Source organism: Coregonus clupeaformis, chromosome 6 (genome assembly GCF_020615455.1).
Source record: "Coregonus clupeaformis isolate EN_2021a chromosome 6, ASM2061545v1, whole genome shotgun sequence".
In the NCBI taxonomy this organism is placed as follows: domain Eukaryota; kingdom Metazoa; phylum Chordata; class Actinopteri; order Salmoniformes; family Salmonidae; genus Coregonus; species Coregonus clupeaformis.
The window spans coordinates 1,258,114-1,369,229 of record NC_059197.1 but is presented as its reverse complement, the minus strand read 5'-3'; the positions used below and the strand labels follow the sequence as shown (position 1 = coordinate 1,369,229).

The following is a 111,116-nucleotide window of genomic DNA, read 5'->3' as shown; positions in this document are numbered from 1 at the left end:
GCATTTTGTATTTATCGAATTCCCTCAGTCCTCTGTAAGTGCATAGGGTCGATTTGGGATTGGGCAAGTGTCCACCTATCTCTCGCTGCCTTACTGCTTTAGTTTTTCTCACTACCAAGGTCTAAACTGTCATCAGTGCCACCACGTCTGCTTTGGTTTAAAACATCTGTCTGTAAGGCCATGCATGTGGATGGTCCGATAATGGGCACCTTTCAGAATCCATTGTTTTTTGTTATGCATTTTCCATTATAAAGGTATTTATTAATTTACTGCTGTACTCCTCCCCCAAAACTTCATGAAATCATGTTTTTCTTTTCTGGAATTTGAAGCATATATATACTTTGCTTTGCTGCATTTATTTTGTCCATAATCATTTATCCTGTTTTTTTATTTCCTCTATGTATCGATTATCATAGACATCCCTCAATTTGATGAAATCATGTCTTGTCACTTGAATCACAAAGAAAGGACCAAGATAGCCCAACTGGGTTTATACCTTGATTCTCTACCGTTCTCCCGAGTCCCTATACATGAAGTCATGGATTTAACAATGGCGGAAACTACCTCAAACGCTTACACTGAATGCTTTTAAATCCATGACAGGAGTGTGCACATGTACACTTTGGGAGAAGGGTGGAAATCGGAACGCAACCTTGGACTTCAGTTTCTACAGTGAACTTGAACATGATTTAATTATCCACATTGGTGTGCACTTGTCCTCCATTTCATCTCCCAGTGATAAGCGGATGCTCTGCCAGTCCACCTTGCTGTCCAACTACAACAGTCATCCCTGCGTGAACACCAGGGGGCGATCTTGGTCTGTCTTGCTCGTCGTTCGTGCCTCTATCTGAATCTTAAGTAAAACTCCTTGGTAAGAATTGTTTGCACCATTTTAGTGTTCTTAAGAAAGGTCTAAGATCTGTAATGCATATAGACCCGGTACAACCTATTCTTGTTCCCCTCATCTTACTTATCTAAATATGTTTTAGTACTGTTGGGAAGTAATGTGGGAAACATGGGAGATGACCAGATGACCAGCTACTATAGTACAGCATACATTCCTGTCTTCACAAGCCGAAAGTGATCTCTTTTAGCTGTGTTTATATTTGGAGTATATACTATACAGTATTCTTTCTATCAATGGATTTCTAGTTGTCAAGATGATGTACAATCTTTTCAGGCTTAAAGAGATACATTTTTCATTGAACAGGCATTTTTATTTGGCATTTACTTTCAAAAAAATGTTTTTACAAACAAAAGGAATCCGTTCCCCTGTCCTGAGGTTAATCAGTCTTTGCAAGTCATAGACATTACAAATAATTTAAAAAATATTCAAAATAAACACTGATAGTTCTTGTCAAACATCAAAAAAGAAAAATCTTGAAAAAGGGGAGATATTGAAGGGAAGTAGAAAGAACAGAACATACATTTTACTTAATACTATCAAAGATTGATTGTCATATTTGTCTCCTCAGACTGAACAGTAACATATATGATTGGGAGGACCATGAGTAAAAAAAAAAAACTTTTGATTGGCCCTAATGATTGATGCGGACTTAAGCAAACCAGCTTTTAACCTGTAGTGTCATGAATTATTAATAAGAGGAACTTCTGGGTTATGTGTTTTAACATGACCATGAGCGAGCTCTTGTAAGCTCTGACGAAGGCCTTGAGGTCGATACGTAAAGCTTAATAAAGAGCAGTGATACTAGCAAGAGCAGTGTGCTGGTTTCTTATTTTTTTCTCATGTTATTCAACTGTTACCATGCACCTGCAACAAAGATAGCTCAGATGTGTGAGTGCCTGTTTTTAAATATAGTTTATATTTGCCATTGAGGAGAGTGGGGTAAGTTGAGCCATTTATTACATTTAGCATCTCTCCATCAAGGAAAATATAGTGTTCTTTCTAACAAAGATATCTACATATGTCAGGATGTTGTGTATCCCTGGAAATAATCAGAATTCATGTAATCATTACAGTTATGAAAACGACTTGTCCAAAGAAAGTGGTCTCTTGGCACAACTTACGTATGGGGTATTAAGCCGCGTACACATTTCTGTACTGAATGAAATATTACTACTACCTTTTTTAAAACCATGTCTATCTTTATTTCCTAAACACAATTCAACACGATCACAATAGTTTTTCTTTAAAATGATTTTAAGCATCTTTTAACAACTACTTAAACACTTAAATTTGCTCAACTTGCCATTGGCTCAATTTACAGTGCCTTGCAAAAGTATTCATCCCGCTTGGCGTTTTTCCTATTTTGTTGCATTACAACCTGTAATTTAAATAGATTTTTATTTGGATTTCATGTAATGGACATATACGGAAAAGTGGTGCGTGCATATGTATTCACCCCCTTTGCTATGAAGCCCCTAAATAAGATCTGGTGTAACCAATTACCTTCAGAAGTCACATAATTAGTTAAATAAAGTCCACCTGTGTGCATTCTAAGTGTCTGAAAGGCCCCAGAGTCTGCAACACCACTAAGCAAGGGGCACCATGAAGACCAAGGAGCTCTCCAAACAGGTCAGGGACAAAGTTGTGGAGAAGTACAGATCAGGGTTGGGTTATAAAAAAATATACGAAACTTTGAACATCCCACGGAGCACCATTAAATCTATTATTAAAAAAATGGAAAGAATATGGCACCACAACAAACCTGCCAAGAGAGGGCCACCCACCAAAACTCACAGACCAGGCAAGGAGGGCATTAATCAGAGGCAACAAAGAGACCAAAGATAACCCTGAAGGAGCTGCAAAGCGCCACAGTGGAGATTGGAGTATCTGTCTACAGGACCACTTTAAGCCGTACACTCCACAGAGCAGGGCTTTACGGAAGAGTGGCCAGAAAAAAGCCATTGCTTAAAGAAAGAAATAAGCAAACACGTTTGGTGTTCGCCAAAAGGCATGTGGGAGACTCCCCAAACATATGGAAGAAGGTTCTCTGGTCAGATGAGACTAAAATTGAGCCTTTTGGCCATCAAGGAAAACTCTATGTCTGGCGCAAACCCAACACCTCATCACCCCGAGAACACCATCTCCACAGTGAAGCATGGTGGTGGCAGCATCATGCTGTGGGGATGTTTTTCATCAGCAGGGACTGGGAAACTGGTCAGAATTGAAGGAATGATGGCGCTAAATACAGGGAAATTCTTGAGGGAAACCTATTTCAGTCTTCCAGAGATTTGAGACTGGGACGGAGGTTCACCTTCCAGCAGAACAATGACCCTAAGCATACTGCTAAAGCAACACTTGAGTGGTTTAAGGGGAAGCATTTAAATGTCTTGGAATAGCCTAGTCAAAGCCCAGACCTCAATCCAATTGAGAATCTGTGGTATGACTTAAAGATTGCTGTACACCAGCGGAACCCATCCAACTTGAAGGAGCTGGAGCAGTTTTGCCTTGAAGAATGGGCAAAGATCCCAGTGGCTAGATGTGCCAAGCTTATAGAGACATACCCCAAGAGGTTTGCAGCTGTAATTGCTGCAAAAGGTGGCTCTACAAAGTATTGACTTTGGGGGGGTGAATAGTTATGCACGCTCAAATTCAGTTTTTTTATCTTATTTCTTGATTGTTTGACAATAAAACATATTTTGCATCTTCAAAGTGGTAGGAATGTTGTGTAAATCAAATGATACAAACCCCCAAAAAATCCATTTTAATTCCAGGTTGTAAGGCAACAAAATAGGGAAAATGCCAAGGAGGGTGAATACTTTCGCAAGCCACTGTACCCCAAGGCAAACATTTTGACTATATTAGCCCTCATGCTAGGTTTAGGACCTCATATTGAAGCTTATAGAGACCCCAACAGATGTGTATAACAATCTTAAAATACTACTTTGGTTTAGATACAAGCATCATGAAACTTCTAACACAAAATTCATTTGACTTGGTGAAAAATACGTTAAAATAAAACTTAAACCAGAGATTCCCAGACAAAACAAACAAAACATGACAAAAAAAGATAACAAACCAAACTAAATCAGTGCACTGGACATTCTCACAAATAATGATAAACAAGTGTGAAAGAAAATAAGCTATTGTGCTCGCTGTGATTTGTAGAATGAGGCTGAATGTATAAGACAGACAGAAGTTTACGAACTGGAAACATATCAGCGTGATTCTAACCTCTTATTTACAAACAGTACAAGGACTAGACAGCAGTTTATGGGAGAAGAAAAAGTAACCAATGACACTTTGGCTTCATCGGAACTCTGCTATTGGCTCTTGTAGTACAAAACAGATAGGAATCGGGACCCCTTATCCATGGATATTTCACTACATATCCTTCCTTCCATGAAGAAATCACTGATTTGACCTGATTTGGATAGGCCTTCACCTATCCAAGTCACGTCAGCTCAGTGATTACTCCAATGAAGGAAAGAAGGAAGGATGTAGTCCAACATATTCAAACAGGGCCCATCTCTCATAAGATAACAGAAGATGAGACAAGGCCTTACATGTTCATTCACAAGGCCAAAAACAAAGGGAAAACAAGTCTAAGGTTAGTTTCAGTGGTAAGTAAAAGCTACTGTTAAAAAAAATTACTAAACTAAAACGGAATTCGCTAAATGATATGTGATGTCACGACCGATATTGTAGTCCACTTTGAGAACATAGCTCCTAAGGTTGGATGTTGGTTTACATGGGTAGATGAAGCAGGCTGTATACATGTAGACATGGTAGGTCATCCTGTCATTATGCACCCATGGTTTCAGTGTACAGACTTTAGCAAAGTAGGAAGTAAAGGCGGCCAATCACGTGCAGAAGAATAGTAGGTGGAACTCTAGAGTTAAGCTAGCTCTGGTCCAGGGCATTAGTTCACGTTCCTCCACTATGCTGCTGAGGAATGCGCACTAATGCCCTGGACCAGAGCTAGCGCAAAGCCTACACAGACGTCTCTCCCTCAACAAGCACCAAACCCAAAACCAACAAACTCCTAGCCATGTCTTTTTAAAAGGTTTTCTCAGATTATTTTAAATAAAGAAATATATACAGAATATAATATATACACTTCATAAAGAGCAGTTCCAGGCTGATCTTCAGTGATTGGTTGCCTGAGTTGGCATTAAGATTAAGGTACAGGTATAAAAAACAGTCGCTCTTATTTTGTGCTCTAACTGGAGTGCATAGAAGAACCCTATTCATGAAAATTGCTGATCCCAGATCTGTATGTGCTTAGCCCAGCTTCTCTGTCATGTTCTTTGTTATGCAAATGACAAAACATGACAAAGTATGAAATGGCATGACTGAACATGACTTAAGATAACGTAGCCACCTCGTTTGTTAGCCACTGCCATGCTAAAGAACTATGAATCTGGGATCAGGTTAGAGAACTACAGCACATCAGATGAGTTGTCCTGGGAGTTGTAGGCTACAAGGCATCAAAGGATCCATCCCACCCTGAGAGAGTGAACTGGACTGGGAGCAGCTGCAGCAGTCGCCCCCTCACACAGCCACGCTCACTTCTGCACGTCCATGTACTTATCTCCCTTTACTCCAGAGGACACACACACACACACAGAAGCGAAACAATGTGTAAATGTGCTAATGGTTTGTATCATAGGACAGCTGGCAAGGAACATTCAACACCTTCAACGCAACATTGCATTGTATTAACCACTAAAGTTCAGATACTAAAAGATACAATTTTAACTATCATTTTGATGAGTGGTTGTACAATGGTGGTAAAAAATAGCTAGTGTCCATAGTTACCTGGTCACTAGGGGACTTCTTGTCTCCGTTGACACCTAAAAGCACAGCCTCCTCTGTGTTGTCATTCTTCATCTCCACCACTATGCTGTCCTTATTCGGTTTGGTACTAGAGGGAGAGCTCAGAGTCACCAACATGACCAATGTAATACCCTTTTCACACTACTAAGCCAAGACAACCCGAGCTGGCCTGTTTATGCCTCCAACATACTGTAGTTGCGATACTAAAAAGGACAATAAACTATCCGAGCCAGCACACTATGGTTCGGGTCAGCACGATAGTGTGAAAAGGGTATCTGATTGCAACTATAATGACACATCAGGTAAAATCATGAAGAAAAAAAACACATCAATGACAATTAGTTATTTTAGAGGTATCCTCTGAGGCATTCCAACAAAGTAAGCTCTCTGATTAGAGTTAATGATTCCAAATAAGTTTGCAAAATTAAAAAACTTTCCCTAAAAATGCACAGCTCTTCCAGCAATCCTGGTTGGAGGATTCCTGGAAAACCTTGGAATTTTGAAAATGCTTCTGGAATTTTGCAAAACTTAAAAACATTTTTTTTGTGGAAAACACACTTACAGATCCTGCTTGCCCGAACGCCCACATGGGATCTTTCCCTTCTTGTACAGGAAGTACATCACACTGCCAAGGATAGCCAGCAGGAGAATACAGATGATGATGACAGCGATGATCACACCGCTACCCTCTGGTGGGACAAAGAAGAAGAGGCGGAACCACGGGTCATTTCCTGTTCGGTAATTGCTTTATGATAACATCATCCTCTTAAGGAGTTTCTGATGATGCTTGTGCAGTTTGTGTGTGTGCGTGTGCGCCATTCAGGAGTGTCGCTTGCATCATTCAGAGACAACAGCATGCACAGGTGGCGGTGGTGATGAACAGGCGTGCAGTCTCTGACCAGGTTGTTCATCATGGAAGAAGTTATTTACTGAGGACTAAAGATCAGTCGGAAGAAACACTTTCCAGAGTTGGGCTGCTTGGTTTCTCTGTCAGAGAACACCAACCAGAACTACAGTAGGAGGCAGCATGACAAAGGGAGAGAGAACGAGTGAGGGAAGGTAAAGAGGTGGATGGACCTCCCCTGGAGGATGGATGCAGATGTAGATGGATGGATCCATTTCCATCAAGGGAGAGAATGGGTGATACCACTCCATTCTCTCAGGAGGGGGTTTGTACTCAAAATGCTCCAGATGCAAATTGAACTTTTTTGCCTGGTTTAGCTTAATTCTGGGGGGGGGATTATGTTTCTGATGATTCATGAAGCATCATACAGAGAAAATATTAAAATGATAACATTGTAACTAACACTATAAACTATAATTCTAGATGTAATAATTTTCCACTTGATCATTTATAAGTATCTCTCCACATAGATAAAGTTGTGTAATACAGTACATTTTCATACAGTATTACAAAGTCACAAACAGAGAGATCCTATTCAATTATTAATTATTCCATGTCACAGGTGTTGCCTCCTGAGTAGAGACTACAAAGCCCTCCCCTGCATAGAGAATGAGAGTGCTGTGGAGAGAAAGAGGGAGAATGCAGGCTGTGGAGGGTGATGGTGGTGGCTGAGGGTTCAGTCTAGGCAGTGTGAGCTGGGTGGAGCGAGGTGTGGGCAGGGCAGCCTTCTAAGCGTGCTTGGTGGGTGTCAGCATCAAGCCCCAGGACCAAAAGTCACAAACCTTTCTTGACTCTCTTCGGAGGAGTTACTGGGTTTACTGTTGTTACTGGTGCTACCACTGTTACTGGAGCTAATGGAGTTGTTACTGGACAAACCACACGGACACAGTTATCACGATAATAAAGCATCTCTATGGCAACCTAACACTGTTAACAACTGTGCAACAACCGCCTTGTCTACTTCTCATGGCCCTAATCACTTGTATCCTCTTTACAAACACAGATAGGCAGGAGACAGGAACCAGGAACGGCTCTGCAGTCTGCACCCTCCAAAAAATGCCCTAATCATTTCCAGGAGCGGCAGCACTGGCTATTTAATCACATTTTGTCTGCAAAAAAAACAACAACAAACAGGATTTTCCCTCAGAGGGACGGAGGCAAAGATTTCCTGGCGTGACGTGAGTGGTCTGCTGAGGTAATGGGAGTCAGGAGACTAATGTTGAGTGCACTTTAACCATCAACGCATGGCTACAGTTTCAGCCTCGCTCCTGATCTGTGTGCAAACAAGACAGATCTTTATGCAATATGGCAATATGCAGCCATTTAGTGAACATAGTCCGAAATAGGATGACAATGTAGTAAAAGTTCTATGGCCGGTTTCCTGGACCCAGATTGAGCCTAATCCTGGACTAAAAAGCATGCTCAATGACAGCCCAGAATCTCCATTGAAATAGCTTTTTAGTCCAGGTCAGGACTAGGCTTAATCTATCTGTGTCTGGAAAGCCGGCCCATAAAGATTTAATTGAATCTAACATCTAATTATGATAGTTATCAAAGAACACATCAGGATATGTTTGTATTATATGACGGATCAACACATGGAAAAAAAAAGCAGCTCTCGCACACCAGTTAGTCAATAAAAGGTTTCTCAACCATCAACTTCCTCATCAGTAGAAAACTTAATGCACCCATAGAGAACATTTAATTATGGTTTTAATTATGATTTTGCTAATTGCTAAAAGCATCCGTCGCATTTTTCCTTTTCTTTCAATTTTTTTCTGCCGGACTCACAGAAACAGCTACACTAGATCATTAACCGCTCAACCACAAAATGGTGAAAATCTGATTGAGCACAGGGTGTGTGCATGATTGATAAATGAAGTTCCTTGTTGCAATACTATGGTCGTTTTTATTGCAGTCACACTACACAAGTGATCAGATCTCACAATGCTTGGCACATTTTTTACATCCCGTTGATATGATATAGCGATCTTCTGGAATGTGCAGCACAACTGCAATAAAGACGATGTGAAACTCAACCAATGCCATAGCAGTGATGACAGTGAGTGTTATCTACTAAAAGAGTGGAACACTTACCTGTAGTACTGGGAGCTGACAAGGTCGTTTGGACAACTGAAAACAGGCAAAGGGAGAGTGACACTCTCCTGTTAGCACACTGACAGTTTGAGGAAAACTAGGAAAGGGTAAGGGGGATACCTAGTCAGTTATACAACTGAATGCATTCAACTGAAACGTGTCTTCCGCATTTAACCCAACCCCTCTAGCAGCTTTACTAAAGATGGTTTGAAGCTCAGGTTCAAGTTTTCTGTCATGTTTCCATGAATCAAATAATTTGGTCGTTAGTATATTCTGCCTGTTAATTTTCTCTTAACAGTCAAACCGGACATGATGACATAAAATATACAAGACATGACAAATAAGATAGTGGACAGACAGAACTTACTGGCTTTGATGCTGAAGGAGATGGAGTCTGTGCCATGGTCATTAGAGGCGTTGCAGTAGGCTGTGATGTCAGAGGTCACCTTGACTCTCACCACACTGAGAACCCCGTCTTCTGTCTGTCTGTGGGACACCTCCTTCAGGATCTATCACACACAGGGAAATAAAGCACAGATAAGACCAGAAACCGAAACATTGGGTATGTCCCAAATGGCATCCTATTCCCTATAAAGTGCACTACTTTTGCCCAGAGCCCTATGTGCCCTGGTCAAAAGTAGTGCACTACAATGGGAAAAATGTGGGACAAATGATAAACATTATTGACAAATGCTGATATATCGGTGCAGAAAGGAATGTTGAATGTGAGTTGCTTTGTCTATTATCATTGTTACAGGAAATGACCCAGGTAGCCAGGATCGGAACAGATCTGTGTGTAAATAGATCAAAAGAAAAAACACCATTGTCCCTCGTTCCTTCTCAGCTAGTCTAAACATTGTCTGTATGAGCTGACCCAGAGAAGCCCTCTTTTCCTTCTGGTCTGTCTGTCTGTCTGTCTACCTGTGATTCGTCAGAGGAGCTCCAGGTGATGACAGGGGTTGGGTATCCTCTAGCGTGGCAGCTCAGGTTTAGGGACTTCTCTGTGCTCTCCTCCAGGACTGTGTCTGCTGACTCCTTGATCTCTGGGGGTCCTGCATGGAAGAGGGGGACGGAGGGTTAGTTGGGTGTGTGTGTGTGTGTGTGTGTGTGTGTGTCTGTCTCTGTGTGTGTGTGTGTGTGTGTGTGTGGGCTCACCCTGTACGAGGACATGTAAAGAGCCACTGGTCTCCAGTCCTTCCAGTGAAGGCACCTTCACCACACACACGTACGTCCCCATCATGTCAAACACAGCATCCTTCAGGATCAGTGTGTGGCCCTCTGCAACTTTTTCTCCTTTCTAAACACACACGCAAACACACACACACACACGTCTATGAGGGAAACAATAGAAATCAAGCACAACCACACCTCTTAAAGAACATTTATGAGATTCGAAAGACACAGGGAGATTCGAAAGACATACTCGAGACAGATATCAGGGGGCTGTGGGAGCTGTTTTGTTAGACATTATCGATCATAGTCTGCTTCTGAAAAAACGTGTGTTATTGCTTTACATCCTCTGCCATATTGTGGATCGAGAGTTACCTATCTTACAGAATAAGGCAGGAGTTATTTAATGGAAGCCTCTCTAACATAAAGCAGGTAGAGTTTGGCATACGTCAAGGTAGCTGTCTTGGCCCCTTACAAAAAAATATTTGACTAATGACCTACCACTAGTATTGAGTAATGCCTGTGTGTCTATGTACACTGATGACTTAACATTATACACATCAGCTACCACAGCAAGTTAAATCACTGCAACACTGAACAAAGTGCTGCAGTCAGTTCTAGAATGGGTAGCAAGTAATAAGCTAGTCCTAAATATCTAAAAAAAACTAAAAGCTATTTGGGACCAAACATTAGCTAAACCCTAAGCCTAATCTAAATCTTGTAATGAATAATGTGGCAATTGAGCAAGTTGAGGAAACTAAACTGCTTGGTGTAACCCTAGATTGTAAATTGACATGGTCAAAACATATTGATTCAACAGTAGCTAAGATGGGGAGAGGTCTGTCCGTGATAAAGCGCTGCTCTGATTTCTTGACATCACAATCAACAAAACAAGTCCTACAGGCCTTAGTTTTATCACAGCTGGACTACTGCCCAGTTACTGTATATGGTCAAGTGCCACTGAAAAGGACATAGGCAGATTGACTGCATCACTACTTGTCTTTGTGAGAGGTATTGCCATGTTGAAAGCAGCTAATACACAGCTCAGACACCCATACATACCCCACAAGACATGCCACCAGGGGTCTCTTCACAGTCCCCAAGTCCAGAACAGACTCTGGGAAACGTGCTGTACTACATATAGCTATGACTACATAGAACTCTCTTCCACATCAAGTAACTCAAGCGAGCAGTAAAATCAAACTTCAAAAACGGATAAAACGACACCTCATGGCACAACACAGAATGTGAAGAGACACACACACACACACACACATACACACACACACACACACACACTCACATTGTAAGTTGAGGTATTGTGGATTTTATATTGTACATTTGTATTAAGATAGTAATAATGTAATAATATATATAATATATTGTATGATGTATTGTTTTGTTGTGAGGTAATTGTTTTAACCCTAATTGGATCCTAGGAAGAGTATGGGGATCCTAATAACTACTAAATACTAAATATCAGCATAGCTAGATCGCCTCAAAATTGTTTATATACAGTAACATAGTGTAATATAACTGTGTAGGAATATAGCGTTTGGCTCAGTGGCCTACTGTAATTTACCTTGAACCATTCAGTGTGTGTGGGCAGGGAGGACAGGGCGTTGCAGGTGGCCATCAGCTCCTCTCCCTGGGCCATGACATGGGTGTCTTTTGGAATCAAAATAGCCAGGTCCAGATCTATAGACACACAACATCCACTGCTATGAACACTGCTACATTACTCTATATATAGTAGGCCAATGTTAGTAACCAGATCGAAGGGGCAATGGTATACATTGTTACCATTCAGTTTCACATTTGCAACCCCACAAAATCTTCTTGCGACCCTCCCAGGGGGTTGGGACCCCCAGTTTGAGAACCACTGCACTACATTACACTACATTTCACTACAACTGCAATATTTAGGCCAGGAGTTTTTCCGGAGCCAGGGAATAACTCTAGCCCTGGCTACTGTAGCTCAGTTGGTAGAGCATGGCGCTTGCAACGCCAGGGTTGTGGGTTCGATTCCCACGGGGGGCCAGTATGAAAAATGTATGCACTCACTAACTGTAAGTCGCTCTGGATAAGAGCGTCTGCTAAATGACTAAAATGACTGTAAATGTAATGTCATAGATCATAACGAGGGTCCTAAGTTTATCCTGGTCATGTCACAACTCCTGATGCTACTAATAATGACTAATGTCCCAGAAATGTCTACCGGGCCATACAGGACGGTTGCACCATAGGAACGTCTCACTCACAGTCGACGAAGAGCTCTGTGTTCCCTTGGGTTTCTTCATATGTGTCCAGGTCCAGTGCTGTACACGTGATGTTGCCGTTGCTTAGCCGCGTCACGTCTTTCAGGACCAATACGTTCAGCTCAGATTTCATTTCCTCCTACAGTGTTGTGTATGAACACAAACATGCACGCACGCCACACATGCACACACACACAATGACACACACAATCCACATCTACAAGTAATAGGCACATCCAATCACTTACAGTAAACACATGCAAAAATATATATATACATCTGTTTATGGTTGGAGACACAGAAAGCATTTATTTTTTATTTCTACATGGGACTAGGAGTAGGCATGGGTTTCTTACCATATTGTGCATGAATGTAAAGGGTGGTTGAGGATTCCCATCGGCACGGCAATGAACCTCAACTGTGTCCCCTTCTTTGACACGCCCCTTTGGTGACTCCACCCACACATCAAGAGAAGTGGTTGGATCTGAAGAGATATATATATATATATATATATTTTTTTTTTTTAACCTTTATTTATCCAGGCAAGTCAGCAAGATGTAAGACCTAATTCTTGTTAACAAAGATGACCTGGAAAGTGGCAAGTGTGGCCTTATCAAGTACAGTACAAGACGAGAGACCTCACAACTTGACAGAAACACATGGAGACAGCACAAACAATCAGAAAATAAAAACGTTGCACTGCAGCGTAGTTGCTTGTATTTATGATTCATACTTCTCGTTGAGACTTAAAAATATTTGAGATGGGACTGTACTTGTGTAAGTCTGTGACTGCATGTGTATAGTTTTCTACTGTCTCCATATGAGGGGGGACACATTAAGAGGGTGCACAGTAGACTCACAATGGACAGTGATGTTGATCTTGTTGGTCTCAGTCATCTTGGTTCCACCAGGGACAAGGTAGCTGACTTCGCAGTAGAACAACGAATCCTTGTCTTCCTTGACCACATTCAGGTGAAGGTCACTCTGGACAGTGTACAGACCACTGGACTCCTTAGTGACCAGGGTCACCACACTGACCTCTGTGAGATATGCAGCACATATGGAAATCAGAGAACTTGAGTTACTGTAGAAGGGTAGATGCTTGCACATGTTGATGTATAATAATGGCCAGGTTGAATACATGGGGTTGTCTACTATCACACCTTTTATTATCTGTTTTGAAATATAGTTTTCTTTATTCATTTCCAGCTCAAATCCACAGCCACATCTCATATTCAGGCACATACAACAGACATCTATTTTTCCAACAGGCATGATCTGTGTCATACTAACCACGGATCTTTGTTTTTTTAAGTTCACCATCAAATTCTTGACTGAAGTCAATCTGCCTTTCGTCTTTGATAAAAAAAATATGTCTGTTCTTCCTTGTGAGATCTGAGGCATTCGAAATATGTTTATTATTGTCACGTTGTGGAATTGCTAGCTGTTATTATCAACTCTGTTTCACATAGCGTAGATACTAATGTCAGAGGGTGTCTATGGACACTGTGGTCCAAGCCTCGGTAGTACTCACTGCCTGGCGTGTTCTGCAGTGGGCTCTGGTTACGGTACCAAGTGATGTTGGGCCTGGGGTAGCCATTCTTAGCCTCACAGCTCCCTATCTGTGGAGAAAGATGACGTTACACGGTCAGTGTAAACCCTTTTCTCCTGAAAACCATGCACTCGATTTTGGGGATAAAAAGTTGTATTTTAAATATTTGATACAATAAAACCAACATACTTTGCATTTCTCTAAATAGTCAGTGTTATAAGCCCTCAAAAGTTACAAGTCCTTACCTTATCCCCATGTTATACCCTAAAATCCTCACTGACCGTAACTATCGTTAACAATGTGTTGTTTGTTTGTTTTTACCTTAGATGGGTTCTTATTGCTGACAGAGATCCCAGAGTGCACCCCCTCAATGATTGGATGAGCAGGTGATTCTAGAGAGGAACAATGGATGACATCACATTGGGAGCAATAGCTAGAATACTGCAGTTGTATAAGCATGCCACATGCTTTTTATTCCAGGACTAGGCTAAATCTGGGTCCAGGAAACTGGCCCTAGAAATGGGTGCATCACACTCTTACCGAACACCTTGAGCATGGTATGTCCCTCCTCGTTTCCCGCTGACAGCCCGTTGACCTGGCAGATGAACTCTAGCTCATCCTCCAGCGTCACGTCCCTGATAGTCAGCACCACCTCGCTGCTCTTCCCATTCCCATTCACACTGATCTTGTCTGTGAACTGCCCGCCCTGGTCGACTACCTGCATGGTGCTGTCTCCGTAGTAGATCCTCAAGCGGACGTTGGTCTTCGTGATCTACGATCCAAGTTGAAGGTAGTTGTCAAAGTCAATTGGAAAACAGTGCAGAGACAGAGGGACAAATCCTTGAGATCCATGGGCGTAAAGTAAATCTTTGTGCCCATGTAAATCTCCCATTTACATCAATGTTAGCTGACACATAAATGTACAGATGGATCTCAAGTTAGGAGAGCTAAGAGAGCATGTGTTCATTTGTGAAACAGGGATCTGAGATGGAAGGGATGTTAGCGTGGTTGTGTGTGTGTGTGCTTGTGTGTGTGTGTGTGTGTGTGTCCTTGTGCATTTGTGTGTGTGACTACTCACCATGTACCACTGGATTATGACGTCGTCGGGGCTGTCTGAGACTGTGAACATGCAGGTGATCTGGGCCGTGTCCCCCAGGAACACCTCCACTCTGTCCTCCATGTTCACCTTGACCTTGGCCCAGGCTGCTGTAGACACAAAGAGACAAGGCACATGTTTGAGATCAATTATATTGCAGGCAGACTGTGCAGAATCAGTCACGTTTAAAGACACTTTTCACGATGACGTGAACGTTTGTAGCATTGATCATACTTTAGTCATCATTTCTGTACCAACATTAAAAATGGAATCCGCAGTAGGGGGAAACAGCGCCGATGGCCACCCCACCACCGTCTTCTATCACATGTGCAATGATGTCAGAGGGGAAACAACAGTGTTAGTCATTTGCAGTAACTTCTTTGTTGTTGTAATATCACAAACGGACGTGGCTGTTTCACCATTAAGGATTCAAGCTTTAAAGTATGCATGCGCGCACACACACACACACACACACACACACACACATCTGCCTGGCCTGACATGGTGGGAGCTGAAAAGAAGCAACAAAAAGCTCATAATGGTCCAAGAAAAAAGAGGCTATGACAGGAATTCTGGGAGCCCACCCATGTCCATATTAATGTGCTACATTCCAGTGTGTCACCGTTTAGGAAGGAAGAAAGACTCAATTTACAGACAGCATAGTGAGCCAGTGTTCGGCTCTCTCACAGAGGAATTAGTGGTTTTTCCCTCCAAGCGTCTCACAGTGTGAGGCATCGTAGGAGGACACACAGGCCAGAAGGGCCATTATGCACTTTACACATTATGCACTTTACACTCAATATGAAAGCAGACTCCTTCCTATGGTGTCATCTAGTACACGTCTCTTCCTGTTGAATGCGGAATGAGGAAGAGCTCTGTGTTTTGGAAAGTTAGTTGTTTTGAAGTTTCTTAGTAGGAAAGGAAATGCCAACAACGAACAGTGAGCCATCGTGCTCATGCATAAAAAAAAAAACTAATAATGAAAGAAAAGCATTGTAAGTTTGAATTTTGTAAAGTTAGAGGTGGAAAAATTATTATCAATCAATAATGACAAACCTCCTGGCATTGACAACTTAGATGGAAGGCTACTGAGGATGGTAGCTGACTCTATAGCCACTGCTATCTGTCATATTTTTTATCTGAGCCTAGAGGAAAGTCTTTGTCCTCAGGCCTGGAGGGAAGCCAAAGTCATTCCGCTACCCAAGAGTGGTAAAGCGGCCTTTACTGGTTCTAACAGCAGACCTATCAGCTTGCTGCCAGCTTTTAGCCAACTGTTGGAAAAAACTGTTTGACCAAATTCAATGCTATTTCTCTGTAAACAAATTAACAACAGACTTTCTTATAGCATGCTTATAGAGAAGGGCACTCAACATGTACTGCACTGACACAAATGACTGATGATTGGTTGAAAGAAATTGATAATAAGAAGATTGTGGAAGCTGTACTGTTAGATTTCAGTGCGGCCTTTGACATTATTGACCATAACCTGTTGTTGAGAAAACATATGTGTTATGGCTTTCAACCTCTGTCATATAGTGGATTCAGAGCTGTCTAACTAATAGACCTCAGAGGGTTTTCTTTAATGGAAGCTTCTCTAATGTCAAACATGTAAAGTATGGTGTACCGCAGGGCAGCTCTCTAGGCCCTGTACTCTTTTCTATTTTTACCAATGGCCTGCCACTGGCATTAAACAAAGTATGTGTGTCCATGTATGCTGATGATTCAACCATATATGCATCAGCAACCACAGCTAATGAAGTCACTGAAACCCTTAACAAAGAGTTGCAGTCTGTTTTGGAATGAGTGGCCAGTAATAGACTGGTCCTGAACATCTCTAAAACAAAGAGCATTGTATTTGGTACAAATCATTTGCTAAGTTCTATACCTCAGCTGAATCAGTTAATGAATGGTGTGGCTGTTGAACAAGTTGAGGAGACTAAATTACTTGGCGTTACCTTAGATTGTAAACTATCATGGTCAAAACATATAGATTCAATGGTTGTAAAGATTGGTAGAGGTCTGTCTGTAATAAGAGATGCTCTGCTTTTTTGACACCACACTCCAAAAAGCAAGTCATGCAGGCTCTAGTTTTGTATTTTTTTTATTTTCTAGTCAGGTGGTTGAGTGCTGCAAAGAAAGACCTAGTTAAGCTGCAGCTGGCCCAGAACAGAGCGGCACGTCTTGGTCTTCATTGTAAATCAGAGGGCTAATATTAATACTATGCATGCCAGTCTCTCTTGGCTAAGCGTTGAGGAGAGACTGACTGCATCACTTCTTCTGTTTTTTTTTTTTCTTCTTCTTTTTATAAGAAACATTAATGTTGAAAATTCCAAATTGTTTGCATATTTAACTTACACACAGCTCTGACACACACACTTACCCCACCAGACATGCCAGCAGGGGTCTTTTCACAGTCCCCAAATCCAGAACAAATTCAAGAAAGCATACGTATTATATAGAGCCATTATTGCATGGAACTCCCTTCCATCTCATATTGCTCAAATGAACAGCAAACCTGGCTTAAAAAAACAGATAAAGCAACTCAGTGTGAGTGCCCCTTATTAGATGCATGTTCTACGTACAGTGCCTTTGGAAAGTATTCAGACCGCTTGACATTTTCCACATTTTGTTAGGTTACAGCCTTATTCTAAAATGGATTAAATTGTTTTTTCCCTCATCAAACTACACACAATACCCCATAATGACAAAGCAAAAGCATGTTTTTAGAAATTATTGCTAATTTATAAAAAGAAAAAAAAGAATTCAGACCCTTTAGTCAGCACTTTGTTGAAGCACCGTTTGCTCCAGACGTGACGCTTGGCATTCAGGCCAAAGAGTTCAATCGTGGTTTCATCAGACCAGAGAATCTTGTTTCTCATGGTCTGAGAGTCTTTAGTGGGCTGTCATGTGCCTTTTACTGAGGAGTGGCTTCCGTCTGGCCACTCTACCATAAAGGCCTGATTGGTGGAGTGCTGCAGAGATGGTTGTCCTTCTGGAAGGTTCTCCCATCTCCACAGAGGAACTCTAGAACTCTGATAGAGTGACCATCAGGTTCTTGTTCACCTCCCTGACCAAGGCCATTCTCCCCCGATTGCTCAGTTTGGCCGGGCGGCCAGCTCTAGGAAGAGTCTTGGTGGTTCCAAACTTCCATTTAAGAATGATGGAGGCCACTGTGTTCTTGGGGACCTTCAATGCTGCAGAATCTTTTTTTGTATCTTTCCCCGGATCTGTGCCTCGACACAATCTGGTCTCGGAGCTCTACTGACAATTCTTTCAACCTCATGGCTTGGTTTTTGCTCTGACAAGCGCTGTCAACTGTGGGAAGCTGGTTGAGAGAATGCCAAGAGTGTGCAAAGCTGTCATCAAGGCAAAGGGTGGCTACTTTGAAGAATCTAATATCTTAAATATATTTGTTTTTGTTTTTTGGTTGCTACATGAGTCCATATGTGTTATTTCATAGAGTTGATGTCTTCACTATTATTCTACAAGAAAATAGTAAAAATAAAGAAAAACCCTTAAATTAGTAGGTGTGTCCAAACTTTTGACTGGTACTGTATGTGTGCGTGTCTTCATTTTCACTTTAATTGGTTAGACAGTTCACATGGAGGGCACATTAACACTCACTGAGCACTTTTGACCTCAACACCACAGTGACAGCCAGGTTATTATCTCTCCGTCCTGTCCTGCACCCACAGTACACCCACATCACACACACACACACACACACACACACACACACACACACACTTCTCTGGGCCCACCAGAGGCTAATGGAGGAAGAAGGATGTTGTCTTATTACAGTGATCCAATTAGGTATCCCCACAAAAACATTTCCTGTGCATTAGCAACGTAACAACAGGCCAATGCTGACTCACTCTGAACAGGCTCTCACAGAGACGAGGGGTCATGTAGTCAGTCATCATGCTCCAATTCTGAAGCTATCCTCTCTACATAGACGGATGTCCAGCTTTGCTTGGTAGCAGCATGTGTTGCATGTGTCACTTCTGTCCTGTGTCATGAGAACCATGTCTAATTGCAGATTGATGCTTTCATTCTCAACCGAAGACGTTTGAAAATGGTTACCATCTGTTGATGGTTTAAGTCAAAGGTTTCCACATAGTTGTATTTACAGTTATTGCCAAAAACCTCAAAGACACTGCCTGTACCATAAAATATAAGTCATTAATTTGAATTAATAAATTATATTTCTATGGCTTGTACTAAGTGCCTCCCCATAGACCTCCCTCTACCAAATAAAGGAGAGATGTGGTTTTCCTTATAAGGTCACACACACACACATATACACACACACACACACACACTAGCTCTCATGCCTCTCTTTACTCCTACTGTACCACATGGGGTGCGTTATCTCACAAATAAACAAAATGCTTGATATCAGCTGTTGAAAACATCCTTTCATCATTATGACATTAAATGCTTTACAGGTTTTTAGAATGTGATTACTTAGTAGATTAGACTGGACACATTAAGAATGTCTTAAAAAAGGTTTCATTAACGTTTGCAAAGAAATAACGTGGTTCAAACACAGCATTGTTAGTTGCAGTCAGACTTTGGCTGGAGACAGTTGCCAGCATACCTAAGAATCAACCACCTTGAACATCCTAATTGAGTCTAATTAACACAATCGAGTCTGAGACACATCTGGAGCGGGCTGATAACAACTCTGATTATTTCTAGGTGTTGACATGCTCTCTGACAGAAGACGAGATATTAAAAGGAGTGTCATTACAGCGCACTAACAAGGAAGTCACTGTTGATAGTTCAAGTGAGGACCGAAGGTGTTCCAGCTGTCCATGCTCAATCATGTGAGATCAGTATGCTTGCCAAAGCATGGCGTAATTACACCAGATAATACAAACAAGCATTTTCAGGTTAATTCTTCATTATTGTTCCTCCTTTCAAAGACATGTAAAGGGGGAGCCGTCTTTTTCAGGCCATATTATATCAAACATTTTGTATATCTGCACACCAGACTTTGATGTCTTTGTAGACATAACTCCTGCCTGCAAACACCTAGTGCTGAGCGATTAACCGAAATGTAGGTTTTTAAACAACTCATTGAGGGCATCGGTTCAATTATTTGAATTCAATTTGGTTCGCTTTTTTTTTCTTTGAGCTCAATGCGCACATCGCACAGTTTCATTAGAGATAAATCAGATCCAACCTGAACTGTGCGATGTATTAGGGAGTTGTAGTTTCCAACAGGCCAATATTCTACACAGTTTAGCGCATAAAACGTGGTAATTAACTACATTGCGCATCACTTGTCCGGTCTGTGTTTATTTTACGCCTGCTACGGAAGAGGGAAGAATGCACAATCGTGAGGTGATATAGAGAGCAGCTGTTGCTTCACGAGGTACACTATCTCTCCCTGAAAATACATGATGTAAGTCACGGTTTCCAAACTGGGTCCTGGGGCCCCCCCTGAGCACACCTTTGGTTTTTGCCCTAGCACTACACAGCTGATTCAAATAATCAAAGCTTGATTGACACGCCCTGACTCAGGGGACTCAGATATGTTGAGTCAGGGTGTGTATATTCTTTGTTATCTATATTCTATGTTGTAGGTCTATTATGTGTAGATCTATGTTGGCCGGTGTGGTTCCCAATCAGAGGCAGCTGTAGCTCGTTGTCTCTGATTGGGGACCATACTTAGGCAGCCTTTTGGCACTAGTGGGTTGTGGGATCTTGTTCCGTATAAGGTATGTTGTTTGTGTCTACCTTGGACTTCATGTTTCGTTTCGTTTCGTTTATTGTTTTGTCGAGTGTTTATTAAGTTTAAATAAACATGTATGCATATCACGCTGCGCCCTGGTCCGTCCCGTCTATGAACGAACGTGACAGAAGATCCCACCAGACCTGGACCAAGCAGTGTGCCGAGGAGGAGCAGAGAGGATGGACTTGGCAGGAGATAAGAGAGGATCTGGCAAGGAAGATGGAGGCCCTGAAAGGGATCAGGGTGGCGAGGCAACCCCAATAATTTTTTTGGGGGGGCACATGGTGTGGACGACGAGGCAGCAGGAGGCCGCGACAGGGCGGATCTGCTGGTTAGGAGGCCACCAGATTACGGGGGCTATTGGTTCAGAGGGAGCAGAAGGAAGGTGTAGAGGCACGGCGAGAGGAGCTGGTTAGGCAGCAGAAGGAGCGGGGGGTAATCAAGGAACCCGTTCCTGCTTCCCGCACCAAGCCAGTGGTGCGCGTCGCCAGCCCGGCCCGGCCTGTTCCTGCTCCTCGCACCAAGCCAGTGGTGCGCGTCGCCAGCCCGGCCCGGCCTGTTCCTGCTTCTCGTACCAAGCCAGTGGTGCGCGTCGCCAGCCCGGCCTGTTCCTGCTCCTCGCACCAAGCCAGTGGTGCGCGTCGCCAGCCCGGCCCGGCCTGTACCTGCTCCTCGCACCAGACCAGTGGTGCGTTTGTCCAGTCCGGCACGGACCGTGTCCGTTCCACCGGTGCCTGATCCGGCACCGGTCAGCTGCTCCACTCCGGAGCCAGAGCAGTCCGCTCCACCGGTGCCTGATCCAGCTCCGGTCAGCTGCGCCACTCCGGAGCCAGAGCAGTCCGCTCCACCGGGTTCCAGTCCAGCTCCGGTCAGCGGCTCCACTCCGGAGCCAGAGCAGTCCGCTCCACCGGTGCCTGATCCAGCTCCGGTCAGCGGCTCCACTCCGGAGCCAGAGCAGTCCGCTCCACCGGTGCCCAAGCCAGCTCCGGTGAGCGGCTCCAGTCCAGACCATAACGTCAGCCCCTCTCCAGGTTCGGGGTCTCCCACACCAGGGTCCAGACAGGGACTGGCGTATCGTGGGAGGAAGGAGAGGGGAAGTAGCGCGCCGAGGTCCAGACCAGACCAGGGGCGCAACAGGGAGGCGGCGAGTGAGAGGTCGTCACGCCCCGAGCCGGATCCGCCTCCGGGGCGGAATGCCCACCCGGCCCCTACCCTGTTATGTTTATGTTGTGCGGTCGGAGTCCGCACCTTTGGGGGGTGTTACTGTCACGCCCTGACTCAGAGGACTCAGATATGTTGAGTCAGGGTGTGTATATTCTTTGTTATCTATATTCTATGTTGTAGGTCTATTATGTGTAGATCTATGTTGGCCGGTGTGGTTCCCAATCAGAGGCAGCTGTAGCTCGTTGTCTCTGATTGGGGACCATACTTAGGCAGCCTTTTGGCACTAGTGGGTTGTGGGATCTTGTTCCGTATAAGGTATGTTGTTTGTGTCTACCTTGGACTTCACGTTTCGTTTCGTTTATTGTTTTGTCGAGTGTTTATTACGTTTAAATAAACATGTATGCATATCACGCTGCGCCTTGGTCCGTCCCGTCTATGAACGAACGTGACATTGATGATAAGTTGGTTATTTAATCAGCTGTGTAGTGCTAGGGCAAAAACAAAACGTGCACCCAGGGGTCAGGACCGAGTTTGGGAAATCCTGATCTAAGTGATTGATAGTTGGTATTCATCAGTCATAAAAGTATGCCTTATTTACTTTGAAGAACTACAAAATAGTGATTTTGTCAGATAGCATAGGCAGCAGCTCTATAGAGATGAGATGATGACTTGAATGAAATAATAGTAATCAAATAAAACAAATATACACAACAACTGAAACATTTTATTAAAGTAATGTGAATAAATTATGGTAACGGGCAGTCACAACCATCATGGGACTTTTATTAATTGTTTATTCAGTGTTGTTACAGCATTCAACCCACATAATGCATAATGCATTTAATGATAAATATATATCAAAACCTAAATCAAAAACCATGATTATTTTTTAATAATTGAACCAACCTCAAAAAGCACTAATCGCTCAGACCATAACAATGTTTCTCTCTCTCTCTCTCTCTCTCTCTCTCTCTCTCTCTCTCTCTCTCTCTCTCTCTCTCTCTCTCTCTCTCTCTCTCTCTCTCTCTCTCTCTCGCCAAGCTGAACCCAATCAGCCCACCAGCTGCTCTACACGCAAACAACACACACGCACTCATTGGCCATGTCCGAATACATACTTAAACTGCATACTCATTTCGCCATTTGAACTAGTAGAACTCGTTTTTTCAGCTGATAATCAGATAAATTGATGCGCTGTACCAAAATGAACTAATGGCGGGAGTCAACGCAATCAAGCATTAGATGATGCATTCGGAGTACTATTTTTGAGATTTCACATACTATAAAGCTTTCCTTTCCCCCCCCCACTAACCTGTAGCCCAGAAAAACAGAAGTGTCCAGACAGGTAGATGAGATACGGCACTGGCTTTTCAAAGCCTGGAATGTGTTTTGACTCAAAGCGATGGATGGAGGGACACTGCCTCCCTCCCTCTGTCTGTCTGTCTGTCTGTCTAGCTAGCCTGGCTTTAGGCCAAGCCAGCAGCTGCTGGAGAGAAGGGGAGCAGGTGTGGGGCATCACATCACTTCTTCTCTCTTCATATACTTTATCTCCCCACCTCATCCGCTTCAAGGTCTCACCTTTCAACTAGCATAACCACTGGACCTCGACAGGATATCTGGGTTTCAACCACACTAGCCGACGACCTGCACTGTTAATTACATACTAGTCTCAACAGTCATCTTTGGGATTCAATTAATGTTGCCACTGAGGCTACTGGTGATTTTAAAGAAATCATTAAGGAGGCTGTCCATGTGCTTTCCTAACTGAGAGACCTTAGATCAAAGCACTGTCTGGTTCTTTGACATCTCCACCCCACTGGGTTATGGTGAATGGAGCGCTCCTGACAATACTTCTCATCCCTGTCGTCTGGCTTGAGGGGCTATGGAGGGGCACAAATCCCTGTGAGGGGGAGGGTGGGGCGGTGGATTCACATCTGTGCTCAGACCCCCCCCAACAACCACCCGCCACCCCTAAATAAAGAATGTCCTTACCAATCAACCCTGAAACACTCAACTTAGGCAAGTTTATGCTCTGGGGGCCCGTGAACTTGAACTGAAGACATGATTCCACCAGTAAGCAGACTACACACTTTAAAGGCAACCTACTAGATCTAACAGCATTTGAGATCGACACACATCTACATACACACACCACATTGTAGTACATATACAGTATACAGTGCCTTGCAAAAGTATTCATCCCCCTTGGAATTTTTTCTATTTTGTTGCATTACAACCTGTAATTTAAATTGATTTTTATTTGGATTTCATGTAATGGACATACACAAAATAGTCAAAATTGGTGAAGTGAAATTTAAAAAATAACTTGTTTCAAAAATTCAAAATGATAAATTACGGAAAAATGGTGCGTGCATATGTATTCACCCCCTTTGCTATGAAGACCCTAAATAAGATCTGGCGCAACCAATTACCTCCAGAAGTCACATAATTAGTTAAATAAAGTCCACCTGTGTGCAATCTAAGTGTCACATGAGCTGTCACATGATCTCAGTATATATTCACCTGTTCTGAAAGGCCGCAGAGTCTGCAACACCACTAAGCAAGGGGCACCACCAAGCAAGCGGCACCATGAAGACCAAGGAGCTCTCCAAACAGGTCAGGGACAAAGTTGTGGAGAAGTACAGATCAGGGTTGGGTTATAAAAAAATATCAAAAACTTTGAACACCCCACGGAGCACCATTAAATCCATTATTAAAAAATTGAAAGAATATGGCACCACAACAAACCTGCCAAGAGGGCCGCCCACCAAAACTCACTGACCAGGCAAGGAGGGCATTCATCAGAAAGGCAACAAAGAGACCAAAGATAACCCTGAAGGAGCTGCAAAGCTCCACAGCGGAGATTGGAGTATCTGTCCATAGGACCACTTTTAGCCGTACACTCTACAGAGCTGGGCTTTACGGAAGAGTGGCCAGAAAAAAACCATTGCTTAAAGAAAAAAATAAGCCATGTGGGATACTCCCCAAACATATGGAAGAAGGTACTCTGGTAAGATGAGACTAAAATTGAGCTTTTTGGCCATCAAGGAAAATGTCTGGCGCAAACCCTACACCTCTCATCACCCCGAGATCACCATCCCCATAGTGAAGCATGGTGGTGGCAGCATCATGCTGTGGGGATGTTTTTCATCGGCAGGGACTGTGAAACTGGTCAGAATTGAAGGAATGATGGATGGCGCTAAATACAGGGCAATTATTGAGGGAAACCTGTTTCAGTCTTCCAGAGATTTGAGACTGGGACGGAGGTTCACCTTCCAGCAGGACAATGACCCCAAGTATACTGCTAAAGCAAGACTTGAGTGGTTTAAGGGGAAACATTTAAATGTCTTGGAATGGCCTAGTCAAAGCCCAGACCTCAATCCAATTGAGAATCTGTGGTATGACTTAAAGATTGCTGTACACCAGCGGAACCCATCCAACTTGAAGGAGCTGGAGCAGTTTTGCCTTGAAGAATGCGCAAAAATTCCAGTGGCTAGATGTGCCAAGTTTATAGAGACATACCCCATATTTTACATCTTCAAAGTGGTAGGCATGTTGTGTAAATCAAATGATACAAACCCCAAAAAAATCATTTTTAATTCCAGGTTGTAAGGCAACAAAATAGGAAAAATGCCAAGGGGGGTGAATATTTTTGCAAGCAGGGAAAAAAGTATTTGATCCCCTGCTGATTTTGTACATTTGCCCACTGACAAAGAAATGATCAGTCTATAATTTTAATGGTAGGTTTATTTGAACAGTGAGAGACAGAATAACAACAACAAAATCCAGAAAAACGCATGTCAAAAATGTTAGAAATTGATTAGCATTTTAATGAGGGAAATAAGTATTTGACCCCCTCTCAATCAGAAAGATTTCTGGCTCCCAGGTGTCTTTTATACAGGTAACGAGCTGAGATTAGGAGCACACTCTTAAAGGGATTGCTCCTAATCTCACCTTGTTACCTGTATAAAAGACACCTGTCCACAGAAGCAATCAATCAATCAGATTCCAAACTCTCCACCATGGCCAAGACCAAAGAGCTCTCCAAGGATGTCAGGGACAAGATTGTAGACCTACACAAGGTTGGAAGACCATCGCCAAGCAGCTTGGTGAGAAGGTGACAACAGTTGGTGTGATTATTCGCAAATGGAAGAAACACAAAGGAACTGTCAATCTCCCTCGGCAAGGGGCTCCATGCAAGATCTCACCTCGTGGAGTTGCAATGATCATGAGAACGGTGAGGAATCAGCCCAGAACTACACGGCAGGATCTTGTCAATGATCTCAAGGCAGCTGGGACCATAGTCACCAAGAAAACAATTGGTAACACACTACGCCGTGAAGGACTGAAATCCTGCAGCGCCCGCAAGGTCCCCCTGCTCAAGAAAGCACATATACATGCCCATCTGAAGTTTGCCAATGAACATCTGAATGATTCAGAGGAGAACTGGGTGAAAGTGTTGTGGTCAGATGAGACCAAAATGGAGCTCTTTGGCATCAACTCAAATCGCCGTGTTTGGAGGAGGAGGAATGCTGCCTATGACCCCAAGAACACCATCCCCACCGTCAAACATGGAGGTGGAAACATTATGCTTTGGGGGTGTTTTTCTGCTAAGGGGACAGGACAACTTCACTGCATCAAAGGGACGATGGACGGGGCCATGTACCGTCAAATCTTGGGTGAGAACCTCCTTCCCTCAGCCAGGCCATTGAAAATGGGTCGTGGATGGGTATTCCAGCATGACAATGACCCAAAACACACGGCCAAGGCAACAAAGGAGTGGCTCAAGAAGAAGCACATTAAGGTCCTGGAGTGGCCTAGCCAGTCTCCAGACCTTAATCCCATAGAAAATCTGTGGAGGGAGCTGAAGGTTCGAGTTGCCAAACGTCAGCCTCGAAACCTTAATGACTTGGAGAAGATCTCCAAAGAGGAGTGGGACAAAATCCCTCCTGAGATGTGTGCAAACCTGGTGGCCAACTACAAGAAATGTCTGACCTCTGTGATTGCCAACAAGGGTTTTGCCACCAAGTACTAAGTAATGTTTTGCACAGGGGTCAAATACTTATTTCCCTCATTAAAATGCAAATCAATTTCTAACATTTTTGACATGCGTTTTTCTGGATTTTTTTGTTGTTATTCTGTCTCTCACTGTTCAAATAAACCTACCATTAAAATTATAGACTGATCATTTCTTTGTCAGTGGGCAAACTTACAAAATCAGCAGGGGATCAAATACTTTTTTCCCTCACTGTACATGGTAAGGAATCTTTCTGCACATCCATTGGTGAGTCATTCTTCCCATTACTTTACATCTGTTAATGTTTCAATAAGTAATTGAGTATTACTCTCTCTCGAGGCAGTTGTGCAGAGAAGAATTTGTATTTGAAAACTCTTCATAAAAACTGCATACAATACCACAAGGTTTGTTTACATAACGTACATAAGGTTCATATATAATGCCTCCAATGTATTTCATCTACTCTTGATCTCACAGTCAGGCGAGTGTGTCTCTGAATAAACAAGATTAGGGCTACATCTAAATATTCTTTATAATATTTAGATATCAGTTGTGGATTCTTCCCACTAAAAATAAATCCATTCTTTATTTATAGTGGGCTCTACCATGGTCATCTGTAAATAGACTTTTCACAAAGCTAAAATGATTAGCTAGGATGAACAGTACAGTTTACGAACCAGGAGGATAGAAAGCAGCTATTCTATGCTTACTTATCATTTTCCCCATGCATGTTTGTTATAGAATCTGCTCACTGCACGATATATGTTTCCATACATACTCATATACACCACTCATTGTTCATAATGACAGTTCAATGACATCTCTGTCACCTCTAAGAATAAGAACGGCATATTATGTGTGTTTGCTTACACAACACGGTAGACACTGTACAATGCGTTGACCCCCTAAGCATCATAAATAGACCGCCTACTTCAGTGCAGTGTCATTGTGCGTGAGAACCTAGGAACAACATGGCTGGGTTTGTCTGGCCTGTCTGGCTCTAGACCTGGAGAGAGTTGGCACTGGACTTGGAATTGAGAGTTGGCACAGAGTGGGGCTGTAACCTATATTATGACATTTGTGGGTAAACTTTCGACAGGAGAAATATTTGGCAAGCAGTGGAGTAATCTACTGAGAGGGCAACAAAAGTCATATAATCAAATATGCTTTGTGACTAGACCTTAAAAGAGAATGGCAAAGTGATCGCAGGTGTGCGTGCTTCAGAGCGAATGAGAAGAAGCCCACTATGAAGCATCAGACAATAGGACTCTGGCCGTCCCCTAATTATTGCCTGGTTCATTAACTTTCAATATCCTCTTTTGGGAGTCTGTTTTATTAGGAGCAGAGTGTAGTTGCCCCCTAGACACTGATGTTAAGTACATTTAGGATTTTTCCCACTAATGGGTAAGGTTAGGTTTGGGGGAGGGGAAGCTGATCCTTGATCTGTACCTAGGGGAAACTTCACCCCAGAGCATTTTATTTACAAATTCCTGCTAGGTTTTGAATAGCATCAGCAGGGTGGCAACACTTCTTATCTGAAGAGCAACTGAACAACATATATAACTACTAGCTATAGACCAGGGTTTCCCAAATACATGTTCACATTATGTCAGTGTACAAAACTGAATTACCATGTTGAACAATTATTGTAATGGCAGTAGTTCTGTAAATGTCTGTACTTTGCATTCAATTCCAACAAGTTAGAACAAATGTGTTAAATGATGTGTTCAACAATACAGTAGCCCCTGTCTAAATAGGCATGGCTAATAGGCAAAGCCCTTGGCCTTGGGCGTAATGGACTCAATATAAAGGACCATGAATAAGACATGTTTTCTCTATAAACTTGGTATTCGATACACAGTGGCTACAGAATAAATACCAACAGAAACCCTAAAAAAAACTAATGAAACAGGGAGATACAGAATTTTCTTTATATGTCATCACAGTAACATTGGGCCAATTCTGAAATCTCTTGAGACCTAATTACAGTGTGTACGGGTCCCAAATCCTGCCATCATTTAATGACGTGGTGCTAGCTACAGTAGTGGCGTGACCTTGGGACAATGCTAGTGTTATGGCTGAGTTCCAACTCATGAGACCTACTATGGCTATAACTTCACTGTGCTGAGTTAGCTACAGTAGCTAGCTAGTGCTGGAAGAGGCTGTGATTCAGGTGATACTTTACATGCTGAGAGATAGTACTGACATGGGCAGCTGCAATAGGCACATTCCAATGCCAAAAGCAAACGGCGGCTGCCTGGTCACCATGACCCAAATCCTTTCCCCTGGGCCGTCGTCTAATGCCTACCCTGGGGGCCAGTCAACATACCATTACAGTCTAATGATTTATAAGATAGAGGAGTAGGAGGATGAGCAGAAAGTAAACATAAGATGGAAAAATGGGACCACACACGCAACAGAATTTTTCTTCTCAGTGAATCCGATCCCTTCTTACTCTTTCAGCAGCACACCTGTTCCTAAAATCACCTCAGGGGTGGATTTTTTAACTCAACACTCCTCTTCTATTGGTCCATCTGGATGTTGTCTTGAATTACATGTTCCATAGGGAGAAAAGTTTGTGAAACAGGGAGGTACTACCTGAACCTGTCCAATAAGGTTACATGTTGTTTTTTTTCTTCTTCTTTTTTCTATGGTGTACCCTACTGAACACGACCCAGTCTAGAACATTCTCTGGCTCACACTGTGAAGAGACTGAACACAACTACTGCAGATTCAGCCGATTCATTGGCCTAATCGCTCTTTAAATATGTTTTCTTTCTTTGGCATTGCCTCAAAAGATGAATACCAAAGAGAGTTCACTGTGTTCTCCTGCTTTGATAACTTGGAAACATATTGCTCTCCTCAACGCACACTCTCCAACACTCAGTTTGGATACCCTCTGCATAAAAGTATGTGTTGTACATGACTTCTAACATTATGTGGGATGCGGTCAGCTTCCCATGTCCAGCTCTGACTCCCACCCCCAAAAAATATAAGTGAAATCCTAATAAAATGGACGCCATCTCACAGCTGCATTTTAACTGCAAACTCATTGGGTTCCCGCCTTATGCCTTGTCATATTGTGGTACAAATTTCCCCTTCCATCCTCCTTCCCACATTTTGAAAAATGTGGCCTCCAAAAGGATTTGTATACTCAGGAAAAGGAAAAAATAACACACAAATATGGGAAAGGCCAGTAGGGTCAATATAATTTACGTGCCGCATTGATTGTGACGACAGAGCAAATCCCATGACATGCCTTCAGAAGTATGGGATGTATGCTGGAACTCTCTCTCTCTCTGTCTCTCTCTCAGTGGCAGGGTCTAAAGATAGCCACCTCTGGAAGCAATTGGCCCTTGCAGGCCGAGCCAACATGATGAAGTATTCGAGAGCGGCTCTCTCCTTTTTTGGTGTACCCTGAAAGTGGCGTGAATCAATGCCAGGTAGTAATGCTACAGTACTATGCAAGGGGTTGAGTGTGCCAGAGAAGCAACTGTTCACCCTGTGGGACACAGAAGGCCCCCATGAGTAATATTTTAAAGCAGGGTTCCCGAACAGGTGGCCCGTGGGTGGTTTTATCTCCCCCCCCAAGTTTTCAGAGAACAAAAATGTTTAACACATTTTTTTTCTTTTTTTTCATTGTTGGACATAAAATATTGTAAAAACACCAGGAAATCAGCTCCAAGTCATTTTAATTTTGGAAAACTGTTCCCAAATATTCCCAGGCATGATAGATTGTATTAAAATGTAAGCAAGGTTTGAAATGATTATGTTTTAGTCAAATATTATATCTGTTTGGGCTTCTTGCGGTCAATTTGCAGTCTACAAATTATTTGTAATTATGTTCCAGCCCCCCAACCAGAAATCGGCCCACGGCTGAATCTAGTTGATGATCGCTGTTTTAAAGGCATTCGATATGGAGATAAAACAAAATCACCTTTGTTTTGGAGCTAATTTTACCTAAAGAGCTGTTCCGTATTTAAAATAATGGGTTGAATCAGAGCAATGAATTGGTACATTATGGTGACATCGAAACTAGTGTTTATTTTATCTTAGTATGCTAGTCCTGCAAATAGAAGCAATGTAAGGGTTCTTCTAAAGTATTCACATCAGTAATAATATTAGTTGGACTGAAAGTGGGTCTCTTTGGCAGAATAACACTATTAGCTAAAGGACTGAGTAAAACAAGGAGGAACTTATCTCTATATCTTTACTGTACTCACAATAATCATGTTAATAGTGACACACCTCTAGAAACCAGGCCTGAGGGGAAAACTGGATACGCCCCAGCCAAGTTCTTCTCAATAAGCCTGTCTGTGTAATGTCAGCCAGTTGGTGCCCTTGGCTGGTCTAGGCAGAGGCTCAATGGAGCTCTGGAACACCCTGGCTGCGTCCCAAGGCACCCTATGGGCCCCTGTCAAATTTAGTGCACTATATAGGGAAAAGGTTGCCATTTGGGACATAACCCATAACAATGGAAGAAGAGAAGAAACTTCAAATGATTTACAAGCAGGCTGACAAGAGAATGCAGTAGCTTTTTCCAATGTGCTTCAGATTATCTGTAGCAATGCTGCACTAACAAGAATATTTACTATTATTGTCAATTTCACAGTTTGAAGGTACTCTTAATCTTAAAATCTAAGCCTTTGGGAGGGGGGGTGCTAAACTAACATATATAATTGTTTTAAGATGGTCATACCATGGATCATTTAGCTATTTGATTGTGAATTTTAGGACTCCTTTAGGTATCAAACATTTTAAAAACAGTTTTGTGATAAAATATAGAATATTGCCTTTTATTACTATAGCCCATAGAAACGCATTGAATAACACATTCATAAATGGCAACAAAAGACAGTCAAAAAAGAACTCGTAAGGAATAAGACTTTGAGGTGTCTGTCCTATATCTAAGAGATATAAGAAAGTTCTGAAATATATATATTATTTGTTTTACACATATTTAACCCCTTATTTTTTTTGGCACAAAACTACCGCCACACTTCCATTTGTTTTTGTATGGATTACCTTCAGACGAGTCCCGTGACACTTGTGGGGGTCGTAAAGCAAAACGGAGAACACCATTGTGTTCGGACGCTACAGATTACATTTTTTCGGGATGCCTCATGGTCTGACAAACATGGCTGTAGCTCCGCCACCTTCCACCGCAAATGCGGAAGGATGCGGTGGACTGAGATGCAGCCTATGCATAAAAACTGATATCTCTAGCTTAAATTGCAAAGAAATATGAAAATAATGTCCTGTCCACTATGTATTATTTCATGTGCTTCTTCATGAAAGATGCTAAGATTTAAATGACCTCACCCAATAATACAGCTCTATATGGAGGCACAATATGATCTTGTACATTTGCACACTGTCTGCACAGAGTTACAATAGGCTAATGGCTACTGTACAGTAAGGTCAGAGAGAAGAACACTGTCTGGAATGTAAACAGACACTGACACTACCAGAGTGCTCTACTGTAATCAAATCAAATCAAATGTTATTTGTCACATACAGTGGGGAGAACAAGTATTTGATACACTGCCGATTTTGCAGGTTTTCCTACTTACAAAGCATGTAGAGGTCTGTAATTTGTATCATAGGTACACTTCAACTGTGAGAGACGGAATCAAAAACAAAAATCCAGAAAATTACATTGTATGATTAATAAGAAATTAATTTGCATTTTATTGCATGACATAAGTATTTGATCACCTACCAACCAGTAAGAATTCCGGCTCTCACAGACCTGTTAGTTTTTCTTTAAGAAGCCCTCCTGTTCTCCACTCATTACCTGTATTAACTGCACCTGTTTGAACTCGTTACCTGTATAAAAGACACCTGTCCACACACTCAATCAAACAGACTCCAACCTCTCCACAATGGCCAAGACCAGAGAGCTGTGTAAGGACATCAGGGATAAAATTGTAGACCTGCACAAGGCTGGGATGGGCTACACGACAATAGGCAAGCAGCTTGGTGAGAAGGCAACAACTGTTGGCGCAATTATTAGAAAATGGAAGAAGTTCAAGATGACGGTCAATCACCCTCGGTCTGGGGCTCCATGCAAGATCTCACCTCCTGGGGCATCAATGATCATGAGGAAGGTGAGGGATCAGCCCAGAACTACACGGCAGGACCTGGTCAATGACCTGAAGAGAGCTGGGACCACAGTCTCAAAGAAAACCATTAGTAACACACTACGCCGTCATGGATTAAAATCCTGCAGCACACGCAAGGTCCCCCTGCTCAAGCCAGCGCATGTCCAGGCCCGTCTGAAGTTTGCCAATGACCATCTGGATGATCCAGAGGAGGAATGGGAGAAGGTCATGTGGTCTGATGAGACAAAAATAGAGCTTTTTGGTCTAAACTCCACTCGCCGTGTTTGGAGGAAGAAGAAGGATGAGTACAACCACAAGAACACCATCCCAACCATGAAGCATGGAGGTGGAAACATCATTCTTTGGGGATGCTTTTCTGCAAAGGGGACAGGACGACTGCACCGTATTGAGGGGAGGATGGATGGGGCCATGTATCGCGAGGTCGTGGCTGGGTCTTCCAGCATGACAATGACCCGAAACACACAGCCAGGGCAACTAAGGAGTGGCTCCGTAAGAAGCATCTCAAGGTCCTGGAGTGGCCTAGCCAGTCTCCAGACCTGAACGCAATAGAACATCTTTGGAGGGAGCTGAAAGTCCATAATGCCCAGTGACAGCCCCGAAACCTGAAGGATCTGGAGAAGGTCTGTATGGAGGAGTGGGCCAAAATCCCTGCTGCAGTGTGTGCAAACCTGGTCAAGACCTACAGGAAACGTATGATCTCTGTAATTGCAAACAAAGGTTTCTGTACCAAATATTAAGTTCTGCTTTTCTGATGTATCAAATACTTATGTCATGCAATAAAATGCAAATGAATTACTTAAAAATCATACAATGTGATTTTCTGGATTTTTGTTTTAGATTCCGTCTCTCACAGTTGAAGTGTACCTATGATAAAAATTACAGACCTCTACATGCTTTGTAAGTAGGAAAACCTGCAAAATCGGCAGTGTATCAAATACTTGTTCTCCCCACTGTACACGTGTTTAGCAGATGTTATTGCAGGTGTAGCAAAATGTTTGTGCTTCTAGCTCTGACAGTGCAGTAATATCTAACAAGTAATATCTAACAATTTCACAACATATACTCCATACACACAAATCAAAATAAGGAATGGAATTAAGAATATATACATATATGGACGAGCAATGACAGAGCAGCATGGACTAAGATACAGTAGAATATTATAGAATACAGTATATACATATGAGATGAGTAATGCAAGATATGCAAACATTATTAAAGTGACTAGTGTTCCATTTCTTAAAGTGGCCAGTGATTTCAATAGGCAGCAGCAGCCTCTAATGTGCTAGTGATGCCTATTTAACAGTCTAATGGCCTTACGATAGAAGCTGTTTTTCAGTCTCTCGGTCCCAGCTTTGATGCACCTGTACTGACCTCGCCTTCTGGATGATAGCGGGGTGAACAGGCAGTGGCTCGGGTGGTCGATGTCCTTGATTATCTTTTTGGCCTTCCTGTGACATCGGGTGCTGTAGGTGTCCTGGAGGGCGGGTAGTTTGCCCCCGGTAATGCATTCGGCAGACCGCACCACCCTCTGGAGAGCCCTGCGGTTGTGGGCGGTGCAGTTGCCATACCAGGCCGGTGATACAGCCCAACAGGATCCTCTCAATTGTGCATCTGTAAAAGTTTGTGAGGGTTTTAGGTGCCAAGCCAAATTTCTTCAGCCTCCTGAGGTTGAAGAGGCTCTTTTGCACCTTCTTCACCACACTGTCTGCATGGGTTGACCATTTCAGTTTGTCAGTGATGTGTACGCCAAGGAACTTGAAGCTTCCCACCTTCTTCACTTCGGTCCCGTCGATGTGGATAGGGGGGTGCACCCTCTGCTGTTTCCTGAAGTCCACGATCATCGCCTTTGTTTTGTTGACGTTGAGTGAGAGGTTATTTTCCTGCCACCACACTCCCAGAGCCCTCACCTCCTCCCTGTAGGCTGTCTCGTCATTATTGGTAATCAAGCCTACAACTGTTGTGTCATCTGCAAACTTCATGATTGAGTTGGAGGCGTGCTTGGCCACGCAGTCATGGGTGAACAGGGAGTACAGGAGGGGGCTGAGCACGCACCCTTGAGGGGCCCCAGTGTTGAGGATCAGCGAAGTGGAGGTAATGTTTCCTATCTTCACCACCTGGGGGCAGCCCGTCAGGAAGTCCAGAACCCAGTTGCACAGGGTGGGGTTCAGACCCAGAGCCTCGAACTTAATGATGAGCTTGGAGGGTACTATGGTGTTGAATGCTGAGCTATAGTCAATGAACAGCATTCTTTCATAGGTATTCCTCTTGTCCAGATGGGATAGGGCAGTGTGCAGTGTGATGGCGATTGCATTGTCTGTGGATCTATTGGGGCGGAAAGCAAATTGAAGTGGGTCTAGGGTGACAGGTAAGGTAGAGGTGCTATGATCCTTGACTAGTCCCTCAAAGCACTTCATGATGACAGAGGTGAGTGCTACTGGACGATAGTCATTTAGCTAAGTTACCTTTGCTTTCTTGGGTACAGGAACAATGGTGGCCATCTTGAAGCATGTGGGGACAGCAGACTGGGATAGGGAGAGATTGAATATGTCCGTAAACACACCAGCCAGCTGGTCTGCGCCTGCTCTGAGGACTCGGCTAGTTCCATGAAACAGCAAAAACACACACACACACACACACACAAACACACAGGTGGAGTCAGCCAGGGAGTCAGTAGTGCGGTCTGCATTAGGCATTAGGGTTAAAAGGCTCCTAATGTGCCTTAGATCAGCAGAGTGTTTCAGAAAACAACATCCATTATTAAGCAGCGGTGTGTACTGATGGCAGTGGATGACATACTGCTTCTGACAGGGGCTGAGCGATCTCCCCTGCTCCCCCATTTCAACCAATCAAATGAGTTCCCGAGGGTCACTCTAGTACTCTCCAAAGACCTATACAGGCCGTCAGCTAAAAGCAGGGCTCTTTGAGGCTCTGCAAGAGGGACTCCGGTGTTCCCTCACTTTTGATCCGAGATCCGAGATGCAAACGGACGGGGCTGAGGCCAAAGACAATATTTGACACTGCTGTCCCATCAGCCCCTTACATCTCTCACAGCCAGCGCCAGTTTAGCAGGCCTACCATATGAGTCTTATCTCCCAGAGAGCAAATTAAAATCAAAACATACAGTGGGGAGAAGAAGTATTTGATACACTGCCGATTTTGCAGGTTTTCCTACTTACAAATCATGTAGAGGTCTGTAATGTTTATCATAGGTACACTTCAACTGTGAGAGACGGAACCTAAAACAAAAATCCAGAAAATCACATTGTATGATCTTTAAGTAATTAATTTGCATTTTATTGCATGACATAAGTATTTGATCACCTACCAACCTGTAAGAATTCTGGCTCTCACAGACCTGTTAGTTTTTCTTTAAGAAGCCCTCCTGTTCTCCACTCATTACCTGTATTAACTGCATCTGTTTGAACTCATTACCTGTATAAAAGACACCTGTCCACACACTCAATCAAACAGACTCCAACCTCTCCACAATGGCCAAGACCAGAGAGCTGTGTAAAGACATCAGGAATAAAATTGTAGACCTGCACAAGGCTGGGATGGGCTACAGGACAATAGGCAAGTAGCTTGGTGAGAAGGCAACAACTGTTGGCGCAATTATTAGAAAATGGAAGAAGTTCAAGATGACGGTCAATCACCCTCGGTCTGGAGCTCCATGCAAGATCTCACCTCGTGGGGCATCAATGATCATGAGGAAGGTGAGGGATCAGCCCAGAACTACACGGCAGGACCTGGTCAATGACCTGAAGAGAGCTGGGACCACAGTCTCAAAGAAAACCATTAGTAACACACTACGCCGTCATGGATTAAAATCCTGCAGCGCACGCAAGGTCCCCCTGCTCAAGCCAGCGCATGTCCAGGCCCGTCTGAAGTTTGCCAATGACCATCTGGATGATCCAGAGGAGGAATGGGAGAAGGTCATGTGGTCTGATGAGACAAAAATAGAGCTTTTTGGTCTAAATTCCACTAGCCGTGTTTGGAGGAAGAAGAAGGATGAGTACAACCCCAAGAACACCATCCCAACCGTGAAGCATGGAGGTGGAAACATCATTCTTTGGGGATGCTTTTCTGCAAAGGGGACAGGACGACTGCACCGTATTGAGGGGAGGATGGATGGGGCCTTGTATCGCGAGATCTTGGCCAACAACCTCCTTCCCTCAGTAAGAGCATTGAAGATGGGTCGTGGCTTGGTCTTCCAGCATGACAACGACCCGAAACACACAGCCAGGGCAACTAAGGAGTGGCTCCGTAAGAAGCATCTCAAGGTCCTGGAGTGGCCTAGCCAGTCTCCAGACCTGAACCCAATAGAAAATCTTTGGAGGGAGCTGAAAGTCCGTATTGCCCAGCGACAGCCCCGAAACCTGAAGGATCTGGAGAAGGTCTGTATGGAGGAGTGGGACAAAATCCCTGCTGCAGTGTGTGCAAACCTGGTCAAGACCTACAGGAAACGTATGATCTCTGTAATTGCAAACAAAGGTTTCTGTACCAAATATTAAGTTCTGCTTTTCTGATGTATCAAATACTTATGTCATGCAATAAAATGCAAATGAATTACTTAAAAATCATACAATGTGATTTTCTGGATTTTTGTTTTAGATTCCGTCTCTCACAGTTGAAGTGTACCTATGATAAAAAATTACAGACCTCTACATACTTTGTAAGTAGGAAAACCTGCAAAATCGGCAGTATATCAAATACTTGTTCTCCCCACTGTATAAGGTTGTTTGATTTAATACAGTAACTCCTCTACAGCTGAGTTTTCTCAAATGCAGCCCTCTGTAAAATATTATGTCTAAATATGGAACTATGTAAATGTCAAATTCAATGTGTGTCATGTTCACTAGCAACTACAGAAATGGAACTTCTCTTCTTGTCTGGCTAGTCTGGCTCTGTGGTTAATCTATAACGGTATTCAATCACATCTGCTGTATCAAATATACCGAACACAAATATAAACGCAACAGTAAAGTGTTGGTCCCATGTTTCATGGGCTGAAAAAAAAGATCCCAGAAATTTCCATATGCACAAAAAGCGTATTTCTCTCAAATGTTGTGCACAAATTTGTTTACATCCCTATTAGTGAGCATTTCCCCTTTGTCAAGATAATCCATCCACCTGACAGGTGTGACATATCAAGAAGCTGATAAACATTACACAGGTGCACCTTGTGCTGGGGACAATAAAAGGCCACTCTAAAATATGCAGTTTTGTCACACAACACATTGCCACAGATGTCTCAAGTTTTAAGGGAGCGTGCAATTGCCATGTTGACTGCAGGAATGGCCACCAGTGCTGTTGCCAGATAATTGAAATTGTTGCATGTTTCGTTTATATTTTTGTTCAGTATAGTTATAGGCTAATAAGACACTGGGGTTTCTGAATACCACAGATGAGCCACAGATGATCAAATGTACTGTAGATGGATGAGAGATAAGTGGATGACGACTTGGGTGTTTAAAGAGCTATTTAGTAGGATTCCAACCACTATTCAACGCGGGGGCTGAATTGGCATGTCAAATTGGCAGGAATCCAGGGCTGGTCTGAGGGGTCGGTGGCCCTATGCCCCTAAATCTGGCGGGGGAACAGAAGAGAGAAGAGAAGCGGGCAGGCAGGGGGAGAAATCTCGGAGGAATGCTCGGCATCTCAGTCCATCATGGCTGCCTCCGGGATAAGGTGGCCATTATGGAAGGCTCCAACCACACGCACACACACACATGCATGCTCGCACACACACACACATACACACACACACACCCTCTCAGAAGACTCACAGTACCGGACCCAGTTCACGGACCACTGTCCAGAAGTATCTATTTCACTTGACAGTGAGACAGGAGCGAGCACTCCACAGCGATTGGCCACGGTGTCTATAGGAGTTAGGAGAGAACATAAGGAGTGGTTGTACCAGGAAGGGCCTCCTCTTCCTTATCCTCCTCCTCCTCCTCTACTGCTCGATGGTGACAGGCTGGTGTTGCGTATTTTCTCTCAGGTCATTAATCCTCACCATAGGAACAGAGAGCAGTGTGTGTTTGACCCCAGAGCAAAAGTAAAGGGGTTGAGAACCACAATCACATAGGCCTAGCTAGAGCGCGAGAGATAGCTATAGAAATTACCAATGCACCCTGCAGTCATGACATGAAATACCACAGTTCAGTAAGAGTCATGTTAGCTTTCTGTAGTACACAGTAAGTTCATTAAATACTTCGTATTACTGATCTACAATATTTTCCACACAGAAGATTCTACAGATTCTCCACACAATGATGAAAACCCACACAAATAGTATATCTTAGCTTCTTCCTGGAAAATAAAATCTTCACTGGAACATTCTAAACTCACATGGTCTAACATACCTTTCTGCCTTCACATTGAGATGCTGTAGTTTATTTCACCTCACAAATCAGAAGCACATGCCTTTTTTCTGCTTCAATACATCTGCTGTGCTCATGTCCACATAACTGCTGTGCTGTGCTGTACTGTGTGAGTGATGGCCAGTGTGTCAGACAAGGAGAGCTTCAGAAGCTACTTTTCTGATGCATTCCACCATCTGAGAATCTGGCCGTCACAAGAGTCTCCCACAAGCCTCTCCAGCTGATAGATTTGGAAATTGGAAGACATCTGACATATACTGCTATTCAAGTAATTCAATTAGCATATGTTTTATGTTTTTGTGCAGCATAAAGTACATTTAGTGAATCAAGGGAATCTCTATCCCTGGTTTCACCTTGCATTAGCATGGGGCTTTCGTGATCCGAGATGATCCAATCACTATCTGATCAAGGTTTGTCATGTCTACACATTGTCATCAGAATGTGGGCACAGACCAGGACACAGGACGCATGTAAGCGGCAGGTAGAAACGGGCTTTTGACGTTGTGAACACACCCCAAGGTGTTTCCTAATAATCCTAGGCTCCTAGCTTCAGCTCAGACTGAGCATCAGTCATATCCCAGCTAACAATTCTAATGTTTGAGTGTCCAGTTTCTCCATTAGTTGGGGGAACATTCTATCTATGTTAGCAAAAACCTTCTGAGAACCTTTTTTAGAATGTTTTGGTGTTAAAGTTAGGAAGAACTTATCTAGAACGTAGTTACAATGTTCTTAGAATATACAACATTAATGTTCTAGATGCGTTTTATGGGGCGTTGCAAGAACATTCATGTGTCAAGTTTTCTGAGGGTTGGGAGAATATTCCATCAATGTCCAACCAAACATACACAGAACATGGTTGCCATGTTCTCATAATTTAAAATATTAATGTTTCATGGGAACGTGGCAGTAATATTTCTGTGTATCACTTGTCAGGACGTCACCCCCACAAAAATTGTTTCATTACACATTGTTGCTGTTGCCAAGCCCATCAATGCCCTGATTGGTGAACCACTGATCCATTCACAGCTCTTTTTGTCTGCTGCCAAGGTTAGGGATACTCACACACACTGCTTTTAACATACAGTGTTTTCAACTTACATATTTGACACACTTTGACTACATGGTGCATGTTCATTTATACAGTAATTATTATTCAATATGTCCGCACCTGGGATTTTAACTCACAGCCTCTCGGTTCACAGCATTCAGATCTTCCTGCTACGCCACTATGTCTGTGCCAGTTATCAGTTCATTTGACTATCATTGATTTGATTGACTTATTTCAACAATTTAGGGGCATATTAACCTGTTTTAACGATACTCCTGAATCACTATGATCAATAAACGTTTTTCTTGAGTGTACTTTTAACAGAGCTGAGATTTACTTCGAAGTGGATTCACCCTATTGCTTACACCTACCAAGTTGTTTCAAATATGTGCGTAGGGAGGAGGGGATAGGGTTTCTTCTGGACAGGGCCTAACGATACTGGCACATACCCTTGAGATATCTGTTATTGAGACAGTAGTTAGGGTTTTCGTCATTGGTGCTAGGGGCCTAGGTTTCAGACCCGCTTGGGGAGTCACCCTACTCTCACATTCTTAGCAATATATGTTAATGTCATGATTTGGAAACAGTTACAACACCAATCGGATCTAATTTAAATGTGTTTCTCATTGAAAGATGGGAATGGGTAGAGTAGAATTCTAGATAGCTGAGCATCTCAAAGAGAACTATCGTCTTTTTAAAATCCACACCACATTTAACATGTAGAACAAACATGTGTCTCTGATAAGCAATCACATCAGCTCTCGTCATTGCATTTCTATCTGTAACATTCCTAATTTGTTGGCAAAACATGGCCCAGGTGGTAGTGTTGTTGCTTCTGATAGAAACATACCCAGAACATGGTGGCCATGTTCTCAGAATATCAGAAATGTGTATATTTACAGTAGCATGTCTGTACTTTCTCACATTTGACATTAAGCAATGAGGATGCCAGTTATACCAAAACAATACACAGCACAGAGTTCCATCTCCAAGTTTTAAAGGGATATTTCGGGATTTTGGCAATGAAGCCCTTTATCTACTTCCCCAGATCATTTTTTATGCCACTGAGTGCAGTTTGGGGAAGTACACTACCAGTCAAAAGTTTGGACACACCCACTCATTCAAGGGTTTTTCTTTATTTTAACAATTTTTTACATTGTAGAATAATAGTGAAGACATTAAAACTATGAAATAACACATCATGTAGTAACCAAAAAAGTGTTAAAGAAATCAAAATATATTTTATATCTGAGATTATTCAAATAGCCACCCTTTGCCTTGATGACAGCTTTGCACACTCAGTGTGTCCAAATCAAACAAAGATGGCAGCTGTGTTGTTACCCCTCTTAACCTTTTCCTTGTGTAAATGCTCCCATTATTTTGAATTAATCGAGGAGAAAGACAACAACATTTTAGTCAAATGCAAACTCTGCAAAGGCAGCATTGATCTCTTCGTCCAGAAACACCACATCAAACCTGAAAAAGCATCTGGAGGTCACACAAAGGCACAAAGTTCCAGAAATGCGTGAAAGAGGGGAAATCTATACACATTATGATAATAAACAAAGATGCATAAATAATATTTCCAAGTGTTCTAATGAAATGTCCATATAAACAATTGAAATGTCTGATAAATGCAATTCAAAATGGCAATAATGAAATTAATGTGAGAGTAATAATGAGAATGAGAATGAGAATAGTCAGATTAACTGATACCTGACACGGACATGGTGGCGTAGCAGGAAGATCAGAATACAGTGAACCAACAGGTTGTGAATTTAAATCCCAGGTGAGGACATGTTGAATAATAATTACTGTATAAATTAACATGGCCAATGTAATCATGTATGTTAAATATGTAAGTTGAAAACACTATGTTAAAAGCACTTCGTGTGTGAGTATCCCTTGCCAACAGACAAAGAGCTATAAATTGATCGGTAGTTCACCAATCAGGGCTTTGATTGGCTCGGTAACAAGACGTGATGTGTAATACATTTTTCTTTGGACACATAAAAGTTCTTGCAACATTCCCATGAAATGTGTCTAGAACATTATATATTGTGTCCTGAGAACAGGGCAACCATGTTCTGTATATGTTTGGTCAGACGTTGATGGAATATTCTCCTAACCCACAGAAAACTGGACACATGAATGTTCTTGCAACGTTCACATGAAACGTGTCTACAACATTACTATCTTATATTCTGAGAACATGGCAACCATGTTCTGGGTAAGTTCTATTTGACATTAACAGATTGGTCTCTTGGAAACATTCCTTGCACATCACGGGAACATTCCTATGAAAACGTTAGTTAATGACCTAATGAGACTCTTAAGGGAACGTTCTCTAAAGTTGTGGGAATGTTTGTTGTTAGCTAGGATGATCTCGCTGTGTTTGTGTTTGCAATGCCCTCAGTCGATACCTAGCAATATAATTTATCCTATCAGCGGGCGGCCTACATGTTCTACACCACTTTGTATGATGATTCCTGAAGTCCCATACTCAAATAAGCACATATTTAGAGTATAAAAGGACAATTATGGTCTAAAAATAAACGCAATCGCACTCATTTAGCCCATCGTTTACTCTATGTAAGAGCATTATTCAATTTCATCTGGCACCAGGCGCTAAATGCTTAGACAGAGACAGTGCAGAAGGAACATTTGACCAAACACAAAGCCGTTGTGTGGACTCAGATTCCTGCAAATCGAGTAAATAGCTCCGGGCTTTAGATGTGGCTTCCACACAACACAATTAATGTGACAGTGGACACTGGACAGTGAAGCACACAGAACAGAACAGGCCTCTTTCATTCATGGCACAAGCAGGCTGTTAGAGCTACCTTAGGTATGTTAGCACTTGATATTAAGGCTTACGGTCATCGAAAAGATATGTACTGTATCTCTATCCATGATCAAAAAGGTGAACAAACTAGTTCATAAGTTTGGACAGTTGCATGGAATGTTTACACATTTTATTTAGCAGTCAATAAGATCAAAGTGTGTGTGCATGCGTGCCTTTCTGCCTCCCTGTGTGTGTGTGTGTGTGTGTGTGTGTGTGTGTGTGTGTGTGTGTGTGTGTGTGTGTGTGTGTGTGTGTTGTCAGCTGAGGGGGTGAAAAGTTGAAACCAATGTCACTCTATTGGTTCACACAGACTCACACAGCACAGCTGTCATCCCTGACTCTCTCCAATCCTTTATCATGATACTACTATAATGAGTAGAGCTACATTATCTAATAACCACATGAATACATTGAGAGGTGCATAGCCACAAAAATATGCCAATTGCTGAAACACATGACCTCAACTGCTATAGAGGGGCAAAGAGGAAAATAAAGCTAGCCTGATTTAATTTAGCTCTCAGTGTTTGTCTCCCCACATTTTATTCCTAAAACAGGCAGACAGCAAAAATTGGCACGTACAACATCTTAATAAATGAGAAATCTGGAGAAAACAACAATACTCTTTCACGACCAGGTGATGAGTCAATTATTAAAGCAACTGTTTACATGCCGACTGGGCTTTGTCCCGACATATTTGTTTGGTTATTGTATCCAAAAGCATACAAACATTAAATACTGTCCTTCTATGGTATCATGCCTTGTCCTCTGAGAAAAGGCCAGACACCAAAACAAACTGAGAGTCACTACTAATTGTGTAGGTGTGAAATAGAATTATAGATTGATACAGATACACAGTCTGGTTGAAGGTGCAGTCATACCAGGCTAGTGTTACAGGAGGGGGTCGCAGTTCCGGAGCGACCCACTAGGTGTCATCCTCCGACAACCTTAGGCACCTCCTCACTCACAGTCGGGACTAATCATCATCCTATTGTTGTCACCTGTGTCTATCGGTTCACCTGTGTATTTATGCCCTCACTTCCCTGTGTTCCCTTGCTCAGTTTTCTCTGCTAGGTTCTCTATGTCCAGCAGTACTACTCAGTGTCTGATCGGAGATCTATGTACAGGTACTTGAGAAGTGTTCTCCTTGTTTCGTTATTTGTTTCAGTCTTAGGTAGGATTTCGTATTTTGGCTGTCAGACGGTTTTTGGAGACTTAGTCCATTATTTTGTATTTTGGCTTCAGGAACACCAGTAAAGATCCTTGTTTCACCATCTCTGCCTACTGCCTACTGTATGTCCTGCACTGCACCTGGGTCACACCTCACCCCAACCCTTACCGGCTAGTGTGTAATATTTGTTATTATACACTGGGTGGTTTGCGCCCTGAATAATGATTGGCTGACAGCCGTGGTATATCAGACTGTGGTATGACAAACATTTATTTTTCCTGCCCTAATTACGTTGGTAACCAGTTTATAATAGCAATAAGGCACCTCTGGGGTTTGTTGTATATTGCCAATATACCATGGCTAAGGGCTATATCCAGGCACTCCGCGTTGCGTCGTACATAAGAACAGCCCATAGCCGTGGTATATTGGCCGTATACCACACCCACTCGGGCCTTATTGCTTAATTATAAACCGGGTAGTCCTGGATGCCCGAGTTGGTGTGCTATATGGCCAATGACGCAACGCGGAGCGCCTGGATACAGCCCTTAGCCATGGTACACTACATAACCAAAAGTATGTGGACAACTGCTCGTTGATTATCTCATTCCAAAATCATGTGTGTTAATATGGAGTTGGTCCCCCCTTTACTGCTATAACAGCCTCCACTCTTCTGTGAAGGCTTTCCACAAGATGTTGGAACATTGCTGCACGGACTTGCTTCCATTCAGCCACAAGAGCATTTGTGACGTCGGGCACTGATGTTGGGCGATTAGGCCTGGCTCGCGGTCGGCGTTCCAATTTATACCAAAGGTGTTCAATGGGATTGAGGTCAGGGTTCTATGCAGGCCAGTCAAGTTCTTCCACACCGATCTCGACAAAGAATTTCTGTATGGACCTCGCTTTGTGCACGGGAGCATTGTCATGCTGAAACAGGAAAGGGCCTTCCCCAAACTGTTGCCACAAAGTTGGAAGCACAGAATCGTCTAGAATGTCATTGTATGCTGTAGCGTTAAGATTTCCCTTCACTGGAACTAAGGGGCCTAGCCCGAACCATGAAAAACAGCCCCAGACCATTATTCCTCCTCCACCAAACTTTACAGTAGGCACTATGCATTGGGGCAGGCAGCGTTCTCCTGGCATCCACCAAACCCAGATTTGTCCGTCAGACTGCCAAGATAGTTCAGCGTGATTCATCACTCCAGAGAACGCGTTTTCACTGCTCCAAAGTCCAATGGCGGCGAACTTACAACCACTCCAGCCGACTCTTGGCATTGCCAATGGTAATCTTAGGCTTGTGTGAGGCTGCTCGGCCATGGAAACCCATTTCATGAAGCTCCCGACGAACAGTTATTGTGCTGATGTTGCTTCCAGAGGCAGTTTGGACTGAGGACAGATTATTTTTTACACGCTACGCGCTTCAGCACTGAGCGGTCCCGTTTTGTGAGCTTGTATGGCCTACCACTTCGCGGCTGAGCCATTGTTGCTCCTAGACGTTTCCACTTCACAATAACATCACTTACAGTTGACCGGGGCAGCTCTAGCAGGGCAGAAATTTTACGAACTGACTTGTTGGAGAGGTGGCATCCTATGATGGTGCCACGTTGAAAGTCACTGAGCTCTTCAGTAAGGCCATTCTACTGCCAATGTTTGTCTATGGAGATTGCATGGCTGTGTGCTCGATTTCATGCACCTGTCAGCAACGGAGTGTCCACATGCTTCTGTATATATAGTGTATATTGTCCATATACCACAAACCCGAGGTGCCTTATTGCTTTTATAAACTGGTTACCAACATAATTAGAGCAGTAAAAATAAATGTGTGGTGGAAATTCTAATCAAGTGAGAGAGACATTGTCATTTCTTCAAACAATCATCTTTATTTATTCTCGCTTAGTTACTGCAATAATGAGGCTGGTCGACCCCCCACTCTTGAGTGTTGGACCAAGAGCTCCGACATACAGAAAGAGACAGAGATCTTATATAGTACACCTATAAATGCTTAGTCATGGCTGGTTCCACCCCTCCCCGGCAGATCAGGGTATCATAAGCTACCTTGATTTCTTCTTGTGGCTATGTGTATCGGGTCATAGCGCACAAACAAGTGATAACGTTAGTTCCGTTACTCCTCTCTGTTCAAGCCAGCCTCTGTTCACCTCATATCTCCACACAGCTGTGCCCTTGAAAGATATGAGAAGAACAGAATAGACAGACACTGTGGTCACTCTCAGAGGCTCTTTCTCTTGTGCCGTGTGACCAAGTTGAACAGAAGCCCAGATGGTTGGAAACAATAACAGGTCATCGCATCATGTCCTTGACTATATGCCCAGAGCAGCTGCGGGGAGTGAACATGGAAGAGAGGAACCATCCTTTCTCAGAAGCACAGCATTGGTAGAATATAAATCTTACCATTTGTTAAGCATATAATTTTAAACTATTAAAATTAAACAAATCAGGTAAATACGTAATTTTTTCCCTCACAAATATCAGCCAATCAGCATTCTGAATGCTGATTGGCTGAAAGCCATGGTATGTCAGACAATATACCACGGGTATGACACGTTTTTTTACTGCTCTAATTACAATGGTAACCAGTTTATAATAGCAATAAGGCACCTCGGAGGTTGGTGGTACAGTGCATTCGGAAAATATTCAGACCCCATGACTTTTTCCACCTTTTGTTATGTTACAGCCTTATTCTAAAATTGATTAAATTGTTTTTTTCCCCCCTCATCAATATACACACAATACCCCATAATTACAAAACAAAAGCTGGTTTTTAGAAATGTTTTCAAATGTATTACAAATAAAAAACTGAAATCACATTTACATAAGTATTCAGACCCTTTACTCAGTACTTTGTTGAAGCACCTTTGGCAGCGATTACAGCCTCGAGTCTTCTTGGGTATGACGCAACACTTGTATTTGGGGAGTTTCTCCCATTCTTCTCTGCAGATCCTCTCAAGCTCTGTCAGGTTGGATGGGGAGCGTCGCTGCACAGCTATTTTCAGGTCTCTCCAGAGATGTTAGATCGGGTTCAAGTCCGGGCTCTGGCTAGGCCACTCAAGGACATTCAGAGACTTGTCCCGAAGCGACTCCTGTGTTGTCTTGGCTGTGTGCTTAGGGTCGCCCCAGTCTGAGGTCCTGAGCGCTCTGGGGCAGGTTTTCATCAAGGATCTCTGTACTTTTCTCCGTTCACCTTCCCGGAATCCTGACTAGTCTCCCAGTCCCTGCAGCTGAAAAGCATCCCCACAGCATGATGCTACCACCACCATGCTTCACCGTAGGGATGGTATTGGCCAGGTGATGACCGGTGCCTGGTTTCCTCCAGACGTGACGCTTGGCATTCAGGCCAAAGAGTTCAATCTTGGTTTCATCAGACCAGAGAATCTTGTTTCTCATGGTCTGAGAGTCCTTTAGGTGCCTTTTGGCAAACTCCAAGCGGGCTGTTCCGTCTGGCCGCTCTACCATAAAGGCCTGATTGGTGGAGTGCTGCAGAGAAGGTTGTCCTTCTGGAAGGTTCTCCCATCTCCACAGAGGACCTCTGGAGCTCTGTCAGAATGATTGCTCAGTTTGGCCGGGCGGCCACCTCTAGGAAGAGCCTTGGTGGTTCCAAACTCCTTCCATGTAAGAATGATGGAGGCCACTGTGTCCTTGGGGACCTTCAATGCTGCAGAAATGTTTTGGTACCCTTCCGCAGATCTGTCTCGGAGCTCTACAGACAATACCTTCGACCACATGGCTTGGTTTTTGCTCTGACATTCACTGTCTACTGTGGGACCTTATATAGACAGGTGTGTGCCTTTCCAAATCAAGTCCAATCAATTTAATTTACTACAGGTGGACTCCAATCAAGTTGTAGAAACATCTCAAGGATGATCAATGGAAACAGGATGCACCTGAGCTCAATTTCAAGTCTCATAGCAAAAGGTCTGAATAAGGTATTTCTGTTTTTTATTTGTCATAAATTTGCAAAAAAATCTAAAAACCTGTTTTCACTTTGTCATTATGGGGTATTTACATTTTACATTTTAGTAATTTAGCAGACACTCTTATCCAGAGCGACTTACAGTTAGTGAGTGCATAAATTTTTCATACTGGCCCCCCGTGGGAATTGTGTGTAGATTGATGAGAAATTATTTTTATTTAATCCATTTTAGAATAAGCTGTAACGTAACAAAATGTGGAAAAGGGGAAGGGGTCTGAATACTTTCCAAGTGCACTGTACCACAGCTAAGGGTGTAATCCAGGCACTCCACGTTGCGTTGTGCATAAAAACAGCCCTTAGTCATGGTATATTGGCCATATACCACACCCCCTCGTGCATTATTGCTTAAATATACCACACCCCCTCAGGCCTTATTGCCTAAATACCCTTGTAGACATGCCAATTTTAAATTAAGACATTTTCACTTTCATTCATTTTGAAGAGTGCCTTGGATTTTTGGAAATCATGAATGACTGATATAGACACTGTAAACTGTGCACTATTAGTGTTATAAGGGACAAGCATCGCTTCACAAAGAAGTGGTTTCAGTTATAATGTGTTGGAATTGAGCGCATTCCTCCATCGCTGACCCCATGTACAGATGTAGGATCTTAATTTGAGACAGTTCGCTACAGCAGGAAAATAATCCTGCAGCAAGAGGAAATGTGAATTATTATGTGGATTATAATGAATTGAAATTTTTTGTAGGGGTTGATGCATTTTTTGTTAGGGCAAATCAAGTCTGACATTTTAAGTGGAAATTACAAACTGTAAAAGCCATTTGAAACGTTGAATATACTACAAGTTTGCTTTTCCTGCTAAGCAGGAAAATTCTCAGCAACAAAAGAGTGAACAAATTAAGATCCTACATCTGTACCATACATACTGTACATCCCACTATGGGTGGTCCTCTGTAGCTCAGCTGGTAGAGCACGGCGCTTTTAACGCCAAGGTAGTGGGTTCGATCCCCGGGACCACCCATACACAAAAAATGTATGCACGCATGACTGTAAGTCGCTTTGGATAAAAGCGTCTGCTAAATGGCATATTATATTATTATTATATTATAGTGGGTGAAAAGTTTCAGTTTCACCCTACTTTTGCCAAAATTCCAGACTACAAATGTAAAAAATGTCACTATGCTCTACAGTAAAATCAGATACCATATGCAAACTATATCATGGTATTTATCTGAGGGAGAGTGACAGAAACAGCAACTGGTTGGCCTTACACTTACTCAAATAAATAACCTATGGATTACAAGAAGAGGTTAAACTCAGGATACAATATCTGTGAGAAAGGAGGTCTTTGTCTGGGAGTGAAATAAGGTATGTTCATACTCTGTGAGTAACCTCTCTGTCCTATATGCTGTAATTGTGGGAATTTACTGTGTCCCATGAGTCCGATGTATCATTTGCATTCGTTAACATGTGGCAAGGTAAACGGTAGGGGGTCGATGACAGTTAGTAGTAGCAGGAGTCGGGCATGGAGCCAGAGAGCCAGGGTGCACTTCCTCTGGGAGCGCTAAGTTCAGTAGGCACTAAACAGAAGAAAACGCTCAAAACTATGTGAAAGAAAAAGTAGTTTTTGTCTTCCGCTGCAAAGTATTTTGCTATGGTGTGCCCACAGGAACATGACCCAGGGCTCTCTATGAACAGGAGGCATATTCAACATCAGACTTGATTTAGATTCCAAACATCTCAATATACGTAAGGTGGAGACAATAAAAACCTTCAACCTAAAAGAGCAATGAAATTGAGACCTACTGTTATTGCAGTGCTTTCGTTTTGTGAAGTGTAGTGTGTGTAAATCCTTTGACAGTCAGTAAAATAAGGCACCAGTCTAGGAGTCGTTTTTGGAAGAGCTGTCTTCCACCTCCAGGGTGGAAATCAGGCCTTGGCCCTATAAACTGTTGTACCTCCTGATGTTTGATTGGATAGCCTAGCTGGCAGCTTCCTCGTGTGGGGTAGATGATTACCACTGCTGGCTGGCCGCACTGGGTTGTTTATAAACTGATTACCATTGAGTTTCAACTCAAAGCTCTGTCTCTCCCTTGTCACTCTCAGACTGAAATAAAATAAGCTATGGGCACTATTTGGGCACTATTTTGCTATGGGCACTATTTTTTCACAAGGCCCATAAAAGTGAGAAAAACAGTGGGCGTAGTCAAATAATCAAGGTTTACTAGAGGACAACACCAACAATCCAAAACCAACTTTGTAAGTTACTGCCACAACTGTAGAGCGAAGTTTAACTGATAGGAAATAAATTGAACCGAAATTAATTTCTCAGATTTGTATTCCAGACCTTGATCAAAATCATGTTTAAGAATGACCAACTTCAGTTCACCAATATTACGTCTTGTGCAAGAGCAGAGCAACAATTTAAGTGACCGCTGATGTTTTTGGCCAGGAAGAGAGCTCTCTATTTGTCAAAGAAAAACCAAAATTACTTTTCCTCAGTGGACAAAGCATCAGTTTATGGCTGACCAGTAGTGGCATACAGAGTTTGACTTGGTTTGGTTTGTTGCTTTAACCCAGACCCAAGACTGGCTTAGCAAGCATTAAAGCTATTCAGGGGAGTAAAATTACTCTACTGCAATAAAAAAAAATGTCTGCCCTCAAAACAGAAACACCTAGATACTTCAGACACCAAAAGGAACAACATTTCCTAGGAACTTGGTTTCTTCTCAGCAGCTCAGGAGAAGAGAGAGAGAGTAGGAGGCCTCATTAAAGTGCTGATGACACAGCAGTAAGTCACTGAGTGTTTTGTTCTTTTGTGGAGGGAAAGTGAATGTTTTTCCTGCAGTTAAAACGTCCAAGACGACACAACGTACAGTGATCAAATGTCTCTGTAATCTCTGAGAGTTTGATGACGGGGGCTTTACATGACAGTGGTTGCGACGGCAAGATCACATCATCAACAGGCATCAATAGACAGAAGGCCCAAGCCTGTAACGTGTGTGGGCAGCGCAGCAATTCTCGCAGTAATATATTTCGCATTTTCCACTAAATTGTTACGCTAGATCAGAGGAGGCTGGTGGGAGGAGCTATAGAAGGATGGGCTCATTGTAATGGCTGGAATGGAATGAATGGAACGGTATCAAACACACCAAACATATGGAAACCACATGTTTGACTCCGTTCCATGAATTCCAATCCAGCCATTACAATGAGCCCGTCCTCATATAGCTCCTCCCAACAGTCTCCTCTGGGCTAGATAAATGACAGGTATTTCAAGGCATGTAGTTACATCCAATGCAGTCAAGCATTATGTCAGTGACACCAGTCTGAGACTTATTCAGCTCCAATGACAGAACCCTTGGTCTGTATCGAACCAAACAACAAGAGAACATGATCTAGAAGGAGGAGTGAGAGTGGGTGGCCAACACAGGGGGATTCCAGAGGCTGGAGGACTTTAGAGGAATCAGGTAGCAGCAGTGCTTGAGAAGTGACCCCAGGGGGATGCGGACAGACGGGCTACTGGATAATGAAGACTTCAGTAACCTGAACCTCCGTCTGGGTTCTCTCAGACAGTTTGGGCGCCAGGTGCATGCAGCTGTGTGTGCATCTGTCTACTGAGCTCAGTTCAAAGGGAATCAAAAGAGCTAAGGTATAAGGGTAGAGTTGGCAAGATAGTGGTGGCATTTCTGGTAACATCTGAAGTGATTTCAAACACACTAAACATTCATGGATCAATGGACTGTTCGACAGCCCCAGTGGAGAACAGATATTAATGCAACATGTGGCAGGTGTCTTACATACGGGCTGCCTCATTGCACATCTGCAGACAATGAAAGACTGTAATAACAATATCACGTCAAGCCAATCTGTAAATGCATAACTGAATGCAGCGTTGAACCAATCAAAATCAAAACCAAATCTGAACCAGATCCTTTACACCTGGAAATAATACAAAAAAGGCTGAAGAATTGTTTTCCTTTATCATAAAAAACATTTGTATGGTTTAATTCAACAAGCCTGATTGCTTAATTGATCGAGTAGTGGTTGTGTACAACCAATTAGCTTAAGCGAGATAGCCAGTGGTAACAACGTGTCAACAATGTCCTGATGTCAACTATGGAGGGGCCTGGGAGGGAGCCTCCACACAAACAAACAACTCAATGGACTGCTCCTTTAATTTCCCAATTCTGATCCAGCATACAGTGTATTGATTGTGGTAATGCCTGTCTGTGGGGCCGATTCACACAGGAATATTTCCCTTCCTGGCTTCTGTCCATTGTTGTCTCTACTCGTTCCATCTCTAGTACTGAAAGTCGTTCACTACAGCCTAAAACCATTAGGCCATTTCATCCTGATAACAGCAAACAGAATGCCCTGGTAGCCGCTGCTATACTCTCTAACTTATTTCACAATTCAGATGGTGTCCTCCACAAGTTAATGGAGAGAGTAAGAGAGAGCAACAATAAAAGTTAATGGTTTGGAAGATTGTTTCTATTTAAAATTCTATTTATATAATTACTAAGCTTGGCTTGTGGAACTTTCCTGAATGCTTACACCAGTGCAGCTGCAGACTACTGAGAGATGGTACTTCATGAAGCCTGGCTTTGCGCAATAGCTTTGACAGGCTGCTCAATTAAAGAACATGTGCTCCTTTCTAGCTAGCCAGATATAGCAGAAATACGGTTGCAGGAGAGATCCTTTGGGGTCCAATTAAACTAACATTACGCTAGCAGATCCCTAAGTGACTCTGGTTGTTGTTTTAACCTAATCCAATCATAGGGGCAATTTGGAAAAGCCCCCAAGTTTCCTTAACGACCCATAACTTCCCTCAAAACCAGACCCTGACAACTGCCTCTAGCCGTTTAGAGCTGAGGACCACATGTTTTTACAACATCGTGACTATCTGATCAATCAGGTAGTTTCCCAGTTAGCGTTTATCTGTCTTCAGACTTCAGAGCACCATACCAGTAACCAAGCAACATCATCACAACTCAGACTCAAGTAGGATGCAAGACGATGCAAACCGCTAAATGCTGAAAAATAAATCACATGAAGCATCCTACATTCATGTTTCTGTTCCTGTACCTTCTTGCTAATTCTTAGAAATTATACATTTTAGTAAGTGTGCAAGATGTATACAGTTTATGAGGAATGTGTATTTATTTTAGATATTGCTATAAAAAAATGTTCACAGTACCTTATATTTGCCAATATGATTTAAATGTATAGCGCTTGGGGTCTGATATTAACTTTCACTTCAGGCATACATCAGAAAGGCTCATCCTTTGAGTTTATAATAATTTAGTTTATTATCTCCCGAGTGGCGCAGTGGTCTAAGGCACTGCATCGCATTGCTAGCTGGCCGCGACCGGGAGACCCATGGGGCGGCGCACAATTGGCCCAGCGTTGTCCAGGGTAGGGGAGGGAATGGCCGGCAGGGATGTAGCTCAGTTGGTAGAGCATGGCATTTGCAACGCCAGGGTTGTGGGTTCGATTCCCACGGGGGGCCAGTATGAAAAAATTAAAAATAAAATAATGTATGCGCTAACTGTAAGTCGCTCTGGATAAGAGCGTCTACTAAAATGTAAAATGTATAACGTTTCCTGTTGATTTCGCACAGAGATCTGGACATTGTCACACAGGTCTAAAACCGGTGAATGACCATTGTGTGAATTTACATAACACAAGCATTTCTGATGGATGTTGCACAGTAACAACGAACAATATCAAAAAGCGGAGGTGGCCTGTTTCTTGACTTTGTCACAAGGACTTTCTGTTGGATGAGAATATGTAAACACAGGTTGGAGAGCTGAGCTAAAGTTTATTTCTGGACTCTGAAGATAAGGGACAATGTGGCCTAGTCTGTGTACAGCACAGGACATTACGGTATAAAAAAACAACCACAGCTAAATTACTGAACAGGGTGGCTAGCCAGCTGCTATTCATCAAACATAAACCTACCACAATGTTCTCAAAGCATTGGTTATGGCTTGATTTCAAATGTAAAACTATAAAGCATTTGTATTGGGTTAGACCTGTATAACATAAACATGATATGACACATTTCTAAGGTGTTGCATATTATGTAATATGATCTGTTACATTTGTTATGTCACACATTTGATTGATGACGTATGTTGTCAATACACATGCATTAATGATTTATGAAAAAGTTAACGATAAATACGTGGAATATTGAGATTTTATGAAAAATTTATGATGGAGTCCACTGATCTATCACTAAATGTTCATTATTGCACCTAGCTACATACAGTACACGCTCCCCAACCACCAGATCTGATAGTACTGGGTAATTAAAGACATTAGGCATGTGTCTGTGGTGAGGCTTCATTCACAATGATTCACAGTGTGAAAAAATATATTAATTATGCAGGATCACGTCCCAGGTTACTACTTTGAATTCCTGGATACATTTGACTGTAGGGCGATTCTACCTAAACACTTAATTGTTACATAAACAGGATGGGGATGGATAATGCATGCCACTGGCTGTAACTGGTTGCTCTTATCAGAAGGCTAAGATTAACAAGGCTTTTCAATGTAAGAACTCTGTCACCGTGAAAATTAAAGTGGGGCTTGGAAGTGAAACAGTGGCATTCCACGCTGTAACCCCTCTGCCAGAGGCCTGAATTTAGGGACTTCCGTTTCAAGCACAGCTCTCCGCTGATTCGTTGCCCAGATCTACACTTCATTATGTAAAAGTTGTGAGGTTGGGCACAAGGACTTTTATTGTGTACATTGACAGGCACCCCCTCGCAACAGCAGTTGTCTGGAATGGGGCACCCAGCCCCTCACCAGCATCCCTCAGCCATTGTGAAAAAGACAGCCTTTTAATGGGAGATGTCTTTGTGATGAGCATGCCCTTTGACGCTGTAATTGTAAGTACATTCTATCATTATCAAAGGGTCGTTATTGGAATCCCTGATGCTACCATCACTCCTTTGATGCCTCAGAGAGAGAATGGTTTCACTTTCGTGAAAAGCTTATTTGAGACAGAAAAGAGCCCTCGATACATTTCCCAGAATACAGAAGGTTTATTTAGGTATTACTGTAAGCAGCTTCATTCATGTATTTAGATAAGTTATTAAGGTAATGTTGCTCCTTTGAGGGTAAATGTCAAAGTATTTGCTGGGGCCTTGTGGCCAATAATAAGCTGGCATGCTGGCATTCTGGCACAAAGATAGCTTTGAAATATGTGTCCAATATGACGCTTGGCCAGAATAGCAAGGAGATAAGGGTGATAACTTTTGATCACTCTGGCATAGTAATCAATTGAGGCTGATATGAATTCTAACACAGCAAGACCAGACTAGACCCGTACTTTTCAGACTGAACGCATCTGATGTTTCATGCGGCTGTCAGATGTGAATGATGCCCATCGAAGAATAGACCAGACAGACAGCATATGGACAACCTTTTACTGCAGGGTCACACAGTTTTGTTATATTTCAGTCTTCTGTGATGTATATAAAGTGTAATATTGGGATGCAAACTCAAAATGGAATACATTTCAACTCTATATCTGACACGGTAAGAGTAAAGGGAAGTCAGACACACAAAGGAAGGGTTAAAGGGGAAAGAGGGGAGCCATGACCATCTGTCCAAACAAACAAAAACAGACAAACATATTGAAAAAAATGCTTTGAAATGACCGATCTGTAAACAAGGATATTATACGCACCAACAGGCCACCGCACCCTTCCACTGATTGTGTTGTTGACAAAACATGTTTTACTAGCCTGAGTTATAATACTCTACACCGCCATTCATTTATCACATCGTGAATTTTACAAAAATTGAAATTAATTGTGTGTTTGGTGTAGGCTTACCTTGGCCTGACGTTTTTGATAACCTTGTGGTTCTCTCTCGGACAAGTTGGGAGTTCCCTGTCAAGAGGAGTGACATGGAGGCCCGGCTGGCTTAGCTAGCCTAGCTAGCATGGAGCCTCAAGTGGAGGACGCTAACAAACGTTTTCAATGCTGCAGGAGCTGTGTTTATTTTGCTTTATACCGGGACAATGTGAACCGCCAGGACTTACAATGTAGCAACTGTTTGCTTGCAGAGGACTACAGGGGCGAAGTGGCTACTCTTAGCAAACAGGTAGCGAACCTACACAAGCAACTGGGGAATCCACGCCCGCTTGCTTTTTCTTTCTCCTCCACCCCAGTAGCTGGCCTGGTGGAAGTGTTGCCGCCGTGTCGGATCTCCACAGCCAACTGGTCGGTACTCTGCAGGGATCCCTCCCAGAAGGAGTCCTCCCCTTCCCTGGAGAATGGAGTTGGTGGGATGCTCCTGGATGACTTGGTTGATGTTCCTGTTCTCAATCCTACCAACCAGCCATGGAGATATGTCACTCGCAGTGGAAATCGAAAACAGCGTCCTCTTGCAACGGGGAGATGTTAAGCCCGGACTGGACACAGACTAGAAACAGCTTCGCTGCCCTGGATCCAGAGAATCCGGCACCTTCTTCCCTGGGGACTTCCGATTCGAGATCGGATCCGGAGGAACCTGCACCTTCGTCCTCTGTTCCGTATTGATTGACCTTCATGTCTTAAAGTAATGATGGACTGTAGTTTCCCTTTGCTTATTTGAGCTGTTCTTGCCATAATATGGACTTGGTCTTTTACCAAATAGGGCTATCTTCTGTATACCCCCCCTACCTTGTCACAACACAACTGATTGGCTCAAACCCATTAAGAAGGAAAGAAATTCCACAAATTAACTTTTAAGAAGGCACACTTGTTAATTGAAATGCATTCCAGGTGACTACCTCATGAAGCTGGTTGAGAGAATGCAAAGAGTGTGCAAAGCTGTCATCAAGGCAAAGGGTGGCTATTTGAAGAATCTAAAATATAAAATATATTTTGATTTGTTTAACACTTTTTTGGTTACTACATGACTCCATATGTGTTATTTCATAGTTTTGATGGCTTCACTATTATTCTACAATGTAGAAAATTGTACAAAATAAATAAAAAATTAACCTTAAATGAGTAGGTGTTCTAAAACTTTTGACCAGTAGTGTATGGGTTATGGCTTTACACCCCCTGCTATATTGTGGATAAAGAGTTACCTGTCTAACAGAACACAGAGGGTGTTCTTTAATGGAAGCCTCTCCAACATAATCCAGGTAGAATCAGGAAGTCCCCAGGGCAGCTGTCTAGGCCCCTTACTTTTTCAATCTTTACTAATGACATGCCACTGGCTTTGAGTAAAGCCAGTGTGTCTATGTATGCAGATGACTCAACACTATACACATCAGCTACTACAGCGAGTGAAATCACTGCAACACTTAACAAAGAGCTGCAGTAAGTTTCAGAATGGGTGGCAAGTTAGTTCTAAATATATATATATATTTTTAAAGCATTGTATTTGGGACAAATCATTCCCTAAACCCTAAACCTCAACTAAATCTTGTTATGAATAATGTGGAAATTGAGCAAGTTGAGGTGACTAAACTGCTTGGAGTAACCCTGGATTGTAATAAACTGTCATGGTCAAAACATGTTGATACAACAGTAGCTAAGATGGGGAGAAGTCTGTCCATAATAAAGCGCTGCTCTGCATTCTTAACAACCCTATCAACAAAGCAGGTTCAACAGGCCCTAGTTTTGTCGCACCTGGACTACTGTTCAGTCATATGGTCAGGTGCCACAAAGAGGGAGCTCGTAAAATGACAATTGGCTCAGAACAGGGCAGCACGGCTGGGCCTTAAAATGTACACGGAGAGCTAACATTAATAATATGCATGTACATCTCTCATGGCTCAAAGTGGAGGAGAGATTGACTTCATTACTACTTGTTTTTGTAAGATGTGTTGACATGCTGAATGCACAGAGGTGTCTGTTTAAACTACTAACACACAGCTCGGACACCCATGCATACCCCACAAGACATGCCACCAGAGGTCTCTTCACAATCCCCAAGTCAAGAATAGACTATGGGAGGCACACAGTACTACATATAGCCATGACTACATGGAACTATTCCACATCACGTAACTGATGCAAGCAGTAGAATCAGATTTTTAAAAAACAGATAAAAATACACCTTATGGAACAGCGGGGACTGTGAAGAGACACACATACAGGAACAGACACACACATACGCACACACATGCTAGCACACACACTCTACACAAACGTACACCCTCTCATGTGTCTTGTTTCCATCCATAAGCAAACATTTTCCCTTCATTTCACCTCACGTTTTCCCCTAGGAATCGTTCTGGTTTGATATATGTGTAGTTTTGGTAAGAGCAGGCATACTGCAACCATCACACAGTGATCATATTTGACTCAGGTCTCGTGGTCTGGTGATAACACAGATATGCTATTCACTACTGTAACATGACTGACCAAGATTAACCCTGGTAGGAAGACATGACCTGACAGTAAGCAGCTAGGCAGCTGATTTTCCCCTCTCAACAACATATTCAACCAAATGACCAAAAAACATTTGTAAAACCAGTATATCTGTGAAGCATCTAACAAAAACATAGGTATGACAAAACATAAATTTTTACTGCTCTAATTACGTTGGTAACCAGTTCATAATAGCAATAACGCACCTCGGCGGTTTGTGGTATATGGCCAATATACCACGGCTAAGGGCTGTATCCAGGCACTCCGCGTTGCGTCGTGCTTAAGAACAGCCCTTAACCGTGGTATATTGGCCATATACTACACCCCCTCGTGCCTTATTGCTTAAATATACTGTATAATCACATCAGTGGAATGCTTTTCACAACTGCAGTTATCTGAATAAATAGTCTAATATAGTTTTGATCTAAAAGAAGTAAGCTATAGAACAGATTAGAAAAGTGGTCTCTTTGAGGCAGCTTTCATCTTTTTCATAGCCAGTTACAGATTGCATTCCACAAGAGTCACACATATCTAAAATTACAGTCTCTGAGTATTTAGTCAAAACAAAATAATGAATCATATACATTAATAGTGAGGGCATGCATACAACATGAAAGAAGAGCTTACCTTTTTGTTCGTATGCATAGGCTAAGTGACACAATCTAATTACGATCTTTCAAGAAATTGCTGTATAGGGGTGACTAATTCAATCCACTTATTCTATTCACTTACTACTACTATTTATATGATGACAAATAAATAACTACTTCATACACATTAGACATACACACGTGTTCTGATGTAATTCTCAAAGACTTCCAATTACTTGAATTAAATGGTTATTGTAGCTAGTCTACATACAGTATCATTTAACTATAACTGATAGTAGAAAACAGATATGTTTTTTACATCCCAGGTAGCTATATGAATCATTTGTGATAATAAGCTACCATTTGCTTTTCAGTTTCATAAACAATTGACCAGAAAAACTTCCGAACAAGGTAGCAACATCACATGTTTGCAGTTTGCTGTGTCTACGCAGCCTTATTCGGAGCGGAGCAGAGTAGCGCTCCATCCAGTAGCCAGCCTTCAGTAGACAAGCAACCCCGCAAAGTTTCCAATGTACAGTACAGTACAGTCAGTCACAAGAGTTTTCAAGAGGTTAGATCTGCGTTAGGTCACATACCTTTCCAGGCCAGAGAAAGCAGGAAAAGTCCCACGAACATGGAAGCGTTCATTCGTAAAGCCATGTTGTTGCTTCTGCCCAGTGTCGTCCTGAGAGTGAGTGTGACGGCTGGCCGATCCTGGCAAACTGCAAGACAGACGCAGCGTGCTAGAGAGGCAAGAGATGTGGGGCATAAATGGCTGAGAGCGAATGTGCACTTGCTAGGAGGAACTTACAGGGGAGGGAGCTCAGTACAGTCAGTAGCCTAATCTTTCTGAACAGGTAGCCTAAATGATAACATGGTTTGGTACAAGGGTTCCTCAATTGTCTAGAATGGAATAGAATAGAATATAAAATATAGCTGCGAGCAGCAATGAACGGGGTTCACAGGATGACAGAAAGGACACAAGATCAGTTGGATAACAAAGCAAACACTATCATGTAGAAACTATCTTCCTTTATGTGCAACCAGTAAAGGCATTACCATGTTTATCCACAAGGACGACGCAAGAGAAGTTTAGTCTAGTGCTGTAGGTTGGTTATCTTTGAATGCAGGTATTCTTAAAGTCATTACTTAATGTATTGAGTTTCAGTGTTGGGGAGGCTACTCTAAAAATCTAGTTTACCAAGGTACCAATTACTTCACACTGGAAGAAGTTAAACTACACTAAAACTACCCTTAAGAAAAATGTAGTTTACTTAACTAAAGTTACTTAGAAAAAGTAGTTCACTACATCCAAACTACTTCATAAATTATAATATCTAAATCTGAAATGTCATAGACTACAAATTGCAAGAACAGATCACTCTGAAATAAGAGTCTGGTGGTGCAGCCATGTAAGGTTGCAGTGACTTTATATTCACATAGCTTCTAAGGAGATATACACACAGAAAAAAGGGTTCCAAATGGGTTCTTCGGCTGTCCCAATAGGAGAACCCTTTTTGGTTCCAGGTAGAACCCTTTTAGGTTCTAGATAATACTTTTTTTTAAGGAGTGTACATATGGTTTACATATGGTTTACATTTACAAATTTCATGGCCCTATGTTCATCTGTTCAATTCTTGTAGCCCTGGTGTGATATAGTGCCATCAGAGGCTAATTCATTGAGTCTATATACCAAATCTGGAGTCAATCTGATTTATGGTTCATGAGAAGAAGATTTTCAAAAGTATTTTTAGCATATGTGCTAACGTGCACCTATAGGTACAGTGCGACCATATTTGAATGCAACAACTATTTATCTCAAAACCATGGTCTAAGGCACTGCATCGCAGTGCTAGCTGTGCCACTAGAGATCCTGGTTCGAGTCCAGGCTCTGTCGCAGCCGGCCGCGACCGGGAGACCCATGGGCGGCGCACAATTGGTCCAGCATCGTCCAAGGTAGGGGAGGGTTTGGCCGGCAGTGATGTGGGTTCGTTTCCCACGGGGGGCCAGTATGAAAAAAAAAAAAAAAAAAAAAAAAAAACATGTATGCATTCACTAACTGTAAGTCGCTCTGGATAAGAGCGTCTGCTAAATGAGAGCAGGCATACTGCACCCATCACACAGTGATCATATTTGACTCAGGTCTCGTGATCTGGTGATAACACAGATACGCTCTTCACTACTGTAACATGACTGACCAAGATTAACCCTGGTAGGAAGACATGACCAAAAATGACCAAAATTCATTCGTAACAACATTTGTAACAAACTCTTTATGGACTATTGTGATTAGTCCAAAGACCCAATTTGGAGTGAATCTGACTTTTACGATTATTTTAAGCATTAGCGTTACATAGTTAAGAAAGTTAATTGTTAATAGTTTTCTTATTTTTAAAAGAAATTAATGCTAAATGTAAAATGGTTCATCATGGTAATGTCTTTGATGACCCTAAAAAGTTTCAAGTTGATAGGCCACTGTGGAATGGATTTACAAAGGATTTAAATAGACACGTAAAATATGATTTACTTATTTATCAATAACTCAGCCATCTTTTAACCAATCCCTTAGCTTTTTTCGAACTAAGTTAATTGTTTAGAGTCTAAGACGTTGGGAAATTGAATTGTTTTAAGATGGTCATACTATGGATCATTTAGCTATTTGATTTTGAATTTTAGGATCCCTTTAGGTATCAAAAAATATATATAAAACAATTATTTGATAAAATATTGATTTTGGCCTTTACTACTAAAGCCCATAGAAATGCATTGAATAACACATTCATAAATGGCAAAAAGGACAGTAAAAATAATAATAATAAGAAACAAGGTTTTGAAGTGTCTGTCATACATCTAGGAGATATAAAATAAAACTCAGGACATATTTAGGTTTTTCTTTACACATATTTAACCCCTTTATTTACAAAACTTCTTTCATACTTCCATTTGTTTTTTTAAACCGATACCAGTTACCTTCAGACGAGTCCCGTGACACTTGTGGGGGTCATAGAGAAAACGGAGAACATCATCCTGTTCGTGAGAATCTCCCCTTTCCACAGTGGGGTCCCATTAGTTTGTAGCCCAAACGGTTCGGAAGCTACCAAACAGAAGTTGGCACACCATCGTGTTTGTGAGAGTCTCCCCTTTCCTTAGAGTGGTCATAATAGTGCATGCCAAATATCTCTAGCTTAAACTGATGGATTTTGATTGGGATTTTATGTAACACAACTCTAGGGGGTTAAGATATGTAATTTGGTGTTATTTGGGCTTACTTTTTTTAAAGGTTGACCAACATTTCCAAGATGGAGGAAAATCTATCCTGACGGACCTTATAGGTCCTTGAGGCAAATTTGTTCAGCAAGGGGAAAGACACCTACATATAAATGTTCAAGTCTCTAGGTCAAACGGGGCAACGGATATGAGGATTTCAGTGAGACTGCTTATAACAGTGGCCAATCGTTACCATGCTTTTTTACCAAGTTACTCATGGCCTCAATTTCTGTATGCCAAATTAGAAAAAAAAGTTACCAGTCTATTCTTGAGTTATTTGACCATGTCAAGGGAAAAAAAATAAAAGTAAGAATTCATAACAATAACAATAGGTTTCACAGCTTCACTGTGAACCCCTAAATATCTTAATTGTCTTCATCTGAAATGTTAATTATTTTTGTAATTGGCAATTATGCTAATCACATCTTGCTATAAGGCATCTTGCTATGTAATCTCAATGATAAGATGATTTGTGTTTGAAATCAACTAGTTTTCTTTTAACCATGACTGATGACTGAAGATGTAGTTGTACATTGAATAGTAGCCCTTGTAGGGTACGCATAGCCACATGGACATGATATGTGCTTTATGAAAAGCATTACATCAATCTTGGAAAGCTCAGAGAAGACAATCACCAAAGGAGTTATTTATTTCATCTGCATTTTTCAGCCTGGCCAGCAGCTGTTGGGTCGTGGGGCCCTAGGGGCCTCCAGGGGCCCCTGCAGTCATGGCTGTCCTATAAATCTCAGGTCCGTGATGAATACCTCCTTGGTGACCACAATATTGACCAGTGAGCACGGACTTATATAACAGTTAAATGGTGGGAAAAACCATTTGGTGTGTATATGTGAAAGATATGATCGGACTGGGGGTCCCTTAAAATGTAATTGTGCTGAAATTATACATTGGCCAGTTCTCTCGCCAGATTCGTAACGCATACATGGCATGGAATGACATTTCAGTTAGTTCCAGAGCATTCCCGAGCATTCCATTACTTGACTAAGAGCTGTTCCAGTTGATAAATCAAGGCCTATTAGAAAACTTAGATTGCTCTGCTGATTCCACTGCCCCTAAACTGTGCTTTATCTGTGCCTTTGGAAATCATGGATTTCAACTCCAAGCCTCAATACATTTGCCGCATGATGAAGAACTTGAGAACTCAAGAAGAAGGAACTACTACTCTGTGCTGAAAGCAAACATCCGGTACAGGTAGACAGAAGTATTTTTAGGGAGTCCAAAAACAGTCTAGCTCCCATACAAAAATCACATTGTGCTCGGCGCACTAGAGACATGAGTTTTCATATCATCAGCGTTGGGGCTTCTCCTGTGGTGTGAGACCGACTGTATCACACCCCTGAGTCAATACATGTTAGAATCACTTTTGGAAGTTGTTACAGCTGTGAGTCTTTCTGTGTAAGTCTCTAAGAATGTTGCACACCTGGATTGTACAATATTTTAACATAATTATTTTTTAAATTCTTGAAGCTCTGTCAAGTTGGTTTTTGATCATTGCTAGACAGCCATTTCCAAGTCTTGCCATAGATTTTAAAGATGACTTAAGTCAAAACTGTAACTAGGCCACTCAACAACATTCAATGTTGTCTTGGTAAGCAAACTCCAGTGTATATTTGGCCTTGTGTTTTAGGTTATTGTCCTGCTGAAAGGTGAATGTGTCTCCCAGTGTCTGTTGGAAAGCAGACTGAACCAGGTTTTTCTCTAGGATTTTGCCTGTGTTTAGCTCTATTCCATTTCTTTTTAATCTAGAAAACTCCCTAGTCCTTGCCGATGAAAAGCATACCCATAACATGATGCATCCACCACCATGTTTGAAAATATGAAGACTGATACTCAGTGATGTGTTGTTGTGTTGGATTTGCCCCAAGCATAACGCTTTGTATTCAGTTTTACTTTAGTGCCTTATTGCAAACAGGATGCATGTTTTCTAATATTTGTATTCTGTACAGGCTTCCTTCTTTTCACTGTCATTTAGATTAGTATTGTGAAGTAACTACAATGTTGTTGATCCATCCTCAGTTGTCTCCAATCACAGCCATTAAACTCTGTAACTGTTTTAAAATCACCATTGGCCTCATGGTGAAATCCCTGAACGGTTTCCTTTCTCTCCGGCAACTGAGTTAGGAAGGACGCCTGTATCTTTGTAGTGACTGGGTGTATTGATACACCATCCAAAGTGTAATTAATAACTTCACCATACTCAAAGGGTATTCAATGTCTCCTTTTTATATTTGTATCCATCTAACAATAGGTGCCCTTCTTTGCAAGGCATTGCAAAACCTCCCTGGTCTTTTTGGTTGAATCTGTGTTTGAAAATCACTGCTCGACTGAGGGACCTTACAGATAATTGTATGTGTGGGGTAGAGAGATGATGTAGTCATTCAAAAACCATGTTAAACTCTATTATTGCACACAGAGTGAGTCCATGCATCTTATAATAAATAATATGCCATTTAGCAGACGCTTTTATCCAAAGCGACTTACAGTCATGCATACTTTCTTTTTTTTGTGTATGGGTGGTCCCGGGGATTGAACCCACTACCTTGGCGTTACAAGCACCATGCTCTACCAGCTGAGCTACAGAGGAGAACATTTTCACTCCTGAATTTATTTAGGCTTGCCATAACAAAGGGGTTGAATACTTATTGACTCAAGACATTTCAGCTTTACATTTTTAATGAATTAGTAAAAATGTCTATGAACATAATTCCACTTTTACATTATGGGGTATTGTGTGTAGGCCAGTGACACAAAATCACAATTTAATCAATTTAAAATTCAGGCTGTAACACAACAAAATTTGGAAAAGGTCAATGGGTGTGAATACTTTCTGAAGGTACAGTATGTGTGACATTCAAAGGGGGAATGGGCAAGACAAAATATTTAAGTGCCTTTAAACAGGGTATGGTAGTAGGTGCCAGGTGCACCGGTTTGAGTGTGTCAAGAACTGCAACACTGCTGGGGTTTTCACGCTCAACAGTTTCCGGTGTGTATCAAGAATGGTCCACCACCACCCAAAGGACATCCAGCCAACTTGACACATCTGTGGGAAACATTAGAGTCAACATGGGCCAGCATCCCTGTGGAATGCTTTTGACACCTTGTAGAGTTAATTTCCCTCTACAAATTGAGGCTGTTCTGAGGGCAAAAGAGGGTGCAACTATTAGGAAGGTCTTCCTAATGTTTGTATACTCAGTGTATAGGATTGACATATTATAATGAGTTATACAATGAGTACATTACGATTAAATTGGGATATGATATACAGTATTATGATGAACTATCATTGTTACGATTAAAATATTTCATAATTAGTTTGGATACGTTTATGGCATTGTTTTGAATATCTCTTACTCTGCCATTCATAGGCTCTAATTCAAGCCTGTGTTTGTTAAGATATGTATTTTATTTATTTATGTTGTGATGACCTAATGGAGGCTGTGGGAGAGGCCTCGGTGGAGCTATCTGCACTTTGCCAATCACACCCCTGATCAGTGTCACATTCGTTCATCGACGGGTCAGACCAAGGCGCAGCGTGATATGCATACATGTTTATTAGAACCGAATAAACAACTACAAAACAACAAACGAAACGTGAAGGCCAAGGTACACAAACAACATACCTCAACACGGAACAAGATCCCACAACACACTAGTGCCAATAGGCTGCCTAAGTATGGTCCCCAATCAGAGACAACGAGCGACAGCTGCCTCTGATTGGGAACCACACCGGCCAACATAGAAATACAAATCCTAGAATATACAACATAGACAATCACCACATAGAAAATACACACCCTGACTCAACAAATAAGAGTCCCCAGAGTCAGGACGTGACAATCAGACTACTGTGAACTTCAAAACCCTTGAGGTGAGGTACATGCAGGGGGCATCAATAATTATACCATGATTAAAGGTGGAAGAGATGTTTGTGCTTCATTCGAGACAAAAGCTTTTAGTCTTTCATCGTTGCTTAGTAAGTATTCAGACCCCTTGACTTTTTCCACATTTTGTTACGTTACAGCCTTATTCTACAATTGATTAAATCGTTTTTTTCCCTCATCAATCTACACACAGTACCCCATAATGACAAAGCAAAAACAGGTTTTTATATATTTTGTATTTGGCGAGTTCTACCATTCTTCTCTGCAGATCCTCTCAAGCTCTGTCAGGTTGGATGGGGAGCGTCGCTGGACAGCTATTTTCAGGTCTCTCCAGAGATGTTCAATTGGGTTCAAATCCGGGCTCTGGCTGGGACACTCAAGGACATTCAGAGATTTGTCCCGAAGCCACTCCTGCATTGTCTTGGCTGTGTGTTTAGAGTCGTTGTCCTGCTGGAAAGCGAACCTTCGCCCCAGTCTGAGGTCCTGAGCGCTCTGGAGCAGGTTCTCATAAAGGATCTCTCTGTACTTTGCTCCGTTCATCTTTCCCTCGATCCTGACTAGTCTCCCAGTTCCTGCCGCTGAAAGACATCCCCACAGCATGATGCTGCCACCACCATGCTTTATCGTAGGGATGGTGCCAGGGTATTGTGTGCAGATTGATGAGGAAAATGTTTTATTTAAGTCATTTTAGAATAAGGCTGTAACGTAACAAAATGTGGAAAAAGTCAAGGGATCTGAATACTTTCCGAATGCACTGTATCTACTGTGTAGTGCTGTGTAGTCCTGTGCAGGGCAGGTGTGTTGCCATCTGGGGGATCAAACTTTCTAAACCCGTAATGAAGGTCATTCAACAAACCAGACATCTCCTTTTATGCTCAGTAGACTTCAGTTTTTCTTTCCCCCCGATTTCAGAAGATGATCAGTTTGTGGCGACGTTGCTCTGTTTGGATGGGAAAATAAGATCAACGCAGATAAAAGACCACAACTACCTCCTTTTTCTCCTCCTCCTCCTCCTCCTCCTCCTCCTCCTCCTCCTCCCTCAATCTGTGTTTACAGCTAATCCATTTTGTCTAGGTCGGTCAAAGCTCCAATCCACAACATTCAGTCATAGAGTACTCCTGGGGAGGGATACAGGTCTGTCTCTGATCACACACAATATATAAATATGTTTGACATTATTTGAAAAGGCTTCAAGGCATCATATTTCTTCATGTTGCAGGTGAAACTTTGATTTAGATTCTCTAGAGTATCTTGGTTCAGTTTTTGTGTGTGAAAATGTATACTTTATTATAGGAATAGTAGGGCTGTGACCTTAGGTAAGACAGAGGCCAACCGTGTGGGGGCTGGTGAGTGGATGACCTTCAGAAGTCTAACAGGGAGATCACGACACCACTTGATGAAAGGGGGACGTAAACAAAGAGGTTGTTGACGCTTCCACTTCCTGTATGGCCTGGCAGAATCCTTACACTCTGTAGTGACAGGTTAGCAGATGAATGGGCCCCTGTTTCCAAAACAATCTCATTGTTCAACCGAACCATTCAAGGCCAGTGAAAGATAACACAGATTCATTCATTCAGTTTAGGCAAAGTAACAATTCTAATGTCAACAGAATGTATCATATTATAATTTTCTGTTATGAAGATAATGACCAAGGTGAAGGAAATACCTTTTGTATCCAACAAACAGCAACATCCATGAATACAGGAAATGGAGGGGATGTCAAATAATTTGTAACATTTTGTAAAGCTGAGCTTGTAAAAAAAAAACTGAGCTTGTATTTTGTTAAACTGATTCCAAGGATTTTACATTGGTACATCCCCAGAGGGATGTTTTCTTCTCAATTTCAACCCCTGAATAGGGGCACTTATTCTGCTACTACAGAGTGAAGCAGCAGTGGACCATGCCTCGTTGGCTTTCACATGATAGAATACAACATGCAGTATTCTTGTGAGACAAAGGTATTGATCTAAATACTGTAGAGCCGAATGGTCATTGGACAGTCTGATAGTAGTGAGGTGAGAGACCAACATAAGACACAGCTGTCAGTAATGTGATTAGCTTAGGAATTCTTTCCTACATTTATTTTAGCCCAGCACAGATTACTCTAGCAGTGGTATGTAGGCTATAGTAGGTTAGGTTTCCCAATCAGCGGGTGGATGGACAATTCTCTTCATATCATTGTGTCACATGAGGAAGGATGTAGTTTTATAGTTGACATGTAGAGGAGAGGAAATTGAAAGACAATCCAGCCGTTTCTGCCAATCACTCATTGTTTTACTACTAGGTAATGCGACATATGTTTACTGTATATTAGACTATTCCTGAAATACCGGAAAGACAATAAGCTTATTTTGAAACAATATGTCATGGCATAGTCATTTATTAAATGGCAGTCATTTACTATATCGCAGCAACGTTGGTCTTAACAGGATTCATCATGACTTCCATGTTGTGGGTTTTGGAACAATAGAAGTCTTACTGCCACCTTGTTATGATAGGTTGTGTCAGCCCTATTCTTCAGAGGTTATTGATAGTAAGTGGGTTTATGCTTACATTATAGCTGTCATAAGTAAAATATTTAGTTGATTTGCTGTATATTTGTGATGTACATTATAAACAGAGAAGCTGCCGATGTAACCTTTTTTTTACACAGTCATATCAGGATTCATCTAAAGAATGTGTGCTCTTTACCTGTAATAAGATACATCTTAGGCAGAGGGTTTGGGAAGATTGGGAGCATTTAGTTTGGGAAATAAAATAGACTGGGACTGAGTAAGGAAAAGACAACACAAACAAAGTGCCTGGATGCCTCTCCCCCGTGCAGTTCCCAGGGACTGCAAAGACCCTAGAAGACCCAAGAGAGTAAGCTTTTAACTTGGCTGACAGAAAGGGACAGAAAGTCAAGACATTCTGGAATTTTGTGAGGGGACACAGATAAACCTGCATAGGGTGTTCCAAAGAAACGTCCTGCTTTTATTTAGGCAAAACTGACATCTCTGCTTGTGAAATCAGAATCTTCACAACTTCAGATCTGCATATCTTATTTATTTGAGAATTTTAAGGTGATGTTTTGGAAGTGTTTTCTTGATGGTTGTCTTTGTGTCCCTTTACATTAAACTTTAAACCCATGAGAATCTTAATCTACGTCTGTTGGGAATAAACACACTTACATTTTGTCCTTGAATCCGGTTGCCCTGGCATTTCCCCTTTGACGCATTCTCTTGCCTAGTACACTTAGCACATACCCCCAGTGCACCCTGGTCCCTGCACAAGTGTGATTGATCATTGGACACTACTCCTGTTTGTGATGGCGCTCGCTCTCTGTGGTGGAAATAGACTCTATAGCTCATGTTCTAAGGAGAGCCTAGAGGAAGGAAAGAGGAAAATAAGTCATTCTTTCCAGGCCAGACCCAAGAGCAAGTTGTTTTGGGGTTGTCTTCTCGAATGAGAGAGGGCCATTGTCCAATGCGTACAAGGGTGGGAGCACGGAGTGTGCGCAGGGGGCAAGGGGGCTTGGGGGAAGAGTGGGAGAGATATTTGGAGTCCTGTTTCTGCTAAACTCCGTCACAATAACATGGATTGTGACAAAGGGACACTTTGATAAGAGACACAAGCTTTTGCAAATCCCTGTCTCCATGGTGACTACTTGTAATTAGAGGCTATGAATCATTATACATCCCACAGACAGTGTTTCAGGGCATGTCCAGTCCTACCCAACGCCATGAAGAGTGAGAGCATGACTTAGGTTGTTCTTTTTAGTTTTTTAGTTTTTTTGTAGGGGGTAGATCAGCTTTAATATTGCAGATAGATTGGAACTTCCATCAATGTAATTGTCTGCATCACTTCCAATCCCCCATATGTTTTTTTCTTTTTTTTCTCACAGGGAAATAAGTATTTGACCCCCTCTCAATCAGAAAGATTTCTGGCTCCCAGGTGTCTTTTATACAGGTAACGAGCTGAGATTAGGAGCACACTCTTAAAGGGAGTGCTCCTAATCTCAGTTTGTTACCTGTATAAAAGACACCTGTTCACAGAAGCAATCAGATTCCAAACTCTCCACCATGGCCAAGATCAAATGGATGTCAGGGATGTCAGGGACAAGATTGTAGACCTACACAAGGCTGGAATGGGCTACAAGACCATCGCCAAGCAGCTTGGTGAGAAGGTGACAACAGTTGATGCAATTATCGCAAATGGAAGAAACACAAAAGAACTGTCAATCTCCCTCGGCCTGGGGCTCCATGCAAGATCTCACCTCGTGGAGTTGCAATGATCATGAGAACGGTGAGGAATCAGCCCAGAAATACACTGGAGGATCTTGTCAATGATCTCAAGGCAGCTGGGACCATAGTCAACAAGAAAACAATTGGTAACACACTACGCCGTGAAGGACTGAAATCCTGCAGCGCCCACAAGGTCCCCCTGCTCAAGAAAGCACATATACAGGGCCGTCTGAAGTTTGCCAGTGAACATCTGAATGATTCAGAGGAGAACTGGGTGAAAGTGTTGTGGTCAGATGAGACCAAAATCGAGCTCTTTGGCATCAACTCAACTCGCCGTGTTTGGAGGAGGAGGAATGCTGCCTATGACCCCAAGAACACCACCCCCACCGTCAAACATGGAGGTGGAAACATTATGCTTTGGGGGTGTTTTTCTGCTAAGGGGACAGGACAACTTCACCGCATCAAATGGACGATGGAAGGGGCCATGTACCGTCAAATCTTGGGTGAGAACCTCCTTCCCTCAGCCAGGGCATTGAAAATGCGTTGTGGATGGGTATTCCAGCATGACAATGACCCAAAACACACGGCCAAGGCAACAAAGGAGTGGCTCAAGAAGAAGCACATTAAGGTCCTGGAGTGGCCTAGCCAGTCTCCAGACCTTAATCCCATAGAAAATCTGTGGAGGGAGCTAAAGGTTCGAGTTGCCAAACGTCAGCCTCGAAACCTTAATGACTTGGAGAAGATCTGCAAAGAGGAGTGGGACAAAATCCCTCCTGAGATGTGTGCAAACCTGGTGGTCAACTACAAGAAATGTCTGACCTCTGTGATTGCCAACAAGGGTTTTGCCACCAAGTACTAAGTCATGTTTTGCAGAGGGGTCAAATACTTATTTCCCTCATTAAAATGCAAATCAATTGAAAACAATTTTAACATGCGTTTTTCTGGATTTTTTTGTTGTTATTCTGTCTCTCACTGTTCAAATAAACCTACCATTAAAATTATAGACTGATCATTTCTTTGTCAGTGGGCAAACGTACAAAATCAGCAGGGGATCAAATACCTTTTTCCCTCACTGTATTACAATCCTTCAGCCATTCCTGGACCTGTGTCCAGAAACAAGCTACAAATGGACAGTACCAAAACAAATGATCTAATGATTCTGTCTCTTCACAGCCAAATCTGCTGAGCTAGGAAGATTGTATCCCCCATACAAATAACATTCTATTGGTAGCAAGAATTGTATATAATAATTTAAATTGAAAATTTATAAGTTTTGAATACGTCGTCATTTTGCGTATCAGTTCATAAACACTATGCCATGGAATCGGTACGTCAAAAATCTCTTCCCAACTATTTTGCAATCTATATGGGACGGCTGTCAATCTTTTGGTCCTTAAATGAAACTTTAGGTTGTTCTTTATCCAAAGTCCATCCAGTTCTAACTAGTTTATCACATCTGTGATGTCTATTTTTGGAATGTCAAAGGGGTATTTACAAGAATATGTTCAAATCTCTGAACTCATTCCTAAAAAGCATAACATTGAGCATGGCTTTCTAACATTAGAAATGAAATTGAGCTAACAAGTGATGACCGTGTCGACCAAGTAAAGCCATTCCCATGGTCCTGGGAAGGGAAACTTTCACAGACCAAGAATGTACTACCGGGGGACTTCCCCATTCAACAGTAGTCTTACTTCTTCTGATCTTAATTTTTATCTGTGAGTCAGTGCCTCAGTGCCCCCCCTCCCCCCTCACTCTGTTTCTGTGTGTCTCTCTTTCTCTCTCTCTCTCTCTCTCTCTCTCTCTCTCTCTCTCTCTCTCTCTCTCTCTCTCTCTCTCTCTCTCTCTCTCTCTCTCTCTCTCCCTCTGCATATTTATGGCTCTTTCTGACCCCTGTGGGCTGCTGTGGTATGCAGGGTCTTAGCCTGGGTTATGACCAGTCTGCTCGCCCGTGATTTCTTCTGTTTGGAGTTTGTGTTTTCCCATAGAAGCTTCTGGTCCGCTGATTACCCCCTGCTCGCTGTCACACTCTCTCCCAGTCTGTGAATATAACAGTACTCTCCTCCAGTTACACTGGCAGGCTGCTAAAGTCAACAGAGGATCAGATGGTCGCAATACAAAGCTACCCGAAAACTAACCACAAAGTCCTAAATGAACGAATTACTGGACAGATTACAAAAAATCCAGTCACACATCTCAGAGATAGAGACAGACACTTAAAGGTCGAAAGAGGAAAGTCAAATAAAGTATTTGGGGTTTCACTGATTTCCTTTCACATTATGTTGACAATGTTAAATTCTTATTAGTGAGTTGTAGAAAATAGTTCAATTTTATTTGATTGCAGACAGTAGACAGTAAAATATGAATAAATTACCATTAATTCCATTATCTTTTCACTGCATGGAGAAATAAAGAGTTCACAAGCTCATCACAACACCTAGTTGTTAAACAGCCATTTAACACAGACCAGGTGATGCCACCCATGACCAGATCACTTCCTGTGTTAAAAGGGTGACCCTCTTTTTTTCAGCCCACACTGCAATCAGGTCTGCCGATCATGTAGAAGGATGTAAGGGCGGGTCAGCCGGTCACATTCTCTATAGCATAGAAATGACCTGGCAGGCGGGAAAATCAATTGTAGAAAATGAGTCCTTGGCGGGTCCCATCGCCTTGTAGGAAGTGCATTAAGGGGTTTTCTTACTTTACCCTGGGACCCATCCTGGTGGCTTCTGTTGTTCTCCAATCTGGGATGCATTTCAATATTGTTTGTTTATTTTACCGAGGGCCTCTGACGATACCGTTTCCAGTTTGGCCCTAGAGCATGAGGTTGTAGATTGTGGGAAATGTTTGATGTGAGGAAAAAATGCTCCTGTCGGTCATCGGCTGTTTGTCTTTGTTGACTATATGGTAAATATAGGGACACACAGCTCCATACTACTGTTAACCCTCTGACTGGGTTGGAAAATGTATGGAAAATAAAACATATTTGTCTTGGTTAAGATGAAAATCTATAACCTCCTTAGAGCGAATGCCCATTTGGAGCTGAAGTAAGTAGCCCTGTGTCTTGGGGTTGTGATTGAGTGTCACATTTTTCCATAATGGAATAAATCTCCAGATGTGAGCTTGCTGGAGGGGTGTACCTAATGTGTAAAGTTGAAGCAATAATTTAAGAGATTAATTTGTAAGTATACTGAGGCCATCGTAAAACTTCGGACTCCAAAGGCCCAATTGAGATTTTTTTGTTCACTTCAATGATGGGAAGTTTATTGCTTAGTTATTTGTGGATCAAAGGCATGGAAAATTGCATGACATGTAGGCCTAATTCTCATCTGAGATAGTTTGGTGGTTGCTTTAGGACCAAACTAGGCAACAGTGTGCTTTAGGACCATGCGGACGTCTTTGAGCGGTCGGGTAGGCTGTTTGGAGTGTTTATCAGACTGGAGAATTTAAAAAAATTATAATAATTCCCCCCCACTTCTAAAACCAAAGTTGCGCCCCTGCCTATAGGTGCACGTGCACGCCAGTGACATTATGATTTGTCCCAAAAAATCGGAGGCAAAAACCAGCGCGCACCGGTAGAGTTGTTCATCATAAGCCTCACATCCCACAGCCTCTCGACAGACATAACAATTTAATGTTACGGATGGTACTGCAAAGGACGCATTTAGTCCAGCAGTAAAACAAACAGGGGAAGCTGAGTCCTGTCTCCAGACAAACTGTTACCATAAAAGGCATAGACTACAAAGAAACACACCTGACTCTTAATAGGCTAAATAAGTAAGTGAACTCCTGCAACTGCTCTTCCTCCATACTGTGCCATTAAATGCTTGAACAAATGGTGTCTTTGTTGGTTCCAACAATTGAATCTGTTTCCTATGATCATATCGCTGTTCCTTTTTGGCATCTGCTCTCCTTCCACACTTCCCATACCCTCAGCTTGAGAGGATGATCAACAGGCAAGGAAGGAAACTTGGTTGAAGTTATTGTTCTGAAACACAGAGCTTTTATTGTCGTCCTATATGAGGTGAGGTAATGGGAAGCTCAACACACAGAGTGGGAAGGGAATTTGAGTCACCCTTATAGCATGCATGACACACGGATGGTTGTAGTGTATGATTAAATCCCAGTAAAAATGAAAAAAACTAAGCTAAAGATATGTTGCCTAGTCAAAGACATAGCCCTCTAAATGTACTTTAATTTAATACATGAAATATAAAGTTCTGGTGCAAGATAATTTGATGTCACAGTAAATTAAATTAAATTTATTGAATGTAGTTTCATCAAAGAGTTTTTCCATATAAATTGACTTCAATTCTGGTCAAAATGGCGGGAAAAAGGGAGAAGGTTTGTTAAAGAAGAGTGGTAGGAAATGTAAGCAAAGTGCGTTGAAGACAGGAGGAGAAATGGAAGTGAATGAGGGTGAAGTATCTGAGGTGGTAGGTGTGGTGAAGTGCTCGGAGCCAGAGGCTTGCGCAGAGGGTGAGGATAAAGATGAGTCTGTGACTGTAGGAGTGAAGTTTGTGGGAAAATAGTAGGAGATATGTACCAGTACAGTGGGATAGGCAAGCAAGTGATATATGTTTCAGTAAGATTGGATTTTTAGCATTTATAGCAATGGTTATTAATTGTACTGCAGGGATGGAACGTAAGTCGAAGAAAATTGAGGTTGTGGTGGCAGCTGCAGAGAGATATTTGGGTGTGCGAGACTTGACAGCAGAAGAGTTACAGGGAGTGTTAAGTGGTGATGTCCCATAATTTCAGGTTGAGGGCATGAGGTAGGAGTGAATCTATTTAAATAGTGGAGAAGGGTGGGGTTAATTATTAGTAATTGTTTTGAATTTGTGAATGTAGTGTTAGATGGTAGGGTATTTTTTTGCTTTGTTTTATTTTTCAAGGAAAATAAAAGGGAGTTGTACTCCAGTCTAATAGGTGGCGGTAATGCAACAAATTGGATGCCAACCGCCGTTAAACCTCATTGAAGAAGAAGAACGAATTTTGATTCAGAGTAACATACGTACCCTCGCGGGCGTGATTAATTGGAGGAGAAGATCATGTGACCAAACCGAAACTATTACATGGCGGCCACCATGTAAGTAACAGCCCGTGTCTGTTTTGTTACTTTTCTTTCGTCAATTTCCTTTATCTTGCATTGGATTATGGTGGATTTTGCACAAGGAGATACGTTATTGAAGACGGGGCATGAGGAGATGGAACATTTTGTGAGCGCAAGACGGGAATTTATTTAGGAAGAAAAGTTTGTTAGCTAGTCGGCTAACCGAAGAGCTAACTAGTTACTATAGCCAACCCAAGTTTGAAAGTAAACATCCGCTGATTACAGTGCGTGTATGTTCGCCCTTTAGCCGATACAAACGCGGTTGCACCGCTGTTTATTTCAAATTGCAAGTGGAATGTGCCCGACCAACGTGTTTGGCAGGTAGTTATGCTAGCTAGTAGAGCTGGCTTTGTTATGCTAGCTTGCTAACTAGTTTAGCTAGCTGGCTAATTGAACGGAACGAGAAGTGAACGCATCCGAGGTAGCTGACGTTATCTAGTTAGCTATGTAACCTTTGCTGGCCAGACAAAAAAACTGACAATTCAAGTGAATTGATCAAGACAGTGAACCAACTCGAGTAAGAACGTTATCATGGGTCTGGTGAACCTTGTCTTTTGCACCATTGGGAAATGTTTCGATTTCATATCCTTCCTGCTGGACCTAAATTTCTTAATAGTCCATTCAGTGATACGGCTCCTGGCAGCATGTATCACCTTTGTGAGTAACCTACCCATGCTACTGACCAACTCAATGGTGAAGTGCTGGAACTTCACTGTGTTCTGCATGGTTGCCATGATGGACAGCGTATCACTTCTGGCCCAGGGCACAGTCAACATGTTAGGGCGCTGGCTGCACCTCTTGGGAGGTGTTCTGGAGAGTTTCAAAATGGTGGGCTACTTGTCCTCGCATGTTCTCCTGCGTGTCAGGGATCTGTTCCACCGTGGGTTGCTGTGTGGCCACTACTTGCTGCAGCAGGTGTGGGAGGGCTGTGGCATTGCGGTCAGCCTGGTGCTCTACCTGGTCAACACGGTGGTCAACCTGCTGCTCATCGGGACACAGAGCGTCTACTCTGTTGTAGTCAGCATGTGGGAGGCGGTCTCCTGCCCCCTGCAGAAGGCTGTGGAGCTCACCCTCACACTCTTCACCTTCTTGTACAGCAGCCTGGTCGGCACCTCAGTCGTTCTCTGGACTCCTGTCAGGCTGGCCCTGGAGTTCCTAGGTTTGCTCGGACACATTTTCGTCAGCGTCTTCCTCCTGAACATCTATGGCCTCATTCTCACAGCTGCCATTGTTGTCACAGCCACAATCTACATGAACCCTGAGCTGACCCGTCTTGGAGCCCGCCGCGCCGTCGGTTACTTCAACTCTGTCCCCACCCTGCAGGTCCTACAGAGGGCGCTCCATCGCCTATACATGCTGGGGAGGGGCGTGTGGCAGAGGCTTCAGCGGCAGGTCAGCCGCCTACACCAAATGATAACACCAGTCTACAGGAACATCAGAGTGAGGGGTGACGGCCACGCCAGGCAACCTGAACCCAGTGACAGAGAGCAGAGGGCTCTTCCGGACGGTAGGGCAGGAGACGCAGCACCACACGCTGAACGCGCTGCTCGGCCTCGCCAGCTAATGGACGACCTGTGGGACCTAGCGTTCCCCAGCTCCAGCAGCACATACAGGCCTTTACAGAAACAGAAACTCTCCTCAGTGGAGGGGGGCTCCAGCTCCAAGGGTGCCCCGACCGACAGCTTACTGACTCTGCTCCAGGAGCAGGAGGAGAGGAAGAAGTGCATCATCTGCCAGGACAGCACCAAGACAGTGGTGCTGCTGCCTTGCCGCCACCTGTGTCTGTGTCGGGACTGTACCGACATACTGCTGCGCCAGCCCATCTACCAGCAGAACTGTCCGCTCTGCCGCCATATGATCCTTAATACCATGGATGTGTATCTCTGAGGGGACCTAACGAGGGAGGGGCGTGTTGCCCACAGCGCTGCATTATTAACATGTTGAATCTCAGGTTTAGGATGTGCAGAGACTATAGGCTATGTCTACACCTGCAGTACATTGCAGCTCAGACACACGGCTATCCAAGTCCAGCGCACTGTGCTTAAATTGCTTGCCGCTCATGGCTGATGTCTTAAATTATGCCTGTGTTTTGTTCAGACAACCATGACAGTACTTGCCTACTTTTTTTTTTTTATACTTGTTTGTTCATATTACTGAACACTTCATGTTGTTCCAAACTGTATGTGGTGTGTGAACCTAATAAGGAATGTTTGCTGTGTAGCAGTTAATTTCCTTTATTCAGCTTAGGTTCCGTTTGAAAGCATTCCCAATGGAAGTTTAAAACACAGGAGTGAAAACCGTACCAAATGTTGTCGTAAAAACACATTTCGTAGCCTATGCATAGGTTTAAATGGTGACAACCTCTCAAATGCAATTTGTCAATTGCCAATATTGTTCCAAGCAGTTCACATCCAGAGACTCATAAAAAGTGTGAATTTGTTGTGTATTGTGGGAAAGGAGGTTAATTTCATAAGCTATGGTTGTCTAAAACTACCAGTGTCAGAGAAATTATTTACCATATCTATCTATCTGTCTTGTCATGTTAGAAACGTTTGTTTTGTTCTAATGAGTATTCCATCACTTGGATCACTGTAGCCAGTTCTTTCCACTATGCTGACATATGAACACTACCTAATTTATGCACCACACAAGGTTTATTCTCCTTTTATCTTGTTATCAAACATTGACTTGTTGTTCAAAATGACCACCATTAGTCAGTAATGGCTAAATAATTATTTGTTTCTATTTTGTCTCTTTGCTCAAAATAAGTATTGATCAAAGCTCTGTGAAACGCCATGTTGAATGTTTACAGCACAAACTGCAATGGTTATTGAATTAGATTGCAAGTGTTGGAGAAAGGTTAAGTGACAATAAAAGCAAAAGGCTGGTGAGTCATATTTGATATGCCTTTTTTTGGGCCAAGGTTTCATAAATACATGTTGAATAGGCTCTGCCCGTAATATATTTTTGGGTCAGACACGATGGAGTGACTTCAATATTGTGACAGAGGAGCTAGAACGTGAACCACAGTGTCACTGATGTCCTTCTATAATTGTCTAAGTCTCATTGACATTTTGTAGCCAATAATAATTTCCCACTGTCTTTGTTCCAATCAGAAGTCTTAACATTTGTCTGTTATTTCAAGAGATGCTGGAATCACTCATTCAATAATTTGCCCTTCATTGCTTTTATCTAGTGCCAAACCAACCATTTTCAAAAGGCCTATCATTTTCTTAACACCCATGTAAAAAAAAAAAAGTAATGAAACCAACAGTTGTCTATGATGTGACATATTGATAAAAATCTGGGAGGGAAAAGGTTGGGCCCATGAATTGGTTGGGCCCATAAATTGTCTATGATATACAAATGTATGAAAAAAGATTGGGCATATTATATTTTAGAGTAAATCCTAGGTTATATTCTGAGTTTACCTCTTTTCCTGTCAGGTTCCCCAAAGCCCTTTATTCATTCCGTGACATTCCTGTCTACAGATACAGTGGACTCTTATCACAGACCACACGTGTTGCCATTCACACAGCTTATTTTGTCTAGGGAGACTGACCTGTGTATCCGGGGGACATGGCACAAAGTGATGGACATTGCAATAAGCCATGAATGGGGTAGCATGTAGCCTAGCAGTTAAGACTGTTGGGCCAGTAACTGAAAGGTCGCTGGTTCGAATCCCCGAGCCGACTAGGTGAAACATCTGTCTGTGCCCTTGAGCAAGGCACTTAACCCTAATTGCACCTGTAAGTCTCTCTGGATAAGAGCATCTGCTAAATGACTTAAATGTACACATTTATTTGGTTGTATAAAGGTAATGGATGTGGCCATACTCACTAATGAGAATGACAAATGTCTGTGAGACAATAAACGAACAATCTTTTGGTACTTTTTTTCTGTCTTTTTCTGTTGTGAAAAACGTTTATTTGATGTATTTTCACTATTTACTTCGCATCCCTGTTCAGAGCAGTCAATATACTGTTTTTTTTGTTACAGATTGGGTTTACCAGCTTGTGTGAATAAACCTAGGCCCTGATACAATCCACCAGAAAGAGAACAGCACCACAGCCAGTTCTGTTTCACAGGATGCTTTGCTCACCATACTAGACCATATCAACACTAGATGCATCAGCATCTTTGAGATAATCAAGGCTATTATTTCCTTGTTGATAAACCAATGTTGAATATATAATTGATTCCGGTCCTCTTGACCAATGAATCCCCAAATAAGTGTTTCGCATTACATGCACCAGACATTGGTAATGTTTTGAGTCAAATTCTGGAATGATAGGGCAATGTTTCCAACATACATGTCTTACCATTGCTATGCCACCATTGCTTGGTATGTTGTCTAAGAGCTGTAGCAGCTGCTACAGAGGCAGTGTTAGCCTGTGCTGTAGTATTTCCAGAGTTTTTGTAGAATTAAGATAGACATTATTACAATAGACAAAGCCGAGGTGGTTTGCAAAGCATCTCCCTTCCACCTCCCAGCTCTGTTTTTATATAGTCATTTCACATACATTTTAGCTTAACCCCTCCCTCTTGGGTTCCCCCACCACTGTCTCCAGTTTCCACCTCTCGACCGCTCCACCCACTTCCTTAGTTTATGATATTGGCGAAATCTGACTTATCCTCCTATGTATTCAGTTTGGAAACAGTGGTAGTGCAATCAATCAAGCCCTGTCATGCACAAATAATCATGTTCAGTTTGAACTCTGTTCAACCCCGGCTCACCCTGGCTTGACCTGGAGATTGACTGTTGGACATGGCAGGTCCACAATCAATCTCTCAAACATACCCAAGCCCAACCCCTCTCTCCCCTCCCGTCATGCTGTAATTAATCAAGAAGACACCCAAGGAGAGACAAAGGGTTTAGCCTGAACTCTGTTCAACCCTGACTCCATTCCCATAATATGCCTTAGGGTAGAGGCAAAGGATAACACTCTGGTTTCAGTCACTGATAAATCAGGACAGCCTTGGATTAGGTACAGTGTGGGGAAAAAGTATTTGATCCCCTGCTGATTTTGTAAGTTTGACAACTGACAAAGAAATGATCAGTCTATAAGTTTAATGGTAGGTTTATTTGAACAGTGAGAGACAGAAAAACAACAACATCCAGAAAAACGCATGTCAAAAATGTTATAAATTGATTTGCATTTTAATGAGGGAAATAAGTATTTGACCCCCTCTCAATCAGAAAGATTTCTGGCTCCCAGGTGTCTTTTATACAGGTAACGAGCTGAGATTAGGAGCACACTCTTAAAGGGAGTGCTCCTAATCTCAGTTTGTTACCTGTCTAAAAGACACCTGTCCATAGAAGCAATCAATCAATCAGATTCCAAACTCTCCCCCATGGCCAAGACCAAAGAGCTCTCCGAGGATGTCAGGGACAAGATTGTAGACCTATACAAGGCTGGAATGGGCTACTAGACCATCGCCAAGCAGCTTGGTGAGAAGGTGACGACAGTTGGTGCGATTTATTCGCAAATGGAAGAAACACAAAAGAACTGTCAATCTCCCTCGTCCTGGGGCTCCATGCAAGATCTCACCTCGTGGAGTTGCAATGATCATGGGAACGGTGAGGAATCAGCCCAGAACTACACGGGAGGATCTTGTCAATGATCTCAAGGCAGCTGGGACCATAGTCACCAAGAAAACAATTGGTAACACACTACGCCGTGAAGGACTGAAATCCTGCAGCGCCCGCAAGGTCCCCCTGCTCAAGAAAGCACATATACAGGTCCGTCTGAAGTTTGCCAATGAACATCTGAATGATTCAGAGGAGAACTGGGTGAAAGTGTTGTGGTCAGATGAGACCAAAATCGAGCTCTTTGGCATCAACTCAACTTGCCGTGTTTGGAGGAGGAGGAATGCTGCCTATGACCCCAAGAACACCATCCCCACCGTCAAACATGGAGGTGGAAACATTATGCTTTGGGGGTGTTTTTCTGCAAAGGGGACAGGACAACTTCACCGCATCAAAGGGACGATGGACGGGGCCATGTACCGTCAAATCTTGCGTGAGAACCTCCTTCCCTCAGCCAGGGCATTGAAAATGGGTCGTGGATGGATATTCCAGCATGACAATGACCCAAAACAAACGGCCAAGGCAACAAAGGAGTGGCTCAAGAAGAAGCACATTAAGGTCCTGGAGTGGCCTAGCCAGTCTCCAGACCTTAATCCCATAGAAAATCTGTGGAGGGGAGCTGAAGGTTCGAGTTGCCAAACGTCAGCCTCGAAACCTTAATGACTTGGAGAAGATCTGCAAAGAGGAGTGGGACAAAATCCCTCCTGAGATGTGTGCAAACCTGGTGGCTAACTACAAGAAACGTCTGACCTCTTTGATTGCAAAACAAGGGTTTTGCCACCAAGTACTAAGTCATGTTTTGCAGAGGGGTCAAATACTTATTTCCCTCATTAAAATGCTAATCAATTTATAACGTTTTTGACATGCGTTTTTCTGGATTTTGTTGTTGTTATTCTGATTGTCACTGTTCAAATAAACCTACCATTAAAAGTATAGACTGATCATGTCTTTGTCAGTGGGCAAACGTACAAACTCAGCAGGGGATCAAATACTTTTTTCCCCCACTGTAAGAGCAAGGAATTCGACCCGAGGTCAGATCCCCATTTCACACACACACACAAACCCAGTGAGAGGAACCAATTAAGTTCTTGCCTAGCAACAGAGATGTACCCATGTTTAACCCTGGCTCTGTGTTCGTCATGTTGTGATTAACTTGTTTATCTTATAGTTTACTGAAGAATCCTCATCACATTGTGGCAATGTGCCCTTTAACTGTTCAAGTTCCTCACGCTGTTCATGCTCTTATCTCACAGGCACGGACCGCCCATGTCACTCCAGCATGGCTCCTGCATTGTCAGAATGTGTTGTTGATAATGTCTCATGTTAACCTGAAGTGAGCATGTATTTTGGCTAAGGAGAAAACTGTTACAATTTACACTGATATGGCTGCAAAAGCAGCTGCAACGCCAACTGTCTCCCCCATTCTTCAGATGGTTTCTGCTGCAAATATGTTCTCTGTGCAGGATGTTTCTGACCTGCAGTCTGGAGCAGGGCCTGGAGAAGTGACACAGTAAAAAAATGAAGTTTTCCTTTGACACACAGATAAACTTCTGGCTAGGGCCAAACATTCTTCCTGTTCTCCCCAGATCTTACTTTCCCTATGTGGCTAAGTTGGCACATGGCCAAGACCATCGTACCACTGGTTTAGCACCTCATGAGATACTCACGGGTAGACCCATGAGAATGCTTTACATTCTTTTTCCAAAAAATAGGTTGACATTGATGGGTTGCGAGGACCAAATGGTGAGCTATTGCGCTGCACTTAACAATGTTCTGAAGTCTGTCTTTCCCAGGGTAAAAGCGACTTTGCCTGAACCAAAGGGAGGACAGCTCCACAAGCTACAACCAGTTGACTGGGTGCTCATCAAGGACCTCCGCAGAAAGACTTGATACCAGCAGCGTTGGACCGGTCTATTCCAGGTGCTTCTGACGACCCAGACAGCGGTGAAGGTTGCAGAGAGGTCTATGTGGGTTCACGCCAGCCAATGCAGGAAGGTGCCCCACAATCCAGACGAAGATGTACCTGCTGATGTCCCGCTGAAGGCAGCCTCAGTGGCCATGGGGTAACCAGGACCGGACCCTACGTATTATGTTCGCTGCCTTCATAGCCAGTCTCCTTGTTGCAGCTGTTGTATGTGTCCTGGAAGGAGCAGAACAACACAGAGCAGCGAATGAAACCAGTCCAGTTGAAAGAAACACCAGTATAGTCCCACGGCGGGACTTAAATAACAGCCGCTCCAGCTCGAGCCAATGGCAGGCTCAGGACGGGAGTCCAGCAAACAATAACCACTCCGCAAGATGAAGTAGACGATCCAGCCCCTGGCATAACAGTAATGGGGCAGCAGGGTACACTGGGAGAAGTAGCCTGACTGAAAACAGCTGGTATCAATTCACCAAGTTTATGGTTGACAATAGTGTTCATAGGAATGTGTCATGTTTTGTTTGTGCTGACGTTCCTCATGCATCCACAAAACCATATACCATTATTCCTGTAGCCTTGCCGTATGAGGAACTTTCATGCGGAATGATAGCATTAAGAGCTTTGGCTAAGCATTGTGATGGTGCAAGTAGTGTTGAGTGTTGTGTGAATTACACCCAAGCCCTCCAAGACACCGGTATAGAAGCTAATGATACAAGCAGTGAGGGAGAAAGTTTAAACTGTACAACAATGTGTTACAATCTGTTTTCAGGTGTAACCACCCGAAAGGGCTCTCGCCTAACATCTCGAGAAGCTCTGCTAACCGTTGAAGAACCATTCTCGCCTTGTGCACAGCGTGTGTGTCGTAATGTTACTGATACACCATACCTTTGATGGTTAGGTCAGTCTCGCTGTCAAAATTATTCGCATTGGTCTAACCCCGCGGATGTTATTGCCTATAATATCACCGTGAGAAATGGGCAGGTTAAGTCGAGCTCTTCCTCGTTAGTGCAAGGTCCATTAGGTTCAATGGCCTTAATGAACACATATTGGCTCTGCGGAACAAATGTGTGGCCTAGTCTTCCTCCTGGTTGGTCAGGATGCTGCACCCTAGTGAGACTAAACACCTCCCTTATGATAATTCCAACGCAGCGACCAAACCGGTCTCAAAGGAGAAGAAGAAGTTTGAGTGAACCCAACTCAGTTCCCCTAGGCCATAGGCGGTCAACCCCTTGGGACAAATTCTGGAGAGGACTTGTGCCCTGGTATGGGGCCACTGAGAATGCTCATGTAATAGATAGGCTGGGTTATGTTCATGAATGATATCTTACTGCAACCATGCTTGAGTTTAGAGCTGCCTAGTGGGAACTTCATGTTGTACTTTCATTCCAGACTACTGGAAATATCTCCACTGCCATAGAACAATTAGACAATCTAAGGGGCACGTTCATGGAAGGAGAGGCTGGTGAAGGTAGTTGGCCTTTTGCATGGCTGACTTCCCTGTTTGGGGCTTGGGGAGCAAAATGTTTCCATTGGCTCATCTATGGCCTAGTAATCATTTTTGCTGTACTACTTATCCAAAGCGACTTACAGTCATGCGTGCATACATTATTATTTTTTAGTGTATGGGTGGTCCCGGGGATCGAACCCACTACCTTGGCGTTACAAGCGCCGTGCTCTACCAGCTGAGCTACAGAGGACCACTTATCATTGCTTGTGTTAAGAAACTATGGTGCAAAGTGGTTGACACTGTCCTCACAATGTCATTACTTGCTACTGAAGATGAGGCATCAGAGCCTTACCCCCCAGACTTGTTTCCCATGCCTGATTACAAGTCTGATGAAGACGATGCTAATCAAGAGCATCGGAATGACAATGTTGAGCTGATGGCACACCTGGTCTGTAGGCCATGACCACAGAAAGGATTCTATAAGTGGTGTTTCAATGAGCTTCATGAGGGTCTTTACCACCATGCCGGTCCTCTTTGTACAGACGAAGAGTGCACAAGGGTGTAATACCCTTTGAATTGTATACATTATGTGAAGGTTTTAAGTTCAATGTGGATAAGGTCATACTGTTCGAAAGATCCCTTCCCCAGATGTTTATACTTATATTTTCAAGGCTGAATGACGGAATCGTGCTTATTTTAGACAGAAATGTTAAGTTGAGATTAGTCTCGAAAGGGAGGAGTATAGTGGCAATATTGCTGGTATAATGTTTATCCAGTGTATCTATGCATTTAACTAAAGGCACATAATGTACTACTGAGACTTGCTCCCTCTGCTAGAACACTTCCACTTTGTCTACGTGATTGACTCATGGTTCTGAACTTACAGCCAAATGCTGTTATTCCATATCCTGTTATTTAGCAGTAGACTGAACTAAGCTGTGAGAGACGCGTAAGACAAATGGTTTCGGTTCCTTTTAGAAACAGAGTCACGACAATGAGCATTGAGAAATGGCATGACATTTCTCAACAAGACCTCACCACAGGCCAACCGCAGCCTCTCAGTTCCATAGTCCTTTGGCTGTACATTTGGGCAGTGGCGGCTCCTGAAAAAATTCTCAGGAGGGGCAATTTTTCTGATGATTTAGGTGACCTACACACATTTTAAAAAAGATATGTCCAGCAACAACATGAAGACAGGGGCAGCATATAAGTCAATACCAGAAGCATTTATTGACTGATCTGGGGAGATGGATTCCAGTTTCTGTGACAGATTATAAATAATCTCTGATGCCTTTGTTATATTAGCTTTTGGTTGAATGTACTGTCGTAGTAAATATATAATGTTATAGCTTGGTCTGACTAAAATCTTGTGCATGACCCATTTTGTGTTGGGCGTTTGTTTTCAATCAATGCTGTTCCTATCCTATAACAATGGACAAAAGAGTCCTATCTTGTCAGCCTTGTCAGCAGGTGGCCAAGGACAACACCCACGCCATAGGTCTCTCAGTTCTTCCAACTCACGAGTTCTTGCTCTGAGGACAAAAAAATCATAGAAACACACACACACACACACATCATCACTGTTAAACACACACACACACACACACAAAAATCCCCTCTCTTTAGGCTGAACATTTGAAGACAGAGAACCCGACTCAGAGCCAATGCAACAGTGGAGGGGACCTCGCCCAACTCATCAGGACCAATCAGAAGATCAGAACTACTAGATTCAATTCAACCTACATCATTTATTGTATAAAATGTCTGCACACAATGTTTTCGGGGCTCTCTTCTCCCTAAGAGTTTGACGAACGAGTCCGTGCACGCGATTCCAGATATCTTTACCTCTGAATAAACTGCCTTTATTATACCATATCCACCCTGTCCAAAGTCTCTACTTGGTCTCAGTTCTCCAGTAAACTTGTGATTATCAACAGTACACAACGGTAACAAACAATTGGGGGAACTCACGGGGCAGATAGTAAGGTCGCAATGACACAGAAAGCAGTTCAATGTCGGGGTACAGAGTCGCTCTCTTACCAGGATCGCGGTCCGCTCTGACCAGGGTGAAGCCTGTCTCCCAGCTGTATTGGATTCCGCTGCCAGCAGCGTTTTCATTATTTAGTCCGTTCGTAGCGGGTATGTACACGATCAACAAGATCAGTCCAAAACCAACCACTGGAAATCCATGGTTGGCAGAATGTTTGTAAACTAAGTCTACAAATTAAAAACATAAAATAACGCCACACTGCAGGTCACAACAGAGACGCTGCTAGCCGCTATTGTCTTAGTTACGTTCATGGTTACGTCACGTATGACGAAAGCGCGTAAGTGCAAGCACACAGACACCCATAGAGAATGTATTGAAAGCTTTGAAATTTGAAAAAAATAGATTTTACATGACAGGCTATGAAAGACTTCTGGGCGATTTTCAACCTGACTGAAATCGCCCCAAAAACGGGCGGGGCCATTTGAAGCACGACTTTAGCCTGATTTGACATTTAGTGGCTGGCAGATCAGACGTGAACACTGATAACTACTGTTGCCGTGATATAATTGATTAGAAAAAAAATCCCTTCCTTTTCCCGTTTGGCAGTGCGTCGCCCATATCGCCCTATTGAACAGGCCGTCCCTGCATTTGGGTCACCAACCAGTGCTTCCTCATGGCTATTGTTCTGTCTGGTTGTCACACTACCCAAAGGGGGATTGTACTTTCTATAAAAGCTGAGACTCAACTATATTTCGTTGGGCTCTTAACTCTGCACCTTTTGACAGGTGCATCCTGTTTCTATTGATCATCCTTGAGATGTTTCTACAATTTCATTGGAGTCCACCTGTGGTAAATTCAATTGATTGGACATGATTTGGAAAGGCACATACCTGTCTATATAAGGTCCCACAGTTGACAGTGCATGTCAGAGCAAAAACCAAGCCATGAGGTCGAAGGAATTGTCCGTAGAGCTCCGAGACAGGATTGTGTTGAGGCAGCATTTTTGGTCCCGAAGAACACAGTGACCTCCATCATTCTTAAATGGAAGAAGTTTGGAACCACCAAGACTCTTCCTAGAGCTGGCCGCCCGGCCAAACTAAGCAATCGGGGAGAAGGGCTTTGGTCAGGGAGGTGACCAAGAACCCGATGGTCACTCTGACAGAGCTCCAGGGTTCCTCTGTGGAGATGGGAGAACCTTCCAGAAACCCAACCATCTCTGCAGCACTCCATCTATCAGGCCTTTATGGTAGAGTGGCCAGACGGAAGCCACTCCTCAGTAAAAGGCATATCTGCAGAGAAGAATAGGAGAAACTCCCCCAAAACAGGTGTGCCAAGCTTGTAGCATCATACCCAAGAAGACTCAAGGCTGTAATTGCTGCCAAAGGTCCTTGAACAAAGTACAGAGTAAAGGGTCTGAATACTTATGTAAATGTGATATTTCCGTATTTTTTTATAAATGTACAAACATTTCTAAAAACCTGTTTTTGCTTTGTTATTATGGGGTATTGTGTGTAAATTTATGAGAAGAAAAAAAACTAATCAATTTTAGAATAAGGCTGTAACGTAACAAAGTGGAAAAAGTGAAGGGGTCTGAATACTTTCCGAATGCATTGTAAATGTAGCCATTATGCTAGCCCTGGTGATAGTATCTCTGAATGTGAGAAAGTAACCTTCCCCTTCACTAGACTTCCCCATCTGTGAGGAGAGGGAACCAGTGAAGAGCAGCAGCTGGGGGTGATGGGGTGAGGAAAGGGGGCTCTACTGGGCATCGGGGACCACTTCCTCCAGAGACTAGTTATTCACTAGAGTTTTGTGGTTTATAAGTCCCTTCTAAATACACTATATATACAAAAGTATGTGGACAATGTGAAATGAGCAGTTTTGTCACACAACACAATGCCACAGATGTCTCAAGTTTTGAGGGAGTGTGCAATTGGCATGCTGACTGCAGGAATGTCCACCAGAGCTGTTGCCAGAGAAGTTAATGTTAATTTCTCTACCATAAGCCGCCTCCAACATTAGTTTAGAGAATTTGGCAGGACTTCCAACCGGCCTCACAACCGCAGACCACGTGTAACCACATCAGCCCACGACCTCCACATCCGGCTTCTTCCCCTGAGGGATCGTCTGAGACCAGCCATCTGGACAGCTGATGAAACTGTGGGTTTGCACAATGGAAGAATTTCCTAGGTTCCTAGGTTTGCTCGGACACATTTTCGTCAGCGTCTTCCTCCTGAACATCTATGGCCTCATTCTCACAGCTGCCATTGTTGTCACAGCCACAATCTACATGAACCCTGAGCTGACCCGTCTTGGAGCCCGCCGCACCGTCGGTTACTTCAACTCTGTCCCCACCCTGCAGGTCCTACAGAGGGCGCTCCATCGCCTATACATGCTGGGGAGGGGCGTGTGGCAGAGGCTTCAGCGGCAGGTCAGCCGCCTACACCAAATGATAACACCAGTCTACAGGAACATCAGAGTGAGGGGTGACGGCCACGCCAGGCAACCTGAACCCAGTGACAGAGAGCAGAGGGCTCTTCCGGACGGTAGGGCAGGAGACGCAGCACCACACGCTGAACGCGCTGCTCGGCCTCGCCAGCTAATGGACGACCTGTGGGACCTAGCGTTCCCCAGCTCCAGCAGCACATACAGGCCTTTACAGAAACAGAAACTCTCCTCAGTGGAGGGGGGCTCCAGCTCCAAGGGTGCCCCGACCGACAGCTTACTGACTCTGCTCCAGGAGCAGGAGGAGAGGAAGAAGTGCATCATCTGCCAGGACAGCACCAAGACAGTGGTGCTGCTGCCTTGCCGCCACCTGTGTCTGTGTCGGGACTGTACCGACATACTGCTGCGCCAGCCCATCTACCAGCAGAACTGTCCGCTCTGCCGCCATATGATCCTTAATACCATGGATGTGTATCTCTGAGGGGACCTAACGAGGGAGGGGCGTGTTGCCCACAGCGCTGCATTATTAACATGTTGAATCTCAGGTTTAGGATGTGCAGAGACTATAGGCTATGTCTACACCTGCAGTACATTGCAGCTCAGACACACGGCTATCCAAGTCCAGCGCACTGTGCTTAAATTGCTTGCCGCTCATGGCTGATGTCTTAAATTATGCCTGTGTTTTGTTCAGACAACCATGACAGTACTTGCCTACTTTTTTTTTTATACTTGTTTGTTCATATTACTGAACACTTCATGTTGTTCCAAACTGTATGTGGTGTGTGAACCTAATAAGGAATGTTTGCTGTGTAGCAGTTAATTTCCTTTATTCAGCTTAGGTTCCGTTTGAAAGCATTCCCAATGGAAGTTTAAAACACAGGAGTGAAAACCGTACCAAATGTTGTCGTAAAAACACATTTCGTAGCCTATGCATAGGTTTAAATGGTGACAACCTCTCAAATGCAATTTGTCAATTGCCAATATTGTTCCAAGCAGTTCACATCCAGAGACTCATAAAAAGTGTGAATTTGTTGTGTATTGTGGGAAAGGAGGTTAATTTCATAAGCTATGGTTGTCTAAAACTACCAGTGTCAGAGAAATTATTTACCATATCTATCTATCTGTCTTGTCATGTTAGAAACGTTTGTTTTGTTCTAATGAGTATTCCATCACTTGGATCACTGTAGCCAGTTCTTTCCACTATGCTGACATATGAACACTACCTAATTTATGCACCACACAAGGTTTATTCTCCTTTTATCTTGTTATCAAACATTGACTTGTTGTTCAAAATGACCACCATTAGTCAGTAATGGCTAAATAATTATTTGTTTCTATTTTGTCTCTTTGCTCAAAATAAGTATTGATCAAAGCTCTGTGAAACGCCATGTTGAATGTTTACAGCACAAACTGCAATGGTTATTGAATTAGATTGCAAGTGTTGGAGAAAGGTTAAGTGACAATAAAAGCAAAAGGCTGGTGAGTCATATTTGATATGCCTTTTTTTGGGCCAAGGTTTCATAAATACATGTTGAATAGGCTCTGCCCGTAATATATTTTTGGGTCAGACACGATGGAGTGACTTCAATATTGTGACAGAGGAGCTAGAACGTGAACCACAGTGTCACTGATGTCCTTCTATAATTGTCTAAGTCTCATTGACATTTTGTAGCCAATAATAATTTCCCACTGTCTTTGTTCCAATCAGAAGTCTTAACATTTGTCTGTTATTTCAAGAGATGCTGGAATCACTCATTCAATAATTTGCCCTTCATTGCTTTTATCTAGTGCCAAACCAACCATTTTCAAAAGGCCTATCATTTTCTTAACACCCATGTAAAAAAAAAAAGTAATGAAACCAACAGTTGTCTATGATGTGACATATTGATAAAAATCTGGGAGGGAAAAGGTTGGGCCCATGAATTGGTTGGGCCCATAAATTGTCTATGATATACAAATGTATGAAAAAGATTGGGCATATTATATTTTAGAGTAAATCCTAGGTTATATTCTGAGTTTACCTCTTTTCCTGTCAGGTTCCCCAAAGCCCTTTATTCATTCCGTGACATTCCTGTCTACAGATACAGTGGACTCTTATCACAGACCACACGTGTTGCCATTCACACAGCTTATTTTGTCTAGGGAGACTGACCTGTGTATCCGGGGGACATGGCACAAAGTGATGGACATTGCAATAAGCCATGAATGGGGTAGCATGTAGCCTAGCAGTTAAGACTGTTGGGCCAGTAACTGAAAGGTCGCTGGTTCGAATCCCCGAGCCGACTAGGTGAAACATCTGTCTGTGCCCTTGAGCAAGGCACTTAACCCTAATTGCACCTGTAAGTCTCTCTGGATAAGAGCATCTGCTAAATGACTTAAATGTACACATTTATTTGGTTGTATAAAGGTAATGGATGTGGCCATACTCACTAATGAGAATGACAAATGTCTGTGAGACAATAAACGAACAATCTTTTGGTACTTTTTTTCTGTCTTTTTCTGTTGTGAAAAACGTTTATTTGATGTATTTTCACTATTTACTTCGCATCCCTGTTCAGAGCAGTCAATATACTGTTTTTTTTGTTACAGATTGGGTTTACCAGCTTGTGTGAATAAACCTAGGCCCTGATACAATCCACCAGAAAGAGAACAGCACCACAGCCAGTTCTGTTTCACAGGATGCTTTGCTCACCATACTAGACCATATCAACACTAGATGCATCAGCATCTTTGAGATAATCAAGGCTATTATTTCCTTGTTGATAAACCAATGTTGAATATATAATTGATTCCGGTCCTCTTGACCAATGAATCCCCAAATAAGTGTTTCGCATTACATGCACCAGACATTGGTAATGTTTTGAGTCAAATTCTGGAATGATAGGGCAATGTTTCCAACATACATGTCTTACCATTGCTATGCCACCATTGCTTGGTATGTTGTCTAAGAGCTGTAGCAGCTGCTACAGAGGCAGTGTTAGCCTGTGCTGTAGTATTTCCAGAGTTTTTGTAGAATTAAGATAGACATTATTACAATAGACAAAGCCGAGGTGGTTTGCAAAGCATCTCCCTTCCACCTCCCAGCTCTGTTTTTATATGGTCATTTCACATACATTTTAGCTTAACCCCTCCCTCTTGGGTTCCCCCACCACTGTCTCCAGTTTCCACCTCTCGACCGCTCCACCCACTTCCTTAGTTTATGATATTGGCGAAATCTGACTTATCCTCCTATGTATTCAGTTTGGAAACAGTGGTAGTGCAATCAATCAAGCCCTGTCATGCACAAATAATCATGTTCAGTTTGAACTCTGTTCAACCCCGGCTCACCCTGGCTTGACCTGGAGATTGACTGTTGGACATGGCAGGTCCACAATCAATCTCTCAAACATACCCAAGCCCAACCCCTCTCTCCCCTCCCGTCATGCTGTAATTAATCAAGAAGACACCCAAGGAGAGACAAAGGGTTTAGCCTGAACTCTGTTCAACCCTGACTCCATTCCCATAATATGCCTTAGGGTAGAGGCAAAGGATAACACTCTGGTTTCAGTCACTGATAAATCAGGACAGCCTTGGATTAGGTACAGTGTGGGGAAAAAAGTATTTGATCCCCTGCTGATTTTGTAAGTTTGACAACTGACAAAGAAATGATCAGTCTATAAGTTTAATGGTAGGTTTATTTGAACAGTGAGAGACAGAAAAACAACAACATCCAGAAAAACGCATGTCAAAAATGTTATAAATTGATTTGCATTTTAATGAGGGAAATAAGTATTTGACCCCCTCTCAATCAGAAAGATTTCTGGCTCCCAGGTGTCTTTTATACAGGTAACGAGCTGAGATTAGGAGCACACTCTTAAAGGGAGTGCTCCTAATCTCAGTTTGTTACCTGTCTAAAAGACACCTGTCCATAGAAGCAATCAATCAATCAGATTCCAAACTCTCCCCCATGGCCAAGACCAAAGAGCTCTCCGAGGATGTCAGGGACAAGATTGTAGACCTATACAAGGCTGGAATGGGCTACTAGACCATCGCCAAGCAGCTTGGTGAGAAGGTGACGACAGTTGGTGCGATTTATTCGCAAATGGAAGAAACACAAAAGAACTGTCAATCTCCCTCGTCCTGGGGCTCCATGCAAGATCTCACCTCGTGGAGTTGCAATGATCATGGGAACGGTGAGGAATCAGCCCAGAACTACACGGGAGGATCTTGTCAATGATCTCAAGGCAGCTGGGACCATAGTCACCAAGAAAACAATTGGTAACACACTACGCCGTGAAGGACTGAAATCCTGCAGCGCCCGCAAGGTCCCCCTGCTCAAGAAAGCACATATACAGGTCCGTCTGAAGTTTGCCAATGAACATCTGAATGATTCAGAGGAGAACTGGGTGAAAGTGTTGTGGTCAGATGAGACCAAAATCGAGCTCTTTGGCATCAACTCAACTTGCCGTGTTTGGAGGAGGAGGAATGCTGCCTATGACCCCAAGAACACCATCCCCACCGTCAAACATGGAGGTGGAAACATTATGCTTTGGGGGTGTTTTTCTGCAAAGGGGACAGGACAACTTCACCGCATCAAAGGGACGATGGACGGGGCCATGTACCGTCAAATCTTGCGTGAGAACCTCCTTCCCTCAGCCAGGGCATTGAAAATGGGTCGTGGATGGATATTCCAGCATGACAATGACCCAAAACAAACGGCCAAGGCAACAAAGGAGTGGCTCAAGAAGAAGCACATTAAGGTCCTGGAGTGGCCTAGCCAGTCTCCAGACCTTAATCCCATAGAAAATCTGTGGAGGGAGCTGAAGGTTCGAGTTGCCAAACGTCAGCCTCGAAACCTTAATGACTTGGAGAAGATCTGCAAAGAGGAGTGGGACAAAATCCCTCCTGAGATGTGTGCAAACCTGGTGGCTAACTACAAGAAACGTCTGACCTCTTTGATTGCAAAACAAGGGTTTTGCCACCAAGTACTAAGTCATGTTTTGCAGAGGGGTCAAATACTTATTTCCCTCATTAAAATGCTAATCAATTTATAACGTTTTTGACATGCGTTTTTCTGGATTTTGTTGTTGTTATTCTGATTGTCACTGTTCAAATAAACCTACCATTAAAAGTATAGACTGATCATGTCTTTGTCAGTGGGCAAACGTACAAACTCAGCAGGGGATCAAATACTTTTTTCCCCCACTGTAAGAGCAAGGAATTCGACCCGAGGTCAGATCCCCATTTCACACACACACACAAACCCAGTGAGAGGAACCAATTAAGTTCTTGCCTAGCAACAGAGATGTACCCATGTTTAACCCTGGCTCTGTGTTCGTCATGTTGTGATTAACTTGTTTATCTTATAGTTTACTGAAGAATCCTCATCACATTGTGGCAATGTGCCCTTTAACTGTTCAAGTTCCTCACGCTGTTCATGCTCTTATCTCACAGGCACGGACCGCCCATCTCACTCCAGCATGGCTCCTGCATTGTCAGAATGTGTTGTTGATAATGTCTCATGTTAACCTGAAGTGAGCATGTATTTTGGCTAAGGAGAAAACTGTTACAATTTACACTGATATGGCTGCAAAAGCAGCTGCAACGCCAACTGTCTCCCCCATTCTTCAGATGGTTTCTGCTGCAAATATGTTCTCTGTACAGGATGTTTCTGACCTGCAGTCTGGAGCAGGGCCTGGAGAAGTGACACAGTAAAAAAATGAAGTTTTCCTTTGACACACAGAGAAACTTCTGGCTAGGGCCAAACATTCTTCCTGTTCTCCCCAGATCTTACTTTCCCTATGTGGCTAAGTTGGCACATGGCCAAGACCATCGTACCACTGGTTTAGCACCTCATGAGATACTCACGGGTAGACCCATGAGAATGCTTTACATTCTTTTTCCAAAAAATAGGTTGACATTGATGGGTTGCGAGGACCAAATGGTGAGCTATTGCGCTGCACTTAACAATGTTCTGAAGTCTGTCTTTCCCAGGGTAAAAGCGACTTTGCCTGAACCAAAGGGAGGACAGCTCCACAAGCTACAACCAGTTGACTGGGTGCTCATCAAGGACCTCCGCAGAAAGACTTGATACCAGCAGCGTTGGACCGGTCTATTCCAGGTGCTTCTGACGACCCAGACAGCGGTGAAGGTTGCAGAGAGGTCTATGTGGGTTCACGCCAGCCACTGCAGGAAGGTGCCCCACAATCCAGACGAAGATGTACCTGCTGATGTCCCGCTGAAGGCAGCCTCAGTGGCCATGGGGTAACCAGGACCGGACCCTACGTATTATGTTCGCTGCCTTCATAGCCAGTCTCCTTGTTGCAGCTGTTGTATGTGTCCTGGAAGGAGCAGAACAACACAGAGCAGCGAATGAAACCAGTCCAGTTGAAAGAAACACCAGTATAGTCCCACGGCGGGACTTAAATAACAGCCGCTCCAGCTCGAGCCAATGGCAGGCTCAGGACGGGAGTCCAGCAAACAATAACCACTCCGCAAGATGAAGTAGACGATCCAGCCCCTGGCATAACAGTAATGGGGCAGCAGGGTACACTGGGAGAAGTAGCCTGACTGAAAACAGCTGGTATCAATTCACCAAGTTTATGGTTGACAATAGTGTTCATAGGAATGTGTCATGTTTTGTTTGTGCTGACGTTCCTCATGCATCCACAAAACCATATACCATTATTCCTGTAGCCTTGCCGTATGAGGAACTTTCATGCGGAATGATAGCATTAAGAGCTTTGGCTAAGCATTGTGATGGTGCAAGTAGTGTTGAGTGTTGTGTGAATTCCACCCAAGCCCTCCAAGACACCGGTATAGAAGCTAATGATACAAGCAGTGAGGGAGAAAGTTTAAACTGTACAACAATGTGTTACAATCTGTTTTCAGGTGTAACCACCCGAAAGGGCTCTCGCCTAACATCTCGAGAAGCTCTGCTAACCGTTGAAGAACCATTCTCGCCTTGTGCACAGCGTGTGTGTCGTAATGTTACTGATACACCATACCTTTGATGGTTAGGTCAGTCTCGCTGTCAAAATTATTCGCATTGGTCTAACCCCGCGGATGTTATTGCCTATAATATCACCGTGAGAAATGGGCAGGTTAAGTCGAGCTCTTCCTCGTTAGTGCAAGGTCCATTAGGTTCAATGGCCTTAATGAACACATATTGGCTCTGCGGAACAAATGTGTGGCCTAGTCTTCCTCCTGGTTGGTCAGGATGCTGCACCCTAGTGAGACTAAACACCTCCCTTATGATAATTCCAACGCAGCGACCAAACCGGTCTCAAAGGAGAAGAAGAAGTTTGAGTGAACCCAACTCAGTTCCCCTAGGCCATAGGCGGTCAACCCCTTGGGACAAATTCTGGAGAGGACTTGTGCCCTGGTATGGGGCCACTGAGAATGCTCATGTAATAGATAGGCTGGGTTATGTTCATGAATGATATCTTACTGCAACCATGCTTGAGTTTAGAGCTGCCTAGTGGGAACTTCATGTTGTACTTTCATTCCAGACTACTGGAAAAATCTCCACTGCCATAGAACAATTAGACAATCTAAGGGGCACGTTCATGGAAGGAGAGGCTGGTGAAGGTAGTTGGCCTTTTGCATGGCTGACTTCCCTGTTTGGGGCTTGGGGAGCAAAATGTTTCCATTGGCTCATCTATGGCCTAGTAATCATTTTTGCTGTACTACTTATCCAAAGCGACTTACAGTCATGCGTGCATACATTATTATTTTTTAGTGTATGGGTGGTCCCGGGGATCGAACCCACTACCTTGGCGTTACAAGCGCCGTGCTCTACCAGCTGAGCTACAGAGGACCACTTATCATTGCTTGTGTTAAGAAACTATGGTGCAAAGTGGTTGACACTGTCCTCACAATGTCATTACTTGCTACTGAAGATGAGGCATCAGAGCCTTACCCCCCAGACTTGTTTCCCATGCCTGATTACAAGTCTGATGAAGACGATGCTAATCAAGAGCATCGGAATGACAATGTTGAGCTGATGGCACACCTGGTCTGTAGGCCATGACCACAGAAAGGATTCTATAAGTGGTGTTTCAATGAGCTTCATGAGGGTCTTTACCACCATGCCGGTCCTCTTTGTACAGACGAAGAGTGCACAAGGGTGTAATACCCTTTGAATTGTATACATTATGTGAAGGTTTTAAGTTCAATGTGGATAAGGTCATACTGTTCGAAAGATCCCTTCCCCAGATGTTTATACTTATATTTTCAAGGCTGAATGACGGAATCGTGCTTATTTTAGACAGAAATGTTAAGTTGAGATTAGTCTCGAAAGGGAGGAGTATAGTGGCAATATTGCTGGTATAATGTTTATCCAGTGTATCTATGCATTTAACTAAAGGCACATAATGTACTACTGAGACTTGCTCCCTCTGCTAGAACACTTCCACTTTGTCTACGTGATTGACTCATGGTTCTGAACTTACAGCCAAATGCTGTTATTCCATATCCTGTTATTTAGCAGTAGACTGAACTAAGCTGTGAGAGACGCGTAAGACAAATGGTTTCGGTTCCTTTTAGAAACAGAGTCACGACAATGAGCATTGAGAAATGGCATGACATTTCTCAACAAGACCTCACCACAGGCCAACCGCAGCCTCTCAGTTCCATAGTCCTTTGGCTGTACATTTGGGCAGTGGCGGCTCCTGAAAAAATTCTCAGGAGGGGCAATTTTTCTGATGATTTAGGTGACCTACACACATTTTAAAAAAAGATATGTCCAGCAACAACATGAAGACAGGGGCAGCATATAAGTCAATACCAGAAGCATTTATTGACTGATCTGGGGAGATGGATTCCAGTTTCTGTGACAGATTATAAATAATCTCTGATGCCTTTGTTATATTAGCTTTTGGTTGAATGTACTGTCGTAGTAAATATATAATGTTATAGCTTGGTCTGACTAAAATCTTGTGCATGACCCATTTTGTGTTGGGCGTTTGTTGTTCCTATCCTATAACAATGGACAAAAGAGTCCTATCTTGTCAGCCTTGTCAGCAGGTGGCCAAGGACAACACCCACGCCATAGGTCTCTCAGTTCTTCCAACTCACGAGTTCTTGCTCTGAGGACACACACACACACACACACACACACACATCATCACTGATAACACACACACACACACACACACATCATCACTGTTAAACACACACACACACACACACAAAAATCCCCTCTCTTTAGGCTGAACATTTGAAGACAGAGAACCCGACTCAGAGCCAATGCAACAGTGGAGGGGACCTCGCCCAACTCATCAGGACCAATCAGAAGATCAGAACTACTAGATTCAATTCAACCTACATCATTTATTGTATAAAATGTCTGCACACAATGTTTTCGGGGCTCTCTTCTCCCTAAGAGTTTGACGAACGAGTCCGTGCACGCGATTCCAGATATCTTTACCTCTGAATAAACTGCCTTTATTATACCATGTCCACCCTGTCCAAAGTCTCTACTTGGTCTCAGTTCTCCAGTAAACTTGTGATTATCAACAGTACACAACGGTAACAAACAATTGGGGGAACTCACGGGGCAGATAGTAAGGTCGCAATGACACAGAAAGCAGTTCAATGTCGGGGTACAGAGTCGCTCTCTTACCAGGATCGCGGTCCGCTCTGACCAGGGTGAAGCCTGTCTCCCAGCTGTATTGGATTCCGCTGCCAGCAGCGTTTTCATTATTTAGTCCGTTCGTAGCGGGTATGTACACGATCAACAAGATCAGTCCAAAACCAACCACTGGAAATCCATGGTTGGCAGAATGTTTGTAAACTAAGTCTACAAATTAAAAACATAAAATAACGCCACACTGCAGGTCACAACAGAGACGCTGCTAGCCGCTATTGTCTTAGTTACGTTCATGGTTACGTCACGTATGACGAAAGCGCGTAAGTGCAAGCACACAGACACCCATAGAGAATGTATTGAAAGCTTTGAAATTTGAAAAAAATAGATTTTACATGACAGGCTATGAGAGACTTCTGGGCGATTTTCAACCTGACTGAAATCGCCCCCAAAAACGGGCGGGGCCATTTGAAGCACGACTTTAGCCTGATTTGACATTTAGTGGCTGGCAGATCAGACGTGAACACTGATAACTACTGTTGCCGTGATATAATTGATTAGAAAAAAAATCCCTTCCTTTTCCCGTTTGGCAGTGCGTCGCCCATATCGCCCTATTGAACAGGCCGTCCCTGCATTTGGGTCACCAACCAGTGCTTCCTCATGGCTATTGTTCTGTCTGGTTGTCACACTACCCAAAGGGGGATTGTACTTTCTATAAAAGCTGAGACTCAACTATATTTCGTTGGGCTCTTAACTCTGCACCTTTTGACAGGTGCATCCTGTTTCTATTGATCATCCTTGAGATGTTTCTACAATTTCATTGGAGTCCACCTGTGGTAAATTCAATTGATTGGACATGATTTGGAAAGGCACATACCTGTCTATATAAGGTCCCACAGTTGACAGTGCATGTCAGAGCAAAAACCAAGCCATGAGGTCGAAGGAATTGTCCGTAGAGCTCCGAGACAGGATTGTGTTGAGGCAGCATTTTTGGTCCCGAAGAACACAGTGACCTCCATCATTCTTAAATGGAAGAAGTTTGGAACCACCAAGACTCTTCCTAGAGCTGGCCGCCCGGCCAAACTAAGCAATCGGGGGAGAAGGGCTTTGGTCAGGGAGGTGACCAAGAACCCGATGGTCACTCTGACAGAGCTCCAGGGTTCCTCTGTGGAGATGGGAGAACCTTCCAGAAACCCAACCATCTCTGCAGCACTCCATCTATCAGGCCTTTATGGTAGAGTGGCCAGACGGAAGCCACTCCTCAGTAAAAGGCATATCTGCAGAGAAGAATAGGAGAAACTCCCCCAAAACAGGTGTGCCAAGCTTGTAGCATCATACCCAAGAAGACTCAAGGCTGTAATTGCTGCCAAAGGTCCTTGAACAAAGTACAGAGTAAAGGGTCTGAATACTTATGTAAATGTGATATTTCCGTATTTTTTTATAAATGTACAAACATTTCTAAAAACCTGTTTTTGCTTTGTTATTATGGGGTATTGTGTGTAAATTTATGAGAAGAAAAAAACTAATCAATTTTAGAATAAGGCTGTAACGTAACAAAGTGGAAAAAGTGAAGGGGTCTGAATACTTTCCGAATGCATTGTAAATGTAGCCATTATGCTAGCCCTGGTGATAGTATCTCTGAATGTGAGAAAGTAACCTTCCCCTTCACTAGACTTCCCCATCTGTGAGGAGAGGGAACCAGTGAAGAGCAGCAGCTGGGGGTGATGGGGTGAGGAAAGGGGGCTCTACTGGGCATCGGGGACCACTTCCTCCATAGACTAGTTATTCACTAGAGTTTTGTGGTTTATAAGTCCCTTCTAAATACACTATATATACAAAAGTATGTGGACAACGTGAAATGAGCAGTTTTGTCACACAACACAATGCCACAGATGTCTCAAGTTTTGAGGGAGTGTGCAATTGGCATGCTGACTGCAGGAATGTCCACCAGAGCTGTTGCCAGAGAAGTTAATGTTAATTTCTCTACCATAAGCCGCCTCCAACATTAGTTTAGAGAATTTGGCAGGACTTCCAACCGGCCTCACAACCGCAGACCACGTGTAACCACATCAGCCCACGACCTCCACATCCGGCTTCTTCCCCTGAGGGATCGTCTGAGACCAGCCATCTGGACAGCTGATGAAACTGTGGGTTTGCACAATGGAAGAATTTCTGCACAAACTTTCAGAAACCGTCTCAGGGAAGCTCATCTGCACGCTCATCGTCCTCACCAGGGTCTTGACCTGACTGCAGTTCGGCGTCGTGACCGACTTCAGTTGGCAAAAGCTCACCTTCGATGGCCACTGGCACGCTGTGTGCTCTTCACGGGTGAATCCCGGTTTTAACTGTACCGGGCAGATGGCAGACGTTGTGTGGGCGAGCGGTTTGCTGATGTCAACGTTGTGAACAGAGTGCCCCATGGTGGCAGTGGGGTTATGGTATGGGCAGGCATAAGCTACAGACAATGAATACAACTGCATTTTATTGATGGCAATTTGAATGCACGAGATACGGTGACGAGATCCTGAGGCCCATTGTCGTGCCTTTCATCCGCCGCCATCACCTCATGTTTCAGCATGATAATGCACAGCCCCATGTCGCAAGGATCTGTACACAATTCCTGGAAGCTGAAATTGTCCCAGTTCTTCCATGGCCTGCATACTCACCAGACGTGTCACCCATTGAGCCTGTTTGGGATGCTCTGGATCGACGTGTACGATAGCGTGTTCCAGTTCCCACCAATATCCAGTAACTTCACACAGCCATTGAAGAGGAGTGGGACAACATTCCATAGGCCACAATCAACAGCCTGATCAACTCTATGTGAAGGAGATGTGTCACGCTGCATGAGGCAAATGGTGGTCACACCAGATACTGACTGGTTTTCTGATCCACATCACTGCCTTTTTTTTAAGGTATCTGTGAGCAACAGATGCACATCTGTATTCCCATTCATGTGAAATCCATAGATTAGGGCCTAATTTATTTATTTAAATGGACTGATTTCCGTATATGAACTGTAACTCAGTAAAATCTTTGAAATTGTTGCATGTTGCATTTATATTTTTGTTCAGTGTAAGAACATAGTTACACAGTTCATGGTACCAATGAATAGATAATACAGACATTGACTAAACATTACATCTGTCATAGTTGTATTACTGATCAGAAGACTGAGCTAAAGCCATTAAAGGCATTAGGTTACTCATCACACCAGCGTAGTTCCAAACCACTTTTATAACACATGGCATTAGGTTTTCATGATCAGGTTTTTGTCACAGAACTGTCGTTAGAGCCTCCATGATACCGCAGCACGCTCCAAGTCCTTGATCAGGTGCTTGGGGAAAACCGCCCAAACAGGTGAACTCTAGGAAAGGTCTGATGAACGCATACAGTACATATGCATTACATGTTTCATTTTCACAGAGCACAATGTTGTAAGGGCTCCTGTGTCAGAAATAATGCCTGATTTTAGGGGCTAGCTTCCATGTGGGGAAAACAACTGGGTAATTAAGGGACAACAAGATCACAAAGCCACAGAGCTCAAGTAGTCTCACAATGGTTCAAGTAGGATGACACTTAACTAGCATTGACATGTAGAGTGGTCTTTGTTGTGTCACCAGTAGGCGATTTGTGTGATCCAACTCTACTCCTTATAATTCTATTGCAGCTGACCAAACAATGCATAGGATACTGGTGTAATTCAACATTTCACCATTAAACCCTATGGGAAAAGTTTGTGTGACCTTTATAATTTCAATAGAATCCAAAAGCTTTGGTCAATCTGACCAGCCTCACTGGGAAAAATTGGTTGAATCAACGTTATTTCCAGGTAATTTCAACCAAAGAAATCTATGCGAAGACATCAAGAATCAACATGGAAAACTGATTGAATTTGCAAAAAGTCCTTTTTTTTTTCACCCGATGTGTACCTATTTTTTTTTTATATTTTACATTGAATTTATGTTAGTTGACAACTCAACCAAATGTAAATCAAAACTAGACATTGAACTGATGTCTGTGCCCAGTGGGGCACATTTCACAGTTTTGTGTGTATTAGCATGATCCACTTGAGACAATAAAAAAGGAAAACAGTGCTATCCCAGTACAGTTTTTTTAATGCTCTGACTGTTTTCATTGCATCATCCACTATAGTGTACAGTCTGATGTCATAAACAGCATGTCATGATCCTCATTATGACATCTTACCTACAGTGAGGGAAAAAAGTATTTGATCCCCTGCTGATTTTGTACGTTTGCCCACTGACAAAGAAATGATCAGTCTATAATTTTAATGGTAGGTTTATTTGAACAGTGAGAGACAGAATAACAACAAAAAAATCCAGAAAAACGCATGTCAAAAATGTTATAAATTGATTTGCATTTTAATGAGGGAAATAAGCATTTGACCCCTCTGCAAAACATGACTTAGTACTGTTGGCAATCAAAGAGGTCAGACGTTTCTTGTAGTTGGCCACCAGGTTTGCACACTTCTCAGGAGGGATTTTGTCCCACTCCTCTTTGCAGATCTTCTCCAAGTCATTAAGGTTTCGAGGCTGACGTTTGGCAACTCGAACCTTCAGCTCCCTCCACAGATTTTCTATGGGATTAAGGTCTGGAGACTGGCTAGGCCACTCCAGGACCTTAATGTGCTTCTTCTTGAGCCACTCCTTTGTTGCCTTGGCCGTGTGTTTTGGGTCATTGTCATGCTGGAAAACCCATCCACGACCCATTTTCAATGCCCTGGCTGAGGGAAGGAGGTTCTCACCCAAGATTTGATGGTACATGGCCCCGTCCATCGTCCCTTTGATGCGGTGAAGTTGTCCTGTCCCCTTAGCAGAAAAACACCCCCAAAGCATAATGTTTCCACCTCCATGTTTGATGGTACTCCCGAGTGGCGCAGTGGTCTAATCTAGTGATTGCTGTGTCACTAGAGATCCTGGTTCGAATCCAGGCTCTGTCGTAGCCGGCCGTGACCGGGAGACCCATGGGGCGGCGCACAATTGGCCCAGCTTCGTCCAGGGTAGGGGAGGGAATGGCTGGCAGGGATGTAGCTCAGTTGGTAGAGCATGGCGTTTGCAACGCCAGGGTTGTGGGTTCGATTCCCACGGGGGGCCAGTATGAAAAATAAAAAAATTATGTATGCACTCACTAACTGTAAGTCGCTCTGGATAAGAGCGTCTGCTAAATGACTAAAATGTAATGTAAAAATGTGTTCTTGGGGTCATAGGCAGCATTCCTCCTCCTCCAAACACGTTGAGTTGATGCCAAAGAGCTCGATTTTGGTCTCATCTGACCACAACACTTTCACCCAGTTCTCCTCTGAATCATTCAGATGTTCATTGGCAAACATCAGACAGGCATGTATATGTGCTTTCTTGAACAAGGGGACCTTGCGGGCGCTGCAGGATTTCAGTCCTTCATGGCGTAGTGTGTTACCAATTGTTTTCTTGGTGACTATGGTCCCAGCTGCCTTGAGATCATTGACAAGATCCTCCCATGTAGTTCTGGGCTGATTCCTCACCGTTCTCATGATCATTGCAACTCCACGAGGTGAGATCTTGCATGGAGCCCCAGGCCGAGGGAGATTGACAGTTATTTTGTGTTTCTTCCATTTGCGAATAATCGCACCAACTGTTGTCACCTTCTCACCGAGCTGCTTGGCGATTGTCTTGTAGCCCATTCCAGCCTTGTGTAGGTCTACAATCTTGTCCCTGACATCCTTGGAGAGCTCTTTGGTCTTGGCCATGGTGGAGAGTTTGGAATCTGATTGATTGCTTCTGTGGACAGGTGTCTTTTTAGACAGGTAACAAGCTGAGATTAGGAGCACTCCCTTTAAGAGTTTGCTCCTAATCTCAGCTCGTTACCTGTATAAAAGACACCTGGGAGCCAGAAATCTTTCTGATTGAGAGGGGGACAAATACTTATTTACCTCATTAAAATACAAATCAATTTATAACATTTTTGACATGCGTTTTTCTGGATGTATTTGTTGTTATTCTGTCTCTCACTGTTCAAATAAACCTACCATTAAAATTATAGACTGATCATTTCTTTGTCAGTGGGCAAACGTACAAAATCAGCAGGGGATCAAATACTTTTTTCCCTCACTGTATATAAATCGCAGTCAACACAAATGGCCACTGTGTAGAGACACTAGAGAAATACCGTTGGATCCATTTCTTATGATCACGAGTGACACCATCTTGAATAAGTGTTTTGATTTTGGAACCAGCAAGTTGATTTGACGTGTACTGGGTTGTATTGAGCATTGACAGCCGCAGACAAGAGGGCTATCATGGCTTCTTCCTCTGCCCGAGGTTCATCTTGGGGCTGTTCTTGTTCCTTATGAACATGTTCACCAGCACCCCTAGGAAGCCCATCCAATACCACATTAAGCATTATCTCTCACCAGTCTCCAATCAATGTTTATATCATTGTATGTAGAGAAGTGCATATTTTCTCTCAACTAGATTAGGCCTATATGGCAGTTTAGTGCTTTTGTAGAATCTATGCCAAGGTGCATTGAAGCTGTTCTGGCGGCTCGTGGAGGCCCAACGCCCTATTAAGACACTTAATGTTGGTGTTTCCTTTATTTTGGCAGTTGCCTGTACATACAGTATTGTTTGCTCTCCAGAGCACTCCTACTGTGTTGATGTGAAGCTCTCTGTTGTTGCAGGTCTACTGGCAGGTCTCTGAGCAGCAGAAAAGGGCATGCAAGACCAAAGGGAAAAGGTTCAGAAGCAAGTGGATTCTATGATGGAACATCTCTCCTCACAGACAACTCTGAAGCAATATACTGATAGATATTTTAGAAACAAATCACATAATAATACAAACCTTATCCTGTTCCAGTTGGAATGCCGAAACTACACTGAACAAAAATATAAACGCAACAATTTAAAAGATTTTACTGAGTTATAGTTCATTTAAGGAAATCACTCAGTTGAAATAAATTCATTAAGCCCTAATCTATGGATTTCACATGACTGGGAATACAGATATGCATCTGTTGATCAGAAAACTAGTCAGTATCTGCTGTGACCACCATTTGCCTCATGCAGCGCGACACATCTCCTTTGCATAGAGTTGATCAGGCTGTTAATTGTGATGTGTGGAATATTTTCCCACTCTTCAATGGCTGTGCGAAGTTGCTGGATATTAGCGGGAACTGGAACACGCTGTTGTACACGTCGATCCAGAGCATCCCAAACATGCTCAATGGGTGACATGTCTGGTGAGTATGAAGGCCATGAAAGAACTGGGACATTTTCAGCTTCCAGGAATTGTGTACAGATCCTTGCGACATGGGGCCGTGTGTTATCATGCTGAAACATGAGGTGATGGCGGCGGATGAAAGGCACAACAGAGATACATTTTTGCGTATGGAACATTTCTGGGATCTTTTATTTCAGCTCATGAAAAATGGGACCAACACGTTACATGTTGCATTTATATTTTTGTTCAGTATACTGTATATCAAGACCCTTAAGACTCTGGACAATTTGAATGTTTGTTTGTGGGACCCACGCCTACAATCTCACATGTGACTATGTGGTAAATATAACCTGGTCAAGACAGAACATCTCTATTCTTGTTTGACACTATCATATGACTGCAAGCAGTTGTCATACTCTGGATATTAACACTGAACCAACTGTACACACACATCACACACCTTCCCTCTGTCTTTCTGTGAGGGGCTCCACTACCTTTCAAAGTGGTTAAAGATAACATCAATAATGTACACCTCCACATCGCAACAAAATCAATCAATCAATCAATTTGATTTTATATAGCCCTTCATACATCAGCTAATATCTCGAAGTGCTGTACAGAAACCCAGCCTAAAACCCCAAACAGCTAGTAATGCAGGTGTAGAAGCAAAATATGCATTGTGTTCTCCAACATGCCTACTCAAACGGAAAGTTGACCCTAGAAGGGAAGAGGGACGAGGGGAAGTTACCTTTGACTCCATCCAGAGATCAACCTCGGTCATGTTTGGTGAGTACTGATTGCTGCTTTCTAATATCTACAGTACCGTTGAAGTCGGAAGTTTACATACACTTAGGTTGGAGTCATTAAAACTTGTTTTTCAACCACTCCACAAATTTCTTGTTAACAAACTATCGTTTTGGCAAGTTGGTTAGGACATCTACTTTGTGCATGACACAAGTAATTTTTCCAACAATTGTTTACAGAGATTATTTCACTTATAATTCACTGTATCACAATTCCAGTGGGTCAGAAGTTTACATACACTAAGTTGACTGCCTTTAAACAGCTTGGAAAATTTCAGAAAATGATGTCATGGCTTTAGAAGCTTCTGATAGGCTAATTGACATCATTTGAGTCAATTGGAGGTGTACCTGTGGATGTACACTGCTCCAAAAAATTTAGGGAACACTTAAACAACACAATGTAACTCCAAGTCAATCACACTTCTGTGAAATCAAACTGTCCACTTAGGAAGCAACACTGATTGACAATAAATTTCACATGCTGTTGTGCAAATGGAATAGACAACAGGTGGAAATTATAGGCAATTAGCAAGACACCCCCAATAAAGGAGTGGTTCTACAGGTGGTGACCACAGACCACTTCTCAGTTCCTATGCTTCCTGGCTGATGTTTTGGTCACTTTTGAATGCTGGCGGTGCTTTCACTCTAGTGGTAGCATGAGACGGAGTCTACAACCCACACAAGTGGCTCAGGTAGTGCAGCTCATCCAGGATGGCACATCAATGCGAGCTGTGGCAAGAAGGTTTGCTGTGTCTGTCAGCGTAGTGTCCAGAGCATGGAGGCGCTACCAGGAGACAGGCCAGTACATCAGGAGACGTGGAGGAGGCCGTAGGAGGGCAACAACCCAGCAGCAGGACCGCTACCTCCGCCTTTGTGCAAGGAGGAGCAGGAGGAGCACTGCCAGAGCCCTGCAAAATGACCTCCAGCAGGCCACAAATGTGCATGTGTCCGCTCAAACGGTCAGAAACAGACTCCATGAGGGTGGTATGAGGGCCCGACGTCCACAGGTGGGGGTTGTGCTTACAGCCCAACACCGTGCAGGACGTTTGGTATTTGCCAGAGAACACCAAGATTGGCAAATTCGCCACTGGCGCCCTGTGCTCTTCACAGACGTGACAGAGTCTGGAGACACCGTGGAGAACGTTCTGCTGCCTGCAACATCCTCCAGTATGACCGGTTTGGCGGTGGGTCAGTCATGGTGTGGGGTGGCATTTCTTTGGGAGGCCGCACAGCCCTCCATGTGCTCGCCAGAGGTAGCCTGACTGCTATTAGGTACCGAGATGAGATCCTCAGACCCCTTGTGAGACCATATGCTGGTGCGGTTGGCCCTGGGTTCCTCCTAATGCAAGACAATGCTAGACTTCATGTGTCAGCTGTTCCTGCAAGAGGAAGGCATTGATGCTATGGACTGGCCCGCCCGTTCTCCAGACCTGAATCCAATTGAGCACATCTGGGACATCATGTCTCGCTCCATCCACCAACGCCACGTTGCACCACAGACTGTCCAGGAGTTGGCGGACGCTTTAGTCCAGGTCTGGGAGGAGATCCCTCAGGAGACCATCCGCCACCTCATCAGGAGCATGCCCAGGGGTTGTAGGGAGGTCATACAGGCATGTGGAGGCCACACACACTACTGAGCCTATTTTTGACTTGTTTTAAGGACATTACATCGAAGTTGGATCAGCCTGTAGTGTGGTTTTCCACTTTAATTTTGAGTGTGACTCCAAATCCAGACCTCCATGGGTTGATACATTTGATTTCCATTGATAATTTTTGTGTGATTTTGTTGTCAGCACATTCAACTATGTAAAGAAAAAAGTATTTAATAAGATTATTTCATTCATTCAGATCTAGGATGTGTTATTTTAGTGTTCCCTTTATTTTTTTGAGCAGTGTATTTCAAGGCCTGTGGATGTATTTCATCCTTGGGAGCAATTTCCAAACACCTGAAGGTACCACGTTCATCTGTACAAACAATAGTACGCAAGTATAAACACCATGGGACCACGCAGCCGTCATACCGCTCAGGAAGGAGACGCGTTCTGTCTCCTAGAGATGAACGTACTTTGGTGCAAAAAGTGCAAATCAATCCCAGAACAACAGCAAAGGACCTTGTGAAGATGCTGGAGGAAACAGGTACAAAAGTATCTATATCCACAGTAAAACGAGTCCTAATCGACATAACCTGAAAGGCCACTCAGCAAGGAAGAAGCCACTGCTCCAAAACCGCCATAAAAAAGCCAGACTACGGTTTGCAACTGCACGTGGGGATAAAGATCGTACTTTTTTGAGAAATGTCCTCTGGTCTGATGAAACAAAAATAGAACTGTTGGCCGTAATGACCATCGTTATGTTTGGAGGAAAAAGGGTTTGCTTGCAAGCTGAAGAACACCATCCCAACCATGAAGCACGGGCGTGGCAGCATTATGCTGTGGGGGTGCTTTGCTGCAGGAGGGACTGGTGCACTTCACAAAATAGATGGCATCATGAGGAAGGAAAATTATGTGGATATATTGAAGCAACATCTCAAGTCATCAGTCAGGAAGTTAAAGCTTGGTCGCAAATGGGTCTTCCAAATGGACAATGACCCCAAGCATACTTCCAAAGTTGTGGCAAAATGGCTTAAGGACAACTAAGTCAAGGTATTGGAGTGGCCATCACAAAGCCCAGACCTCAATCCTATAGAAAATGTGTGGGCAGAACTGAAAAAGCGTGTGCGAGCAAGAAGGCCTGCAAACCTGACTCAGTTACACCAGCTCTGTCAGGAGAAATGGGCCAAAATTCACCCAACTAATTGTGGGATGCTTGTGGAAGGCTAGCTTAAACGTTTGACCCAAATTAAACAATTTAAAGGCAATGCTACCAAATACTAATTGAGTGTATGTAAACTTCTGACCCACTGGGAATGTGATGAAATAAATAAAAGCTTAAATAAATCACTCTCTACTATTATTCTGACATTTCACATTCTTAAATTAAAGTGGTGATCCTAACTGACCTAAGACAGGGAATCTTTACTAGGATTAAATGTCAGGAATTGTGAAAAACTGTGTTTAAATGTATTTGGCTAAGGTGTATGTAAACTTCCGACTTCAACTGTACCTGCACACAAGGACGGCGTGTCAGACTAGTGCAACCACACCAAAAGTTGTGTTTGTGATATAAAATACATTACTTCTCTACGTTCTTTAGAGGTTCATTATTTCCAGTTCTGATGATTGTTATTGTTCCTCATCTATCAGGGATGGACCTTTATTCAGCCACAGCAGTCAACTTCCTGGGCACTGTTCCAACGTCACTCCTCCCCAGCTGTCAGGACTGAACACCGACAGTCCTGGCTTAAGAGTAAGCTCTATCGCCTCTGTTAACTCACTATAATAAGAGGTAGTCTTACTCACACTGGAGACAGGCGTTCACACTTGGCCCAGGGCCTAGTTCTAAAAGGAAGTCTGAGTGTAGGCCTATCTCTGCTTCAGTTTATCTTACCGTTATGCAGTACACACATTCCATAGTTCCTGAGCCAATGGGAACGATTGGAAAAAGCTCTCTCAATGCCCACGCCTACACAGCAGGGCCATGGACTGTTCCAAACTCCAGTAGCACCCTTCACTTTGTGATGGATTAAAAGTAGAACAAGAATCAAGGAGAGGATACATTGGATAAACATTTGTTCTTGAATAAGGCAATGAGAGGAGAGTTTATAGGCTGGAGCTGGGCCGGATGAGGGAAATGGAAGTGGAGCATAAGTTAATGTCTTTGTTATTAATTTAAACATTTAGCTACTGTTGTTATAACCAGCAGAGCACTTCAACCCCTAAAGACTGTTTATACAGCTGTTATCTTACATATTCTACCAAGATAAATTGTCTCACAAATTACTTGTGAATTCTTATTTGAGGCACTTGGTAACAGATGTTCCCTCCAGTGACCAAGGAATGGGCAAACATCGGTTTGAATGAGGCACTGGTGTGCTGTGGTAATACAACTCTGCCATCTTGTGGATTAAGTGGCTCTCCTCACCATAGGAGCAATGAGCAAGTTAATCTTACCACTCTATCATTAACCTCAGGCAGGCAATAGATTTAGCTTCATAACGTTTTTTAAGACACAAGAATGTGTTGTGATACAGTATTTTAGTATTTTGTATTTTCTTAAAGGGATGAAACTCAGGCAAAGCGTTTCAAAGGCTGTTCCTTTGCTCATCTTGTTCTCTGACGTCCCTCCTCTAGACACTCACCCATGCTTGCTATGTCAATGAATGACATCACTGTCTCCATCACTGTTTAGCAGTCTTGCCGTCAGAGAGAGAGAGGGAGAGATTTACAGGGCTTGAACTAATGGAAAAGAGTGAAGTTAATAGTAAGGGGAAGATTGATTAACTCTCCGTCCCCTC

The 111,116-nt window shown here is 43.0% G+C and overlaps 2 protein-coding genes across 6 annotated transcripts; one reads left to right on the top strand and one right to left on the bottom strand.

Annotated features, from left to right (window-relative positions):
* Nucleotides 1-5,114: 5,114 nt before the first annotated feature.
* Nucleotides 5,115-60,007, bottom strand: LOC121567355 (cell surface glycoprotein MUC18). 5 transcript variants are annotated; one of them, XM_041877347.2, is made up of 17 exons: nucleotides 59,836-60,007; nucleotides 14,803-14,930; nucleotides 14,265-14,496; nucleotides 14,046-14,116; nucleotides 13,707-13,794; nucleotides 13,033-13,212; nucleotides 12,529-12,656; nucleotides 12,176-12,311; nucleotides 11,497-11,612; nucleotides 9,900-10,041; nucleotides 9,666-9,796; nucleotides 9,112-9,253; nucleotides 8,745-8,780; nucleotides 7,430-7,513; nucleotides 6,306-6,432; nucleotides 5,726-5,831; nucleotides 5,115-5,507 (listed from the first exon to the last, which is right to left on the bottom strand). In XM_041877347.2, the coding sequence occupies exons 1-17, from the start codon at nucleotides 59,897-59,899 to the stop codon at nucleotides 5,505-5,507; spliced, it is 1,914 nt and encodes a 637-aa protein (XP_041733281.1). In that variant the 5' UTR covers nucleotides 59,900-60,007; the 3' UTR covers nucleotides 5,115-5,504. The 5 variants fall into 5 exon arrangements, with proteins under 5 accessions (XP_041733281.1, XP_041733278.1, XP_041733280.1 ...); XM_041877344.2 differs by having other exon boundaries at nucleotides 5,115-5,502; XM_041877346.2 differs by having other exon boundaries at nucleotides 5,115-5,502; nucleotides 14,803-14,927.
* A 16,265-nt stretch (nucleotides 60,008-76,272) lies between these two features.
* On the top strand, nucleotides 76,273-77,628 carry LOC121568439 (E3 ubiquitin-protein ligase RNF26-like). Its single transcript, XM_041878979.2, has one exon. The coding sequence runs from the start codon at nucleotides 76,273-76,275 to the stop codon at nucleotides 77,626-77,628; it is 1,356 nt and encodes a 451-aa protein (XP_041734913.2).
* Nucleotides 77,629-111,116: the final 33,488 nt, after the last annotated feature.

Excerpts from the sequence above, each read along its gene's own strand:
- LOC121568439 (XM_041878979.2), top strand. The coding sequence starts at position 76,273 with ATGGGTCTGGTGAACCTTGTCTTTTGCACCATTGGGAAATGTTTCGAT.
- LOC121567355 (XM_041877344.2), bottom strand. The coding sequence starts at position 59,899 with ATGGCTTTACGAATGAACGCTTCCATGTTCGTGGGACTTTTCCTGCTT. Across the intron at positions 10,042-11,496 it reads CACACACTGAATGGTTCAAG|AAAGGAGAAAAAGTTGCAGA; the intron begins GTAAATTACAGT and ends GTGTGTGTTTAG. Across the intron at positions 9,797-9,899 it reads TTTACATGTCCTCGTACAGG|GACCCCCAGAGATCAAGGAG; the intron begins GTGAGCCCACAC and ends TCTTCCATGCAG.